The following is a 144179-nucleotide window of genomic DNA, read 5'->3' on the forward strand; positions in this document are numbered from 1 at the left end:
ACACAGAAACATAACGATCATCAAGTAGGAACTTACCCGCCACGACGTTGGGATCGTTCCTTGCTTCACCAGCTCCAATCACGAAAGCTCTTCCCCTTGCATTCCCAGCATTGTTGTTTTGCTCATTGTTCCCAGCTCCCTGATTGTTGTTGCGATTCTGATTCAGTTCAGGGCAATCCTTTCGCATGTGCCCCGTTGCCCCGCATTTAAAACATGCTCTGTTGTTTCCCTGCTGCTGTTGCTGTTGAGGTTGTTGCTGATTCTGCCTTGCTGGGAACTGACTCCTACAATCCTTTGCTTCGTGCCCCATCTTGTGGCATCGCTGACACTGACCCTTGTTGCATGCCCCATTGTGGTGCCTGTTACACTTGTTGCACTTAGGGTAGTTTCCCCGGTAGCCATCCTGTTGCTGAGTGCCTTTGTTGTTGTCAGTTTTCCTTTGCTGAGCTGGGGCTTGAGTACGGTTAGCATCCTTGCTTTGATTTCCTTCCCACTTACGCTTGTTGTCACTAGAAGTTCCGACAGTAGCACTAATTCTTTTGGGCAACCTGCCCTCTTCCACAGCCTGATCAGTGAGTTTGTGAGCAAGTCGAACAATCGGCTGAATGGTAGTGTGGTTGGCTGAAGTTACATGGCTTCGAATTTCTGGAGCCAGACCCTTGATGTACAGTTCGATTCTTCGATACATAGGTCGAGACATGTTTGGACAAAGAGCAGCATAGTCGTTGGACAGCTTGGTGTAGGTTTCAATCTCTGACCCAACCATCTTGAGTTCATAGTACTCATTCTCAAGCTTGTGGATGTCATCCCTGTGACAGTACTCTTCCTTGATCATATCCTTGAAATCTTCCCACGCAGTAGCGTTTGCAGTCTCCAAACCAAGCATTTGAATCTGCGCCTTCCACCATGAGAGTGCGCTTCCCTCTAGAGTACCAGTAGCAAACTTCACCCAATTAGCAGGGGGACACTCGCAGACAGCGAAGACAGCTTCGACCTTCTCGATCCAGTGCAGGAGACCTATGGCACCCTCAGTGCCACTGAACGGAAGAGGCTTGCAATCCATGAAGGTCTTGAAGGTACAAACACGCGGTTGCACAGGCGCAGGCTGACCTGTTGTGAGGAGTGAAGCGAAATAGGTTTAGAGGCGAAAAGACGATGTGGCGGTAGGATCTAAACATCCTAAAACATCGAGTTTACCTATAGGGTGAGCCGCGAAAGCTGCAGCCACAGTGTTGAGCAGGTTAGTGAACTGAGCCTGAGTCATGTTGACGTTTCCTCGTCCGCGTCCACTCATTGTCTTCATAACCAGTAAACATAGTATGAGTGTGTGATAGCGAGAATAAGATAGAAGAGGGAAGATGTATCTATCTAATCAGGCAAACTAGTACGTATAGCAAAACGGAAAGCATAAGACAATTAAGCAAGTAACTATGGGTCCGAGCTATGAGGTCAGATAAGTCGAGCCTTGTACTTGGAGTGTAGTGTCGTCACAAGTCACGGGTTATAGTCTGGTTTTTCTCAAAAAGATTTTTCCCCTTTTTAAAACCAAGTTCACTATAACCAATGGCTCTGATACCAATCTGTCACACCCCCAAAATCCACCCGCGGGTAACACCCGCTTCGAGGGCGTGACTGACCAGGATCCAGCCACCAATTATACTGAATAACTAAATTGATAACGAAAGTAATACTTACTAACCATAAGATTAGCAAATATCAAGTTCAGAGTTTAAGGTTTCAAGTTTAAACAGTAACAAGTAGCGGAAGCATAATTAAATAGTTTTAAACAGTGTTCATAAGGTACGCATAATAAATGCCCAACACACGGGCAGACGACCACTACACATCCCAAGCAGCTGCTCCAGTCACTGGCCACCTGCAAAGCATGCAGTAAGGGGGGTCAACAATAATGCTGAGTGAGTTCACTAGTTGTCCAGTTTTAATTTCCAAAATCTTGTTTCACCAGTTAATTTATCCGTTTATACATGCCATGGGGAGCTACCCCAAAAGTTAGCGACTAAACTGTTTTTCCAATACCGAACACTAGGTAACCGTTTGCGTTTCCGCAGGATGCCCCGATGTCAATGTTCTATCATCATTGACGGATGCCTGAGTACATTAGTTCACGACCGATCCCATACCATGGCACGGTGTGAGGCTGGTAAGACCTAAATAGCGCTATCAACTAATAACCCGTTCGCCTGGCACCGGCGACTAATCGGTATTATGTAGTAGGGACTTGAGTGATAGAGTTGCGTTTAGTGCCGTTGGTTGCATTCCGTATAAACAGTAATTAACTAAGAAGGTTTCCCAATACAAGGGAAGATAAAGTACGTTTGTTCCCAGTAACTAGGGAAGGAATGTAAATGGTATCCCTTTTTACAAGGGGATAGGGTTGTTCTAGTCTCGTGTCCCAAACCACCGGGACGCATGCTTTTAAGTTGTGAACTCACCTTGGGTTGCTCGGTATGATACGTTACATGGTTAAGTAGGTTGGTCACCACGTCCTAACATGGTTACCAAATAGAGGTCAAGTCGGGTACAAGTAAACACATAGCGAACACGTATGGCAATACATAAGCAAACACGTATAACATACGAAAACACAAACAGTTGGGGTATTGGGCCTAAACAGTAATCAGTTACACAAGCAGTCCAGTTAACAGACAATCCAACAAGTTCTTTGGCCCAATAACAGCCCAGTCGAGACAAGGGTGACTCGCAACCAAGGTTGCGACTCGCAACCGAGGTCTCGGTTCATCATGCTTTGGTTACGACTCGCAATCAGAGATTCCGACTCGCAACCGGCGGTTCCGACAAAGCAGTTGTGGTTACGACTCGCAATCGGATCGATACGCGTTGATTACGACTCGCAACCGGGAGGTCTCGACAAATCCTGCTGTGGTTTCGAGTAGCAACCAAAGGTTGCGACTCGCAACCGTGATTACGTGCACATGAAACAGTTTCTAGAACCTGTCTTGTACTAACCAATAGAATTGCATTTTCATGAAACAAATATGTACTATCCACTAATATTGCATAAACATGTTTTCTTGTCTAAAATAGGCATAAATCGGATCAAACTAAGCATATTTGAAATATTCAAGTGACATTCATCAAGTTCATCATTTATTCAAACCACATTCAAACAACATTCAAACCCAAATACTATGCATAAAACCCTCTAACCAAAACCCTTATATTTCTCGGACAACATTAATGCACACAAACAAGTTATCAAAACAACATTTTATCATGAAGGTCCTAAAAATCAATTCTAAACCAAACCGATTCACATGGTGTCACACATATGTAAACCGGTTAACACAATCATTTCATATTCAAGACCCTCAATCATCACATAAGCATTATTTGGTATTTAGTAGTCACTTTCTTTATCAATCAAGTGCTAGATCACTAAGTTTTTGCTTAAACAACAATAGTAGCATCATTATACAAGATAAGGCACATTTGTCATGCATAACATTTAACAAGCAAACACAAACAATATCATCTTCACTAACCGGTTACTCGGGGTTGAGAGAAAAAGGGGTGTTCGGGTGGTCTCTTGGTTCGGCCGATCTTCCTTGTTGATAGCTCACTTGATCCGAGAGATATGAAGGAATGGGGAGATGATTTTGGTTGCTAGAAACTTAGGGTTTAAGTGTGAGAGGAGAGTGTGAGAGTGTAGTGAGATGAGTGTTGTAAAAATGGTTAAGGGAGGGGTGGGTTGGTTTATATAAGGTTCCGAATGGGCTTAGGGGGGTTCCGGGTTGGGTTTTTGGCTACAAGGCCTTAACCGGCCCAAGTGCTTCACTGTTCACTCGAGACCGGGTGTGGTCTCGAGTCGGGTTCGCGGGTCTCGGCTCACATATATATACATACGTATAACACACTAGTACAAAGATCACATATAATCATCAAGCTATTCATTTAATAATGTACACGTTTACATACACAAAATGTTGGTTCGAGAAAGTTGTCCGGGAAAACCCGAAGTGTCACAGGGCCATTTCAACTTAACCCATTTCGGCCCAAACTAAATGATGGTCAATTTCAACATGGTCTGGCTTTGACCCGTTACCGGCCGCACACATCTTGCCCCGCATTAAAGTTTAGTCTCCTTGGTTTCTGAACATGGTTTAAAAAAACCAACAAAGACACCTTGCAAAGAAAAGATATTATCGTCTCTTTAGAAATGACAAAAAGATTCTTAAGCCATGTATGTTTAATATCATTTCTCTAAAAGACAATTGATACACTTTGTAGTTTTCTGAACGCTTATCATTTTTTGCCCATTTTTTTCAGCTTGAGCTTGAGTAGTCAAACTAACTGGGCGCTATACTGTAAAGCTTTACTAAAACTAATATGCAAGTGAATTGTATTGGTTTTGACCTGACCCGTTTCAACATGTAGAATTTTAAAAGGTGGGTTCTAAATAAGTGTATAAAGAAGTCTTTTAACGACTTGTGGTGTATATAGCAGTATTTAACGTAGGACGTTAACACTACATATAAAACAACTAATGTGTTTTTAAGGAGATTTTCAACGAATTGTGATCGTTGTATATTCATGTATTTCAATTTGTCGTGGTAATCTTAGAAATTCGTTTGTGTTTTAACGTGCATTCAATCATAACATTTATGTAAACGATGATGATGATAAGATATTATCTTTAATCAACCCGTGTAACACACGGGGTCTTAAGCTAGTAAGCTATAAGCTAATCCAAACATATTAAAAAGAGCTTATCAAATGATAGAAAATAAGCTATAAACTAGTTTAAAATATAATGATAAGCCAAAAAAATAAAAACTAGGCCAAACACCCCCTCAATCGTTCCTCTTTCAATGCAATCATCAGATTCTTGAATTCAAAAGCCCTGTCCGTTTGCATAAGTCCTCCTGAGATGACGCCGGGTCGGTGATGATGGTGTTCAGATGATGGCGGTGGTAGGTTGTGGACAAAGAGAAGCCCCAACAACGATGGCTTTCGGGTTCTGTCGCAAGTCAGTTAAGGAATTATATAGATTCGGGCAGATGAATATTGTGGTAAAGGATCCTTCTTCAATTGCCCGTTTGTTTCCGCTAACATGATTTTGCAAAAAAACTGCAAATTTTCTCAACTTAACTTGAGAAAACGGGATATAGAATAGTAGTATGTCGGGCGTGGCCTGGTAGTACCCAAAAGAACCGAAACGCTGATAAATCTTTCGACCCTTCTAATTTACCAGCCGGCAGATATGAGGTCTTTAGCTCTCTAATTTACCATTCTCGTTGTAATTCAATGAAGTTTCTGGACTGGTACCTGAAGATTGGAGTCGTATCAGCTGCAATCGGAGGCTCTATGGAGTATTTTATGATCAAAACCGGCTTCTGTAAGTCGCACCTTTCTTATAATGATATAATCCACTGATGTATTAGTTATTTTGTTTATCTGTTTGATGGATTATATAATCCACTGATATAATCCACTGATGTATTAGTTATTTCAGTTTTTATCATTTGCCAGTTGAATTTTGTTTATCTGTTTGTGTTTATGAAACTATATATTCTGGTTAATCATCACTATTAGGGTTTTGTTTTATCTTTATTCATCACCAATGAATTTTTATATTTAATTTGATTTTATTTTTTTTTTTTTTGGGTTTGAATTCGGTTGTCGAATCGTCGGACAATTCTGCTGTTCTCAAGACGAAATCGTCTTCGGTTGAAAGAATCACTAAGAAATCAAGTGGCGGTTTGGATGCCGATAGTGTTCAATTCGAGAATCTTACTGCTAGAAAAGTGGAATCGGACATTTCGGTTGAGGAATTGCTTCGATATGGTGACCCGAACAAGAAGTCGAAACGGGTATTCGATAAAACACAAGAACTGACTTACGAACAGAAGCTCGAAATAAGGAGGAATTTGTTTAGAGAATTCGCGTATTTGAAAAAAAGAGTTTGCGATGATGATGATTCGTATACTCTTGAACTAGAACGCGAGGGGCCGAATAAGAAACGAAATAAGTACGAATGCTTGAACTGCAACAAGGTTTTTATGTCGTTTCAAGGGCTTGGCGGGCATAGACCGTGTCACAAAAAGAACAATACGGTCGGGTCAAAACACGACAGTGGCGAAAACAGTTTAGAAGGTGACTTTGCACATACTCGAAAGGAGAAATACGATAAGAAAATGAAGGTGAAAAAGATCAAAGGGCACGAATGCCTGATTATCGGGGCAAGCTTTAGGTGGTCACAAACGGTCTCATTTTATTAACGGGTCGATGGATCATTATGCGGCCATGGGTCACGCGACTCCATCGTGTTCGGATATGATTGATCTCAATCTTGCTGCTCCAGAAGAGGACCAGGATTGAATGGTTAACGACTCAACGATTGAGTGGTCAACTGGTAAAAAAGTTTAATTTCTATTTTGTTGGTGATTTTGCATATTTTTCATGGTATGAACTAGAGAGGTTAAAAGTTGCATTTTTGTTTCTTTTGGTTATGTTCATCAAATTCTTGCTATGTTTCTTGAAAACATGTTCAATTCTCAAGATTTTGGGATAAGTTACAGGAATTTTCTTTAAATGTTAGTTGATTTTAAAATTTTGTAAATGATGAGTAGTTATTGCAGGAACAATGACTTAGATTTCTCATGAAATAGTACTTGCTATCCTTTATCAGTAGATTGGATTTACATGTCTTGTCTGATTTGTTTTGGTTGATTATAAATGTTTGTTTATTTTTGTTTGGAACAGGACAGGAAGATTACAACAGATTGAGACCTCTGAGTTATCGCGGTGCAGATGTTTTTATACTCGCGTTTTCACTAATTAGCAAGGCCAGCTATGAAAATATCTCTAAAAAGGTAATTTGGTCTTTCGCTTTTATCCGCGTTCTTTTAATTGTTTTATAACTAAATATTCTTACAATTTATGATCATGGTAACAGTTATACTAATGGAGAAAAATGGTAACTTTCAAGTTTTAACCCCTCGTAGATAATTTCTTGATTTGACTCGTTTGTGTTATAATACAACCCGAATTGACCTATTCATAAGTAAAGGGGTCGAAATTGCCACCTCTAAATTAGTAAATAATCAATCTAGATTACTTTCGTTGTATATTTTATATCTGAAACAAATTCGACCCATAAAAAACTCATATGCTATTCGTTTATAACATCATCATTTGTGGGGCCCGTTTGTATCGAGAGGATAGCTAAGATGTGAATGTGCATGTGTCCCTGTTTGTCTCATTTACTTGGTGTTTGTTGCATTGTGCAGTGGATTCCTGAATTGAGGCATTACGCACCCGGGGTTCCAATAATCCTTGTTGGAACAAAGCTAGGTTAGTTTTTGTATTCATACGTAGACGCAATTACTTACAATTAAATCATCTGATACTGTTATTGACCCGTCTTTACACTTATCAAATGCTTTTAATAAATTTATAATAATTCTTTTTTTTGTGGTCTCTATTTGAGTATAAATACGGAAATGGCGATTAAAAATTGTTTCTTGTAGATCTTCATGATGATAAGCAGTTTTTAACGGACTATCCCGGTGCAGTTCCAATTACAACGGGTCAGGTTGCCCCTATTGCCCATTTTCTATAACCTTTTCCACCAAGTTTGTTTTTTATACATAAAGTTTCATTCTTTTTATAAAATGGATATCTTTTCTTTAATTTCGACAGGGAGAGGAGTTGAGGAAGCTAATCGGTGCTCCTGCTTACATTGAGTATAGCTCAAAAACACAGCAGGTGACATTTCAAGTGCTGGTTTTGAAAAGACAAATGTTTGACAATTGATTGTAATATGGTCATCATATTTTAAGTGAAGATTAAGGGGTAAAGGAGCTGAGCCAACCTAAGCTTGAGATCGACTTATTTAACTTACAAGAGCTTGAGCTCTAGCCTGGCTCATGCATAGTTTTTCAAGCTTGACCTTAGCTCTTTTATTATTTTTTATATACATTTATGTTTTTAAATATTATATATATATTATTTAGTTATCTTATCATAATTTTATATGTACTAATTATCACTATATAGATAGATGTATTTAATATATTAAAAAATAATAATGTAATTGTAAGCTCATTTAGGCTTGCGAGCCTACTCGATCCCGATAAGTGAAGCTAAGGCTCGTTTAGGCTTGCGAGCTTACTCGAGCTTTTAGCGAGCCGATCTTGAGTAGCTTAGCTTGTTTACATCCTTAGAAAAGATCAAGTGTTTCGACTAAAAAAGAAACTTCATTTTTTTTTACTGAAACTTTACGATTGTTTCTGCAGAATGTGAAGACTGTTTTTGATGCAGCCATTAGTGTGGTTCTGCAGCCACTAAAGTGGTTCTGCAGCCACCAAAGCAAAAGAAGAAAAAGAAGCGAAAGGGTCAAAAGGGGTGCTCCATATTGTGATTTTGGCCTCAAAAAAGTGAAAAATCTAGCATGAGCTGCTAATTACCTTTCTAAAGTATTTGATAAATTGCTCACTTTTGCTTTTTTATGTCTCATGAAAACAAGTTGTGTTGTGCTGAATATGAAATAAACTGGAGGTGTTTGTAAGCTCATATGTATATTGTTGAGGGTATTTTTGGATATATGTAGTTTGCTCTGTTTGGGTTGAAATTAATTTGGTGTGGTTTTTGTAACCCTAATTCTTATTTGTTTAATGGCAGTACCTTGTTCTATTACAACCTTTTTTTTCATAGTTATTGTTTAATTTTCATCATCATGCTGAGTGAATCCCACCAATAACAAAGCTAAGATAGGGTCTAAGGAGGGTAAGGTGTAGACAACCTTACCTCTATCCTGTAGGAATAGAGAGACTGCTTTCAGTGAGACCTTGTAGGAAAATAATTAGATATGAAATTGAAATGTGAAAGGAGTTTTGAGTTCGTGTTTCTTAAAATGTACAAAACTGGGTTTTTTGATGGGCCAGTTCGTTTTTTATGTTTGTGTTAGGTTTTTAGGGCATGAATGATTTAATGGTGTAAGTATTAAAAGGGAAAGGTAATAAAAAAATATGAGGCACACATCATTTAAAATGGTGATGAACGAAAATACACAACAAAAAAATATAGCGCACACAACATATAAAATGGTGTTAAACGAAAATACACAACAAAAAAATATAACACACACGACATATAAAATGGTGTTAAACGAAAATACACAATAAAAAAGATAATGCACACAACATATACAACATAAAAGTATGATGGAATGCAAGTATTCAAGAGGGAAAGGCAGGCCTTACAGTAATATCTTAGAAGACATAACATATATAACATTCATCAATTGTGTGGTGATACAAAAAACACCAAAACGAACACAAAATTGAAGCACAAACAGAAACCTAGAGAAATAGACCGACACCGGTTTATCCAATATCTTATAGCTGAATTGAATTCTTTCACATCTCTATTCATCCAACCAGAATATAAACGATGTTAACTTCAGAACATGTACTTCAGTTTATAATCCAATATATTATGCATTTATAGTTTTATTTATTTTATTCCTTTGTCTTGTTCTTTAGGCATGGTTTTTCTCAAGGATCTATGCAACCTCGATTACTTTCCCGGTGTTGAAATTGCTTCCCAAGGACGGATTGTACTTATCTCAAAATTCACGAGGTTGTGGTTTTACCTGCGACTTTAATTTGGCTTTATATTAAATATATATTATTTTATAGTAATTACTAAAATACCATTGCTTTTCACTTAGTTTTAACCAGCGTTAGTCTTAATACGCAACATTATTACAAAAATAAACATAAAGCCATAACCTATTACTTAAAAACCCTAGTACCCAAACATGTTACTTTTGAAAAACCAAATGGAGTAACTGCGTAATTAACTCTATCTTTTAAGAACAAAACGATGCAAACTCTATAACATGATTTGGTGTTGTCACGAAACTAATCATTAACTTACAAGTTTCAAGTTATTAATCATTATTTGTTGGTATGATCTTGATTCAAACTGCAAGTAGCTGCTCCACATTCATTGGAACCATGATCCACTATATACGACTTCAATCCTTGTAGCATCATCTTCAGACTATCATTATACTTGGTCGACCAATAATTTAGTTCAACGTTGCATTCACCGGCTCGGTTTGCCTTTCTTTGAGAGGGGAAACAACCAATCGTTGGAGCTCCACTCACTACCAATTTCCGCGCACCCAGTCCAGACAACGTCTGCATTTCTTTCAAAACTCAATCATTTATGTCGTTCAAATATAACAAGCTTCTTAGTTAACAAAAGTTGTACCTTGAGCAACCCTTTGAAGGTGGACAACATCCGATCAACGTATTGTTGTGGGCTGTGCTGTCCAATTTGTCATGGACCATCGTGAAGTAGTCCAGTTGTTGTGCTAAAGAAATTGATTGTTTTTTCATTGACATTTATAGAACATCAAATTAGTTAAGTCTAATAAGCTAGCGGGGATAGCTCAGTTGGGAGAGCGTCAGACTGAAGATCTGAAGGTCACGTGTTCGATCCACGTTCACCGCATTCTTTTTAAGTTTTAGTTTTTTAAAATTTAGTTTATAGGGTAATTGGTATCCACTTTTACAGTTGGGATAACTCAGGTTGCACAGATCAGGTGCCGTGGGTAAATGGTAACAAGTTTGGGTTAAGTACATTAAATCTTTATAGTTTTATTAATAATAACAAATTTCAATAATAATACTAATAATAATAACAAACATTAGGATAAATAATAAATAAACACTAAATTAAGTTACAAAATGGGTTTTAAGATTAAATAACAACAACAATAATAACAAACATTAGAATCATGGTTGTAAAACAAGGTTTCCAAGGCCGAGTACTCCCCTAGTAGTCGCTATAAAGTAGGCTGCCGAGGCAACTTTCTCTAATTCCGCCTAATTACTCGGAATCGATCAAACGCGGTCAACCTCGGCCAAAATCATATCTAGTAGGTCAATTTGGGTCGAGTTTGACTTAAAAAATAATAAAACATAATTTATATGACTATCATATTAAATATTAAATAATGAATATCATTTTTACGTATTTTTTTATAAATATTAGTAAATATATGCTATTAGACTTATATTTAATCTCCAAAAACTAATTTCTTTATAATTTAACATGTCCGAGTACTCACCAAGTACTCTCCGCCTATGCCAAGTACTCTCAACTCCCCGGTAGACCGACTAGGGAGCGCATAGCGACTTTTGCAACCATGATTAGAATAAATAATAAATAAACCCTAAATCAAGTTAAAAAATGGGTTTTAAGAGTTGCATTAGATTGTAGCCACTTATAAAAAGCCGTGTTTGATGACCATAATGGACCGCCAATCACCATAAATAATCTTTTAATAACAATAATTGACATAAACGACTCTAAGTCATCGCTAGACCTAAATTACCCTAAAGTATTATCATGGGTTGTAGTTGAACATGATTGATCATAGTTGAACAAAGGTCGCTATAGTTGAGCCATAACTGAACATCATTCACCATAATTGGGCCAAAACCAACCCTAAAATTGTCACACCCCTTTCTGCGGCGGAAGCACGAGGTGTGATCATGAAAGGTTCTCATTGCATACGAAAGGTAAACATACTATATGCTCGAAAATAACTTCAATTTCCATAATTTGAAATCATAGGTTAGCGTTTACATCGCGAGTTAACATAAAACATTGTCTTAAAAGGTTTACACTTTATTTAAAGACAAACACAAGCGACATCCACGAGCATAAGAGAGACCACGCGCACATCCATCCTAGTTACCTGAAATACATGTGAGTTTTGGAAAAACGTCAACATAATGTTGGTGTGAATTCATGCCGTTTTGTTTTGCACTTTTGTATACTTTGTATGAAAACATATTTTGTGAATAAATCGAGTTTTCATAAAATCCAGTTTCATGTGTACACCACGTACTCATGTATGATTCAAATTCTTCTAGAGTACCCCACGTACTCAAGTATAATCCATGCTTTTCTTGAGTACCCCACGTACTCAAGTATTCATCAAGTTTTAGAATGGTATGAGTTTTTATGTAAATTAAGTATTCCTGTATGTATCAGGATTGTTAATGGGTTGCAAAGCCATTAACATGTAACACGACATAGGAAGTCACCAAACCTTAGGCATTTAATTGGTATATTCTGAGACACAAAAGCACTACTCGATACTCGCCCTCATCGAGAGTGTGGCTGCCCGGCACCCGTTAGGTCTAACCTTTTGTTCTGCGGTCTAGGTATATTGTTGATTAATGGTGCTTCTGTACCCTATTCGTGACACGATTCCTCGCATCATTTTTTCATAGCGCATCCTACTTGGTTCTCGTTTCTCACCAAGCGCGCTTCTCATATTCCTATTTCACAACACACTTGGTACTCGTTCTCACCAAGTGCGCTTCTCGTTTTCTTATTTCACAACACACTTGGTACTCGTTCTCACCAAGTGCGCTTCTTGTATTCTTATATCGCTACACACTTGGTACTCGTTCTCACCAAGTGTGCTTTTTATTATCATACCATTTGTTAAACATAAAAATATCTGTAACATGTATTTCACCCCCGAAGTTATAAAACTGAAAACAGTTAAGAGAAAAGGGGGAGCATGAACTCACAACTTTGCGTTCCTGTGCGTCGTAAACTTCACCGGGTTTGCTTACTTAACGTCGTAACCTATACGCGTTTTCTTAACGTTAGTCACTAGACTTGCGTCGCACAAGTTCAGTCACTCACTTTTGTATTCGTATTGTCGTGTTAAAAATATTTCATATTTTTAACTAAGTATCTTACTTATATTATTTTTCGCAAGTTAATATAAGTATCTTGTGTTTTGCACTTTGCACCCGAATTATGTGTCTTGTATATTGTATGTGTATTTTCATGTTTATACTCCTCATGAGTTTTTAGTCTATTTTTACGTCTTAATACGCTAGCACGTATAACACATACTATATACACTTAGCACAGAAGTTGGTGATAAAATAATATATATTTTTCTCTCAAAAATATACATACTTATATCCATTTTTATTCTTAAAGAAATCCTCATTTCTTATCACCAAAAATTAGGGAAACCTTGGTAATACTCTTAAATACATTTTTAGGGAATAAGTTCCTCAAAAACTTATATTTTTCTAAGTGTCAAAATTTATAAAAATTTTGGCAGAGTTTCCCCTAAAAATGGAGGTTTCCCATGTTTTCAAAACATGTGTTTATTTTCTTTTAAACCGTCAACAATCATCAACAACACTTATCAACAATAATCATCCACAAATATCACTAATTTCTCCATTTCATGAACTTGGTTATTTACTAAAATTGTGTAGTAACTCACTAGCACATTTAGTAAGTCTTGTTATCTTTAAAAATAAGTTTAGTTTCTTAAAAACCTTATTTTCAAAGAATATAAAGTTTCACAACTTCTAGTCGGTTTTTACGAAAATTATTTCTTTGTTAAAACTTTTGTTACACAAGTGTCCATACACTTGTTTGTTCACAAAAATCACTTTTGTTTGTGTAAGATCCGGTTTAGAACATGTGGTTTCTTTTGGCGCTTGGTCTTTTGAAAATACCACTTGTAGATTCATAGATCGGCAAGTTTAAAACACTATTTTACAAGTAAAAATACTTTTACGCAAGTTCATGTTTCTCGTGTGGTAGAGTTTCACCTTTTAACCCTTGTACCGTCCGAAGCAAGCTTATGTCAAGATCTATGATCTTAACAAAGTCGGGTTAAACGGTGATCCGAGCTACCACAACGTAGATCGGGCCTAAATAACCACAAATTTTAATTACTACAACCTTTACACAACTTATGAGCTTTTAACCAACAATACTTGTATTTTTAGTAGACTTTAAAGCTTCATCTTGTAGGATTTCGAGTTTTAACCGTTACTTATCATATTAACCACTTTAGATTAGTACAAGTATGAGTTTTAAGTGTTATACCTCTAGCTCGGGGCTAGGGAAGATTCTATGCGAAAAATGAGTGGATAAAAGCAAATGCACGAGGTCCTTTAGCTTCCGTTTGCTCCAAGCTTCGTTGTACGTGATCCCCGACACTAGTGTATGCTTGGAATGGCAAGACTTGAACCGAAAGTATGGTGGATGGGGGTGGGTGGTCACGGCCGAGAGGTAGGGAGAGAGCAAGAGAGAGAGTGATTCTTGTGTGTGTGTTTAGTGTGTGTGAGAGGGTGTTTATATAGAGAAAGTTTCGTTATCGTCCAACGGTTTCTTGATCTAGATATCCACAAACTATTATAATATAATAAAGCTTGTACTCCCTTGGTCCCACCTAGTTGGCCGATTCCATTGAGAGGGAATGGCATCCGGTTCGATTTCGATTGTTCAGTTACAGTTTAGTTTGTTTAAAGTCGGTTACTTTAGGGATTAACCCCGTTAGTTGTTTAATGTGTTATAGAGCGGGTGTTAGGGTAATCAGGGACCCTAGCTGGCTCAGAAAAATAAAAACAATGCTTCTAGCATTATTTCGGTGTTCCGGGTAAAGTCCGGTTGTTCGGTTAGACACTGATTCGATTAAGTGTTAAATTACACTTTCTAGTGTCTTTTAAGTACCCTTCTTGTACCTTTTCAATTCCCAACACTTAGGGAAATATTCCGGATGTTAAAACGAAATTTCTGCATAATATTCATATGTTTAAATGCTGAATTATTGCTGAATTTTACAAATTCTGCACTTAAAGTGCGTTTCGGGTGCTTCTTAGTGCGTATTTTAGCTCTCGCAATGACTATAAACTAAACCCTTATACGTATTCTTGGGTTTTAATGTATTCTAGTCGTTGGACCTACACTAGGCCTTAATTCTAATGTCTGACTGCTTTCTGCAGTTATGTTGACACATTGTGTCTTACCGGTGAGTTTACTTAGCATTTTTGACGCAACGCTCTCGTTTATGCATAAAGCAGTATTCTATAGTATACAACGTGCATGAATTCACTTGCTTAATCATCAAATCAGTCAATGCTGATATTTAAGCACATAATTGCAGTCATTAAATAATGATTAGAGTGTACGGAAATTACCGGTTTTGTGCCAGTTGTCACAGTCTCCCCCCGTTAAAAGAATTTCGTCCCGAAATTCAGGATGAACTAACCCTCGCAGGAGTCTCTTTGAATAGGTGGGGATACTTTTCCTTGAACTGGTCTTCACGTTCCCATGTATACTCGGGTCTGTGCTTAGAGCTCCAACGTACTTTGACAAGTTTCACACTGCTCCTCCTAGTCTTGTTGACTTTCCAGTCAGTAACCTCAACGGGTTTTTCTGTAAATCGGAGGGCTTCATCAATATGCACTTCATCCACCGGGATGATCACGTTTTCTTGTGTTGGACTCTTCTTCAGGTTGGATACATGAAACGTATCATGTACTCCATTAAGTTCTTCCGGTAACTCCAACTTGTACGCCACGGTACCAATTCTTCTCAAGATTCTGAATGGTCCGATGTATCGTGGGTTCAGCTTTCCACGCTTTCCAAATCTGACTACGCCCTTCCAAGGTGAGACTTTTAACAACACTTTGTCTCCCACCTCGAATTCTACTGATTTTCTTTTTGGATCAGCGTAGCTCTTTTGTCGATCTCGAGCCGCCTTAATGCGCTCTTGGATCTGCGCAATCTTGTCGGTTGTCTCTTGTACAAGTTCAGGACCAACCATACGTTTATCTCCGGCATCTGCCCAACATAAGGGCGATCGGCATTTGCGGCCATACAGAGCTTCGAACGGCGCGGCCTTTATGCTTGTATGGTAACTGTTATTGTAGGAAAACTCAACTAATGGTAGGTGAGTATCCCAGCTGCCGCCTAGATCCATGACACATGCGCGAAGCATATCTTCTAACGTTTGTATAGTCCGTTCGCTCTGGCCGTCTGTTTGCGGATGGAATGCCGTGCTTAGATCTAACTGAGATCCAAAGGCTTCCTGAAATGATTGCCAGATTCTTGAGACAAAGCGTCCATCTCTGTCTGAAATGATTGAGATAGGCACTCCATGACGTGCCACAATTTCTCTTAAGTATATTTCTGTAAGCTTTCCAGTGCTATCCTTCTCACGGATTGGTAGGAAGTGCGCAGACTTCGTCAACCGATCAATTATTACCCATATCATGCCGTGCCCTCTCGGGGTCCTGGGTAATTTCGTTATGAAGTCCATCGAGATTTGTTCCCACTTCCACACGGGAATCTCTGGTTGTTGTAGTAGACCGGACGGTTTTTGATATTCGGCCTTAACCTTAGCACAGGTTAGGCATTTTCCAACATAGACAGCAACATCGCTTTTGAGTCTCGGCCACCAATAGTACTCTTTCAAGTCTTGATACATCTTGTCCGATCCTGGGTGGATCGAATATCTCGATTTGTGGGCTTCATTAAGGATGACTTCTCGTATGCCACCATAGAGTGGAACCCAAATACGCTTCTTGAAGTATAAGGCTCCCTCTTCATTTGGTGCCATGTACTTCAATGCACCTCGGAGGTATTCAGCTTTACGGTTCTCTCCTTTAAGAGCTTCTTGTTGTGCATCACGAATGCGTGCAGTGAGTTTCGTTTGAATGGTCATTTCTAACGCTCGAACTCTTAGGGTCTTAACCCTTTCTTTTCGACTTAATGCGTCTGCTACAACGTTTGCCTTTCCTGGGTGGTACTTAATCTCACAGTCGTAATCATTTAGCAGCTCGACCCATCGCCGCTGGCGCATATTCAATTCCTTCTGATCAAATATGTGTTGCAGGCTTTTGTGATCTGTGAAGATTGTACATCGAGTACCATATAGATAGTGTCGCCAGATTTTCAAGGCGAATACCACCACGCCCAGCTCCAGGTCATGAGTGGTATAGTTTCTTTCATGCACCTTCAGATGGCTTGAAGCGTAAGCGATGACCTTTTGGCGTTGCATGAGCACGCATCCCAGTCCTTGTCGCGAGGCGTCGCAGTATACCACGAAGTCTTCCGTGCCTTCGGGCAGTGACAATATTGGTGCATCGCATAGCTTGTTTTTGAGTAGCTGAAAAGCTTCCTCTTGTTTAACACCCCAGTCGTACTTCTTGTCTTTCTGTGTAAGGATAGTTAGCGGCTGAGCTATTTTGGAGAAATTCTCGATGAATCTCCTATAGTAGCCCGCTAAGCCCAAAAATTGGCGAACCTCAGTTGGGGTTTTGGGAGCTTCCCAATTCTTTATTGCTTCTATCTTGGACGGGTCTACATGAATGCCCTTCTCATTCACAACGTGACCAAGAAATTGTACTTCGCGAATCCAGAATTCGCATTTTGAGAACTTTGCATAAAGTTTCTCCTTTTTCAGTAGCTCCAAGATGGTTCTGAGGTGTTGCTCGTGCTCTTCTTTCGTCCGAGAGTAAATCAGGATATCATCGATAAATACAATCACAAATTTATCGAGATATGGTTTGCATACGCGGTTCATCAGATCCATAAAGACCGCTGGTGCATTCGTCAGCCCGAATGGCATCACAAGAAACTCGTAATGCCCATAGCGTGTTCTGAATGCAGTCTTTGGTACGCTCTCCTCTTGGATTCTCAGCTGGTGGTATCCAGACCGAAGGTCGATCTTGGAATAATAGCTTGACCCTTGTAACTGGTCAAACAAGTCGTCAATCCTCGGTAGTGGGTACCGATTCTTGATCGTTAGCTTGTTCAGTTCCCTGTAATCGATACACATCCGCATGGTTCCATCCTTTTTCTTCACGAGCAAAACTGGAGCTCCCCATGGCGAGAAGCTTGGCCTTATGAATCCTTTATCCAACAACTCCTGAAGTTGTGTAGATAATTCTTGCATTTCGGATGGCGCAAGTCTATACGGTGCCTTGGCTACAGGAGCAGCTCCCGGAACCAAGTCTATACGGAATTCGACTTGTCGTTGCGGAGGTAGTCCTGGCAGATCCTCAGGGAACACATCAGGAAATTCCTTCGCCACAGGAATATCTTCGAGTTTCGGTTCCTCAGCCTTCTTATCTATAACGTGTGCTAGGAAGGCAACACATCCTTTCCTTAAGCACTTCTGTGCCTTCATGCAACTGATGATTCGAAGAGGCGCGTCTCGTTTTTCTCCATGCACGACGAGAGTTTCATCATTCGCCAAAGGGATGCGAATGATCTTCTCATGACAAATAACCTCAGCTTTGTTCTTGGACAGCCAGTCCATTCCGACTACTACATCAAAGCTTCCCAATTGAATAGGTAAGAGGTCGATGCTAAACCTTCGCTCACCAAGTTCTAGTGTGCAGTTTCTAACAACTTCGCCTGATTCAACAAGTTTTCCATTGGCTAATTCTATGGAATATGGAACTTCTAATCTACTAGATTCTATTCCGAGTATGCGTTTAAATTCCACAGACATGAAGCTATAATCGGCGCCAGTGTCAAATAATATGGATGCAAAGTGATTGTTAATGAGAAACGTACCGGTGACCACGTTAGGGTCCTCGCGTGCGCTCTTTGCTTCAATCACAAATGCCTGAGCCTGAGCATTGTCTTTCTTTGGGCAGTCTCTCATGAAATGATCGTTGCTTCCACACTTGAAGCATCCTTGGTTTCGCCCTTTCCCGTTATCATTCTTGTTACCAGCACCGTTTCCATTTTGATTCTTTCCCTTACCCCAACAGTCTTCCGCTTGATGACCCAACCTACCACATTTGTCACACCTTGGAATGCGACAAGCTCCATCATGATGATACTTACATTTTTGGCACTTAGGCATGGTGCCTTGGTACCCTTTCGCTACAGCATTTGCCTCCTTAGAGTGGTTGGAGTCACGTTTCTTGTTGGAACCCTTGTTGTTGCGAGTTGCTTGACTCAGGTTTGAATGCTTTCTTTTCTTGTCACCGGACGACTCAGCATGTGTCTCGGTCTTCTCTGTTGGGTTCAATGATAACTTCTCCATACGAACACAATCCTCAGTAAGACTGACGGCCAGAGTTACAGCCTCAGTGATTGTTTGTGGTTTGGCCGACGTCACCATGCCACGAAATTCTGGGGCCAATCCCCAAATGTAGCGTTCAACGCGCTTGAATTCGGGAGTCACCATGTAAGGAATCACCCTAGACAAATCATGGAACCTCCGAGTATACCCAGTGATGTCAGCTCCTACCATAGTCAAGTGCCAGAACTCTGTCTCCAACCTTTGGAGTTCGGCGCGAGAGCAATACTTCTCTCTCATCTTCTCCTTCAATTCATCCCAAGTCATGCCGTATGCAGCCTCATCGCCCAGCGTTTGAACTTGCAAATTCCACCATGTCAGTGCTTCGTCGACAAACAGTCCAGTAGCAAAAGTGACTTGCTGATCCGCGGTACACTTGCTCATGCGGATTGTGGCCTCGGTCTTCTCCGTCCAACGCACAAATGTTACTGCTCCTCCAGTGCCATCGTAGTTCATAGGTTTACAGTCGAGGAACTGCTTGAAGGTGCAGCCTTGAACTGCGTTTCCACCGGACGAATCTCCATGTCCGTTACGCCTGGCACTGCTTGGCCCTCCACTGTCTTGGGTACGGTTCGCCTCGTACTGGGCGATAGCAGCAGAGATTCTCTCTTCCAGTAGAGCGTTCAGCTCTTCAGCAGTTTTTGGTAGTGGGGGAGGAGGAGGTTGATCATCATTGCGAGCATTCACAGCTTTCCTGGGTGCCATGTTCTGACAGAACATAACACAGCAGGGTTAGGCATTCGTTTTGACGTCGTCATACTGGACAGTAGTAGTATATATTCACAGGCATATACCACATAATTATCATCAAATAATTATTACTCTAGCAGAGTACTTAGTAGGCTTGTACTGAGGGAATCTATACGTGACAAGACTTGCTGTGATTTCTGTGCACTGAATTCCATAATTATGTATGCATCCATAATTACGTAACTCCTTGCACAGTCCGCACAGTTCGTTTCATCCTCGTATTTCTTCCTTCAGATAGGCCATTGTTTTCAGGTAAAGTCACATATACTTGTGACATCCTACTTCTAGTACATGCTAATTATCACACATAATTGCAAGTAATTTCTCAGTTAAGACAAGTGCTACTCCTGCACCCTAAGTCTCGTAGTGTCCTTTCTAGACTCATGTAAATAGTTTCAGGTAATGGATGTCGCGGGACGTTTTATGCAATGAAAACTCTTTGAAAATTTGTTTTCGTGATAGGATCCTAGAGATTGTAGTCTAGACTCGAGAAGGAATCCTGGTTCACTACAATCGCAGCTCTGATACCAATCTGTCACACCCCTTTCTGCGGCGGAAGCACGAGGTGTGATCATGAAAGGTTCTCATTGCATACGAAAGGTAAACATACTATATGCTCGAAAATAACTTCAATTTCCATAATTTGAAATCATAGGTTAGCGTTTACATCGCGAGTTAACATAAAACATTGTCTTAAAAGGTTTACACTTTATTTAAAGACAAACACAAGCGACATCCACGAGCATAAGAGAGACCACGCGCACATCCATCCTAGTTACCTGAAATACATGTGAGTTTTGGAAAAACGTCAACATAATGTTGGTGTGAATTCATGCCGTTTTGTTTTGCACTTTTGTATACTTTGTATGAAAACATATTTTGTGAATAAATCGAGTTTTCATAAAATCCAGTTTCATGTGTACACCACGTACTCATGTATGATTCAAATTCTTCTAGAGTACCCCACGTACTCAAGTTTAATCCATGCTTTTCTTGAGTACCCCACGTACTCAAGTATTCATCAAGTTTTAGAATGGTATGAGTTTTTATGTAAATTAAGTATTCCTGTATGTATCAGGATTGTTAATGGGTTGCAAAGCCATTAACATGTGACACGACATAGGAAGTCACCAAACCTTAGGCATTTAATTGGTATATTCTGAGACACAAAAGCACTACTCGATACTCGCCCTCATCGAGAGTGTGGCTGCCCGGCACCCGTTAGATCTAACCTTTTGTTCTGCGGTCTAGGTATATTGTTGATTAATGGTGCTTCTGTACCCTATTCGTGACACGATTCCTCGCATCATTTTTTCATAGCGCATCCTACTTGGTTCTCGTTTCTCACCAAGCGCACTTCTCATATTCCTATTTCACAACACACTTGGTACTCGTTCTCACCAAGTGCGCTTCTCGTTTTCTTATTTCACAACACACTTGGTACTCGTTCTCACCAAGTGCGCTTCTTGTATTCTTATATCGCTACACACTTGGTACTCGTTCTCACCAAGTGTGCTTTTTATTATCATACCATTTGTTAAACATAAAAATATCTGTAACATGTATTTCACCCCCGAAGTTATAAAACTGAAAACAGTTAAGAGAAAAGGGGGAGCATGAACTCACAACTTTGCGTTCCTGTGCGTCGTAAACTTCACCGGGTTTGCTTACTTAACGTCGTAACCTATACGCGTTTTCTTAACGTTAGTCACTAGACTTGCGTCGCACAAGTTCAGTCACTCACTTTTGTATTCGTATTGTCGTGTTAAAAATATTTCATATTTTTAACTAAGTATCTTACTTATATTATTTTTCGCAAGTTAATATAAGTATCTTGTGTTTTGCACTTTGCACCCGAATTATGTGTCTTGTATATTGTATGTGTATTTTCATGTTTATACTCCTCATGAGTTTTTAGTGTATTTTTACGTCTTAATACGCTAGCACGTATAACACATACTATATACACTTAGCACAGAAGTTGGTGATAAAATAATATATATTTTTCTCTCAAAAATATACATACTTATATCCATTTTTATTCTTAAAGAAATCCTCATTTCTTATCACCAAAAATTAGGGAAACCTTGGTAATACTCTTAAATACATTTTTAGGGAATAAGTTCCTCAAAAACTTATATTTTTCTAAGTGTCAAAATTTATAAAAATTTTGGCAGAGTTTCCCCTAAAAATGGAGGTTTCCCATGTTTTCAAAACATGTGTTTATTTTCTTTTAAATCGTCAACAATCATCAACAACACTTATCAACAATAATCATCCACAAATATCACTAATTTCTCCATTTCATGAACTTGGTTATTTACTAAAATTGTGTAGTAACTCACTAGCACATTTAGTAAGTCTTGTTATCTTTAAAAATAAGTTTAGTTTCTTAAAAACCTTATTTTCAAAGAATATAAAGTTTCACAACTTCTAGTCGGTTTTTACGAAAATTATTTCTTTGTTAAAACTTTTGTTACACAAGTGTCCATACACTTGTTTGTTCACAAAAATCACTTTTGTTTGTGTAAGATCCGGTTTAGAACATGTGGTTTCTTTTGGCGCTTGGTCTTTTGAAAATACCACTTGTAGATTCATAGATCGGCAAGTTTAAAACACTATTTTACAAGTAAAAATACTTTTACGCAAGTTCATGTTTCTCGTGTGGTAGAGTTTCACCTTTTAACCCTTGTACCGTCCGAAGCAAGCTTATGTCAAGATCTATGATCTTAACAAAGTCGGGTTAAACGGTGATCCGAGCTACCACAACGTAGATCGGGCCTAAATAACCACAAATTTTAATTACTACAACCTTTACACAACTTATGAGCTTTTAACCAACAATACTTGTATTTTTAGTAGACTTTAAAGCTTCATCTTGTAGGATTTCGAGTTTTAACCGTTACTTATCATATTAACCACTTTAGATTAGTACAAGTATGAGTTTTAAGTGTTATACCTCTAGCTCGGGGCTAGGGAAGATTCTATGCGAAAAATGAGTGGATAAAAGCAAATGCACGAGGTCCTTTAGCTTCCGTTTCAAGCTTCGTTGTACGTGATCCCCGACACTAGTGTATGCTTGGAATGGCAAGACTTGAACCGAAAGTATGGTGGATGGGGGTGGGTGGTCACGACCGAGAGGTAGGGAGAGAGCAAGAGAGAGAGTGATTCTTGTGTGTGTGTTTAGTGTGTGTGAGAGGGTGTTTAAATAGAGAAAGTTTCGTTATCGTCCAACGGTTTCTTGATCTAGATATCCACAAACTATTATAATATAATAAAGCTTGTACTCCCTTGGTCCCACCTAGTTGGCCGATTCCATTGAGAGGGAATGGCATCCGGTTCGATTTCGATTGTTCAGTTACAGTTTAGTTTGTTTAAAGTCGGTTACTTTAGGGATTAACCCCGTTAGTTGTTTAATGTGTTATAGAGCGGGTGTTAGGGTAATCAGGGACCCTAGCTGGCTCAGAAAAATAAAAACCATGCTTCTAGCATTATTTCGGTGTTCCGGGTAAAGTCCGGTTGTTCGGTTAGACACTGATTCGATTAAGTGTTAAATTACACTTTCTAGTGTCTTTTAAGTACCCTTCTTGTACCTTTTCAATTCCCAACACTTAGGGAAATATTCCGGATGTTAAAACGAAATTTCTGCATAATATTCATATGTTTAAATGCTGAATTATTGCTGAATTTTACAAATTCTGCACTTAAAGTGCGTTTCGGGTGCTTCTTAGTGCGTATTTTAGCTCTCGCAATGACTATAAACTAAACCCTTATACGTATTCTTGGGTTTTAATGTATTCTAGTCGTTGGACCTACACTAGGCCTTAATTCTAATGTCTGACTGCTTTCTGCAGTTCTGTTGACACATTGTGTCTTACCGGTGAGTTTACTTAGCATTTTTGACGCAACGCTCTCGTTTATGCATAAAGCAGTATTCTATAGTATACAACGTGCATGAATTCACTTGCTTAATCATCAAATCAGTCAATGCTGATATTTAAGCACATAATTGCAGTCATTAAATAATGATTAGAGTGTACGGAAATTACCGGTTTTGTGCCAGTTGTCACAAAAATATCATCATTCACCCTAATTATAGATCCCTGGTCTTAGCAAACCATAAATCAAGAGAATGATATTAAATAAAATAATTGAGCATTTTTTAAAGGCTAAGAACACACAGTCACCATACACCATTCCTATAAATTAGTCCTTGCCCAAGATTAGAACTTAGGTCTTTTTTTTAAAGGCTAAAAACACATAGTCACCATACACTATTTATATAAATTAGTCCTTACCCAAGATTAGAACTTAGGTGTACTCCAAAGAAGCTTTGCTTATTACCACTGGGCTACAACCCAAGTGGCAAATAATTGAGCATTTATGACCGTTCAATAGCTTTGGGCCAAATTGACCATAAGGTTTTCTCATTAACCATAACTAAAGATTAATGACCCTAGTTGACTATCAATCACAATGATAACCGTAACCAAAGATTATTGAACATTTCTTTTTCCTTTATAAGGCCCCGGTTCAGGTCATCAAGGATATCGAAGCCAAAATTAGAAAATTTCTGTGGGGAGGGGACCCGAATAATAGTAAAATCCATTGGGCGGCTTGGGATCGTGTGGCTTGTCCTATGGATAAGGGGGGTTTGGGCTTGAGTAGGCTCAAGCATATTAACATATCGTTATTGGCCAAGTGGGGTTGGAGGTTTAAGGTGGACAAGGATAAGTTATGGGTTAAAGTCATCGAAGCGGTGCACTCGACGAAAAGCAGAATGGACAGCTTTCCGGTCAGAAAATCTATAGGGGGGGTATGGTGTAATATCATTAACTTGCTGAACAAGGTGTCGCTGGATAACAAACCACTTAAGCATTATATTGCCGGCAAAGTGGGTTCGGGAAAGTCGATTCAGTTCTGGTTGGACCCTTGGTTGAGCAGCGGTCCTTTGTTTATTAGATTCCCGGCTTTGTTCCAGTTAGAAAAAAAGAAAGATTGTAAGATTGCGGATAGGATTGGCGATGACGGAGGTATTTCGAGATTCAGGTGGCAATGGAAGCGAAGCTTGATAGTTGGCCAGGAAATCGATGATCTGATTGAATTATGCAGCGATCTGATTAATGTCGAGTTAAAGGATATATCGGATAATTGGGCTTGGTTGGGCTCAGTCGATGGGCAGTTTAGTGTGGGTCTGGTGAAGAGGCTGTTGACGAAAGATTTGGGTATTCAGGGATTGTATATCCCGTCTAGCTGCAAATGGATTCCCCGAAAGTGTAATATGTTTATTTGGAGACTTGGTATGGATAATCTTGCATCGATGGACGCTCTCAAAAAAAGGAATATAGATATCGGGGATCAGACGTGTGTGCTATGTGGTGAGGAGGACGAATCGGTTTCTCATCTTTTCACTTCGTGTTATATCGCGTCGTCTCTTTGGTCGATCATTAGCAGTTGGTGCAAAATCCCCCCGATCATGGCTTTTTCTGTGAAGGATCTTCTGGAAACGCACGAGAACATCGGTCTCAAAGGAAGGAAAAAGGAAGTTATTCAAGGTATCATTAGAATTGGGTGTTGGTGTATATGGAAGGCTAGAAATGAAGCTAGGTTTAACAATATTCCGGTTTCCTTGGCGGGGATAATCAGGGAATTAAAGTCGGTAGGTTTATTTTGGCTTAACTCTAGATCTAAGGATTTTAATGTGAGTTGGAGAGAATGGTGTAGTTTTGTTAATATGTAATTCTTTGTTGTTTTGTTGGCCGCCCCTGCTTGGGGTTTTGGCGTGTTAATGAAGTTCTCCTTTAAAAAAAAAAAAAAAAGATTATTGAACATCTACGACCTTATTTTACCATCTTTGGCTCAACTTGACCCTAAAGTATCATCTATGGACCTAATTGAACATCATTCACCGTAGTTAACCACAACCACCCTTATTGACATTAATTTTTAATGTTTTCATATTTTTGAGATCAATTTGCGGCCACGGTTTTTTATTTTTAGTTCACATATCTGTGTACAATTTATTTTTAATTAATTTAATTAACTTGAATTCATGGCTCCGGTTTGGATCATCTCGAGATATCTTCCGAAAGCTCGTTTAAAATCTTGTTGATTTTTGTACCACATTAAAAGCATTTTTCCTTTATTTATAACTAGGTTATAACCCCGTGTATTACACGAGTTAAGTAAATAAAAAATCAAATAGTTAATCTATCTATACTTTCTATAAAAGAAGAAACCCAAGTGACATAAAAAAGCTGATGTATCAGCTAGAGAGCATGTCCAACAAGGCTTTTCTTATGTCAGCAACAATGAGATGGAAGCCAAAGAGAGAATATGGTGACATCATAAATTCAAACCACTGCCCCACTTTAAAATTCAAAGGTGACCCACATTCACCATTTCAAAGGTCTGCCCAACCACTGATGTTCATACAAAACAACCACTGATGTTCGAACTACTGATGTTTCATTCAAACGGGAGGGTAATTGAAACCTCTGATGTTTATTCAAAATTCAAATCTCATCAGATTCAAAATTCAAAATCTTGGCTCCAGATTTAAAATTCAAACCATATCCATATAAGTTCTCTCTGCTCTCTCTTCGATGAAGGAATACGAAATATAAGTTCTCTCTACTCTCTCTCTTCGATGAAGGAATACGAAGCATCAGAAGCTGCCATATGAGAGACTAAATGAGAGAAACCCTGTGTTATGTGTTAGGTTTATAACAAATCCCCAAATTAGGGTTCCAAGTTTCTCAGAAAATCTGTTCAATTACCTTCATATCTCTCTTCTAATCATTTAATTTTTATCTTTGCAGAACAATGCACGTTAAAGAAGAAACAAAACAACCAGAATCAGACATATCAGACTTCTTATTGACCAAAATGTTCGAATTTCTTTGCACAAAAGGTATGTAACTCATCCTCAATCATTCAATCGATAACCTATTTCTATTTCTTTCTGGCTTTCATACGATCTTAGGGTTTGTAATTTGTGTTAGGATTCTGTTTTGTATAACTTTGTTTGGATCTTACATCTTATGAGTTACGAGAGATCGTTTGGTTTAGTTTGTGTTTGATTTCTAAACGTCCAAACACAAATTCAAAAAATTACGCGGAGAAATTGCGGGTGGTAATCAACAATCCGGAAGCCTAAAAGTCGACGAGTCTGACTTATCATTGAAAAAACTGGATAAATTTAATGATTATCTGCAAGAACTTCAGAAAGAGAAGGTACAATTTGACCTAAATCTTTTAGCAGCCAGTTAGTTAAAGCATAATTTACATCTGATTGGACGATTTTTTTTGGTGAAAGCATAATGGCATGCCTTATAGCGTGAGCAGGGTTTTAAACTGTCATAGTCAGTGTAGAACATTTGAGACGATAACATATCTGTATTGAAGAAATGTGGTTATCTGATATCATGTGTGTAATATGTTTGTGTGAAAGTTGAATGTAGTAGTGAAATTTGTGTAATAATCATGAGAAGGCAGTTAGTGATAGCTAACTGAGAATGCCGAATTTTGATAGTGGAGTTGAGGCATTAGGGGAATTGATTATAGCACTAGGGCAGTTACTGATAGCTAACTAATTATGCCGAATTTAACAAATTTTAACAAAATTAAAGAACAAGAACCCTAAATTTAACCCTAAACATAAACAATCGAAGATAAATTCATACAAAAAACAGTCAATTTACATCTGATTGGACGAAATTAGATAACATTCAGCAAAATAAGTACTTACAGAAGAGTAAACAGAAAATCTGGGCTGCTGATTGAGATTTGAGGCGTTCGATTATCACAAAGATGATAAGATCTGTGGTTTTATGGAGTGTGTATATGATTGTATGTGTATGGGGGGTGAAACTGGGATTAAAAAGGGGGATTTGTATGTAATTTGTGACCTTTTTTAAACTGAAATGCCGAATAATCTTAACTATATTTTGATCCGTAGTAGCCAAAAGATCTGACCTTTATTCCATAGTTTGATTTGCAGCAGCTAAAAATTTGTATCATAGCAACTTATTAGTAATGTTGAATGCCAACTTTGTAGCAGCCAATGATTTTGTAGCAGCATATTTCAAATCCAACCGTGTATCTACTCACTATCTCTCTCTCAAATCCAACCATGTTTCCACAGGCCTCCACCACCGACGCCGCAGAGCCTCCGGCCGCCGCTATGAATTCCGACAACAGGTCAGTAACTACTTCCATCATCCGCATTCCAAAAACCAGACATCAAGTCAGTTTTCATTCATTTTCGTTGAAAATAGCAATAAAATTTGATTAATTCGTTAATAATTTGTGATTTTAGGCTTTCGGTGAAGAAGAGAGAGGCTCCGAAGCAGAAGAAAGCGCCGGTGAAGAAAGCGAAGGAGGCGAAGGATCCGAACAAAGTGAAACGGCCTGCGAGTGCGTTCTTCGTGTTCATGTATGTTGCGTTAATCTACGTTTTCTGTTCGTGCTATATATAATTTTGTGTTGTTGTTACGAGTAGCTTCTGTTAGATAAAGTTAACGAATTTAAAGTAATTATAAACTTTTCGTATGAGGCTTGCAAGAGAAGGTGATATACCTGTTAGGGTTAAAAATTCATATAACCCTAATGCTCCTGGTACCTTAATAACCAAATCAAGAGATATGAGTAAGGTTAGTAACACTATACTTCAGAAAAAAAAAATTAAAAATCTAGCTGCTAAATGCTAATTAGTAATTAGATCTTCATATGACTGATATAATGTCCGTTTATCTCATTTTCAGGCAGTAATAACCAGCACTGTTCGGGTCTTCACAGGGACTTAAACTTTTCTTCATGCTGCTTAGGCTTCTTCCTAAGCAAATTCCGTACCCTGTCATTCTCTTTCTTTCTCTTCTTATCCTCTTCAGCTTGAATGTGCATCCATTTGCCTCTGTTCTCTTCAAGATTTCGACGTTCACGCTCAGTTTTTCTCTTGAATTTCTCCTCGAGCGACCACCATGATGACTTCCATTTACTCTCAGAATTTATACCTTTCTGAAAGCAAAGAGTAGCAACACGTTGAAACTGCATGGCCTGCTCTTTGTCTTCTGGCTGATAGTGAATTTTGTTTATAAAAAGACATTCGATATCCTTCGCAGAGCAGTTCACAAGCCACATAGGATCATACGCATGTATCTCTCGTAATTCTCCTCCTGCTCTGTAAGTAATGACAGCCTCAGTCGAAATGCAACTATACACCCAACCCAAAAATCCCTTATAGAAATCCTGCTCCATTGGCGACACTGGGATAGTTTTCATTGTCTTCGGCTTTTTGACGTTAAGGATAGTCTCTACAACCCCTGTTTCAAGATCTACCCTCTGCACTCTTTTAGGGTAATGCGGCTTCCAGTGACGAAACTCTTTCAGCGATTCATACTTGATATACCTCCACATTGGAATATCATTCTGCCGCACAGGATAATCTAAAGATCTGACTTTAGATAGCTCTTCCACGTCCCACCAGGGTAATGACATCATGTCATATAAGTACTCAAAGTACTGTACCCCGTATTCTCTCCTGATTGCATAAGCATTCACTTGAGGTAAGAAACCCCAGCTGATGATGTCACCAAGAGACACACTTCGATCACGTTGATAGTACGTTAACGGTCTTTTAAACTTCCTCTCGTGATTGTCTTTAAACCATTTCTTTCTTTCTTCCTTTGCCATATCTTTTGGAGTGCCATCAAAGTTCTTATCTTTCAGGATCTCAGAAACTTTTCTTCTCAACTCATCTCGGTTTTCTTCTGTAAAGAACTCCATCAGTGTAGGCAACTGTGAAGTATCTTCATTAACACTTTCATCATCCGTCCAATCTTCAACTTTGACTTTGTCATACATATCAGCATCTTCAACATACTTATTCTCATAATCAGGCTGCTGATTGATGTCGAAAGCATTCAATTGTTCTTCAAAATCGAATTTGAAGTCAGGATTCACCATACGCATCATTTCTCTGATTGTTTCCAGCGTGTAGGTATGAAAATGTTCTCCTTCTTTACGATAAGTATCCAATCTCAAAATCAACTTCTGAGTTTGTTGAACATTCTGTGCATCACCCGACTCCCCCTTTCCATCTGCTCTTCCTGATTCTTCATTCACTGAATCGTTCATCAAACCATCAACAGTTTTCTCAGTGGAAGCTTCAGATACTTTCACACCCGTACCACCCTGAGCATCATCATCATCGTTGTCAGAACCATGACTGCTCGCTGAATAGACTTTCTCATCTTCATCATCTTCCTCGTCATCCTCATCATCATCATCCTCTTCATCACTATCACCAATTAACTCATCAAGAGGTGTATCTTCTTCAAACAGACCAGATATAGCAGAGATAGGTTCAGGATTCTCAACAACCATTGAAGGAACAATTGATCTTTCTGTTACTGCAGAACTTCCTTCAACGCCTTTACCTTTGTCTTTCATTTGTTCATCTATTTCTGCTTGATGCTGTGCTCTGAGTTCTTCAACTTGCAACTCTTCAAACTTTTGCTCTACAGACGTTCCGAGCATACTTTCAACGACTTTATTCAACATATAGAATTCATGATCTCTGAATGCTTTAGCCGCTTCTAACTCTTTGTTTTTCAGCTTGAAGTATTCATTTTGTTCATCTCTTCGAGTCTTTTCTTCTTCAAGCTCAGCAACTCTCACCTTCAAAATATCTATCTCTGATTGATCAGAATCAATCTTTTTCAACAACTCTTTGTTATCACCCTCCAACTTCTTCACACGCATTTCAAGAATTCTTTCTCGATCAGAAACTTTCTTATTCTCAGCAGCTAACTTCTTGTTATCAACTAACACTTCATCCATCTTTTTCTCCAACTTCATCACTTGTTCATTGTTAGCAAAACCGAAATCTCCGATGTCTTCAAGACTATCATGAGGAGTATAAAGACCTTTGCCAGAAGAACCAGGTTGCATTTGAGTGGATGGAGGTGTTTGAAAGATTTCTTACGAGGTAAGAAGGGTTTGTTGTGGTGGTGGTGAAAGATGTAGTGGTGAATGATGTATAGGTGATGGTTGTCTTGGTGGTGTTGGTTGTTTCGGTGGTGAAGGTTGTTGTGGTGGTGTAGGTTGTCGTGGAGGTGATTGGATTGGTGATTGAGGTGGTGTTGGTTCATGTGGTGGTGTTGGTGGTTTCCTGGTTTCTTTGGAAGGCTTCTTCTTTAAGACAATCTTTGGCATTTTAATCTTCGGTGTAACTTTACGAATCTTTGGAAATACGACTTTCTTTCGAGCTCCAGCTTTCTTTCGACCACCTGCAGGAGATTGTGACTCAGAGACATGTTCTGGAGAAGGAACATAAGCTTCATCATCATCCTTTTCCTGTCTCTTTCTCTTTCTCAACAATTTCTCTTGTTTTGTAGCTTCCTGAACTCTTCTTAAACGTTCAGTCTCGTCAATCTCATCATCTGAAGAGCTTGATGAACTTGTAGTGCTCTTAACCACATCATCACCCTCAATGTCATCAACAACCTTCTCTTTTCCAGCTTCAACGTTAACAACTTGATCAACTTCAGCAGTCACTGTTGGCCCAGTTTCCAAGACATCAACATTAAACATCATATCTTCACCAGCATGCATTATACGGATCATCTTCCGTAGCAACAACTGTCTCATCTTCTTCAGGTTCATCAATCAATAACGTTTCTGCTGCTTTCTTTTGTTTTTTCTTTGGTTTTGATGATGACCCTTCACCTTCTTGAACTTTAGGAGTGGCCTTTCTGCGTATTCTCCCTGTTTCTTTGACATACCATTCATTCTTGGTGTTTTTGAAATCTTTAAGAATTTTCAGCTCTTCGACATAGGCTGCCTCTTTCATTTCAGCTTCATTTCTCCAGTTCTGATGATCAACTGGATTTGGATCAACGTAGTTTGCATCTTTTATAAAACCGAAGAATTCTGCACCAACTTTTGGTTCTGGGTGATTCGGGTGATATCTCGCCAGCTGTTTAAGCGAATCATTGCTCATGTGTGATTGTATCAACAAGTCATTCTTTATGTTTCTGTCAATCTCAGGATAAGCGTGATCAATCAACATCTGCACGAACCTCGGATACATCCAACTCTTGCTGTCTGTTTTAATATTCTCAGCCATATAGTGGAATACAATGTGTGAGAAATTGTACTTCTTGTTCAACACTAACGCCGTAACCATATTCATTTGATAATCACGCATCGTATCGTAACTTCCTTTTGTATGGCTCAATGACATCAATACACAGTGAATCAGGAACTTGTAGGGTTTCTGAAACTTCGACTTCAAATAGTACCCAGCATTAAAAGCTCCTTGATAACCCATTCTTAGCATGCAACCTTTCACCATACGTTCTGGAAATCTTGTTGGCGACTCTGCTTCGTCCGGAAAGTTAACAACTTCACGAATAAGTGCTTCGGTGACAAGTATCTTCTCCTTTTTGCCATGCACCTCGACAATTGACGAAATCACTTTGTTCTCATCGTCGTAGCTTGCATTCTTCCAGAAACGGTCTATGTGAGATCTGTACAGTGGTCGTTGATCAGTAAGCGCTTTCTGAATGGGAATACGACCCATGAATTCCAATATGCCACTAAACTTGGCTAACTCAATGTTTTTCTGTACATCCAAATCACAACAACTGTTGTGAAGAGGATCGAAGATCACACCTGGAACCCTGCACATCAAAATCACATACACTGAATCAGACACTTAGAACAATTTTCACCAAAATCAAATTACAAGTTTTTACACTTGGTACACCATAAGCGAAATCAAAATTTCACTAAGGGCGAAATCAGGATTGTACACAGGGACGAAATCATCTTATGTACACAAAAGCGGAATCACAGGATACACTAAGGACGAAATCACTTAACAACTTAAGAACGAAACCACTGATGTGCACAATAAGCGAAATTACATTATGTACATAAGAGCGGAATCACAAAGAACCCCTAAAAGCGAAATCATTGAACATGACAGTTTGGGGCGAAATCATATGAAACCTCTCAAAAACTCATCAAATCCTGAAATTGAACTCAATATCTTGTTCTCCTGATGATTTCGAGACTAATGATATGTTTTAATTATTTTTGACGTTAAATGAACCCTAGATGTAAGTCTGTAACACCCGGACATCGATAAACATCATCAAACATCAGATTTGTTACAATATACACTTATCAACATGATTAACACCTTAAACCGACAACATATGATTTTATTCAAGTTCTGATTTTACAAATAACACCCTAAATCTAAGTTCTGAACATTATCAAATGCCGACAGTTCAATTTAAGTGTGATATTGGTCAAATTGGCCCATAAAATACCTTGCCCATGTTAACAGGATGATATAGACACAAGATCTGAGGAAAAATGGGCAGCAATTCGGTAAGAACACAAAGATTTTAGGGTTTCGCTTCTCAGTCGTCGGAGAGAGAAGTTTGTTGAACGAAATCAGGAAAATGACTTATGAGCGGAATCAACCTACTTATATAGTAGGTCTGATTTCGCTCCTGATGACCAAAGTTCCTCACAAGCGAAATCACATGGTAGCTATAAGCGAAATCACTTATGAAAACAGCTATGAGCGAAATCTATTTTAGGTGTTCTAATGAGCGAAATCAGAACATGTTATTCAAAAATTTAACATTTTAACACTTATCTGATTAAACACCGGCACACTCAGTTAACCAAGTCCAAGTTAATGACCTTGGTCAACTGCTTGGCCTACCAAGTCCAAGTTAATGACCTTGGTTGACCGAATTATGAAGTATGCAGTCTTTTCATTCTGAAAACAGTTCAAATTAATGAACTTTTGAACGATTTGAACTTTTAAACACTTTCTGTTTGTCAAACACTGTACCAATCATTGTTTAGCATCTCCTGCTTACCCAGCCCTCATCAAACACAGACATGATCTGCACTAAGCTTTGATCGTCCGATTCCCAACTTCGGTTGTCGAAAAATAAGATGAGAAACTAAAATCTTTTTGGATTTTTATCTGGATGAACTTAAAACTGTACACACAATCTTTTTGTGAGTGTGTTAGGGGATCATATCAGCTGCCGACTAGACACTAGCACCGTTAAGCTATATTTCATACCAAACATTAAACAATTCGCGTAGATTGCCGATATACTGATCCTCTTAAATTCTCACAAAACTTTCAACCTATTCGGGATACAGAATTAGTGTCTTAGGACTTAAACATCTACATGTGTCCCACCTCAGTATATACTCCCGTATCCAGATCCCAGTATTCAGTCTTACAGGTGAGTATACCTAGACGATATCTGTAATGGGGTGAAATGCGAGGGCCATGAGAGCTCAGGTCGATACTTCCGTATACGCAGAGAGATGACGGCTTCGACTTTAAGGTGGGTTCCCTTTAGGGAATCTTTTTTACAACAGCACATGATTAACATTTTTCAATGTGTCATCATTTTTTATGCTGAGGGGAGGCTTTACGAGTAAAGGAATGCGTAAAGCATTATTCGGGGACTAGGTCAGTATTTCCATACAGCAGAAGTCCCGAGATAATACCCCAGATATCACTAAGCATCAAGACCTAGTATCTCAGAATACGGGACCCTTCAAACAGGATTTCAGGGGCTACCTATATATCTTGGAGGTGTTCCCCACGTAAACGCAAGTGAAATTTATGTTTATATCCCAAACTGATCTACTGATTTTGTAAAAACCTATCGGCACATCTTTAGCGAGACTGCTTAATTGCATTTTATACATTACAATTCTTTAGCGTGCTACGTCTGTCTAGCTGATGTACTATCATTTCCCCTATTCTACACAAACTCTTTTTGAATTTTTTAATTTTTTGGATTTTTGAATTTTATCATATTTTTGTATTTTTCTGCGAATTTCTCCCCCCTAGAAAAAACATATTTTTGTGTTTTTGTTTTTATCGAAAAGCAGAAAATAAACTGCACAAACAAAAATTGACAACACGACATGGTTCACGTCAGATCGCCGCCCAACTCGGCTTCACATTCAATAACCCACCCAGATTGCAGATTTTTCATCCCGTGTAACCTCAAAAGATAATAAAATCTCTTTTTATCAAAAGGTTTTGTGTAAAAATCGGCTTTCTGATCATCGGTGTGCAAGTGTTCAATCCGAATCCCCTTTTTCTCGTGACAATCACGGATAAAGTGGTGACGGATTTCAATATGCTTTGTTTTCGAATGATGAACCGGATTTTTAGTAATATTAATCGCTGCTTCATTTTCCACATAGATCGGAGTGTCTAAGAACTGCAAACCGAAGTCGCGCATCTGCTGTTGGATCCAAAGGATCTGCGAGCAACAGCTGGAGGCTGAAATGTATTCAGCCTCGCATGTAGAGAGCGCTACTGCGGTTTGTTTCTTGCACTGCCAGGTGACAAGTCGAGTTCCGAAGAACTGACACCCAGCAGTGGTGGACTTTGCGTTTTGCTTGCAGCTCCCAAAGTCAGAATCAGCAAAACCAGATAAAGTAAAGTCACCCGATCGAGGATACCACAAGCCGATGCTTGGGCAGCCTTTCAAATACCGTAAGATACGTTTCACAATGGTCAGGTGTGACTGCTTTGGATTTGACTGATATCTGGCGTAGAGGCATGTAGGGTACATGATGTCTAGACGGGAAGCCGTGAGATACATGAGCGATCCAATGATTGATCGGTACAATGTCTCATCCATTTTCACTCCATTCTCGTCTGGACATATCCCATGATTTTACGCAAGGGGGGTTGATGCAGGACTGCAATCTGTCATATCAAACTTGTCGAGCACGTCCTTCACATACTTCGTTTGGTAAATGAAGATTCCATCGGGCATTTGCTCCACCTGCAGCACGAGGAAGAACTTCATCTCCCCCATTTGAACTCATCTCAAACTTTTTCTTCATCACTTTCTCAAATTCTTTACACAGGTCGTCGTCGGTGTAACCGAAGATGATATCGTCAACATATATCTACACGATCAACAAGTGTCCTGCCTCTTCCTTGGTGAACAAAGTGCTGTCTACTGTCCCTCTTGTGAACCCGTTGGCCAACAAGTATTGGGAAAGCGTCTTGTACCAGGCTCTCGGGGCCTGGTGAAGACCGTAAAGCGCTTTGTCCAGTAGATACACCTTGTTTTTGTGTAGTGGATCTGTGAACCCCGGCGGTTGTCCCACATACACTTCTTCTCTGATTTGTCCATAAAGGAAGGCAGATTTGACGTCTAGCTGGTACACTTTAAAATCTTTCCAAGATGCGAAGGCTAAAAAGATCCGAATTGCCTCGAGTCTGGCAATCGGCGCGTAGACTTCATCGTAGTCGATGCCTTCTTGTTGAGTAAAACCTTGTACCACTAGTCGCGCTTTGTTTCTCACCACGACACCTCTATCATCTCGTTTGCACTTAAAAACCCACTTTGTTTTGATTAACTTCTGATTCTTTGGCAGATCGACGAGTCTCCAGACACCCAGCTTTTCAAATTGTTGCAGCTCCTCCTGCATTGCATTCACCCAGCTATTCTCGGTTAACGCTTCTTTGTAAGTTCTTGGTTCTATCTGCGAAATGAAACATTTTAATGAGACTTCTTTCTGCAAATCAACAATAGAAGTGTCATTTGGTTCCAATAATTTGATCGCGGGTCTTGACACCACTTTGTAGGTTGCCAATAATTTGTTCTGAAGGATGGTAAGACAACGTCCGTGGCATAACGGTGTCAGGCACTATCACTTCCGACTCCAAATTCGATATATTGAGATCAACAGTTTGATCCTCAGCATCCTGTGAAGTGTCATTTGGTTCCTCGTCAAAAGTTGGAGCGGGTTCCACCTCTGAGTCGTCAAAAACGTCAAATGAAGGAGCTGGTTCCTCTGGTGGTTCGTGAGTTGTTCCACTCGGTCCTGCTTCATCGTCGTGAGTACCCACGGTGGGTTGAGGATCTTCTAGCGATCTAGATACAGGCTCTTGTGACGTATATTGCTGGTACTGGTACAGAAGAGCTAATTCCTCATCACTCGGCTCGACCGACAATTGAAACGAATCCCAGAGCTTATCGTAATCGAAAAGGAATCCTTGTGCGGGAACTTGTGGCGATGGAGTGTATCACACCCCAACCGATGGCGGAATCATCGGGGCATGGCACTGAGCGAAACAGATTGTTCAGAAGTTTCCATAACAACTATCTATATAATCCAGTAAAAGATACGTCCCATACCGTATCCCGAATAAACAAATACATTATTACAGATAACATCCAAACAAGTAGTTCTGTTCCGACAACTCAGATTTAAGTTAATACAAAACATAAATATTGTTCAAATGCTCCTAAAGACCCAGCCTGACAAGATCTACAGACAACTATGCCCTAGTTGCTTGTTCCTGACAGACAACTATTTGTTGGGGCCTCTAAAGCTTTATTCTAGCTTCACTTCCCTAGCAAGCAAATATCTTAAACACCTGTCACATACGTTAAAATAAAGTCAATACATAAAATGTAAAGGTGAGCATACAAGTTTAATAATAACATATAGAGTTCGAATAGTTTACGCATAACCAGCATGTACACAGAGGGACATGATGCATGTTAATTATCGACATGGACCTATCGATACCAACGACTGCAGGTTAACTGTCCGAGACAGTTCGCAATACATGATTACCACCATAATCCATGCAAGTAATTGTCCTTAACAACCCCCGTGTGAACGGGCGCTGAGTCCAAACTATAGTACTACGTTGCTAAGGCAGGTAGACAACATTCCACGTGTAAACATAACAACAAGCATACATTTACTCACGTAATACATGCAATCGGTTAGCGTTCAAATAGTTTGAATAGTGTGTTCGATTGTGATTTTGATAATTAACGTATGTAACACCCAAAAGTGCTGAAGCAAAAAGGGTTCGAGTATACTCACAGTGATTGATTATGGATTGAAGGGAGCGCTGAGAGTAGGGCTAGCCCGAATAGTTCGATAGCATAATGATGAGTAACGCAGAAATGTAAACAAGTGTGAATGGATCGAATAGCCTGGTCGATCGAACAGCAGGTTCGATCGAACGGGCTGTTCGATCGGCTTGAAAGTCCGTTTGAACTGTCCTGTTCGATCAGCCGGTAGGCTCGATCGGCTGGAGCATTCGAGTGGATTGTTTCTTCCTCTGATGTGTTTGTGTATGATGGTTTGAACTTTTGAAGTTTTCGTTGTAGTATTTGAGAACACTGAAGTGTTCTTACCCTTCAGGTCGATCGATCGAACGGTCTGTTCGATCGGCCGGCTTAACCGATCTGTTAGGAACTTCAGAAGTAGTTCTCAGCAGGATGTCACTCGATCGAACAGCCTGTTCGATCGGCTGGCATTCCATACTACGAACGAGTTGCAAAATCGATTAAGGGTTGAAGCATAGTATCTCATGATCCGAAGAGTAATGTTTACCAATCGAGTAGCATATTCGATCAAACATCACTTCGTCAATAACATACTTCATGAAGTTTTGAAAAGTGTGGGACCATGTGCTAGCCGATCGGCTGGTATGTTCAATCGGCTGGGCTGTTCATTCGAACAGCCTAGCCGTTCGGCCAGCAATTCTGACCTGGTCGGCCTTTCGTCTAACACTTGGCTGTTTGATTATTTGTCATGATTTTAAGGTATTTTGACAGCGAGTTAAACCGTAGAACGTGGGTTCTTACTTGCTTCACTGGTTCGGACATGAATCACCCAAGTCCGGCCGGTGAACTGTTCGGAACGGTAGTTTGATGTTTAACCCGAAATCGGTGAACCTCGTAGATAGAATCCGAATCTTGAACCCCTTGACTGTTAGAATGATTAGTTAGTTGGTTCGAGCTTTGTTTCTATAGTTTTTAAGGTTTTGAGTGTAAAAGAGTTTGAAAGAAAGTTGGAAATCCTTCCATGAAATGTTAAGATTCTTACAAATCCTAGTTTGTTTATGTGGAAATCGGTCAGATCTAAGCTATTCACGGTTGAATGAGGCCAAAGTATGATGTTCTTCAAGAACACCATGATGACATCACCCAAGAACACTTAGATCTTGGTGATTTCACGGTTAGAAATCAAGTTTTGAAAGATAGAAAGGTGTAGAATCGTGTAATGATAAAAAACGTACAAGAATTAGAGTGAAAACTTACTGGAGTTGAGAGAAATCTGAGAAAAGGTGAAGAATAAGGGCTGGTTTGGTCAGAACTTTCCAAAAGTAGAAAGAGTGACAATGACAGGGCTATTTATAGGCTCCAAAAGAGGAAAGTGGTAGCCGATGGGCCAGGATCTCCGATCGGCTGGGCTCCTCGATCGAACAGCGTCTTCGATTGGCTAGCCTGTTCGATCGGTGATTCCTGTTCGATCAGGAACACCTTCTTGAGTGTTTCGCGACGATTTTCGATGTTTCGATTTTGATGGACGAAGATACGAATACGATAGAGTTCCTAGTCAAATTGCTTTCAGTTCCAACTACTATACCTAACATACAATCATCTATAAGTCACGTTTCGATGTCGGTTTCGATTGAGTTTGATTGCTTTTCGAGTTTCGATTCGAGTTTCGATTGATTCGATTGAATACCACACAAAACATAAAGTAAACATGCACAAGTAACACATAAGGCACACACACACATAAAGCAATACCAAAATTCGCATAATTCGAGGTTCAAGTTTGATGATTGATTTGATTAACTTGATTATCGATTGATTAACTTTATCGCATTGTTACTTCCTACTATTCACAGTCGTAAATCGGTCGCGTTGATTAAACATTCGATCATTTCATTTAGACAACACTTACTCCACATAATACAAAAAGTAAAAAGAAACATTACAGTCAAAGAAGCCAAGGTTGACTTGGACTTGGACTTTGACTTTGACATTCGAAAACACGGGGTGTTACAGCCTCCCTTGTTTAGGGAATTTCGTCCCGAAATTAGGCTCGAAGCTGCACATCACCGTGAGTCGTTTTACCAATTTGATGCTTCAGATCTATTTAAACAACTGCGGGTACTTGGCCTTCATGTCGCTTTCGAGTTCCCAAGTGAAATCCGCGCCTCGTTTGCCTTCCCATCGGACTTTCACGATTGGGATGCGTAAGCGCCTGAGTTGCTTGGTTTGGCGATCCATGATTTCGACGGGCTTTTCCACGAAGTGTAAGGTTTCGTTGACCTGATGATCGTCGAGTGGTACGATTAGATCATGATCAGCAAGGCATTTTCGGAGGTTAGACACATGGAAAGTCGGGTGGACGTTACTGAGTTCTTCCGGTAGTTCGAGTCTGTAGGCGACTTTACCGATCCTTTCCAGAATCTTAAAAGGTCCAACATATCGAGGCGCTAGTTTCCCTCTCTTGCCGAATCTGACTACACCCTTCCAAGGCGATACCTTTAGGAGTACGTAGTCGCCAACGTCAAATTCAAGGGGCTTGCGTCTTCTATCGGCATAACTTTTCTGTCTGTTCCGAGCTTTCACCAAGTTGTCTCGAATCTGGTGGATTTTGTCAGTCGTTTCTTGTAGAATCTCGGGACCGGTTAGTTGAGAATGACCGATCTCGTGCCACACAATAGGCGATCGACATCTCCTTCCATAGTGCCATCTGGATGCTGGCATGATAGCTGTTATTATACGAGAATTCGACTAATGGCAGGTGTTTGTTCCAACTACCACCAAAATCTATGACACATGCCCGGAGCATGTCTTCAAGAGTACGGATCGTTCTCTCAGTCTGTCCGTCGGTTTGTGGATGGAATGCAGTACTCAGATTAAGCGACGTACCAAGAGCCGCTTGAAAAGTTTCTCACAATCGAGAAGTAAACCGAGCATCACGGTCAGAGATGATGTCGCGAGGCGTACCATGATTACAAATGATCTCGTCGGTGTAGATCTGGGCTAGTCGTTCCACCTTATAGTCTTCTCGTATCGGCAAAAAGTGGGCTGATTTTGTTAGACGATCAACTATAACCCAGATACTGTCGTGACTTGATGGCGTGGGCGGGAGTTTCGTTATGAAATCCATATCTATACTCTCCCACTTCCATATCGGTATCGGCGGTTGTTCGAGTAAGCCGGATGGTCTTCGATGTTCAGCCTTGACTCTTGCACAAGTTAAGCAACTTCCAACGTAGAGGGCGATATCCCGTTTCATGCCCGGCCACCAGTACTTATCACGAAGATCCTGGTACATCTTGTCAGCACCGGGATGAATAGACTATCGGGATTTGTGGCCTTCATTCATGATAATCTTTCGCAAATCGGTCCGCTTAGGGATCCAAATTCGGTCCAGATAGTAGAATATCCCATCTGATTTGCTTACTAACTGAGCTCCATCGTGATAGATCCTCTCTTTCTTCAATGTACGCTTGTTAAAGCAAGCATGTTGAGCTTCGCGAATAAGGGCTTCGAGGTTATGCTGGGCTTGAACGTTTCGGATACTGAGCACATAACTCTTTCTGCTGAGCGCGTCGGCAACCACATTCGCCTTGCTTGGGTGATAACGAATCTCACAGTCGTAATCGTTGAGGAGTTCTACCCATTGGCGTTGACGCATATTAAGTTCCCTTTGATTAAAGATATGTTGTAAACTCCTGTGATCAGTGTAGATTGTACACTTAGTGCCATACAGGTAGTGTCGCCAAATCTTCAATGCAAAGACAACCGCGCCTAGCTCGAGGTCATGGGTTGTATAGTTCTTCCCGTGGATCTTGAGCTGTCGAGATGCGTAAGCTATAACCTTGTCTCGCTGCATGAGAACACAACCAAGACCAAGGTTGGAAGCATCACAGTAGACAATGAAATCGTTGCTTTCGTCCTCCCATGTAAGAATCGGTGCGTTGCACAGCATGTGCTTGAGGGTTTGAAAGGCATACTCTTGTGCGGTTCCCCACACAAAAGGCTTGTCTTTATGAGTAAGAGCGGTAAGCGGTACAGCGATTTTAGAGAATCCTTCAATAAATCGTCGATAATAGCCCGCTAGTCCGAGAAAGGAACGAACTTCAGACGGGTTCTTAGGCGTAATCCAACTTTTGACGGCTTCAATCTTCGCGGGATCGACGTGTATTCCCTGACTATTCATAATGTGACCCAGAAACTGAACTTCCTCTAACCAGAATTCATACTTAGAGAACTTGGCATAGAGTTGGTTCCCCTGAAGTAACTCGAGAACCAAACGTAGATGTTGCGCGTGTTCGGTCTTCGATTTGGAATAGATCAAGACAACGTCAATGAACACGATGACGAAACGATCTAAGAAAGGCTTACACACGCGAATCATCAGATCCATAAAGACCGCGGGTGCGTTAGTTAAACCAAAAGGCATAACAACGAATTCATAGTGGCCATATCGGGTTCGAAAAGCAGTTTTGGGGATGTCTTCCTCTTGAATCCGCAATTGATGATAGCCTGAACGTAGATCGATCTTTGAGAAACACTTGGCACCTTGTAGCTGATCAAATAGGTCGTCGATTCGAGGCAAAGGGTATCGGTTCTTAATGGTTAACTTATTCAACTCCCGATAATCGATGCACATCCGGAACGACCCGTCCTTCTTTTTGACGAAAAGGACTGGTGCGCCCAAGGAGAGGTGCTCGGGCGAATAAAGCCTTTTTCGAGTAATTCCTGGAGTTGGTTTGAGAGTTCCCGCATTTCGGATGGAGCGAGTCGATAAGGAGCTTTGGCAACGGGGTTAGCTCCAGGAATGAGGTCAATATGAAAGTCGATATCACGACTTGGCGGTAGTCCAGGGAGATCGTCAGGGAACACCTGAGGAAACTCACGGACCACTGGAACATCTTTGACTTCGGCTTTCTTTTTCTTTCCCTTCTCCGCTACTACAATGTTGGCCAAGAAGGCTCGGTATTCCTTACGGAGATACTTGCTGGCTTAAATACACGATATTAGCATGGGGCCTTTCGAAGTAGTTTCACCGTACACACATAGAAGATCACCGTTTGCGAGCGAGAATCGAATCATCTTTTCAAAGCACACAATTTCAGCATGGTTTTCGCGAAGAAAGTCAATGCCTACTATGACGTCAAAACTTCCGAGTTGCATCGGAATAAGGTCGATTGGAAAGATGTGATTGTTGAGCTCGAGAGTACTCACGGAGAACAGAGTTAACGGCGACAGTTCTTCCAGTAGCGACTTCGACTTCAAATGGCGAGGACAGATAAGAGCGCTTACGACTAAGGAGCTTCTCGAATTCAAATGACACAAAGCAGTTATCGGCTCCAGTATCAAACAAACATGATGCATAAATACCATTCACAAGGAATGTACCATTAACCACGTTGTTATCCGCCTGAGCCTGGCGGGCATTGATGTTGAAGGTTCGAGCATGGGCTGCTTGCTGCTGTTGCTGAGGCTGCTGTTGCTGCTGTTGAGGCTGCTGGGGCTCTTGCTTAACCACCCTGTTCGGGCACCTGTTTGCAAAGTGGTTGGGATCACCACATGCAAAGCAGACTCGAGTATTGACTGCAGGTGCTTGAGCTGCTTGTTGGCCAATGTGGGCGGGGAGTAGAGCTTGGTTGACGGTAGCTTGCACTGGGGCTTGACGGGGACCAAAATGACAGTTCGCAGTGAAATGACCGTAAAGGTTGCAGTGAGCGCAAAAACGACAGGCTAGACCCGCTGGATGGTGATACGAGCATGTCGGGCAAAGCGGGTGAGGGCCTGTGTATGCACGCTTCGCTGGCGGTGCATTGATCACTGGAGTTGAGCGGTGGTGCTGTTGCTGTTGAGCTGGTACAGCTTGTAGAGGAGCAGGAGTTGTTGCGGCAGCACAACTCTTGTTGCTGGAGCTGTTGTTGTTGTGCTTCTTCTTTCTTCTTGATGACTTGGAGGATTGAGCAGATGAGTCAGTGGGTGCTGCGGTGGCTTGGTGCAGAGACTTGGTTTGCTTATCCCAAAAACCAGACTTCACTCGCTTGTCATTGATCTCAGCGGCGGGTAGGTAAGTCTCTTCAATCGTTGCTGGCTTGGCGGCGTGAACAAAGTCGGCTACACAATCGGGCAAAGCTCGAATGTACTTCTTGATGGTTTGATTTGGGGTCTTGACCTGGTCGGGACATATGATGCTAAGCTGTTTGAAGCGAGCAGTGAGAGCAGCGTTGTCTCCATCCTTCTGCTTGATGGTCCAAAACCCGTCCTCCAGCTTTTGGCGTTCATGAGGAGGGCAGAATTCGTCGATCATAATTGCCTTAAACTCCTCCTTGTTAGCTCGTAAGCTGCATCATTTCAGCGCCTGTTTCGTTCGGCCGTCCACCAGTCTAGAGCACGGGACTGGAAGACGCCTGTAGCATTGAGAGTGCGGAGATTTTCAGGACATCCGCTCTGGCGCAGAGTGACTTCGACTGAGTCGAACCAGTGAAACATGGCGGTAGGGCCATTCTGCATGCTTTGAACTGCTTGAAGCTGAAAGCAGCCTTGTTGGCATCTTTGGGAGCGTCTGTTCGCGATTCTTCAGATGACTTGCTGGCGTTCTCATAAACGTTGCTCACAGCCTTTGCTACGCTTTTGGCGATGATGGCGGCGAGACGCTTGTCTCTCTTCTCTTGACGAGTCAGATGGTGTCGGGATCCAGATGACGACATGGTATGCAATAGACATCGTCACAGGACTCAACACAACGAAGTCGAATCTCACCTCACACGTCTAGACTACTATAGCTTAGGAACACGTCGGAACACATATCACATAACCACAGAGGCACAAAACACGAAATCCACGTAAACACAGAAGCACATAAGCAATCAGGGCATAGAAGCACATAGAGCACGGAAACACACAAGCACGTAGAGCACAGAAAAACAGAACACATTCCTATTTAATCGCAGAGGTAGTCAGAATACAGAAACCTATCATTCAAAGCTTCACGTGTCGTTCGCATATATTGGTCGCGTGTAGTATATCGAGTAGCATCGGATAGTCGTATAGCATAGCATAGCATAGTACCGTCTAGATTGTAACGACTTGTTAGCATTTTGAGATAGAAGAGCAATGCGAATCGTGTGTGTCGATCAAAATGGCGGCAAAATCGTATAATATCCAAAATGTAAACACATAAACAGATAAAGCACATATAAACAAATAAAATCAACGAGTAAAAAACACCAAAAATTGGGAATTGGATCGTCTGCGGCTACTAGACATTGACTACCCAAAGCAATCCGACTATTCACAGTAGACTTGTCGTCACTTTCGACTTTGAGGGTCGTGTTTCTGCCTCGATTCTTGGGCATTCCACACGCATTCCCTAGGTCATACTTGTGAGTTCAGGTCGTTGGAGTCCGTCGAATGCCTTGGTGAGATGAAATAATATTTGGAACAATTTGACAAGGTTAGGGTTTCACCCCTGGCTTAGCAATTTCTTCCTTGTTTTAAGAAAATCTAAGGAGAATTTTCATCAAAATTGGGATTTCACTCCTGATTTGGTATAATTCTCCTCGTATGTTATTGAAAGAAATGAGAAAATCATTGATAAATTGATAAAATCAACATTAGCCAGGCAATCTAGTCGGGAGTTTGCGGCTTTCACACCTATTCCTGACCAAATCGCTTAACTTTAATTGAAAATTCGAGTGCAGTGATAGCGAATATTTGCAGAATAGAGCACATAAGCTTGGTCTGTTGGTTCCTAACTATAGTCTAGGTCTCTAAGACAGCGACCCGGACTAGGTCGTGTCTTACCTAATTCCCTATAGTTATGGCTCTGATACCAATCTGTCACACCCCAACTGATGGCGGAATCATCGGGGCATGGCACTGAGCGAAACAAATTGTTCAGAAGTTTCCATAACAACTATCTATATAATCCAGTTAAAGATACGTCCCATACCGTATCCCGAATAAACAAATACATTATTACAGATAACATCCAAACAACTAGTTCTGTTCCGACAACTCAGATTTAAGTTAATACAAAACATAAATATTGTTCAAATGCTCCTAAAGACCCAGCCTGACAAGATCTACAGACAACTATGCCCTAGTTGCTTGTTCCTGACAGACAACTATTTGTTGGGGGCCTCTAAAGCTTTATTCTAGCTTCACTTCCCTAGCAAGCAAATATCTTAAACACCTGTCACATACGTTAAAATAAAGTCAATACATAAAATGTAAAGGTGAGCATACAAGTTTAATAATAGCATATAGAGTTCGAATAGTTTACGCATAACCAGCACGTACACAGAGGGAAATGATGCATGTTAATTATCGACATGGACCTATCGATACCAACGACTGCGGGTTGACTGTCCGAGACAGTTCGCAATACATGATTACCACCGTAATCCATGCAAGTAATTGTCCTTAACAACCCCCGTGTGAACGGGCGATGAGTCCAAACTATAGTACTATGTTGCTAAGGCAGGTAGACATCATTCCACGTGTAAACATAACTACAAGCATACATTTAGTCACGTAATACATGCAATCGGTTAGCGTTCAAATAGTTTGAATAGTGTGTTCGATTGTGATTTTGATAAGTAACGTATGTAACACCCAAAAGTGCTGAAGCAAAAAGGGTTCGAGTATACTCACAGTGATTGATTATGGATTAAAGGGAGCACTGAGAGTAGGGCTAGCCTGAATAGTTCGATAGCATAATGATGAGTAACGCGGAAATGTAAACAAGCGTGAATGGATCAAATAGTCTGGTCGATCGAATAGCAGGTTCGATCGAACGGGCTGTTCGATCGGCTTGAAAGTCCGTTTGAACTGTCCTGTTCGATCGGCCGGTAGGCTCGATCGGCTGGACCATTCGAGTGGATTGTTTCTTCCTCTGATGTGTTTGTGTATGATGGTTTGAGCTTTTGAAGTTTTCGTTGTAGTATTTGAGAACACTGAAGTGTTCTTACCCTTCAGGCCGATCGATCGAATAGTCTGTTCGATCGGCCGGCTTAACCGATCGGTTAGGAACTTCAGAAGTAGTTGCAAAATCGATTAAGGGTTGAAGCATAGTATCTCATGATCCGAAGAGTAATGTTTACCAATCGAGTAGCATATTCGATCGAACATCACTTCGTCAATACATACTTCATGAAGTTTTGAAAAGTGTGGGACAATGTGCTAGCCGATCGGCTGGCCCGGCCGATCGGCTGGTATGTTCGATCGGCTGGGCTGTTCGTTCGAACAGCCTAGCCGTTCGGCTAGCAATTCTGACCTGGTCGGCCTTTCGTCTAACACTTGGCTGTTTGATTATTTGTCATGATTTTAAGGTATTTTGACAGCGAGTTAAACCGTAGAACGTGGGTTCTTACTTGCTTCACCTGTTCAGACAGGAATCACCCAAGTGCGGCCGGTGAACTGTTCGGAACGGTAGTTTGATGTTTAACCCGAAATCAGTGAACCTCGTAGATAGAATCCGAATCTTGAACCCCTTGACTGTTAGAATGATTAGTTAGTTGGTTCGAGCTTCGTTTCTATCGTTTTTAAGGTTTTGAGTGTAAAAGAGTTTGAAAGAAAGTTGGAAATCCTTCCATGAAATTTTAAGATTCTTACAAATCCTAGTTTCTTTATGTGGAAATCGGTCAGATCTAAGCTATTCACGGTTGAATGAGGCCAAAGTATGATGTTCTTCAAGAACACCATGATGACATCACCCAAGAACACTTAGATCTTGGTGATTTCACGGTTAGAAATCAAGTTTTGAAAGACAGAAAGGTGTAGAATCGTGTAATGATAAAAAAACGTACAAGAATTAGAGTGAAAACTTACCGGATTTGAGAGAAATCTAAGAAAATGTGAAGAATAAGGGCTGGTTCGGTCAGAGCTTTCCAAAAGTAGAAAGAGTGACTATGACATGGCTATTTATAGGCTCCAAAAGAGGAAAGTGGTAGCCGATTGGCCAGGATCTCCGATCGACTGGGCTGCTCGATCAAACAGCATGTTCGATCGGTGATTCCTGTTCGATCAGGAACACCTTCTTGAGTGTTTCGCGACGATTTTCGATGTTTCGATTTCGATGGACGACGATACGAATACGATAGAGTTCGTAGTCAAATTGCTTTCAGTCCCAACTACTATATCTAACATACAATCATCTATAAGTCACGTTTCGATGTCGGTTTCGATTGAGTTTGATTGCTTTTCGAGTTTCGATTGATTCGATTGAATACCACACAAAACATAAAGTAAACATGCACAAGTAACATATAAGGCACACACACACATAAAGCAATACCAAAATTCGTATAATTCGAGGTTCGAGTTCGATGATTGATTTGATTATCGATTGATTAACTTTATCACATTGTTACTTCCTACTATTCACAGTCGTAAATCGGTCGCATTGATTAAACATTCGATCATTTCATTTAGACAACACTTACTCCACATAATACAAAAAGTAAAAAGAAACATTACAGTCAAAGAAGCCAAAGTTGACTTGGACTTTGACTTTGACTTTGACATTCGAAAACACGGGGTGTTACAGAGTGTGCTTCTGACAATCCACATGTTGGACTTGAATTACCTTCCCCAGGCATGGTACGAACACACTCTTCAGCGGGCTTACGTAACCTACAAAGAAACCCTCATTAGATTTAGCACCAAATTTACCGTTTTCATCAATAAAAGTGCAAAGGAGACCCGAATGGCTCCAAAAACTCAATATTCGGCTTATAACGGTGCAGCAGCTCAAAACAAGTCTTTTTATACTTCTTGACAGTGAGAACTCTATTCAATGTGTAACAGGCTGCTGATACTGCTTCACTCCAGAAAAAGATAGGTAGCTTGGAATCGGCTAACATTGTACGGGCTATCTCAATCAGGGTCCGATTCTTTCGTACAGCTACACCGTTTTGCTGTGGAGTGTACGGCGCACTAAATTCATGAAGAATTCCCTTCTCATTGCAGAACTCATACATCTTGTTGTTCTTGAACTCCGTTCCATTGTCGCTCCGAATCCTACGGATTGGCAGTTTATACACCGTTTCCATCTTCTTGAAAAGCACCATCAATGACTCAAAAGTTTGATCTTTTCGTTCCAAGCACACTACCCAAGAAAATCTCGTAAAGTCATCAGTCACCACCAGGCAATATAAGTCTCCGCTGATGCTCTTTACGTTGACAGGCCCGAAGAGATCCATGTGCAATCTCTCAAGAGGTAACCTGATTATGTTCATGATCTTCAATGGGTGTAACTTCCGAGTCTGCTTTCCCTTCTTACATGCTACACAATCATCATTTAAGTGAAAATTTTTCAAATTAACACCATCAACCAAATCATTGTGTACTAAAAAGTTCATTTTACGCACATCAATGTGGCCCATCTTACGATGCCACATTATCGAATCTTTTTCTGTCGCTATAGTCTTTGACACAAAACACTGTTTCTGATGAGTTGTTGGTGTTGCAACGCTCATATCAAGTATATAAAGATCATTTTCCCTCGGAGCGCGCAACAACACCATCTCATCAGGGATTTTAAACCTTGGTTTCAAAATCACACATTCAGTTTTTGTAAAATGTACACTAAACGCTTTATCACAGATTTGTGAAATACTGAGTAAATTGTTTGCTAACTCTACTATGTAGTTCACTTTGTCGAACGAAATCACGCCATTTGACAGCGTTCCTTGACCAACGATCCTTCCACCTTGATTCCCAGCAAATCCAACATAGCTTCCGTTTATTGATTTGACATCATAGAGAAGAGCTAACGTCCCAGTCATATGCCTTGAAGCGCCACTATCCATAATCCATTTTGACAGTATCGACTTGGGCAGCCCCTGCAAACATCAAATCAAATTTATTCAAACAATGAAGCCCAGGATTTCTTAACTTCCGACACACTTCCGAACACAACATCACATTTCTCATCAGTTTTCGGAAAGTTAAACGTGACATTTGGAACTTCTTTTTTCACAATTGATTTAACTTTGTTAGTTATTGGTGGAAATTCAACAAGAAACTTATCAGTATCGTTTTCAAATTCAACAACATCATCTTTAAAAATATTTAAATCAATTTTTAAAGCTTTCTCCATCTTTTTAACCTCAACAGACGGTTTCGACTTCGTGATCCAAGATTGGTTTTCAAACATTTTTGTCTTAGGGTAAATTTTTGAAGTCTTTCGAGTCTTAGAGGATTCGCCAATCTCGAAAGTCGATTTCGGCTCATCCTCCGACTTCAAAGATTCACCTCTCTTCAAAATGTGGATCGGAGAAACCATCGGCTTTTTACCTTTTGTATCAATCGGAGATTTAGGTCGAGGTTTTTGAACGTTTGACTTTTGAACAGTTGGTTTAGAAACAGTTTGTTTTTGAACACTTGGTTTTTGAACAGTTTGTTTTTGAAACGGTTTCACAACAACAGGTTTTTCAATCACTTTCTGACACTGTTTTGCCATGTGTCCGATTTCACCTGCAGCGGTAACAGACCCTTTTGTCATATTCAACAAAAGTAGATTTGACTGACTCTTCCTTCAACTTCTTCGCTGCATTGAAATCGTCCACAGCTTTTTGACTGAAAATATAATCTTTCTCATCGTCAACACTAGGACCAACAACAAAAATATCATTCATCTTCTCTTTCGGCTTAAACACCTGCTTAGCCGTTTTCTTTTCAAACCCGATTCCTTTGTTTTTAAAGTTATTTCTCTTATTATGACCTTTACCATCCCCATCTTTCTTTCCAGGACTTGTTGGACATGTTGTAACAAACGATTTTTTAGGTTTTGAAAAGAATTCATTGTTATTAACCTCGCTAATGTTCATTTCAACCAATTTAAACACTTTTTCGACATTCTGGATTTTCACATTCTGAAGTGGATACTCGAAATCGGAATAAAGTTTGTCTGTTCCAACCATAGTGTATACCACCATGATCGGATCGTCATTCGCACTCTTCTCCGATTTCGGTATGTATTGATCTAAGAAATTCCCTTCATCTTCAGAATCACTAACAACCTTCTCAGATTGAGTCTTTTCAGATTTCTCACTCTCCTCATCCAACACCTGATCGACAACTGTTTTGATAACCTGAGATTCGTTGTCGGTATCGGATGGGGAAAATGTGACATCTATGCTTTCGGGCAAATCATCCTCTATCGATCTCAATTTGAGATTTAATGCAGCTTCCACCCCATCTGGATATTTCTGTGTGTAATGATTCCACATTGGGGGTGGAACGCTCTTAAAGACAGGTGCAACATAACACACCCAATTTTACATATTAACCCCCTATACATTCATAATTAACACATCTAGACCCTATACATTGATCAACTAAGACTAAGACGCATGCTCGGTCAATTTGGATTTCTTGCCAAGGTAAAAGGACTTCATATTTAACGACATAACATCTACTCTTTTTGTGTGGTGCACCGACAGTTTTCAAATCTGCAATTTGTACATCATTCAGGTTTTTTCAATATTCGAGGATTTGGGTATATCGGTGGATGTTGTCGCTACGAGTGAAGTTAGCATTTCGTTAACTTTAGATCCTTCGAAGCTTTGGAGCAGGGAGTTGATTCAGCAGGCAAGCGTATGATATCACTCTCAGTTTTATTACCATAAAAAAAAATCTGAGTTTATGTTAGAAGTTAAGCTGATAAATGCATACCATTTCTATATGTAAACGTTCAACTGTTTGTGCAGGAACTTGATCATGTTGTAGAAGAGCGTGAAAAAATCGCTAAAGTGAATCTTCTTCAACACAGATCGATTATTTCACTGATCGGGAATGTTCAGAGGTCGTCACTTGTATTAGAGAAGGTATGCTTTGTTTTGAGTCTTTAATTGTATTGCGGTTTTTGAAACTGAGTTTTTTTTATGTTAATTTAGGCGTTCCATGTTCTTCGTGAGAATGGAGTGAATGTTTAGATGATATCGCAAGGAGCATCAAAGGTGAATATATCACTCATAGTAAATGATGATGAAGCGGAAAGATGTGTGAGAGCTCTGCATTCGGCATAGATTGAGATGCCTAGATTGAGATGGACTCCAGAACTTCATCACGCGTTTGTTCGTGTTATGAAACGACTCGGTGGTCAAGAAAGTAAGAATATAAGTTAAATCTTTCTTAAAATTCAAGTTAATTTTTGTTTTATTTAATCTTGTAAATGATCTTTCTTAATTGATTTACCATGTATCTGTGTAGGAGCAACCCCTTTGAAGGAGTTGAATGAGATGAACAAACGTTTGAAGGAGATGGAGGAAGAAGCTGCCGCTCTTCGCGAGATGCAAGCCAAAGTTGAGAAAGAAATGGGTGTTCAAGGTCTACTTACTTTTTCTCCATTATTTTTATTTTTATTGTTATCTGATCTGTGTGATTTGCACTAAGTTTGCAGATTGTGGTCATAACGATGGAGATGTTGATGAGTATATTTTTACGGAAGCTTTTATCTGACCTGGAGGCCTATCAACAATTCTTGCTATCAATTGATCCTGTGAGAACTCAGAACAATGTAAGCACTAAATTATTTTTCACATACAATAAAACAGCGGTTGAGACCACTGTTCGGTTAAAACAGCGGTTGAGACCACTGTTCGGTTAAAACAGCGGTTGAGACGACTGTTCGGTTAAAACAGCGGTTGAGACCACTGTTCGGTTAAAACAGCGGTTGAGACCACTGTTGGGTTAAAACAGCGGTTGAGACCACTGTTGGGTTAAAACAGCGGTTGAGACCACTGTTCGGTTAAAACAGTGGTTGAGACCACTTCATCTTGCACCAAAGTGCTTTTCAAATGGTCAATTTGATTTTACCTTTGGGTATTCAGTTTGTGGAGATTGAACGACATATATCCTAAGCGTTTCTTAAATCATCTTGGCTGGTTTGATCTAAAACTTTAAAAGGTTATTACCAGTATTGAGCTAACAGATTGTTTAAATTGCTTGTAACCACTTTGAGATTCAGAATCCCTTTTTGATTATCACAAACTATAGTGTTGTCCTTTCAGTTCTTTGTTTGAACAATTCTTACTTCTGTAACAAAAATAAATATGCATACAAGTTTATTAACCGTTTTACCTTTTCGGTTTTCCAATGCAATTCTAAATCCATATGATTCTGATTTAGCTATAGAAACACCTCAAATGGAAGCTCAGTTCTTTCAGTTTTTGAAGATAGTTGGAGTTGGTTTCAAAGCAAGAGCTGAATTCCAAGGGCGGCTTTTGTTTCTAAAATTTGAAAACCGGTTAATCTCTTAACACCATGATTAGTTAGATAGATAGTTTAAAGTTAGTTAATTAGCGGTTACAAAGTATAGGGGCCGAAATTGACAAGATGGAAGATTATAACCACCACCACCACCGAAGGGGTGTGTCCCCCTCCCTTCTCCTCATACCGATCGGCCAAGAGACACCACCAAAGGAGACGCAACTGTTCGGATAAATGGCTATAAATCGACACAACTCTTCACAAGCAATCTCATCCACAAGATCCAAAAGACGCGACTATTCACGAAGAGACGTGTCCTTTCATTCGCATCCATTCAAGTCTATAAATAGGGCTGAAATTTGTTTCATTTGTCAATTCGATTCTAGTTATTCGATTTGTATATACTCACATTCATACATTTCGGTTATATACAAGTTCGATTATTGTTTATTATTCAAGTTTGTTATCACGCTCGTTAGAGATCAAGATCCAAGTTCGGGCCAACAAATTGGTATCAGAGCATCAGGCTCTAGGCGTGGGAATCGCAAGGCATCGCAGGGAATTCGCGATCAGGTTTCAATTTCGTTTTAAATTCGCAAAGTTTCATTTCAGAGTTTTTATTTTCGGTTCTAGGAAAGTCGGTTGAACCGAACGGTTAGGAATCTAGGGTTCGTTTGCTTTGATTCCGGGGTTATAGTGCGAATTAGATTGATTTGGTTGTTTTGGTTATTACACGATTCGGGTAATCGGGGTTGTTAAGATATATTGAAACCAAAAGAAAGTTTAGTAAAAGTGAAGATTATTCGACAGGAAGAAATGTCAGGAGCAACCGGGCAAAATCCGATAAATGGAAATTCTCTTTCCCAGTTTCAGTGTCCGATTCTGAAACCAACAAACTATACGGTTTGGGCTATTCGTATCAAGACGATTCTTGAAGCGAATGGTTTGTGGGAAACGATTGAACCGGCAGAAAATGCAACGGTAGACGCTAAGAAAGATAAGTCTACAATCGCATATCTGTTTCAAGCAATACCAGAAGACGTTGTATTGCAAGTTGCAAGTTGTAAAACCGCAAAAGAGATTTGGGAAAATCTAAAGATTAGACACGTTGGCGTAGATCGGGTACAAAAGGCGCGTATGCACACGCTAATGTCAGAATTTGAAATGTTGCAAATGAGGGATGACGACACTATTGATTCGTTTACCGCAAAGATTAATAGTATCGTTACCCGAGCAACAGAAGTAGGAATGACAATGAGTCAACCGACTCTAGTACGCAAACTCTTAAATGGCGTACCAGATAAGTTTACTCAAATCGTTGCCTCTATGGAACAATACTCCGATCTAGAAACTATGACGCTACAAGAAGCGGTCGGAAGACTAAAGACGTATGAAGAACGTCTCAAGTTAAAGAAAGGAAACCAAGGAGAAAGCCAAGATAGGCTTATGTTTACACATCAGGATAACAACAGAGGAAGGCAATCTGGAAACCGCGGTCGTGGTAGATTTAACCAGACGCGTGGAAATTGGCGAAACAACGGAAATAGGCAAAGTCCCAGAAACGAAGGATCTACATCTAGATCTAGAAATGGAAGTTCTAGAAATTGGAGGAAGTTTGCGAGAACCGACCTAAGTAAGATCCAATGCTTTAAGTGTCAAAAGTTTGGACACTACAAGAAGGACTGTTCTGAGAAAGACGAAGTGCAAGAACATTCAAACCTCGTCGAGGAAGACGAAGCACCCGTATTGTTAATGACAATACAAGAAGAAAATGTTCAAGAAAGGGCTCTGCTAAACGAGGAACATATAAAACTGACAAGTTATGCCTCAGAAAATGAAAATCTATGGTACTTAGACAACGGGGCGAGCAACCACATGACAGGAGTGCGAAGTCACTTCAAGGAATTAGATGAAACTGTGACAGGGCAAGTACGATTCGGTGATGGGTCACACGTAGAAATTAAAGGCAAAGGTTCAATATTACTGGAATGTCTGAACCAAGAACAAAAGATTGTTTCACAAGTATACTACATTCCAAGTCTGAAGACCAATATATTGAGCCTCGGACAACTTACAGAAATCGGTTGCAAAGTGGTTATGGACGGAGATCTACTTACTATCCGAGATCGAAATAGAAAGCTACTAATGCGAGTCAAGAGAATGAAGAACAGGCTGTACAAAGTCAAACTGAAAACGGGAAAACCAATCTGCTTACTATCAAAGACCGAAGATACAGCATGGTTATGGCACGCAAGGTTAGGCCATTTACACTTTGACGCTATTAAGGAAATGACTCGTAAGAACTTGGTACATGGAGTTCCCCAAATAAGTCATGCTAGTCAAGTCTGTGACGCATGCTTATTAGGAAAACATAGTAGGGCACCATTTCCAAATCAGGCAAAGCTCATGTGACAACTGGCACAAAACCGGTAACTTCCGTACACTTTAATTATTATTTAATGACTGCAATTAGGTGCTTAAATGTCAGCATTGACTGATTAGATGCCAAGCAAGTGAATTCATGCACGTTGTATACTACAAAATTTGCTTTATGCATAATCGAGAGCGTTGCGTCAGATATAATAGTAAACTCACCGGTAAGACACGCTGTGTAAACAAAACTGCAGAAAGCAGTCAGACATTAGAATTGAGGTCTAGGTGTAGGTCCTACGACAAAAGTACATTAAAACCCAAGAGTACATATAAGGGTTTAATTTATAGTCATTGCGAAAGCAAAAATAAGCACTAAAAAGCACCCGAAACGCACTTTAAGTGCAGAATTTGTATAATTCAGCAATAATTCAGCATTTAAACATATGAACATTATGCAGAAATTTCGTTTTATCATCCAGAATATTTCCCTAAGTGTTGGGAATTGAAAGGGTACAAGAAAGGTACTTAAAAGACACTAAAAAGTGTAATTTAGCACTTTAACGGATTAATATCCAACCGAACAACCGGACTTTACCCGGAGCACAAAAAAAATATATTGTCAATGACATTGTTTATATTTTACTGAGCTAGTTAAGGTCCCCGAGTACCCTAACACCCGTTACAAAACACTACATAATAGTAACTTATTCAAAGTTCCTAATTATTTAGCTAAATACTAACTATAAAATTGAAATTAAACCATAAACCCAACCCCCCATCCGATCGGTTTCACCATGTGGTGACCACACTTGTCCTACTTTGATTTTTATAATCACAATTGTCTAGTATCTACCAAACATAATATCCAAAGGGTTTAGTGATTGATGGTTTATAAGAAAGCTTAATGGATAAACATTTCATTCTCACCACTTAACAAAAATTGCAACCCTTTCTTTCTCCCTTTGAATACCTACGGCCGAACCTAACTCCCACCATCTCACCACTTTCAAATTCCATTCTTTCCATATTATTCACATATAAAGGAGAAGGGTCATGCATAAGGAGGCTCGGTGCATACGGAATCGCAAGGACCTCACTACAACGTTATTAACCGCCTACTTTTCGTCTAGTTTCTTCCCTAGTCTCGAGCTAGTAGTAAGTGACTCTAAACACTCTATTGTTCATATCTAAAGTGGTTAATAAGAAATTTAACGGGCAAAAATCATGAACACTGGAGACCAAAACTAAAAGTCTACTAAAAATAATAAACATGGTGGTTAATGAGTAAATATTAGTGTAAAACTTATGGAACATGTTTTGTTATGATTATTGATTATTGTTGGATGCTAGTAGGGGAACGGATCGTCATCTAACCACGCTAGGTCATGTTCATGGAACATGAACTAGCACTATGTTTAGTGTAAAAATAACTAGATGACGAACCCTTTCACTCACAAACATGAACTTGTGTAAAAACGATTTTTCTTATGAAATGGAGTTCTAAACTAGTAGATCTACGGATCTACAAGTGGTATTTTTGAAGAACCAAGAGTATGATGAAATCATGTTTAAAAAGCCGGATCTTTCTCAAAATAAAGACATTTTTGAGAACCAAAAAGTGTGTAGACACTTGTGTAACGAAAGGATTTAACAAAGAAATATTTTCGTAAATACCGACTAGAAGTTGTAAAACTTCATATTCTTTAAAAATAAAGTTTCGAGATAATGATTTTATTTTTTTTAAAGATGGAAAGACTTACCAAATGTGCTAGTAAGTTACTACACATTTTTACACAACTTACAAGTTCATGTGATTGCGATATATGTTTATGTGGGACTAGTTTGATGATGACTGGGAAATTGATTGGTTGAATTTTTAAAAGAAAATGATACGCTAGTAAGCGTGGCCACCTCCAGTTACAGAGGAAACTCTGGCGAAATTTTTCCAGAAAATAACACTTAGAATATTTTTTTTTTGTGACAAGTGTTATGAATATATTTTTGGCTTGTTTTCCAAACAAACTTCGCCATGATTTTTATTACAAAATTTCCAAATACCGGAGGAGGATTTTCATAAATAAAACTTGTTAAATATATATTTAGAATATATATATTTATCTCTTGTATGATTATGTGATTATTTTGTGAACTAGATATATATTATTTTTAGAGTAAAAATAATATGAATTGGAGATACTCGTAACGAGTAAAAATACAAAAAAATACACATACAACATACAAGATACACAATTCGGGTGCAAAGTGCAAAACACGAGATACTTATATTAATTTGCGAAAATAATATAAGTAAGATAATTAGTTAAAAATATGAAATATTTTTAACACGACAATACGAATACAAAAGAGAGTGACTGTACTTGTGCGACGCAAGTCTAGTGACTAACGTTAAGAAAACGCGTATAGGTTACGACGTTAATTAAGCAAATCCGGTGAAGTTTACGACGCAAGGAACGCAAAGTTGTGAGTTCATGCTCCCCCTTTTCTCTTAACTGTTTTCAGTTTTATAACTTCGGGGGTGAAATACATGTACCAAGTGTGATGTGATATAAGAATACAAGAAACACTTGGTGAGAACGAGTACCAAGTGTGTAGCGATATAAGAATACAAGAAACACACTTGGTGAGAAACGAGTACCAAGTGTGATGTGATATAAGAATACGGGAAGCGCGCTTGGTGAGAAACGAGTACCAAGTAAGATGCGCTATGAAAAATGATGCGAGGAATCGTGTCACGAATAGGGTACAGAAGCACCATTAATCAACAATATACCTAGACCGCAGAACAAAAGGTTAGATCTAACGGGTGCCGGGCAGCCACACTCTCGATGAGGGCGAGTATCGAGTAGTGCTTTTGTGTCTCAGAATATACCAATTAAATGCCTAAGGTTTGGTGACTTCCTATGTCGTGTCACACGTTAATGGCTTTGCAACCCATTAACAATCCTGATACTTACAGGAATACTTTATTTACATAAAATTTCATACCATACTAAAACTTGATGAATACTTGAGTACGTGTGGTACTCAAGAAAAGCTTGAATTGTACTTGAAGTACGTGGGGTACTCAAGAAAATGGGAATTATACTTGAGTACGTGGGGTACTCAAGAAGAATTGAATCATACATGAGTACGTGGTGTACACATGAAACTGGATTTATGAAAACTCGATTTATTCACAAACTAAGTTTTCATACAAAGTATACAAACGTGAAATACAAATCTGCATGAATTCACACCAACATTATGTTGACGTTTTTCCAAAACTCACATGTATTTCAGGTAACTAGGATGGATGTGCGCGTGGTCTTACTTATGCTCGTGGATGTCGCTTTGTGTATCGTTAAATAAAGTTGTAACTTTTAAGACAATATGATATCATGTGTTGCAAACACTTGACTAATGTTTTCGGAATGTAATGTTTAAAGTTATTTTCGAGCATATAACATGTTTACCTTTCGTATGCAATGAGAACCTTTCATGATCACACCTCGTGCTTCCGCCGCAGAAAGGGGTGTGACAGATTGGTATCAGAGCTGCGATTGTAGTGAACCAGGATTCCTTCTCGAGTCTAGTCTACAATCTCTTGGATCCTATCACGAAAACAATTTTTCAAAGAGTTTTCATTGCATAAAACGTCCCGCGACATCCACTGCCTGAAGCTGTTTACATGAGTCTAGAAAAGACACTACGAGACTTAGGGTGCAGGAGTAGCACTTGTCTTAACTGAGAAATTACTTGCAATTATGTGTGATAATTAGCATGTACTAGAAGTAGGATGTCACAAGTATATGTGACTTTACCTGAAAATAATGGCCTATCTGAAGGAAGAAATACGAGGATGAAACGAACTGTGCGGACTGTGCAAGGAGTTACGTAATTATGGATGCATACATAATTATGGAATTCAGTGCACAGAAACCACAGCAAGTCTCGTCACGTATAGATTCCCTCGGTGCAAGCCTACTATGTACTCTGCCGCAGTAATAATTGTTTGATGTCCCTTATGTGGTATATATACCTGTGAATATATATGCTACTAACGTCTAGGGTGACGATATCAAGCAAATGTTTAACCCTGTTGTGTTATGTTCTGCTAGAACATGGCACCCAGGAGAGCTGTGAATGCTCGCAATGATGATCAACCTCCTCCTCCCCCACTGCCAAGAACTGCTGAAGAGCTAGACGCTCTACTGGAAGAGAGGATCTCTGCTGCTATCGCCCAGTACGAGGCCAACCGTACCCAAGACAGTGGAGGGCCAAGCAATGCCAGGCGCAACGGACATGGAGATTCGTCAGGAGGAAACGCAGCTCAAGGCTGCACTTTCAAGCAGTTCCTCGACTGCAAACCAATGAACTACGATGGCATTGGAGGAGCAGTAGCATTTGTGCGTTGGACGGAGAAGACTGAGGCCACTATCCGCATGAGCAAGTGTACCGCGGATCAGCAAGTCACTTTCGCCACTGGACTGTTTGTCGATGAAGCACTGACATGCTGGAATTTGCAAGTTCAAACGCTGGGTGATGAAGCCGCGTACGGCATGACTTGGGATGAACTGAAGGAGAAAATGAGAGAGAAGTACTACTCTCGTGCCGAACTCCAGAGGTTGGAGACAGAGTTCTGGCACTTGACGATGGTTGGTGCTGACATCACTGGGTATACTCGATGGTTCCATGATTTGTCCAGGGTGATTCCTTACATGGTGACCCCGGAATTTAAGCGGTTGAACGCTACATTTGGGGTCTGGCCCCGGAATTTCGCGGCATGGTGACTTCAGCCAAACCCCAGACAATCACTGAGGCTGTAACTCTGGCTGTTAGCCTTACTGAAAACTGTGTTCGCATAGAGAAGCTATCTCTGAACACGGCAGAAAACACCGTGACGCATGCTGAGTCATCCGGTGACAAGAAAAGAAAACATTCAAGCCTGAATCAAGCAACTCGAAACAACAAGGGTTCCAACAAGAAACGTGACACCAACCCCTCTAAGGAGGCAAATGTTGCAGCGAACGGGTACCAAGGCACCATGCCTAAGTGCCAAAAATGTAAGTATCATCATGATGGAGCTTGTCGTGTTCCAAGGTGTGACAAATGTGATAGGTTGGGTCATCAAGCGGAAGACTGTTGGAGTAAGGGAAAGAATCGAAATGGAAACGGTGCTGGTAACAAGAATGGTAACGGGAAGGGGCGGAACCAAGGATGCTTCCGTTGTGGAAGCAATGATTATTTCATGAAAGACTGCCCAAAGAAAGACAATGCTCAGGCTCGAGCATTTGTGATTGGAGCAAGGGACGCACGCGAGGACCCTAACGTGGTCACCGGTACGTTTCTCATTAACAATCACTTTGCATCCATATTATTTGACACCGGTGCCGATTATAGTTTCATGTCCGTGGAATTTAAACGTACGCTTGGGATAGAGTCTAGTAGATTGGATATTCCCTATTCCATAGAACTAGCCAATGGTAAACTTGTTGAATCGGGCGAAGTTGTTAGAGGTTGCACGCTAGAACTTGGTGAACGAAGCTTTAGCATCGACCTCTTACCTATTCAATTGGGTAGCTTCGATGTGGTAGTCGGAATGGACTGGTTGTCCAAGAACAAAGCTGAAGTCATTTGTCATGAGAAAATCATTCGCATCCCTTTGGCGAATGGTGAAACTCTCATCGTACATGGAGAAAGACGAGACGCGCATCTGCGAATCATCAGCTGCATGAAAGCGCAGAAGTGCTTAAGGAAAGGATGTGTTGCCTTCCTAGCACACGTTGTAGATAAGAAGGCTGAGGAGCCGAAACTCGAAGACATTCCTGTGGTGAAGGAATTTCCCGATGTTTTTCCCGAAGATCTGCCAGGACTACCTCCGCAACGACAAGTCAAATTCCGTATAGACTTGATTCCAGGAGCCGCACCTGTAGCCAAGGCCCCCTATCGACTTGCACCATCCGAGATGCAAGAATTGTCTACACAACTCCAGGAGTTGTTAGATAAAGGATTCATAAGGCCAAGCTTCTCGACCTGGGGAGCTCCAGTATTGTTCGTGAAGAAGAAGGATGGAACTCTGCGAATGTGCATCGATTACAGAGAACTGAACAAACTCACTATCAAGAATCGGTACCCACTACCGAGGATTGATGACTTATTTGATCAGTTGCAAGGATCAAGCTACTATTCCAAGATCGACCTTCGATCTGGATATCATCAGTTAAGAATAGAAGAAGAAAGCGTACCAAAGACTGCATTCAGAACACGCTATGGACATTACGAGTTTCTTGTGATGCCATTCGGGCTGACGAATGCACCAGCGGTCTTTATGGATCAGATGAACCGCTTATGCAAACCATATCTTGATAAATTCGTGATTGTATTTATCGACGATATCCTGGTCTACTCTCGGACGAAAGAAGAGCATGAGCAACACCTCAGGACCATTCTAGAGCTACTGAAGAAAGAGAAACTGTTCGCAAAGTTCTCAAAGTGCGAATTCTGGATTCGCGAAGTACAATTTCTTGGTCACGTGGTGAATGAGAAGGGCATTCATGTAGACCCGTCCAAGATTGAAGCCATTAAGAATTGGGAAGCTCCCAAAACTCCAACTGAGGTTCGCCAGTTTTTGGGCTTGGCGGGCTACTATAGGAGATTCATCGAGAATTTCTCGAAAATAACTCAGCCGCTAACTGCCCTTACGCAGAAGGACAAGAAGTATGACTGGGGTGTCAAGCAAGAAGAAGCTTTTCAGCTACTCAAAAACAAGTTATGTGATGCACCGATACTATCATTACCCGAAGGCACTGAAGACTTCGTGGTATACTGCGACGCCTCACGACAAGGCTTGGGTTGCGTGCTCATGCAACGCCAAAAAGTCATCGCTTACGCTTCAAGGCAATTGAAGGTACACGAAAGAAATTATACCACTCACGACCTGGAGCTGGGCGCAGTGGTATTCGCCTTGAAAATCTGGCGACACTATCTATATGGTACTCGATGTATAATCTTCACAGATCACAAAAGCCTGCAACACATATTTGATCAGAAGGAATTGAATATGCGCCAGCGGCGATGGGTCGAGCTGCTAAATGATTACGACTGTGAGATTAAGTACCACCCAGGAAAGGCAAACGTTGTAGCAGACGCGTTGAGCCGAAAAGAAAGGGTTAAGACCCTAAGGGTTCGAGCATTGGAAATGACTATTCGAACGAACCTCACTTCACGTATTCGTGACGCACAACAAGAAGCCCTTAAGGTGGAAAACCGCAAAGCTGAATACCTCCGAGGTGCATTGAGGTACATGGCGCCAAATGAAGAGGGAGCCTTATGCTTTAAAAAGCGCATTTGGGTTCCGCTCTATGGTGGCCTACGAGAAGTCGTCCTTGATGAAGCGCACAAGTCAAGATACTCGATTCATCCAGGATCGGACAAGATGTATCAAGACTTAAAAGAATACTATTGGTGGCCGAGACTCAAGAGCGACGTTGCTGTTTATGTTGGTAAATGCCTAACCTGTGCTAAGGTTAAGGCTGAATATCAGAAACCATCTGGCCTACTACAACAACCAGAGATTCCCATGTGGAAGTGGGAGCAAATCTCGATGGACTTCATAACAAAGTTACCCAGGACCCCAAGAGGGCACGATATGATATGGGTAATAGTTGATCGATTGACGAAGTCTGCGCATTTCCTACCAATTCGAGAGAAGGATAGCACTGGAAAACTAGCAGAGATATACCTAAAAGAAATTGTCACGCGTCATGGAGTGCCAATCTCCATTATTTCAGACAGAGATGGACGCTTTGTCTCAAGAATCTGGCAATCATTTCAGGAAGCCTTTGGATCTCAGCTAGATCTAAGCACGGCATTCCATCCTCAGACAGACGGCCAGAGCGAACGGACTATACAAACATTGGAAGATATGCTTCGCGCATGTGTCATGGATCTAGGCGGCAGCTGGGATACTCACCTACCCTTGGTTGAGTTTTCCTACAATAACAGCTATCATACAAGCATAAAGGCCGCGCCGTTCGAAGCTCTGTATGGTCGCAAGTGCCGATCGCCCCTATGTTGGGCAGACGCCGGTGACAAGCGTATAGTTGGTCCTGAACTTGTACAAGAGACAACCGACAAGATTGCGCAGATCCGAGAGCGCATTAAGGCGGCTCGAGATCGACAAAAGAGCTACGCTGATCCGAAAAGAAAATCAGTAGAATTCGAGGTGGGAGACAAAGTGCTGTTAAAAGTCTCACCATGGAAGGGCGTAGTCAGATTTGGAAAGCGTGGAAAGCTGAATCCACGATACATCGGACCATTCAGAATATTGAAAAGAATTGGTACCGTGGCATACAAGTTGGAGTTACCGGAAGAACTTAATGGAGTACATGATACGTTTCATGTATCCAACCTGAAGAAGAGTCCAACACAAGAAAACGTGATCATCCCAATGGATGAAGTGCATATTGATGAAGCCCTCCGATTTACAGAACAACCCGTTGAGGTTACCGACTGGAAAGTCAACAAGACCAGGAGGAGCAGTGTGAAACTTGTCAAAGTACGTTGGAACTCTAAGCACGGACCCGAATACACATGGGAACGCGAAGACCAGTTCAAGGAAAAGTATCCCCACCTATTCAAAGAGACTCCTGCAAGGGTTAGTTCATCCTGAATTTCGGGACGAAATTCTTTTAACGGGGGGAGACTGTGACAACTGGCACAAAACCGGTAACTTCCGTACACTTTAATTATTATTTAATGACTGCAATTAGGTGCTTAAATGTCAGCATTGACTGATTAGATGCCAAGCAAGTGAATTCATGCACGTTGTATACTACAAAATTTGCTTTATGCATAATCGAGAGCGTTGCGTCAGATATAATAGTAAACTCACCGGTAAGACACGCTGTGTAAACAAAACTGCAGAAAGCAGTCAGACATTAGAATTGAGGTCTAGGTGTAGGTCCTACGACAAAAGTACATTAAAACCCAAGAGTACATATAAGGGTTTAATTTATAGTCATTGCGAAAGCAAAAATAAGCACTAAAAAGCACCCGAAACGCACTTTAAGTGCAGAATTTGTATAATTCAGCAATAATTCAGCATTTAAACATATGAACATTATGCAGAAATTTCGTTTTATCATCCAGAATATTTCCCTAAGTGTTGGGAATTGAAAGGGTACAAGAAAGGTACTTAAAAGACACTAAAAAGTGTAATTTAGCACTTTAACGGATTAATATCCAACCGAACAACCGGACTTTACCCGGAGCACAAAAAAAATATATTGTCAATGACATTGTTTATATTTTACTGAGCTAGTTAAGGTCCCCGAGTACCCTAACACCCGTTACAAAACACTACATAATAGTAACTTATTCAAAGTTCCTAATTATTTAGCTAAATACTAACTATAAAATTGAAATTAAACCATAAACCCAACCCCCCATCCGATCGGTTTCACCATGTGGTGACCACACTTGTCCTACTTTGATTTTTATAATCACAATTGTCTAGTATCTACCAAACATAATATCCAAAGGGTTTAGTGATTGATGGTTTATAAGAAAGCTTAATGGATAAACATTTCATTCTCACCACTTAACAAAAATTGCAACCCTTTCTTTCTCCCTTTGAATACCTACGGCCGAACCTAACTCCCACCATCTCACCACTTTCAAATTCCATTCTTTCCATATTATTCACATATAAAGGAGAAGGGTCATGCATAAGGAGGCTCGGTGCATACGGAATCGCAAGGACCTCACTACAACGTTATTAACCGCCTACTTTTCGTCTAGTTTCTTCCCTAGTCTCGAGCTAGTAGTAAGTGACTCTAAACACTCTATTGTTCATATCTAAAGTGGTTAATAAGAAATTTAACGGGCAAAAATCATGAACACTGGAGACCAAAACTAAAAGTCTACTAAAAATAATAAACATGGTGGTTAATGAGTAAATATTAGTGTAAAACTTATGGAACATGTTTTGTTATGATTATTGATTATTGTTGGATGCTAGTAGGGGAACGGATCGTCATCTAACCACGCTAGGTCATGTTCATGGAACATGAACTAGCACTATGTTTAGTGTAAAAATAACTAGATGACGAACCCTTTCACTCACAAACATGAACTTGTGTAAAAACGATTTTTCTTATGAAATGGAGTTCTAAACTAGTAGATCTACGGATCTACAAGTGGTATTTTTGAAGAACCAAGAGTATGATGAAATCATGTTTAAAAAGCCGGATCTTTCTCAAAATAAAGACATTTTTGAGAACCAAAAAGTGTGTAGACACTTGTGTAACGAAAGGATTTAACAAAGAAATATTTTCGTAAATACCGACTAGAAGTTGTAAAACTTCATATTCTTTAAAAATAAAGTTTCGAGATAATGATTTTATTTTTTTTTAAAGATGGAAAGACTTACCAAATGTGCTAGTAAGTTACTACACATTTTTACACAACTTACAAGTTCATGTGATTGCGATATATGTTTATGTGGGACTAGTTTGATGATGACTGGGAAATTGATTGGTTGAATTTTTAAAAGAAAATGATACGCTAGTAAGCGTGGCCACCTCCAGTTACAGAGGAAACTCTGGCGAAATTTTTCCAGAAAATAACACTTAGAATATTTTTTTTTTGTGACAAGTGTTATGAATATATTTTTGGCTTGTTTTCCAAACAAACTTCGCCATGATTTTTATTACAAAATTTCCAAATACCGGAGGAGGATTTTCATAAATAAAACTTGTTAAATATATATTTAGAATATATATATTTATCTCTTGTATGATTATGTGATTATTTTGTGAACTAGATATATATTATTTTTAGAGTAAAAATAATATGAATTGGAGATACTCGTAACGAGTAAAAATACAAAAAAATACACATACAACATACAAGATACACAATTCGGGTGCAAAGTGCAAAACACGAGATACTTATATTAATTTGCGAAAATAATATAAGTAAGATAATTAGTTAAAAATATGAAATATTTTTAACACGACAATACGAATACAAAAGAGAGTGACTGTACTTGTGCGACGCAAGTCTAGTGACTAACGTTAAGAAAACGCGTATAGGTTACGACGTTAATTAAGCAAATCCGGTGAAGTTTACGACGCAAGGAACGCAAAGTTGTGAGTTCATGCTCCCCCTTTTCTCTTAACTGTTTTCAGTTTTATAACTTCGGGGGTGAAATACATGTTACAAATATTTTTATGTTTAACAAATGGTATGATAATAAAAAGCACACTTGGTGAGAACGAGTACCAAGTGTGTAGCGATATAAGAATACAAGAAACACACTTGGTGAGAAACGAGTACCAAGTGTGATGTGATATAAGAATACGGGAAGCGCGCTTGGTGAGAAACGAGTACCAAGTAAGATGCGCTATGAAAAATGATGCGAGGAATCGTGTCACGAATAGGGTACAGAAGCACCATTAATCAACAATATACCTAGACCGCAGAACAAAAGGTTAGATCTAACGGGTGCCGGGCAGCCACACTCTCGATGAGGGCGAGTATCGAGTAGTGCTTTTGTGTCTCAGAATATACCAATTAAATGCCTAAGGTTTGGTGACTTCCTATGTCGTGTCACACGTTAATGGCTTTGCAACCCATTAACAATCCTGATACTTACAGGAATACTTTATTTACATAAAATTTCATACCATACTAAAACTTGATGAATACTTGAGTACATGTGGTACTCAAGAAAAGCTTGAATTGTACTTGAAGTACGTGGGGTACTCAAGAAAATGGGAATTATACTTGAGTACGTGGGGTACTCAAGAAGAATTGAATCATACATGAGTACGTGGTGTACACATGAAACTGGATTTATGAAAACTCGATTTATTCACAAACTAAGTTTTCATACAAAGTATACAAACGTGAAATACAAATCTGCATGAATTCACACCAACATTATGTTGACGTTTTTCCAAAACTCACATGTATTTCAGGTAACTAGGATGGATGTGCGCGTGGTCTTACTTATGCTCGTGGATGTCGCTTTGTGTATCGTTAAATAAAGTTGTAACTTTTAAGACAATATGATATCATGTGTTGCAAACACTTGACTAATGTTTTCGGAATGTAATGTTTAAAGTTATTTTCGAGCATATAACATGTTTACCTTTCGTATGCAATGAGAACCTTTCATGATCACACCTCGTGCTTCCGCCGCAGAAAGGGGTGTGACAGTTCAGATCTTTAAAACCTCTGGACTTAGTCTATGGAGATTTGTGTGGTCCTATAACTCCACCAACACATGCTGGGAAGAAGTATATATTCTTACTTGTAGACGACTGTACTCGCTACATGTGGGCATATTTACTAACTTCCAAGGATCAAGCATTCGAAACATTTAAGGAGTTCAAAGAAAAGGTTGAAAAGGAAGCGCAGACCAAGTTAAAGATGCTAAGGACGGATAGAGGAGGTGAATTCACATCGGCTGAATTCAACAAGTATTGCAAAACCAACGGCATAGCAAGACAGCTTACAGCACCATACTCCCCACAGCAAAATGGAGTAGTAGAAAGGCGAAACAGGACGATGTTATCCACTACTCGCAGTATGCTAAAGGCAATGAACATGCCACAGAACTTTTGGGGTGAAGCAATACGACACGCGATATACGTACTAAACAGGGTTCCGACAAAAGCCCTGGTGAACAAGACACCATATGAAGCATTGAAAGGAAGGAAGCCAAATTTAGAACACTTGAAGGTTTTTGGCTGCACTGCTTACGCTAAGGTACTACCACTTCAACAAAAGAAGTTAGATGATAGAAGCGCACCTATGGTATACCTTGGAATAGAAGAAGGATCAAAGGCGTACAGATTATATGATCCAGCAAAGAACAAGATATGTGTCAGTAGAGATGTAAAGTTCATGGAAGGTCAACCATGGAACTGGAATAGTTATATGGAAACGGTAGATTCAGGGAATCCCGAATGGACTAACTTTGTCATTCAAGAAGATGACATACCACCAGAGTTAGAAGAAAATGAACCAAGTAGTCCAGGCAGTAGCGGGCCACATCATGACGACTCAGGAGTAGATCAGACAGAGGAACAAGACTCCTATGTAACCCCGCCAGCACATTCGTACAATCAGAACTCAGCAGGAAGTTCAAGCGTTTTATCAAGTGGAGGTCCATCCACTTCTGAAAGCACAACGGAGAGTATTAGTGACACTCCAGTAAGACTAAGAAGTCTCGAAGACCTGTATGAAGAGACAGAAGAAATACAACTAGATCCACATGAATTATTACTCGCAGAAGAAGAACCAAGGAATTACAAGGAAGCATCTAGTGACAGAAAGTGGATTGAAGCAATGAAGGCTGAGTTAGACTCAATAAACAAGAATAACACTTGGAAGTTGACGGAACTGCCAAGTGGTCACAAAGCAATAGGTTTAAAGTGGGTATTCAAGACTAAGAAAGATGCAAACGGAAATATTGTCAGACACAAAGCAAGGCTAGTTGCAAAGGGATATGTTCAGCAACACGGAATAGACTTTGACGAAGTCTTTGCACCAGTAGCACGTATGGAAACAGTACGACTAATGTTGGCTTTAGCAGCATATCAAGGTTGGGAGGTACATCATCTAGATGTGAAATCTGCATTCTTACACGGAGATCTCAAGGAGGAAGTCTATGTATCACAACCAGAAGGATTTATAAAGCCAGGAAATGAAGGAAAGGTTTACAGACTATCAAAAGCATTGTATGGATTGAGACAAGCACCAAGAGCTTGGAATACGAAGTTAGATCAAACCCTAAAGTCACTTAACTTCAAGAAGTGTACTTTAGAGAACGCAATCTATACAAGAACAAGTGAAGCCTCTACACTAATAGTTGGAGTCTATGTTGATGACTTGATAGTCACTGGAACATCAAAGAAGGAAATAGACATCTTCAAATCTCAGATGAAGAACAAATTTGATATGAGCGATCTAGGATTGCTAGCATATTATCTGGGAATAGAAGTAATTCAAACAGGGGGTGAGATAGGCATCAAGCAGACAGGATATATCAACAAGATACTCAAAGACGCTGATATGTTATCCTGCAATGACACAAAGACACCCATGACCCCAGGAACTCAATTAACAAAGACTGAAGAAGGAGATCTAGTAGATGCAACACATTACAGAAGCCTGATAGGTTCTCTCAGGTACTTATTGCATACAAGACCAGATCTATGTTACCCAGTCAGTCTACTTAGTAGATTCATGCAAGAACCAAAAGAGCAACACCTGAAAGCAGTAAAGCAAATACTACGTTACATCAAAGGAACTAAAGAGCATGGAATCATTTACAAAAGACAAGGAGGATGTAAGATCACAGGTTATAGCGACAGTAGTTTTGGAGTTAATACAGACAAAGGAAAAGGAACAACTGGTCTGGTATTCTACTTTGGAGAATCACCTATAACCTGGTGTACACAAAAACAACAAACAGTGGCACTATCATCATGCGAATCAGAATTCATGGCAGCCACTGCAGCAGCATGTCAAGCACTATGGCTTAAAAGATTGTTAAGTGAAATCACAGGCTGGAAGGAAGAGAAGATAACACTCAGAGTAGATAATGTTTCAGCAATAGCACTCATGAGAAACCCAGTCTTTCACGGAAGAAGCAAGCACATTGACACACGCTATCACTTCATAAGAGAATGCGTGGAAAACGAAGATATCAGTGTGGAGCATATAAGTGGAGAACTACAAAGGGCAGATATACTAACAAAGGCACTAGCAAGGATCAAGTTTGCTACAATGAGAGAACTGCTCGGAATTCAAGACTTAAAGCAATTCATGGATGTTCGAGATTAAGGGGGTGAATGAAAACCGGTTAATCTCTTAACACCATGATTAGTTAGATAGATAGTTTAAAGTTAGTTAATTAGCGGTTACAAAGTATAGGGGCCGAAATTGACAAGATGGAAGATTATAACCACCACCACCACCGAAGGGGTGTGTCCCCCTCCCTTCTCCTCATACCGATCGGCCAAGAGACACCACCAAAGGAGACGCAACTATTCGGATAAATGGCTATAAATCGACACAACTCTTCACAAGCAATCTCATCCACAAGATCCAAAAGACGCGACTATTCACGAAGAGACGTGTCCTTTCATTCGCATCCATTCAAGTCTATAAATAGGGCTGAAATTTGTTTCATTTGTCAATTCGATTCTAGTTATTCGATTTGTATATACTCACATTCATACATTTCGGTTATATACAAGTTCGATTATTGTTTATTATTCAAGTTTGTTATCACGCTCGTTAGAGATCAAGATCCAAGTTCGGGCCAACAAAATTGAGTTACAGTCATGAGGTTCAATTGACCATTCCTCCTGTTGTTAAAGTATTTTGTTCCAAACCAAATATTGTGTGCTGCACTGGAATAGACAACCAAAGGGTGCACCAGTTTGCTGCTGGTGTTCGTAGCTGTAAGCCCCCTGAAGTTTATAAAGGCAAAGGTATCATGTATGTTGACCAAGTCAAAAAGAAGAAATAAGGAAAGAAATCAAAGTAGGTTGCTGTTTTAATTAATCATACAATGTTCTTGGACCAATTATTGAATAATGATGATTTGATCCACTAAAATCATACAACAATTACTTGCCCCTAGCTTGGTAAGTGTTGTTGATTTTGTTTTAATCAGTTGATAATAGAAATCGATTATTATTGTGCAGGCACACATGTGCAGCCGGTACGAATTTGTGCTCTAAAACCCTGGTGAACTAGAATTATTTTTTGTATGTCAATATTAAATCTTTCTTAAAATTCAAGTTAATTTTTGTCTTAAAATTCAAGAATATCAGAAACCGATTATCACCTCAGTTTGGGACATTCTTGCATTTGCATTGCTCTGTGTCATCTGCTATCTGTGGACACCATCATAGAGTTCTAAAAGGTAAAGTAGAATTATTTTCTGTATGTCGATAAACGTAGCGAGTTATCTGAATCAGGTCAACTAGGGTTGTATTGTCAAATAGTAACATATAGAGTAAAAGGTAGCTAAATATGACATTGGTTGAATTTGTTAAACAGGTCGAAAGTCATTAAGATGTGTTCAAATGCTTTGAAACATATATTCATATTCATAAGAGAAAGGTGAAGATTCTGATGAAGAAACCGAAGCACTTAACAGTGGATCCCCCAAAGGTGACATCAGCGAGAGAAAAACGGTCATAGAGGGTTAACAGAGAATGTGGATTACCATGCTTTGATTGGCTTGAGACGCGGTTGTTCACGATCCGAGTTGGAGCGAGCGCATTTGTTGATTATGCTACGTCACAAACCGGATAAATCGATAACCTTCATTGATCGGTGCGAACTCACTGGTGAAGTTGATGTGCATTCGATTAGAGAGCGGGCAAAGATGTCTGGTATATTGTTATACAGATTGATTCAAAGAGGTTACACCAATGTTTTGCGCATGATTCCAGAGGATGAAGTTGCTGAAAAAGAGAGGAAGAAAGCTTCTGCAGCTTTACAACAAGAAATGCAGTTGCTACATCAAGAGCACGTTAAAACCGTGACCAAAATGGACGATCAGGATTGCGAAAACAAGCTGAAGATTGTTTTTAATTCCCAAAGGGATTGACAGTAAAGAAGCTGAAGATGTTTTGGCGCAAGCTGAAGATTGTTTTTAATTCCCATTTTATTAAATCGTGTGACTGATTTTATACAAGTTGATCGTGTGATTGATTTTATCACAGGATATGATAAAGCAATTCGAGACTGATGGATTCAAGTCGGTCATTACCCTTTTATACTTGTCTAATCTTCTTTTGATTTGATCTCATTTTATTTTTTCATTTCTTGATTCAGTTGACGAGCTACTCAAGAACACATTCGAGGTTTGTGCTGCTGGATCTGCTGTTTATGTTTCAAGATTGACCCACTTTTTGAATCGGAAGTCAACATTTAAGTTGTAATCCAGTCTGAAGTTTACTTTAGTATTTGTTGTGAAGGCAACTTGGATTTTAGTAATCTAAATTATTATTATGTCAATTTAACCAGGGCAGTGGTTGCCCAGGCACACATATTCGTTATAGATTCACACTGATTATAATAATATAAGCCAACTGGGGAAATGTATCTTCTGTGTTAACTGTAACTCCATGATGAATATGTTTGTGGTTGACAACAAACTTATGATATCCCCAGTCTATAAGGTCAAGTCCAGTTTTGCCAAATTTAATGTTTTTCTACTTTTGTTGCCTTTGAGTCTCGGGTCTGAAACCAACTTTGATCGTGCGATATTATCATACAAGTTGATCGTGTGATTGATTTTATAGTTGCGATGTTATCATACAAGTTGATCGTGCGATGTTATGATACAAGTTGATCGTGCGATGTTATCTTTGCTAAAAGCGACCCGTGTTTGCACACGGGTCTTACCGCTATCTATACTTTCTATAAAAGGAGAAATCCAAGTGACATAAGAAAAGCTGATGTGTCAGCAGGAGAGGGTGTCCAACAATGCTTTTCTTATCTCATTATTACATCATAAAGCCTGATATTAAAAGACTTTAAAATTCAAAGTTGGCCCACATCAAACCACTGCCTTGGTCTGCCTTATACTCAAAGGTCTGCCCTGATCGTTTATATTAAAGTACTGATGTTAATTGAAAATTCAAAAAACCTCTTCTCACATTCAAAATTCAAAATTCTGGCTGCATATTCAAAATTCAAAATTCAAACCATATATATTCTAATTCTAATCCTATAAATAAGATATAATTATCTGGCTCCACATTCAAATCTCTCTCGCTCATATCTACATATGAATTTGGCTCCACATTCAAATTTCAATTTTTCTCTCTACTTTATATTTGCGATCATATCTCTCTTACTCAAATGCATAGCTCTCATGATTGAGCCGGTTAATCTTCAGATACAGTGCTTTGTTCCAGTGTCATTGTTCCAGTATCATTGTTCCAACATCGTTGTTTCATGGTAGCTCTGTTTCACACACTCGCCTTTGACCTTGGCTTTGCGGGTTATTTTAGGTTTGTGGATTCTTTTAAACTGTTGATTATGTTGATAATATTTATTTTAAGGTGTTGATATATTTCAGCTTTTTTTTTCCGAGCGAGCAGTGGGAAGTTCTTCTGTACTGTTTTTGAAGTCTGAAGTGCAGAAAGTGGAGTACTTCTTTATGATAAATGAAGAACTTAATGGTAATTCTGAGAATCTGTTTTTTTCTAATTTTTTTTGTTCTTTCGGTTTATTGATATTTAACATTTTACTACGATTATGATATCCTTCTTTTACATGAGGATAGGGCTACTGTTCAAGAACTGAGGAGATGAAGAGGTGTTTTGGTGATGTCTTTCTGCACTTCGGAATTCAAAAACAGTGCAGAAGCTTTTCATCACGTTTTACTACCATTGTATCCTTCTTTTACATCGGAGTTGAAGAAATATACAAGTTAAAAATGTCATCATAGCCTTCTGTAGGTCTCTTATGATTTAAAGTATTGCTTTTTCAAGGAAGTTGAGGATCAAGTATATGAGGATAGGACTACTGTTCAAGAGCTGAAGATCTCTGGAATTTCGTTTTTCAGTTCTTAATGTAATTGTTGATCTTTGTAGAGCATTTTATTTTTACTGATTTGAGCATCAACAGTTGTTAGTGTTGATATATGCTATTGTAAATGTTGAGTTGCTATTGTTGCCAGCATCTATTTAACAAAAGATTTATCCACTGTTTAAAGGTATTGTCTGTTCTCATAATTCCTGTTATTTGTAACGACTGTTGAGTTGCTACTGTTGGCGACATCTGTTATTCTCATTAGCGGTTTCTCATCTCATAAAATGTTGTTTTTTGTAACGACTGTTGAGTTGCTACTGGTGCGAACATCTGTTATTCCCAACAGCAGTTTCCAAAGAATTGTCAATGATTAACTTCATAGAAGTTCTGAACATCTGTTATTGCTCAGCGTCTTTAAATGAAGACGTTTTTACCGCTGTTGATTTACCACTGCTCAACAGTGCTGAACAGCTGTTATTGGTCAATTGTTATTGCATCTCATAGTTGCTACTCATGCGAACAGATGTTATTCCCAACAGTAGTTTCCAAAGAATTGTCAATGATTAACACAATAGAATTCTGAACATCTGTTATTGCTCAACGTCTTTAAATGACGAGGTTTTTTTACTGCTGTTGATTTACCACTGCTCAACAGTTTTGAACATCTGTTATTGCTCAACTGTTGATTTACCATTGTTTGCCATGTAGATTATTGTTGGTCTTTAAATGAAGATATTTTTTTATATTTCTTTATTGCAGAGGTTTAAAATTTGTCTTTTCAGTTTCTTGATATTTAATTTTATAGTTTTGACATGAAAAATTATTTTTTAAATGTTTTGCATTAAATGGCTGCTGATATTAATATCAATTTATTTGTTTATATTAAAAGTCTGTTGAAAGGACTGCTAAGTTACTATTGTTGTATAAGATCTGTTGTTGCCCAACAGTGGTTTCCAAATATTGCTGAAGGGTATTGTCTGTTCTCTTAATATCTGTTGTTGGCCAACAGTGGTTTTTGCAACAACTGTCAACCATTATCAGAGCAGAGGTTGTGACGTGGACAGATGTTAGCCATCAGATCTTTCTAACTTCTGACACGTCAACATTCACCTTTTCACTTTATAAACCGCTGTTTCATTCCCGAACAGAGGTTTTACTTTCGTCTGGAGTTTAAAATTCAGCAGTAAGGTTTCCACCTTCTTCTTCAACACTTCTTCATCAACCTCTCGCAACTTTCAATTCCGATCATGACTTTGGTGATGAAAAAATCGCATAACTACGTTGCTATTTTTGAGAAAACCGAGAACAATACTCTATATCATTCGATGATTGATATTCTTACATCATCAAAATATAAGGTCATTCTTACCGCCGATGCACCCATTAAAGAGGGCAAAATTGTTGCTATTAAAAAGGGCAAAACTGCTGTTATTAAAAAGGGGAAAGCTGCTGCTATTGAAAAGGCGAAAACTGCTGGTTTTCTTATGTTTCCTAGACTATTAAGCTACTTCCTGCAAAAACATGTTTCTCAAAAAGCTTTTGAAAAAGGTGAAGCTATTAAAATGAATAGTCTAACTTTTACTCGCCTTATGGCTAAAAAGTCAGATGTTTTCAAAACTGAAGCAAATGGGAATGAGGAAATTTTAGATGAGTCTACAACTGCTCCTCAAACGTCTGTTGTTGAGCCCACTGCTCTTGGTGATCACTACACTATAACCATTGCTGTGAAACCCCCACCAACAAAACCCAAAAAGACCAAAACAAAATCCAAAAAGCCCACCGAAACCAGCAAAACGGGTCTTCTGGAAGATGAGATCCCAGAGGTTAACCCCGTGACAACACAGATGTCACTACAAACCACTGTTGCTACTTCCTCACAACATGTGGAAAGATCTCAACCCATAAACCAAACTCCTCATGATTCCTCACAAAAGGAACATGTTGTATTCACAGGGATACCACAATATGATGTCATACCCTCATATGAGAGTATACTTAAAAGCCCTTCTCCCGCGGTAATGTCTCTTTCGACAGCAATCCCTTCATCTTCCATTCCACCCAAGTTTGTAACACTGCTTCAAGCTATTGACATTCAGAGTGATAGCAATCCCTCTCATAAACACTTTGCTGAGAGTTTAACTTCAACAATAGCTATGTCTGAACCTTTTCAATTACCTAACCCAGAAATAGTTAAGGAGGCTACACCTCTTGAATTTCAGCAAATTCTTGATGGTATTTCAAGTGGAGCAGCTACTACAAATGTCAAATCCACTGATTTACATTTGGACAGTAGTTTCATCAGTCAGACTCCCTTGAAGGCAACCACTGCGGTGTCTATCAAGGTATCCACTGGTGAGTTCAAGTTAACCACGGGTGAGATCACTAAGGTAACTACTGATGCAGAGGGAAGTCCCCAGAACCAAGAATAAGGGGCATCTGCTAATGAAAATTTGGAGATACCTCCTCTTTCAAAAGCAGATACAACCACCTCTGTTGGGAATTCAGATGATCCTATTAAGTTAGGTGATGGATTAAAATACCAGGATTTGACGGACAAGATATCTAACTTGGAAACAACTGTTGCTGATATGAAAGATCAATTGAAGCAGTTGGTGGATGCTTTCAAAAGTCGACCTTCTCATCAGCAGTTATGCCAAGAGCTTTGGAATTCGGTACAACCCATTCTTGCAGCTAAAAGGGAACTGGCTAAGATTCAACTTAATTCCCACATGAAGCTAAGTAGAGTTATGGTTGAAGCAAGATACAAAGACACACAGGCTGACATCAAGGGCATAAAAGAATGCATTGTAAAGTTAACTGGTACTACCCCTACACCTGTGTTTGAAAAAGAAGATGAAGATGATGCCGATAAGAGGGAAAAGGATTCCATGAAAAAGTTTGGCAAACCAACACCAAGGAATCAGCCAAAACAAAATCCAAAGGCTGCCAAGCAAACTTCTGCAAAATCTCCAAAAAAATCTGATACTGGTAAGAAAAATGGAATTGATGATTCCGTTAACAAACAGACAGATAAGGAGATTGAATGAAAACAGAAGAGGAAGCATACAAAGAGGAAGATGAAGTGCTCAACATTGGAACTTCAAATAGTAGAAAATCACAGAAAGATAACGAATCACCACCAGAAAAACCAACCACTGCTGCGAAACTCAAAACCACTGCTGAACCTAAGAAGTCAGATTTTGATACACCTAAAACAAAACTCTCACCACAAAAACCACCTGTCAAAAAGCAGAACACAAAATCCTCATCACCACTGCCAACCTCGACTGAAACAATTGCCGATGCAACAAATGTTTCAGCATATCTTAAGACAACAGCGGTTGAGACACCAGTTGTTTCAACAGTTGTTAGTCAATCCACTGATTCTACCCAATTTCAATTTCCACCACAATCAACCCTTACAGTCATGGCACCTTTTTCTTCCCTAACTCCTCCTTCTCCAAAATCTGTTTACACAAGAAAGAGAAAATTCATGGTGTATAAAGAAGAGAAGGAAGATATACCCGCACCAATTCCGTTATCAGCTACTCTGTTCGTTCAAAGTTCATTCAAAGTTCACCTAAACCATTCATACCACCTTCATCAACAAAGATCAACCCATTGGCAGTAACTTTCCCTCTGGAACTGCTTGCAGTTCAAGATGAAATGACTCAATTTTACACAGAGGATGATCCATCGAAAAGAACCTTCCCATCTCTTTAGGGATTTGAAACTCCAAAGAATATTTATGAATATCTGAAGCTAAAGGGCAAGCAAGCAGAAGATAAGGCAAATGAAGAGTGTAAAGGGCTAGGAGACATTAATTTATCAGCTCGCATGCAACATTGGCTTGGTGAAGTTAAGAAGCTGGAAGATTTTGCTAGAGACCTGAGTAAGAATATGTCAAATCTGTCACCAAATGCTGAGCTAGAAAAGACATTAAGAAATGAGTTCTTGAACACTATCATGGAAACCAAGCCCTACGAAGCCTACAGATCTGATTTCAAAGACTGGCCCCTTGAGGCTCTTAATAAGGAAGTTAATAGAATTGAAAAGATGAATAAAGATCATCAAATGCCAAAATCTGCTCCCAACTGGAAACAATACAAAAAGGTTGAAGTGGATGAAGTGTTGAAGTATAAGAGAATGAAGGCAGAACTTGTAGCAGCTAAGGTTGGGACTGCTAGACATATTGGAAAATGGTTGTCTTAAAAACTATGAAACTTCAATCAAAAGTCTTCAAAATCAATTGAGCCAGACATAATTCTGAATACTTGTTTTTGGGAGTATTTCACAGTAGAAAAATATGTCACTGGATCTGGAATGACAACCAAAAGGCCACCATTGCCTATCCTTGCCTACTACATTAAAAATATTGGGCTTGTTAACAATCTTTTAAAAACAAAAAGAATCTAGAAACAAATACCCTACTTTGAAAGTTCAAACCATGTATATTATCACAAAACATGACGATAACATATAGTATAGCCCTTCAATCTAACAGTTAAGAAATACCTGCATTGCTAGTAATTTAGACTGTAAGCATGACGAAAGAAAACACTTAAACTCATCAATCTAATAAACTCACTTTGTCCCGTCATAACTTAAATGTTTGACCTGTTAACTGATTCAGTAGATATTTCAACTATTAGTTAAATGTCTCAACTCTCAAACTTCACTAATGACAAAATACACGAATCTTGTAATTGAAATCAATAGCATAAATATGGAAGGGAAAAAAATGAACAAATAGGTAATTCAGATTTTACACCCACTTTTCCCAATAGATAAGTAACTTTATATTAACCCAGATGTTTACCTGTTGTTCAGTTCTTTCACAAAACTCAAGTCATCGATTTAAGACACATCCGAAATACAGCTTGCAGCCTTTTCTCCAGCCTAGCCTTTATGATACAACAAATATTTAACTTTAAACCTTCTTGTAAATCTTTGAAAGACATACTTATGTAATAAAAACCACATATGTGTCTATTACATATACAATTACTAAGTGCAATACCTGAATTTTAACGATGTCTTCTCTTTTATAGGATTCATCGGTTAAAAGCTCCTTCCAAGCTGGTTGAATAATTGAAGCTACTGACTATTATTTGAGTAACAAAAGCTCCTTACATTAATTGGGTTTCCAAGAAACAAAACCCCTAGTTCTAAACATTAATGGACAACCACTAAAGGAGACTCCTTAATAGATATCATATGAAACCCTAACTACAAAAAAATTAAAACAATAACTACAAATAACGTGAAATAAAGAAGCACCTCCTTCTTTTGCTCATCGGAGAAAGACAATGCTTGTGAAACTAGTCCAGTGAGCATACTCATCCTGCAAAAAAGATAAACCAGCAAAACAATACATAGATATTTAAATCAGAATATTATTGTATGACATCACATATATAAATGCAATTTTCTTTAAGTGACATCCATGTAAAAAAATTACAGTCAATACTAACCGCATATAATTCGCCAAGGCCCTTCTTACTCTGATTTTCATCCAGCAAAGTTAACATTCAAGCTTTATATCCCCACAAGCACACATAAAACAAACCAATAAATAAAATTAATTAAAAAACAGTTGGATATAGCAGTTTGTGGTGTTTTACGAATTCCTTCATTTCCCTTGGTGCTTTAGAAGGCAACTTATTAACTTTTTGAACATCATCAAAGTGCCCCTCAGATATACGTTTCATGATTAGTTCTTCAATGGACTGAGAAACCTCCTCGTGATTACAGGTGGCGGCTTTACATTCTGTTCCCAATCCAAATCTTCTCCTAATGCACTATTTTTCTATAAAATATCATTTACATCAAAAAATTAAATTTTCATACTGCAAAACCTCTATTAAACATGTAATTTCTTATATCCATTTTGAACCCTAATTTACTTATCTAAGATCAAATGTTAGTAAATAACAATAATATAGCACCAAATACAGTAACAATCAAGCTTCCAACAGATTTTTAAACCCTAACTTACTCATCTAGGATCAAAAACATTAACAATTAACGATCATAAAGCAACAAACAAACAACTAAATAAATCAACAAAACTAACAGCTAAACTGAACATAATAACAGAAAATATAAACAAACCACTCGCCTGAAGCCCTAATCGACATGAAAAGGGGGAGAAATTGCTACCAAAAAAGATGACAATTGCTACCTTTGATCCGTTTAAATCGAGTTTTGCATTGAGGGCAAAACAATAATGAAACAAAATTAGGTTAATTATGATTACCTTGAAGAACTTGTTGATGATTTGCGATCTGATTGTTGAATTCGAAGGCGATTGTGAAACACTAAAATCCTAATCGACATGAAAAGGGGGACAAATTGAGATCGTAGATAAGTGGAGGCCTGATCGGAGATGGAGAGCAGCATGAGCAGGCCGGATCAGAGATCGCTTCAATGTTCTTCTGTTTTGTTCAGAGTCGATGTTCTTCTGAGTTGAAGAGAGAGAGAGAGAGGTGTGAAGATGAATATGTTTTGAATTTTAAAAATGAAGGCTGGACTATATTTGATTGAGAGAGAGGAGGATTAAAATTACAATTTGAATTTTGAATTTGATTTTGAAGTTCCCTCATAAAAAAATCAGTAATTTATCTTAATAAAAATCGGATTTATGACATCACCTTGGACTATGTGGCATAGCTAAATGGTTGACACGTAGGCAGATTTACATCATCATCTAAGCTCCCTTAATAGATAGTATAGATAGTAAGTATAGATTAATTTAGCTTAAGAAATATTCATATTCTGGATATTAACTATAAACCTATAATCATAACTTTATATAACACCTTCTAAGAAGAAAACAATGCAACTTTGCAACTTTATATGATGGCTTTTGCTTAATTGCCACATTCTTACAAAATCATTCATTCCATTACAAGTTTTATTTACAAAATCATTCATTCTGTTACGAGTTTTATTTATTCGACGTATTATTATTGTTGTTGTTGTTGTTGTATTGATAACACTGAGAAGAATAGTGTCCTTTCTGTCTTTTGTGTGCGTTTTCTTTTTAACTTTAAGATTTTTCATTTTTCTAATAAAAATTTTGTTTTTTATAGTTTTGCCACAAAAGTTAAATAAGTTTATTTGTTTTTGTTTTATGTTTTTTTCCGGATTTGGTTGTCGTTTGTTGCTACTTAGCGCGGTTTTTAGTAATACATGTCGCTATAATTCGACTTCATCTACGTTTCATGACACGTGGGTAACTTGGTTAGAAATTCTTATTTTCATTTTACGTTTCTTTCTCGATCTTGATTTTCGTCCGGTTGCTACTTAGCATGGTTTTACCCCCTCTCTCGGCAATGCTGGGAGCACGGTTTTATACTGCCTCACCGCAATGCGGTAATTCATATAGTATTATCTCTTATCTATATATATTAATTGATAACATTGGGATGAATAATGTTCTTTTTGTCTTTTTTGTGTGTGTTTTCTTTTTAACTTTGAGATTTTTCATTTTTATAATAATACTTTTGTTTTATATAGTTTTACCACAAAAGTTAAATAAGTTTATTTTTTTTATTTGTTTTTGTTTTACGTTTTTTTCCGGATTTGTTCGTCGTTTGTTACTACTTAACGCTGTTTTTGGTAATACATGTCGCTATAAATTCGACTTCATCTATATTTCATGTCACGTGAGTCACTTGGTTAGAAATTCTTATTTTTATTTTACGTTTTTTTTGCTACCTAGCAAGGCCAGAGCTTGAGCCTTGATCAATAGGAAGATCTTTTTGGCTCGTCTAGCCTTAACGAGCCTTGAATATTTTTTAGTGTTAACTTAACTCCTTTCAAACTTATATATTTTAATAAAGATACAACCAAACTCGAGCCAAGCTTTGGCTTGTTTAAGGTACTGCAAACAAAGTTGAACCGAGCTTTGGCTCATTTAAGGTTTTTCTTAAATCAGCTCGAGCCGATCCGATCTCGAGCTTTAATTTCTGTATACGAGCCGAGCTCGAGCTCAAGCTTCAACACAACCAAACGAGCCGAGCTCGAGTAGTGTAAGGCTTAGGTTCAACAGTCAGCTCGTTTGCACCACTAGATTAGCTGAAGTGAATTTTAAATAAATATGATGCGACACCATGTTGAAGGATTCTAATTCATTGTGTTTTATGGAAACCATACAAATAAAGTTTTTCATTCCATTTATAATACCATAACTCTCATTTTGGAAGAGGTTGATCCAAGCACCATAAAAATCAAAGTAAGCATACTTCATTCCCGGTAATTCAGACTTCAATCCTCGTAGCATCATCTTTAGACCATAACTATACATGGTCGACGTATTATTTAGTTCAACGTTGCATTCACCGGCTTGGTTTGTCCTTTACATCGGGCAACAACCAATCACGGAACTTCAGGCACCGACAGTTTCTGCGCACCTAATCCATACAACATCTGCATTTGTTTCAAATTCAGATAAGTCAAACAAGTTTTGTATTTCTAAAATATCTTGTTAGTGAAGTTCTAATCCCTCACATCCTAAAGTATGAGGGTTGTTTAGTAATTAGTTATTAGATAGTTTATATTAGAATTAGGTTAGTTATGAAGTACAAGGGCCAAAGGTGGAAAGATGGAAGATTGTAACCAACTCAATTAAAGGATGCTACTCCTCCTGGAGTCATACCTATTGATCGACGGTAGCAAGGGGAAAAGCAGGATACACACCTCTTTATCATACAATCTCATCCACAAGTTCAAGAGACATACCTATTCGTGAAGAGACACATCAATTGATTCGCACCTGTTCGTTTAGTATATATAGGGTTTGTATGTTTCAATTGTAATCATCAGAATCACTTATACTTTCACATTCAATATAGTTATTCATTCGATTGTTCGTAGTTTATCATTGTGTTCGTGTTCATAAGTGTTCTGACCAACAGCGGTAACAGAGCACATGTTTCAAATCTGGGAAGAAGAAGCCCGGTTGGAATCATCATAACCAGGTTCTCGAATTTATTTTTTTAGGTTTTGTATTCATTTCAAAATTGAATTGCAGATTGATTGATTAGTTGCAATCAAAGATCTTGTTTGTTAAAATATTTTTTTTAAGTTCAAATCTCAAATCAAATAAGGGGAAATCGAATTTTTCTATTAAATCAAATCAGTAAGAATCGGTTCTGCCATTTTTAGGAATTCAAAAAAAAACTGTTTTTCAAAAAGAACATAAAGTATGTTTTAGAAAAGTTTCGAGAAAAGTTTCAAAACGAATCTCAAATAGCAATTCGAGAAATCCTACATGGTAGAAAACTTTCGTGGTATAAAATCTTCGTGGTAGAAAACCTTCGTGGTACAAATCCTTCGTGGTGAAAATCAACCTTTGTGGTACATAACCTTCGTGGTGCAAGAACCTCCATGGTAACAAGACTTGTGTTACAAAGAAGACCTGTGTGGCAAACAAAACCAATCGAGATATTTCATGCGGGAAAGATTCAGTATCATTCGTCTTCAACTTCCTTTCTCTTATATCACTCGCAGCTAATCCAACAATCTTCTAAACATCTCTATCAAACATAACAAAAGAAACACTACCAGTCTCATCTTGCACTCGGACTTGCAGCTTGAACCTGAAATATATATAAATGCCTAAATAAGCTCCCAAACTATATCGAAATATCAGTCTTAAACTATATAAATAAAATGTTAAATAATCATCATTTCTTACTTTGTGGTGATGGATGTACATTCACTATGACATTTGGGACAAACCAAAGCAGTCGCAGGCATTTGAAGAATATCTTCATAAACATTTTCAACATTCTGTAAGTATTCACTTTTACCTATGACCTTCTTGAAACACTTACGACAGGCAGGATAAAACCAACCATACTCTTCTTGCACAATCTTTATCATCGCAACCACAACACAACACAACACAACACATTTCCTGCAAAAATAGTATATCCACATGTAATCTATAGTTTGACAAACATGTAGGTGATAAACTAAACAACTAACCAAACTATATAAAAAGTTGTGAAAACTCTCTATCTCACTAATCTCATCAACATGTTTCTTCACACCATCTGTTACAAATTCTTTATGCAATGGAAAAACAGTCTGAGATGAAAGTATTGTTTGAGAAGTAGAACCACCCCCTTGTCCTTGATTCAGTATAAGACTATTCGATACCACAAATGATTAGAATTAGTATACAAATAACATGAAACAAAGTATTTGACTTCAAAAATATATACAGTCCAAATTATGTTGACAAATTACCTCCTCCTTAGCTGATTAACTTCATCGATTTCTTCATTCAGAAACAGTCGAGTTGCAAACTTATCACTTTGAACTGTAAATTGATCTACATGCAAAAGTATATAAATTTTTAGTCAACCTGTTATTATGTTGCCAGAAATAAAGAGTATAGTTATGATTTGCAGAAACTAACAAAAATTACCTTTCCATTCCTTACACTTTTCGTGTTGTATAACAACCATCACATGCTCATGAGGTGGGGTTTTAGAGATGAAGTCGTTAAACTGTAGAGCATAATCATTCCACATAGTACATCGCAAAAACATACCCCTACATGAAAACAATATTCATATGACCATTTTTTTATAATCTATAAAATCAAAACTAAATTGAATGAGTAACAACATAAAATCAAAGGAAATTTATGAGCATTTATTAAAGTAATAAATGAACCACAAATTAACTAACATATTCACTTGAATAATAAATTGTTGTTCTCATTTATTACCATGATTCCACATTAGATACAAACACTATTGATCTCATTTATTACCATTATCATGATTCCACATTAAATACCAACATTCTTAATCTTATTTATTAACTTCATTGCACCTTAAATACAAACAATCATTTGTACATGACTGAACATGTAAACGACCACTTACTCCAAGTCTTGAATATCGAAATTCATCCTCTTAGTTTCTTTTGGAGGTCCGCCAAAGAATTCAAGATCTCCACACCAAACCACAGATCCAACAACATCTATATGATCACATTATACAACAGAGTAAGTAAAAATTTTTAATTTTATACAGAGAAGACATGATTACAAAAATATACACTACCAACACTCAAAGATTTTACTGCCTCTCCTTGAAGAATATCTTGATAAGCTCTAAAGTTGAAACCATACTCAAAACCTTGCCAATCTCTCACAGGTGTAACAATTGTGCATTGATAAAAGTTGATTTTATAAGTCATGTGCTACAACTTTATATAAATCTTTATTTTCACCCACACCAAATTTCGACAGAGTAACAACAGCATCTTCTTGAAGTTGTCCATCAAAAACAGGTATCAAATGATTTTTAATACCTCCTTGAATCTTAGCACCCTGAAGAACATTTAAACAAAGTATTTTTTAGCATACAAAACCTACAGTCTTTGATAGAACGGAAAAAACACAAATATAAATTACCTTTTCATCAATGAAGATGGGATACATTTTATAACCCTGATTCCATTTTCGGATGATCCTCGCTTTCATGTGCCACATATCTTTCTCAGGATTCAAATCGTTAACAAAACTAAGATTGTTACTCTCACCTGATGTTGACATGCTTCTAATTTGGAATGAATTCAAATTTCAAAATCCGAAATTAGAGAAGATGGGAGTGTGATGATATATGAGGAGGTAAATGAGAAGAAAAACCTTATATAAGAAGATGATTGACAGGAGTGAGTGAGTGACATGCATTAATTGCAAATTACGTATTCCCATGCATTTTGAATTTGAAATTTCCGGCAATTAACCTCTGCTGATATAATGGCATTGTATCAACCTTGAACCTCTGTTGGTTATTAAAGTATACATGGATATGGGTAGTGGTTTTCTTGCCAGAGGTTTAAATTTATTTTAAAGTAATTTTATATATTAAGACTTATGATGCAATAATGACATAAGAAAGACATTGTTGGAAAACCTCTATGGCTGCCACCTCAGCTTTTCTTATGTCAGTGGCATTTGCCCTTTTATAGAAGGTATAGTTAATATAGATATAGATTATCAATAAAAAAAATAAACGATGCCATTTCGTCGGAAAGAGAACATTAGCATAACGGATTTTTGGGGAAATACAGTCGATGACCTTCATATGGAGTAAACACAGGTTAAAGACTGCAAGTATGGATTGGGAGAACCTGGTGAAATTTAACTTGATCTCATAAATGTAATGTATTTTTTCTTGTAATATTGGGTGAGTAACCGGGTGTTGGCTATGTTGCTACAACCTCAATGATAATATCCGTCTGTAAATTATTGGTGATGAATACAAGTAGTAATTTGCTGATAAAAAATAAAAATAAAAATAAACGATGCAACTTTATAAGATGGCTTTTGCTTGCCACGTTCTTACAGAATCATTCATTATGTTACAAGCTCTTGTTTATTTGCCATATCGTTATTAATTATTATTTGTCCAGATCTTGATTTAACCTGCAAGAAGTTGCTCCACATTCATGGGAACCATAAATTGTTGTGATCCACTATATAACATGTCTGAAAAGAAGGTTGCAGCTGCTTCTGTTGGATGGACACGATCCCAAAAAAAATGGTTTTTCCTGTTTGGACAAAAGCGCGCTATTGGGATGCATAGCACATCAGCATTTAGGTTTCCGAGCCCACAACAAGCTTCTTTTATCTCTGTAAACCCTAAAATCAAACATAAATATATAATAATATAAGCTTTTATTATTACTTTGCCTTTGGCTAACCAACACTTTCTTATTAATAGCGGATATTTAATGCCATCACTTTGTTGTAGTTTTACTCTTAAGTTGTCGTTGACAGTGACATGTTCAAATCTTTTTGAACGGGGATTATCATAAAGTTTTATTTTTAACAAATACAACCAGCAGATAACTCATGTTTTTTTTAAAAGAAAAAAAACCTTGATTTTATTAAAAGAAGTCCAACAAATGCTAGTGATTAGGGTCAGCGATCCTCCCATGACCCTCTTTGTTTTCACCCACATTTGTGGATAGATTAGTTGAAGTGACTTTAAAAAGAAATTTGTTGCGACACCATGTTTCGAAAGATTCTAGTTTTGTGACTGTACAAATATATAATGTATATTATTCCATATATAAGATACCATAAGTCTCATTTTGGAAGAGGCTGACCCAAGCACCATAATAATCAAAGTAAGCAGAATTCATTCCCGGTAATTCAGACTTCAATCCTTGTAGTATCATCTTTAGACCATCATTATACTTGATCGCCATATTATTTAATTCGACGTTGCATTCACCAGTTCGGTTTGTCCTTCTTTGAATCGGGCAACAACCAATTGCCGGAACTCCAGTCACCACCAATTTCTGCGCACCCAGTCCATACAACGTCTGCATTTGTTTCAAACTCATTCATTTAAATCAGTTAAACAAGTTTTTTATTTCTAAAATATCTTGTTAGTTAGCAAAAGTCTTACCTTAAATAACCCTTTGAAGGTGGACAACATACGATCAACATATTGTTGTGGGGTATACAGTTTAGCAACAAGCGAACCGACCGTAAAATATGCAAACAAATCGTTGGTTCCGATAACAATTGGGAATAAGGATTTGGATAGTGTTGGTTCAGGTCCCACAATACACTCACAATCACTCTCACGTAAGTATGTATATTAGAGAATTGGTAGCTCAAAGATAAATGATAATATGCAGAAGGTTATTCTATTCAATAAAACAAAGGCTTTAAATAGCCACAACATTACAAACGTGGGAATAATAAAACTAATAAAAAACTAATTCCTATCCTTAAGAATCGGTCAACTAAATAGACTACTTCTCTAATTAACCACATGCATATAATTCACCAACGTACAGGTCCTTATGAATCGGCCAAACCCCAACCAATCCAATATTAACAAAACGTTCAGATCCATAACCATCACCCGTGACCCGTATGTTGAACCGTAACCGACCCGATCAAGATTAATCCCAACAGATAGATGGGCCTGTGCACCAGATGGTCCTAGTTGACGGACCAATCTGTCGCGGACCATGGTGAAGTAGTCCACTTGTTGTCCTAACGAAAGTGCCTGTATCTGCATTCACAATGAATATAAAAGTAAAAGTTACTTTAAACAAGTTACGTATGCTATATATTTTGTATAGTATATATTTTGTATAGTATATACAAGTTGCATACCATGAAGGCCATGTTTGAACTTTTTTAGTTATAGTTTGATGGGGTTAACAATTGTTGAATCTCTCCTTGAGAGTATAAGCTTTGCATATCATCGGTATATATAGTTAAAGAGTACAGGTTATTAGGATTACATAATTACACTAACACCCCGTATTAATAATAAACATTATAAAATAACCAAAGGTTTATTTAATCTATGTAACAGTTGGCTTCTTACAGCGATTATTCGACCGGATTCGTTAAGTATGCCGCCGCCTCCAGACGCAAAGCTGACTCCAGTGATGGGTGGTGTTGCACCACCAACCAACGATAAATACGGTGGTGGCGTTGGTAATCCAATCTCCTTCACTGTCAAAACATAAAAGTGTGCAACAAGTGGATTTTACGAGTATAATTTAGGGGTGTGTTTCGCTAAAAAAGAAAATGACTAAATACAAGTGGAATAATACCAAGAAAGTCAGCAATATTCTTCCCATTAGAGAATCTTCCGGTGGGTTTGCTGTTGGGAAAATCAATGCCATTGTGGGGGAAATTAGCCTTGACAACTGAAAGTAGTAGGTAATTATTGTTTCCGACGTCCATAAACGAGTCACCAAATACGTAAATAGCTGGTGCAGCAGCAGGTTGAGCTTTACAGACACTAATGGTAAACACCAAAACGCACACCAACATAAAAGCCATGGTGTGTGCGTGAACGTGTGTGGGGGGTTTGTGGGGTTTATAAATGAGCTAATGGCTACCTGCTAACGTGGATAATAAGGAGTTTGAGTGTGAGTGAAGGTTATCATTTAGACTTTGTTGCACAAGGCAGGCAAATGTGTCAACCATTAGTTAATGTGGTAGGTATTTTTATGATTTAGACCACCTGTAATTGGCATGTGGGGCTCAGGTCTTATCATCGCCACACCCACGGAACACCTTGATGCAGTTCCGTGAGCGGGGCGTGGAGGAGGGGCTTGTGAGTTAGCCCCCGGGTGTGAAGAAAATGTGTTAGAAGCCAATATGATAGGGTTTAAGGATGGTAAAATGTAGATAATCTTACCTCTACTTTGTTGGAATAGAGAGACTGCTTCCAATGAGACTCCCGATTCTATAATCGGGACAAAGGCCAATTAGTGTGTACCCTCTTGTCTTTCGGCTATCAACACCATCACAAGATGCATGATTAACCATCCCCCCACTTTTAACGTTATTTTACGAGATTAGTAAAATAACGTTAAAATTAGTGCAATTTCACTTTTGCCCTCGATTTTTTTAATACAGTGAGGACAGATTAAATTCCCAAATCTTTTTATTCTGCAATACTTCATTTCATTTCTTTTGAATTTACATCGAGATAGTTGGTAAACGGGCAACAAGCTATGCCGCTACCGCTTTTGGAATAGCAAAACTAAGCCTTTTAAAAACTACGTCCATAGATATCAGGGTCATAACATTACTATGCATGACCCTTTGAACTCGACTAAGTAGGTCCACAGCCTCTGGCGCCAGAAAACCAAAAGTATCAAAAGCAAATGGGATAAACACGTGTTGGTTGTCAAGGCACGCTTTCTCATGTTTGGTCACTTTACCCGAAGCAGCCTTTAAAGCAGTCTGACCCACCGTGAAAGCACTAACCCCTAACCCCACAAGCGGGGAAACCCCTGTTAGATCCACACCGCCATGTTTTCCTCCTACCCATCCAAAGACCAGAATGTCGGCTGGTCGAAGGGTAGATCTCCCTTCCAACGGGTTTGTTAAGAAATTAACGGGTGCCTCTTTCTTAGCAGAAATACCAGCGCACCTGAATATGTCAAAAAGGACATCCCTAACCAAATCATGTCGGTATTTGAACCCCGGGAACTCTCTACAATGAACTGCATGCTTCCCAAAGGAATCCAAACACGCCTTATGACAAACAGGGCATACCTCATCAACTGGGAATAAAGGAATCATGAGGCGATACTTAAGGATAGTACGATACTCCACCGGCGATATATGCTGGCCTAACCCATCTATAGGTATAGCAAAAAGGAAATCTTGTGCATGTGGTGCTCGGAGACACTCAAAAACGGCTTTTTGTCTAACGGTCAAGTCAAACTGTACTTCGATTTCATGGACAATTTTACTAAAAAGAGCACTCGCCAATGCATGTTGGGCTTTGGGGGGGGGCGGTGTCCTTATTAGTGAAACTGCTGAAGTCAAAGCTTGGAATCGTATCACGAAGACAAGCCAAAGCACAAACATAATCAGAATCCATACCACATATGCCACTGTCTCTTAAGATGTGGTCCTGTAGCACCCACGATTGGGCCCTCGAGACTACAAAAGCATAGGATGAAGCCTCTACAGCCGAATACAACCCCAAACCCCCAAACCTAATAGGTAAAGAGGCAAGTCGCCACTGGAGGTCTCCAAAGAAAGGACCTCCACAAACCACCAATTCCTCAATCGCCTCACGCAAATCTTTGTCAAAGAACAACGCTGCATCTTCCATATGTACAGGTTGGCATGTCCTCAAGCCAAAGAAAAGCTTGGCAATGCCCATACAGGATCGAAGCAAGAGTAGTTCGCTTTGTGGGTCACCTAATTTGGGTAGAAGACGCATCAAATCTACCGCCTTAGCAGCTCTTTTCTTTGCCAACCCACTAATAAAGCTTGCGTCTCTACTAACGGCCCCCCCAAGAAGCTTCACCCCGACTAATGGCCTCCCGATGTCCTTAGGAAATAGCCCTTCACGAAACTTGCTACCATCACAAGAAGGCCAAAATAGCTCAGTTTTCTTAATATTGAGTTCAAGACCCAATGTTGGACCCGTCACCTTAATGACGTCCAACACTCTAGCCACCTCTTCTGAACCCCCAATGACAGTCCCATCATCAAGATACCAAGCATGAAGGAGAAGATTGCATTTGTCTCTAATCTGATGCACAAGGGGGTGTAAAACAAGAGCGAAAAGAAGTGGTCCCAATGGGTCCCCTTGCTGAACTCCCGTGGTAGACCAAATGTGTCGATCTCCAAGATACAATCTTGCTGGCTGCCCATATAGAAATTCAACCCACAAAGAAATAGAAGGGCACCTCATCCTGACCTCACGAAGTAAGGCTGATCTATCCACCTGGTTAAAAGCATTAGAAAAATCTACAGTAAGCATTGCAAGAGACCTATCAGTGTGACATTCACTTAGAATCCTGTTGACACTGTGTAAAATGGCCTGAGCGCCAGCCTCGATTGCCCACACTTATTTATACATTAGATATTTTATACAATATTTAATCTATGAATTAATTTGATTTTTCTTAAATAAGTTGTGCTTCGCAATTAAAAAAAGAAACTAGTTATGCAGTCTTCTTTGTTAATTTTTTCTTAACATCCCGGATATAATTTCCAAAACAAAGTTGTTTTATAAACATGTATATTTTTTTGTCTTGGTGTGAAATCAAAGCTCAGTGGTTTAGATTAGAGAGTAGAGATAGAACGTGAGGAAGATGTACTAACCTTTGGGGTGGAAGAGGAGAAGGATGGCTTGTCCGTTAGCGGCTTCAGCAGCGGTCCTTGCGAACTCGTATGTGGCATCCACTACAAAACCGACAAACAGACAAGATGACTCATACAAATGACTCAATAAAAATATAAAAGACACTAAAAATATTTAGACTCCTATGACTCAAACAAAAAATTAGCATGTATGATGTCAAATAAGTCCAAACAAAGTAGTCAACGCAATTGCAAAAGAGTCCCCGACAACGACGCCAAAAACTTGATGTGCAAAAAGTAGTTTAATAAAAACGATCTAAATTAACCTAACTTAGACACTAAGTAATACTTTGGACTCTCTAAAATCGACTAAACTACTAACCGGCAAGCGAACCGATCGACTCTAGTAAAGCTAAGTAAGTCCGGAAATCGAACCTACTGGACTCTATTTAACTATGTTAACTAACTTATCTAGACTGACACTTACATGACTCGAATTGTTTTTGTATTTGGGGGAGGGGGTTCTAAATATCCTAAAAGTGCGATTTAATCAAATTAATTAACTAAGTTAACTAGACATGAACGAACTTAGGTTTACTCAGATGATGGAGATGACTACCTAGACTGGAATCCTGCATTCTACTAGTAATGATTTATTAGGATGTTAATTATTATGGAATTGGGATCGTTTAATGCTAAACCTATCGAGACACTGAACAAGACCCCTGACCCTTCTAAGGAAGACACTTATTGAGCTCTAAAGGCTGTTATGGAGACCGGTTGGTCTAGACTCCCTCACGGGTTATCTAAGTGGTTCATGAAAGTACCCTAATCCGATCTACTCCCTCACGGGTTATAAACATATGGGGAGTTAGATGAAGAGATTTACATGGAGCAACCAAAGGGTTTCTCTGCTCCTGGCCAAGAGGGCAAAGTGTGTAAACTCATCAAGTCATTATATGGCTTGAAGCAAAGTCCAAAACAATGGCATCAAAAGTTTGACCAAGTTATGCTTACAAGTGGTTTCAAAATAAATGAATGCGACAAATGTGTCTATGTGAAAGACACTTCTAAAGGTTATGTGATCTTATGCCTTTATGTAGATGATATGCTTATCATTGGGAGTGATGATAAGATGATCAGATCTACTAAAGACATGTTGAAAGCAAGATTTGACAAGAAAGGTATGGGTCTAGCTGATGTGATTCTTGGAGTAAAGATCATTAGAACCCAAACTGGTTTGGTGCTAAGTCGATCTCATTATGTGGATAAGATCCTTGAGAAGTTCAATCCTAAGGACATGAGTGTAGCTCAAACTCCAATTGATACCTCTCAACATTTGTCAAAGAATAGAGGCGAGAGTGTTGCTCAATTGGAATACTCAAGGATCATTGGCAGTCTTATGTATCTCATATCATGTACTCGACCAGACTTAGCATATGTTGTGAGTAGGCTAAGTAGATATACCAGTAATCCTATTTCAGAGCACTGGAAGGGTATGACAAGATTATTAAGGTATTTGAGATACATGAGAGATTATGGACTGCATTATGGCCAAAATCCAGCTGTTGTGGAAAGATTCAGTGATGCCAACCGGATATCTGATATGAAAGATTCTAGATCTACAAGTGGTTATGTGTTTACCCTTGGATGAGCAACTATATCTTGGAAGTCATCCAAACAAACTCTTATAGCTAGATCCATGATGGAATCTGAGTTTATCACGTTAGATAAAGTTGTAGAAGAGCAAGAATGGTTGCGTTAATTCCTGGAATATGCTCCAAGATGGCCTAAGCATGTGACTGCTATTTGCATACTTTGTGATTGCCAATAAGCTATTGGTAGAGCTCAAAATGCAATGTATAATGGCATATCAAGGCACATACGATGTCGTCATAACATGATATGACAACTACTCTCAGCTGGAGTTATCACAATTGACTATGTGAGGTCAAAGGATAAGATTGCGGATCCACTTACAAAAGGCTTAAGCAGAGAGGTAGTACATAAGTCGTCGATGGGAATGGGACAAAAGCCCTTGGAGTAAGTTTGTACAACGGAAAACTTATCCTAGAAGATTGGAGATCCCATGATCTATGTTCAATAGGACCACCTACATGACAACCCTCACAAAACCAGGTATCCGTACAAATTAATTAATATTTAATTGTGCTTAATTACGGTGCTTAATTACAATTATGACTAAACTACTTTCGGTTTTCTGATACATACATACTCATGCATCAAACTTTATTACAGTCACTTCATTTATTACACACAAAACATTAGTGACAAACTTGATGCACGAAAGCACAGTTAGCACAGTGAGCGGATAACCCAGTAAACATGCTGACATTGCCAGCACTAGACAGACATTGTTTCTAAGGCCAGTATGAGCCGGGAATAGATTACTACACTGGTAGGGAGTGTAGGGAGGTGAGGATCATAAAACTGCGTCACTAGGTGATAGTTACAGTGACCGAAAGTGCCTAAAACATACTTTAATTACAAAATTCTGCACTACATACAAAAATTCAGCTTTTAACATAACTAGTAAAGTGCAAAAACTTGGTAAAATAGTCCTAGACACTTTCCAAAGTGTCGGGAATTTAATGTGTCACTAAAAACAATATAAATGACACTTTATAGCTTTACTTAACACTTCAACGGATCAATATCCAACCGAACAACCGGACTTTACCCGGAACATAAAAATATTGCCAAAGACATAGTTTTCACTTTTCTGAGCTAGCTAGGGTCCCCGAACACCCTAACACCCCTTATATTACACTACACACATAATCTACTAACTAAACCTTTAGATTTCAACTAATTAGTAACTTAACCATTACACCACCCAACCCTTACCCCCCCCCCCCTCTAGTTGACGGTCACCTTATGGTGACCCACACATCCATTTTGCTTGATTATTTTATTAAGTATGTTGGTAATCTAGTGAACATATTACTTGTTGGATAAAGCTAGAACATGGTTTATAAATATGCCCTCAAGATCACCATTCTCTCTCATTCAAACAACATCAACAAGCGAAACTCTCTCCTCCTACCACCACTCACGGCCGCCCCCTCTCCACCACACCACCACCACTTCCAACCATTGTTCAATCATTCATCATACATCCAAAGGTGCAAGGAGCTATACAATCAAGCCCGGTGCTCTCGAAAGTGCAAGAACCGCTCTAGATTTCTTTTATCCACCACATTTACATCTTGTTTCTTCCCTAGACTTGAGCTAGTAGTAAGTGTCTCTAATCATCATCTTGATCTTGTTTATGGTGGTTAATAGTTGATTTAATGGTTAAAAATTAAGAACACTAAAGAACACAACTTAAAGTCTTGAACATAAGTGATTAATGGTGGATAAAGAAAAGATATGTGTGTAAATCATGTAAATATTGTATAGTTGTGATTATTTGGTGTTGTTTGTTACTAAAAGTGGGATGGATCATCATCTAGACATACTAGATCATGTTCAAGAACATGAACTAGTAGTATGTTAGTGTTAGAAATGTGAAAGATGATGAAACCATCCACCATGAACTTGAAACTTGAATAAACATAATTTTTCTTATGAAATGAAGTTGTAAACTTGTGGATCTAAAGATCTACAAGTGGTTTTTCGGAAGAACCAATCGGAAAATACTAGTTTTGTTAAAACCCGGATACTTTATGAACAAGAAGCATTTATAGTAACAAAACAAGTTTGTAAACACTTGTGTAACAATGAAATTTCATAAAGAAATATTTTTGTAAATCTTGACTAGAAGTTGTGAAACTTCAAGTTCTTTAAAAATAAACTTTTCAAGAATTTAAACTTATTTTTAGAGATAGCAAAACCTAGTAAATGTGTTAGTGATTTACTACATATTTTTACAAAACCTTCAAGTTCATGAGTTATGGTTTAGTCTTATTTTTGTCAAGTTTGATGAATAAGTGTTGTATGTTGTTGATTGGTAAATTGGTTGATTGATTTTACAAAAAGAAAATGATATGCTAAAAGCATGGACACCTCCAGTTATAGAGGAAACTCTGGCGAAATTTTTCCAGAAATATAACACTTAGAAATATTTTTCTAACAAATATTTACAAACCTATTTTTAACTTGGTTTTCAAAGTAAACTTCGCCATGATTTTTGTTACAAAAATAACCAAGTATCGGAGGTGGATTTTCGTAAATAAAACTTGTTAAATATATATCTAGAATATATATTTTATAGTAAAACGCTTGTGTGATTATGTGAACTAGATATATATATTATTTTTAGGGTAAAAATAATATCACTTGAAATATCATAAAAATACGACTTCCAAAATAATATCAACGTGCTCACAAAAATAAATATTTAAGTTATATAAGTATCGACATACAACACGAACTTTAAGAATATAACTTATGTATTTTTCGGAAAAATACTCTCATTAGAATATTTTCGGTGAAATATTATTTTGGGAAAAACTTAAGGAATAAAATATAATATTTTGCGAAAAATATATATGTTTTGGAAATTAAAACATTTTAAACAAAGTAATTAAAAATGTATTTTTCAAGTGAGACTTAAAAATATATTTTTGGAATTATGAAACACACATGTATTAATACCCCCATCCTTGGGAAGGAATATACTTATTAAATAATTAAGAAGTGTAAATACGAAATAGTTGTCTAACTATTTCCCAAAAACGTTAAACCTTAAGCCAAGGCACGGCCGTCCGTCTAATAGAAGTTAGTATGTGTAGGTCGTCACGCAGCAGGTTGATTTGGGACCGACTATTTCGAGACGCACTTCTGTGAGTTCATGCCCCCCCTTTTCTCTTAACTGTTTTCACTTTTATAACTTCGGGCGTTAAATACATGTTACATTTATTTGGAACATTTTTATACATGGTATGGTTAGCTTAAGGAGGGTTAGGACGTACTGTTCATGTGAGTGGTGGGTACAACGCTTAAAGCCATTAATCCTCGTAGTTAGGACCGAGGGACACAAGAGTGATAGATCTATTTGGGTGTAGCGAGCCCACACCCGTGAGGCCGGGGAGGCCCATAGTGGTGACTGTGTCTTACAACCGAGGCCCAGTACAAATTTGCTAGGTTTGAGTTTTCCTGCATCACTTCACACATACCAGTGGCTTTGCAAACCAGTAGTGATCTCTTTTTCCTTAATTGCTACAAACCAGGAACATTTTTACTTTGGGACGTACACTAATGTTTTATAAACATACTCACTTTTACATGAACTTGCTCAACTTTTGTTGATTTTTCAAATTACATGTATTTCAGGAAATTAGGGATCTGGCAAGGTATGCTATGTCATCAAGCTACGTAGGAGAAATGATGTCATCCGAGTTTAGGGATTGTGACTTTTGCCTGGACGAGTCACAAGTCTTAAACTGTGTTTTTAATTCATGTCTTAGGGTTGTGTCGTATGAACAAGATTTATTTTATGTCATGTTGTAATTTCGTTGCATGTGTCGACTATTGAAAACAATGTTGTCGTGTTTTATTTTTAAAACTTGAATTAATGGATGATCATCATGGTTTTACTTTCATATAGCTTTGTTGTGATTAAGCTATGGTATTAAGAAGTCACACCAAATAAACCCACGCTTCCGCAAAGCTAGGGTGTGACAGCTTGGTATCAGAGCTTTGGTCATAGCGAACTAGGATTCCTTCTCGAGTCTAGACTATGATCACTAGGGCTCTCACGAAAATATTTTTACATTGCATACATTACGTCCAGATCTAGGATACAAAACATTTTTACAAACAAAAGTATGAGCACTTTTTTTTCCAAATTTTCAGTCTCCTGAGACTGAGGGAGTTCACCCCTAAAGGCTGGAGAGGTTCAGTCATGTAGACTGAAGGGCCAATCTTTGAGATTGGGGAGGTTTTTGTCTGTGAGGCTAGGGAGTTAGTCTGAGGGACTAGGAGCTTCAGTCTGAGAGGCTGGGAGGTTAGTCTAGTGAGACTAGGAGAATTACTTGTTTGCTTATTGGTGACTAACATGTTTATTTGATTATATGTTGATTATTTGTGCATGTGTGTGATTGTGTTACAGACATCATGCCTTCTTCATCAGACACTGGAGTTTCAGATACTTTAGATCCCATCGCGATAGTATCAGATGACAGGGTTTCGTCGGAGCGAGAGGTCTACACTTCCGACACCACCAGTACCGATGATGACGATTTCCAGCCCTTTGCGCTGCCTGACGTCGGAGCCGAGCCTGCTGATGGCCATCCCGCTGGGGATTTACCACTCGCAGTGATCCCTGCTCCTATACCCCTTGCTGCTTATCCAGTTGTTGATATGCCCCTCGATGTTGTTTCTGACGACGGTGTCGATCTGTTTGAGGAGGACCCACCTGAGGCTGACTTTGAGGGCGGGGCCCCTATTGCTGCTGATGTTATCTTCCCCATTGCTGATGCTCCCGTAGAGGAGGCTCCTATTCATTCACCTGTCCCAGACTCATTTGAGTCTGTGGCGTCTGCATCTTTGCACACTCAGGGAGTACAACATCACTCTCACGACGCCGACCCTGACATGGCGTCATCAGTTGCACCTGTTCCCATGCACGATCTTGAGTTTGATCACGAGGTTGACGATGAGTTCGATCCTGTCTTTTGTAAGTCCCCTAACGCGTGCGGATCGTAACAGAATCGTCGATCTAACCTAGAGTGCGGAATCCCCTAGATTAGATTTCACAGTAAACGAGTAGAACACGAATCACTTCAAACCCAATCTTTATTGATTATCTTCGTAACGATTACAATCAATCAAGATCCTAATTCGTCCAAGCCTTTGTCTTTCACGAATTCTCTCCAAGTGATTAAGGTGATTAGATGATCAACCTAAACCCTAATGCTAAGCTTTGTTTATATAGGACAAAGCTTTGCATATGGGCTAGGTCATGGGCAAGGCCCATTTCGCAAACCCTCCCCCATATGTGGGTTTGGTTTGGCCCAATCACTCTTACTTCACTATTACAAACTATTACAAAGCTAAACCCGCTAACTGTTTATCGTTTACTAATTACAAGATATCCAAAGACCAAATCTAAGCTGTTGTCACAAAACATGCACCAACAAACTCCCCCTTGACAATAGCTTGCAAAGGTAACTTCAGTCTTCAGAATCTTCAAGTCTTTTGGTCTTTGGATAGCTTCAGCTTTAACAGCTTCTGTCAGCAACAGACTCCCCCTAAGCTGATGCATCCAATCACCAAATCTTCAAAACATTAGCGCTTGAGTAAACTCCTGTTCAGCAATTGAATAGCAATCTCCAACTCTTCAACTTTGTCTGCAATGTAGAAAGGAGGTTCTACCATGCATCCAAGCAAACTCTCATCTTCACAGCAACTCTTCAGCAACATACAGCTTCAATCTGTATTTTATAAAACAAACATCTCGAGAAACCATAAGAAATTTTTCAACATAAGTTAAACAAATTATTATTATTCAAGGGATTTGTTAAACTGTATCACAGATTAAGCACTATCCATTCAGCACCAACACGCACAAACTTTAAACAAAACAGATCATAACCTGCTTGATTTGAAAATTTTGAACTCACTTACTAACACCGTCTCCCCCTATCAGTAACAATTCCTCCATGAATAACAGTTTTCCGTACGTTAAGAAGTTTAAACAGAAAAAGACACTATTTTTGTATTTTTGCATTTTTCTGAAAGCAAACAAATAACAAAAACAATAAACACTCTATTTTTGTGAGAATCACCAGTAAGAAGATCATATCAGCAAAATTAAACTGTTTCACACAATTAGTTAATTCTTTATGTAATGTTTTAGTAAAAAGCAGTTCAAGACGATTACCAGTATGTTTGTCCACTTAAACAAAATGCATGAACATTTCAAGTACCATTACCGTATGATACGTTAAGGCAATTTTATTATACCGAAATACGAGCGTGTCCCACTTCAGGATGTACCCCCGCGATCAAGGTATGCACAAAGATTCATCGTAGTAGGTGAGTATACTGAATTCATCCGTTTTATATTTCAACGATAGATAATTGGTGAACAGGTCAGTACTTCCGTACAGCAGAGAGACCAAAATATCTTATCGAGGGCTAAGACAGATACCATTTTTGGTACGAATTGTGCATTTTGCACTTATTGAATGACTCTCTATGAGAGCTTTTTCATTTTCAGGGTTTTGGCATTTTTAGCTCTTTTAAGATATCCTGGGTGTGTCTAGGTCAGCATGTATCTGGATGCAGCAGAAGGACACCCATGATATCCCCGGATGAAATAACAGTATAAAGACCCAAAACTTCAGATTTTGGCAATCTATCAACGCAAGAATTAAGGTCATTAAACCATACACCACTGATGTGTTCCCCACTCATACTCAGTGCTTTTAGGTTTATATCACTTTGGTAAGTTGATTATTTCATGCTTTTGCCTACTGGTACATCATATGATGAAGCTGCTATCACACTTAAGCAATATTAGGTTCAATTTTAGTGTGACAGTCTAACTTGCTGATGTACTATCATTTCTTCTTTTTCACACAGTGAACTCATTTTTTATTTTCTATTTTTTATGTTTTTTGATTTTTCAATGTTTTTGTATTTTTGATTTTTGAGAAAGCAGTAAACTATTTACAAAATTCTTATGAAAAACCAGTTATTCAGGATTCCTCATCCCGTTGAGTTCGACTAAGTGTTCAAAGCGAGCTCGATCAAAAGCTTTTGTGTAAAGATCAGCAAGGTTATCTTCTGTGTCGACTCGGTGTAATTCAATTAGTCGTTTTTCAGCACAATCCCGTATAAAGTGATGACGTATGTCAATATGTTTAGTTCTACTGTGCTTTACGGGATTGTTTGTGATTGATATAGTGGCATTATTATCTATCATAATAGGAGTACGAGTGAAATCCAAACCGTAATCGCGCATCTGCTGTTGAATCCAGAGAACCTGAGAGCAACAGCTACCCGCAGCAATATATTCAGCTTCACACGTAGAGGTAGACACACAGGATTGCTTCTTGCATTGCCAAGACACGATCCTGCCTCCTAAGAACTGACAACCACCTGTTGTAGACTTTCTGTTCGATTTGCATCCTCCAAAGTCTGAATCAGTGTAAGCAACGAACCTCAGATCACTATCAGTTGGATACCACAACCCAAGTTTAGGTTTCCCCTTCAAGTAACGAAGAATACGCTTCACTGCTTTCATATGTGACTCTTTCGGATTCGCCTGATATCTGGCACACAAGCATACGGCAAACATGATGTCAGGTCTTGAAGCAGTCAAGTACATTAGAGAACCAATCATCGCCCTGTAATGAGTAGGATCAACATCTTCAGTGCTTTCATGATCTGGGCCGAGATTGTGGTTTTCACAAATGGGTGTGTTGCAAGTAGTGCAATCATTCATTTTGAACCGATCCAAAATATCATACACATACTTCGTTTGATGAATAAACATCCCATCCTCCTTCTGTTCAACTTGTAATCCCAGAAAGTAAGACAGCTCACCCATAGCACTCATTTCAAACTTGCTCTTCATCACCTGTTCAAATTCCTTACACATGTTTTCATCAGATGACCCAAAGATGATGTCATCCACGTATACCTGTACCAGCAGAAAATCTTCCTTCTTTCGCTTAATGAATAGTGTACTGTCAATCTGACCTCTTTCAAAACCATTCTTGAGCAGATGTGTAGACAGTGTCTCGTACCACGCCCTGGGAGCTTGATGTAACCCATACAAAGCCTTATCAAGTTTGTACACTCGATCTGGATAGTCTGGATCAACGAACCCTTCTGGTTGTGAGACATACACCACTTCTTGGACTTTTCCATAAAGAAATGCACTCTTCACGTCAAGTTGGTAAACTTTGAAGCCCTTGAATGAAGCGAAAGCCAGAAACAAACGAATTGCCTCCAACCTTGCCACTGGTGCAAACACTTCATTGTAATCAATCCCTTCTTGCTGATTGAACCCCTTCACAACTAACCGAGCCTTGTTGCGCGTGACAATCCCTCTTTCATCTTTCTTGCACCTAAATACCCATTTAGTGCCAATCTCTCTTTCACCTTTAGGAAGGTCCACTAACTCCCAGACCTTCAACTTCGCAAACTGGGCCAATTCCTCTTGCATAGCTTCAACCCATGAATTGTCTTTAAGAGCCATATGAATGTTCTTTGGCTCCTCTTGGGAAATAAAGCAACTATACAAGCATTCATTCACTATCCCAGTCTTCTCAATCGAAACAAATAACCCAGAATTCGCTGCAATGCTTCTTCTAGTCTGAACACCTGCAGTAGGATCTCCAAGAATCATGTCAACCAGATGATCTCTATTTGCTCGTGTACTAGCAACAGCATCGACTTCCAGATTATCACCCAGGTTTGATCCAACCTCCCCCTGAACATTCTGATTTGCAAATGGATTAATGAAATCCTCCCCCTGATTGGGTTCAGGTTCACTATCACTTGAATCAGGATCAGTAGCACCATGGGAAGTTTCCGGAGCATCTGACATATCAACATTCGATCTAGGCATGAACTCGCCTTCATCGTCTTCACCAATCACTGTTTGAATCAGCTGAGAATCATCTGCATCAGAAACGTCAGGAATATTAAATGACTTAAAAACACTTTCATAATCATATAATATAGCAGGACCACTCGTTGATTGTTGAGGCTTGTAGGAAGTAATTTCCACATTAAAAACAACCTCAATTTTACCAGTTTTTAAATTGAAAACCCTTTTATTCGGTGTGCCAGGCACGTAGCCCAGAAAGTAGCCTTCGTCTGCCACCTCACCGAATTTTTGTTTATCTTTGTTTCGCACAATGGTGCAGGGTAATCCAAATGGTTCAAAGCCTGTTAAGTTTGGTTTTTCGTTAAACATCAACTCATGACAAGTTTTGTTAAAACGTTTAACGGTTAAAACTTTGTTTAGGACGTAGCAAGCTGTATTCACAGCTTCTCCCCAGAAAAGAACTGGTAGCTTTGAATCTGAAAGCGTCGTCCTAGCGGCTTCAATCAACGTCCTGTTTTTCCTCTCAGCGACTCCATTTTGTTGAGGAGTATAAGGAGCGGAATACTGATGTTCAATTCCCTTTCGAAGACAGTAGAGATCCAGAATACGATTCTTGAACTCCGTGCCATTATCACTCCTTATCCTCTTGATCCTTGCTTCATGGACGTTTTCCAATTTTGTAAAAAGATCTATCAGCATCTCTGTTGTTTCATCCTTTGTACCTAAAAAGAAAACCCATGAATATCGTGAGTAATCATCAGTGACAACAAGACAGTAGTACTTTCCACCTATGCTCCTTACGTTCACTGGACCGAATAAATCCATGTGAAGTAATTCATAAGGGGCATTAATGGAATTTACTGTTTTAGACTTATGAGGTTTCTTGTGTTGTTTTCCCTTTTGACATGGAAGACATTTATCTTCCACTTGAAACCTCAGCAATGGAACTCCTTTCACTAGCTCATTTTTGATAATGTAATTCATTTTGCGGTAGTGAATATGAGCCATGCGTCTGTGCCACAACATAGATTCAGCTTCAGATGCTTTTGACAGTAAACACGCCACCGCAGCAGTTGGATCTTTGGCACCCATGTCCATGACATAAGTATCATTTTTCCTTGGTGCACGCATCACTATCCAATCGTCCGGAATGACCAAACCCGGTTTCAACACCAATGCCTCAGTATTTGTAAAATGGACCGAGTGACCCTTGTCGCAGACTTGTGACACGCTCATCAGATTGTGTTTCAGCTGCTCAACATAGTTCACTTTGTCCAATGTGATCTTCCCATTCGTCACTTTTCCTCTTCCAGTAATCCTACCACCTTTAGCACCAGCAAAATTAACACGTCCACCATCATATTCTTCAAACTCAGAAAACAACCTCGCATCCCCCATCATGTGCCTGGAGCAGCCACTATCAACATACCATAAGTTGATAATCCTCCTTAGCAGCTCCTGCACACACCAACCAAAAGATTAGTTAGAGTGGGGGACCCAAGCCTTGATGGTCTTGGGTCGTCCAGATTCATCAACTACAGGAACATCCATCCAATGTCCATCACTCCTGACTGGAGTCTTGGATCTTGGACCTGTTGATGGAAATGGGGTCTGATTTCCATAAGGTCTCTGGTCCTGTGGGTTCCTATATGTGTTTGGACTATGTGACCTTTGAAATCTTGAGTTTTGATTCCAAGAAGCTTGATTGTTGTAATTTCTAAAGCCATTGTTATAAAAGGTTCCACCACCATTATGTTGGTGTCGATTTTGATATTGACCTTGACTTCTGAAATTATTTGAATTTTGGTTGTTCATTCTTGGTGAACTGCTTCTAGGTCTCTCATATCTGCCTGATGTAGATTCAGGCTGAAATCTTGGTTGATTTCTTTGAAAACGAGGAACTTGAGGAGTTCCTTTTTCAGCCTTATCTACACCACTAGCAACACCCTGTTGTTGCTTTGGAGCAGATTTCTTTGGAGAGTTAGACTCTCTTTCCTTTTTATCACCGTTCTTTTCTGGTGACTTCCCTCTTTGTTTCTCACTGACTTGTGCTTCAACCTTTTTGTTAGGACAGCAGCTGGCTACATGTCCCTTTGTGTGACATTTGAAGCACGATCTCCTTTTCGAAGACTTCTCACCTGAAGCCTTTGAACTGGATTCTGGTTCTGATGATGATGCTTTAGAAGGGTCTTGTTCAGTTTGCTTAATTTCAGATGTTTCTATGTTTTTGTTTTTAGCAAACTCTACATTTGATTCCTTTTCAATAACAGCTGTTTCGGTTTTCATATCACTTCCTTGAACAAAATTAACCTTTTTAACAAAAGTTTGATTATTGTTTTTAGAAGATGTATTTTTCTTTTTCAAAACAGGTTTGCTGTTATTTTCCTTCTTAGCATCATTATCTGCAAACACATCACCTTCACTGGAAGTGAAACTACTTGGTGATGTTGACAAAAAGTCTGTGAACTCATCTTCATCAGGTAAGAAAGAATAGTCATGACTAAGAGGAGGTGGGACTTCATTAAAGCCCTGGAATCCCACACTTGTCTTGTCATTACTTTTCTTTAACCCACCCATCATATGTTTCATAACAAAAGTAGAATCTCTGAATTGACCTAACTTCTTTTCAAGTTCAACAATTTAAGTTGTGCATCTGACAACTCTTTGTTTTTATCAGAAATCTCTTTTGTTTTCTCAGCCATCATGTCATGAGCTAAGTCAATGACTTGAAGTTTTTCATTCAATTTGCAGGTTAAAGCTTCAATTTCAGCTTCATAGCCTTTTATCTTTTTCAAATATGATAACTCATTTCTTTTAGCAAAGAAATTTGATTCTTTTACGTGTGACATTTCGCTCACAAGACTTTTGTTTTGAGTTGACAATTTGTCAACTTCACCCTGTAGTTCATGACACTTTAAACAAACAGAAGTAGCAGAGTTACTTACCTCTCCTGTCGCTTTGTCTAAGTTGGCCATGAGAGCAGCAAGTTGAGCTCCCATCCTTTTGATAATTTCATCTTTCTCATCAGCTTCCATGTCATGCTCAGACTCTGGCTTTTCCTTTTCAGCTTCGGTTGTCTGATCAACCTTCTTTACCTCAGCATCATTTTCTTTGTCAGCATCTGCTTTAGTTTCAGCTTCTTCAACTCACACGATCTCTGCCATAAATGCTTGTGTAACATTCTCATCTTTTTCCAAGTGAATGCTCCAGTCATACGAACCCTCTCTTGCAGTAGAGATCAACGCCCTTGAGTTAGAGTTGTTTGATGAATTTCTGTTGTTTGAACTCTGGCTCGAAGTCTCATGCTTTTGTTTCTGACATTCCCTTGCGAAGTGACCATAACTCTGACAGTTAAAGCACCTGATTTTGGCCTTGTCAAAACCAACATTCTTCCCCACAAACTTCCTTCCAGTTCTGTTCATGAACCTCTTCACACGCCTCGAAATCATGGCCATCTGCCATTGTAAATCCATCTCTTCTAGATCATCAGGGTCAATCTGATCATAGTCTTCATCTAAGGTAGCAGGATCAGATATCTTCCCCTGAATGTAGTTCTCATAAGAGGCAACAAAGGAAGCAAGTAGTGCAAGATGTTCTTCAGCAGACTTCACACTCATAGGCATTGACTTTACACTGCTTGTTTGCTTAGAAGCTGATTGTTTCTTAACTCCTGTTGATCCTCCTGCAGCTGCAACAAAGCACACATCACCATCCTCATTCACTGTAACCTGCTCATTATCACACGAAAGGAAAGCAGTGGCAGAGTCGCTAGAAGCATCATGAGATGAAGAAGATGTAAGCCCATTGTAGATCCCTGGATCTTGAACCTGATCATATCCAGTGTCTTTCTTCTTCATGCTGAGCTCATAAGCTCTTAGCTTTCCAACAACTTCTTCCAGCTCCTTTGTTTCATAGTCAGTTTCTCCCTTTATCATGAGAGTGTAAATATCCCATTTAGCACGCAGGGCATCTAGCAGCTTGTCATTTTTCTTTATGTCAGAATAGCAGTCTATATCATAATTATCCAGCTCTGACATCAGATGGTAATATCGAGTGATGATGTCCTCAAGTGACTCATTCTTCATGTATTTAAACACAGCAAACTGCTTCTTCAGAAGATCAACTTTGTTCTTCTTGACATCAGGATTTCCTTCATATCTCTTCTCTAGAGCATCCCACATTTCCTTTGAAGTAGTGTACTTCTTAAAGGTATGTTTGATACTATCAGGTAGGGACATCTTGATGGCAGCCAAGGCTCTCTTTTCAGCCTCATACATCTTTTTTTCATTCTCCTGCATGTTCACATAGGCTGTGACACGAGGTCTGCCTTCAAAATCATGTGTAGGGTTTGTGTACCCGTCAGCAATACAGATCCACATGCGAGTGTCCTGATATTCAATGAAGGATTGAAACCTATCCTTCCATGTCAAGTAGTTTTCCACCCTCATCATCTTAGGTGGTTTGTTGGTTGTGCCAACCTCATGCTCCATCCTTAATAGTTTGTTCAATTTAGTCATGCTCGACATTTTAACGTAATCAGACTGGTAAAACCGTACAAATTGTGTCCGAAATCTGTTTTTACCAAATTATACCGTTAGACTCGTCTCGAGAATACGATTCCAATGATATATAATGTCGAAGATCTGTTTTTTTTTTTTTGTCCTAAAAATCCAAGGATTCCAACGGTGCAGACGGTTTCTCCAAATGAGTTACGGATAGTTTTCTAAACGCGAAACAGTAAAATTTTTCTTACACAAGCCAAGAAAAATTCTACCTCGTCCGAAATGATCAGTAAAGGTCCGAAATGGTCAGGAATGTTGATGCTTATCCGGAATGGTCCGAAATGAGATATTTTGATCCGAAATGACCACTTTTTGTCCGAAATGGTCTGTAATCCTTCACAATAATCCGAAATCAACACCTTCTGATCCGTAATGGAGCAGTCTGATCCGTAATGCTAGCCTATGGATCCGAAATGCAAGCAAATCTAGTCCGTAATGCAGATTTTGATCCGTAATGCAAGCATGTGAATCCGAAATTCAAGTCTGGAAATCCGAAATGATCAGTAATCTCTGTTTCTGGTCCGAAATTGCCTTTTTCAGGTCCGAAATTGATCAGAAATGCAAGATTTCTATCAGTAATGGTCCGGAATTCAAGTGTTTTGATCAGTAATGATCCGAAATGCTTAAATCCTATCCGAAATCTGCAGCAGAACACGAACACAGCTTCTGAAAACTCCAAAAACGCCGATTTTTCTGCAAAAACGATTCTGAACCAAGCCAATCAAGAGCCGAATGCTCTGATACCAATTGTAAGTCCCCTAACGTGTGCGGATCGTAACAGAATCATCGATCTAACCTAGAGTGCGGAATCCCCTAGATTAGATTTCACAGTAAACGAGTAGAACACGAATCACTTCAAACCTAATCTTTATTGATTATCTTCATAACGATTACAATCAATCAAGATCCTAATTCGTCCAAGCCTTTGTCTTTCACGAATTCTCTCCAAGTGATTAAGGTGATTAGATGATCAACCTAAACCCTAATGCTAAGCTTTATTTATATAGGACAAAGCTTTGCATATGGGCTAGGTCATGGGCAAGGCCCATTTCGCAAACCCTCCCCCATATGTGGGTTTGGTTTGGCCCAATCACTCTTACTTCACTATTACAAACTATTACAAAGCTAAACCCGCTAACTGTTTATCGTTTACTAATTACAAGATATCCAAAGACCAAATCTAAACTGTTGTCACAAAACATGCACCAACATCTTTCCCCCTGGTTTTGATCCTGACCAGGATATCGAGTTCATTCACTTAGACCAGCCCCTAGAGGAGCCGGTAGCCCCTATCGATCCTTTGTTTGATGATCCAGCTGATTTTGATATGGATTTTGTTGACCCCGGAGCCTGTCGTGGACCCTGAGCCAGTCGTTGCTCCTGACCCTGCATTAGAGCATGATCCTGTTGTTGCACCATTTCCTGATCCTGTGCCGGTGCTGTTCGACCGTGCACCTTTTGCTACTCATATAGATCCACGTTACGCCGACACCCGTAACGGGTGGATTGATGATGATGATGATTACCCACCATTCATGTTACCTGTTACACCACCGGTAGCCCCCGTTTCAGCACCCATTTCAGCACCCATCGATATCCCCCTGTTACCCCCACACATCACAGATGCTCACCGCACAGATCTTCCTGTTACGTTTCTTCAGGACATACCGCCACCGCGTCCTGGAGAGGGGTCATCTAGGCAGCCGCCTATCCCTGTTCCATCCATGATGTCATCACCTTTTCCATTCACATCACAGTTTCCCACTGTTGCACCATCTACTACACCATCCTTCACTCCGTCGAGCGAGCCATTTCTATGGACTACGCCCCCTATCATGCCACTGTCTGGTCCGTATCACCCATACCATGTTGGGTACTCCACGGAGGACATCCTTACTTCTCTGATGATACAGCAGGAGGCACTGACCCGTCGCATATAGGAGTTGGAGAGAGCTCAGCGACCACCTTGCCGTTGTCAGACCCCATTTTCAACATCACACCCTCCGTGTCAACCCGACTCAGACGTCCGTTTCTTGACCTCTGAGCAGCACATATATATTTGCTACGCGTCTATCGCGCTTTAGAGCAGGATTGGTTACATATGCGTTGCCTGCATTACTCTCATTTTCCTCCTCCTCCGCCATCAGCATAGGCATTTTGATTCGACGCATGTAGACTTTTGGTGAGAGGACCGCGATTGTGCAGATTACACAGCTTTTTGGAGACCGTATTTTGATGTTGTGACTTTTGATGTTTTGTATTTTGGTTGTTGTTGTCACTGATTAGATAGTTTGGACTCGGGCGATGTGGCCCTTAGTCACTGATGATGTACGATACAGTTATGAACTTGTAAACATTACATTGTGGTCTTGATTTATGATAGCGCAATCGCAGTATTCTCATTATATGTGATGTTGGATTGATTGTTTATATTCTATAACATGTGATGTTATGTACTTGATTTATTTGTAACATGTGATGTTATGTGCTTGATAATGTTGTTACATGCGTATACCATTTACTTACTATGACCTGACCAACGTGAAACATCTTTTAGAAGATGCCACCAAGACGCGATCCTTTCATGCCCACTAATGAGGCAGAACTTCAAGGAATCATTGTTGCCGCTATTGCGCAGTATGCTGCTTCTCATGCAGAAACCAGTGGAAATATCTCTCAAAACCACGGCAATAACAATCCACCCAATGGTAATGTTAAGTCGTTTGAGATATATTATGATACATTTGGATACTTTTAGCACGTTCGCTAATACCATTTGTAAATTCAAACGTATGTGCAGGGTGCACTTACAAGCAATTTCTCGATTGCAAGCCCGTGAATTTCGACGGCACAGGAGGTGCTGTTGCATTTATAAGATGGGCTGAGAAGACTGAGTCTGTTCTTAGAATAAACAAGTGTGCTCCCGAGCAACAAGTGACCTACATCTCAGGGCTATTTCTGGATGGAGCCCTTTCTTGGTGGAATTTGCAAGTGCAAACTCTTGGTGAAGCTGCTGCTTATGCGTTGACATGGAATAAGCTGAAGGAGCTCATGAGAAGGAAGTACTGCTCACGTGCTGAAATTCAGAAGCCGGAGACTGAATTTTGGCACCTGAAAATGGAAGGTCCCAAGATTGCGGAGTATGTTCAGAGATTTCATGATTTGTCCCACGTAGTGCCATACATGGTTACACCGGAGTTCAAACGTATCGAGCGCTTTATCTGGGGATTAGCACCTCAAATTATGAGTATGGTTACTACATCTAAGCCTGCGACAATCACATAAGCCATTGATCTCAGTGTGGCTCTTACTGAGGAAGCTATTCGCTTGAACATGTTTCCAAATTCTGAGCAGAAGAAGAAAGAGACCCACGTGGAGTCGTCTGGGGATAACAAAAGGAAATTCTCAAACTTCAAGCACGGTACAAACAATGCTAACAAGAAAGGTAAATCAAGCAAACCGGCGAAGGCTGCAACCGGTGTTGAGAACAAAGGAAAGGCTTATATGGGCACTCTGCCCAAGTGCGGAATATGCCAGTATCATCATGCTGGTCTATGTAGAAATAGAAATTGTGAAACTTGTGGGAGAATTGGCCATTTGAAGGATACTTGCTGGTTTGGTTCAGGCCAGGGTGGCCGAAGGGGTTTTGGAAACAACAACCGCGGTGGTAATGGAAACCGGCCGCAAGGGAATAATGGAGGAAATGGAAACCGTGGAAACAATGTGAATCAAGCTGGAAATGGGAATCGCAACCAGAACAACGCTCAAGCTGGGAACGGAGGTGGTAATGGTCACGGACCAGGATGTTTTAATTGTGGAGAAGTTGGGCATTTCAAGAAGGAATGCCCAAAGCTGAATCAAGCCCGAGGAAGAGTGTTTAACATCAGAGCGAGGGTAGCGCGCCAGGATCCCAACGTTGTCACTGGTACGTTCCCTATAAATCAACGCTTTGCATCTGTTCTGTTTGATACTGGTGCCGACTATAGCTTTGTGTCATTAGAATTTAAGAGTATGCTTGTGTTAACTGCTAGTAAGTTAGATATTCCGTACTCAATTGAACTGGCTAATGGAAAGGTAGTTGAAGCAAATGAAGTTGTCAGAGGTTGTGTAATTGAGCTGGGAGAACGCGAGTTCACTCTGGATCCACTACCAGTTGAGTTGAGAAGCTTCGACGTGGTAGTAGGGATGGATTGGTTATCAAGCAACAAAGCAGAGATTATTTGTCACGAAAAGATCATTCGCGTCCCAACAGAAGATGGAGAAACGATCGTGGTTCACGGATAGAAACGCGACATGCCTCTAAGAATCATCAGCTGTCTAAAAGCTCGAAAGTGCTTACAGAAGGGATGTGTTGCCTTCTTGGCACACATCGTGGATAAGGAAGCCACTAAGCCGAAGATCGAAGACATCCCTTTAGTAAAGGAATATCCTGAAGTCTTTCCAGAAGACTTGCCAGAATTGCCACCTCAAAGGAAAGTTGAGTTCCACATTGACTTAGTTCTAGGCGTCGCGCCTGTGGCTAAGGCACCTTATCAACTTGCACCTTCAGAGATGCAGGAGTTGTCGACACAACTTCAAGAGTTGCTAGACAAGGGATTCATCCGACCAAGCTTCTCGCCTTGGGGAGCTCCAGTTAAGTTTGTCAAAAAGAAAGACGGTAGTTTTCGTATGTGCATTGACTACCGGGAGTTGAACAAGTTGACGATCAAGAATAGGTATCCTCTGCCAAGGATTGATGACCTATTCGATCAGCTGCAAGGCTCAAGCTACTACTCAAAGATCGATTTGCGATCAGGTTACCATCAGCTGAGAATACAAGAGGAAAGTATTCCCAAGACCGCTTTTAGAACTCGATATGGACATTACGAGTTTCTGGTCATGCCGTTTGGGTTGACAAACGCGCCAGCTGTCTTTATGGATTTCATGAATAGAGTTTGTAAGCCGTACCTTGACAAGTTCGTGATTGTGTTCATAGATGATATTTTGATCTACTCAAAGACAAAGGACGAGCATGAACAGCATTTGAGAGCTATCTTGGAGCTACTGAAAAAGGAAAAGTTGTATGCCAAACTCTCGAAGTGCGAGTTTTGGCTACGCGAAGTCCAATTCCTTGGACATGTGGTTAATGGAAATGGAATCCATGTGGATCCCACCAAGATTGAAGCGATCAGGGATTGGGAGACTCCAAAGACGCCAACCGAGATTCGACAATTCTTAGGTTTGGCTGGCTACTATCGAAGATTCATTGAGGATTTCTCAAAAATCGCTCAACCATTGACTTTCCTCACCCAGAAGGATAAGAAGTTTGATTGGGGAATCAAACAAGAAGAAGCGTTTCAGCTGTTGAAGGACAAGCTTTGCAACGTACCGATCTTATCGCTACCAGAAGGAACTGATGTTTTTGTGGTATATTGTGATGCTTTGCGTCAAGGTTTGGGTTGCGTGTTGATGCAGCGCCAGAAAGTTATAGCTTACGCGTCACGCCAGTTGAAGGTCCATGAAAAGAATTATACCACGCACGATTTGGAGCTAGGCGCAGTGGTATTTGCGCTGAAGATTTGGAGACATTATTTATATGGTACGAAGTGTACAATCTTCACGGATCATAAGAGCCTGCAACACATATTCGACCAGAAGGAGCTAAACATGAGAAAAAGAGGCTGGGTCAAATTATTGAATGACTACGACTGCGAGATCAAGTATCATCCAGGGAAGGCGAATGTGGTCGCCGATGCCCTAAGTCGAAAGGAAAGGATCAAGCCCATAAGGGTTAGGGCTTTGGAGATGATTATCCAGACAGATCTTTCACTGCGCATTCGCGCCGTGCAGAAAGAAGCTCTTAAAGAAAGGAACATTGAAGAGGAATATCTCCGTGGAATGGAGAAGCAATTGGTGCCAAACGAGGAAGGAACATTATGTTTCATGAAAAGGATTTGGGTACCTCTGTTTGGTGGTTTAAGAAAGGTTATTTTCGATGAAGCTCACAAGTCACGGTACTCTATCCACCCAGGAGCGGATAAGATGTACCAAGATCTTAAGGACTTCTATTGGTGGCCTAGAATGAAAGGCGGTGTTGCAGTTTATGTTAGTAAGTGTTTAACATGCGCCAAGGTAAAAGCAGAATACCAGAAGCCTTCAGGACTTCTGCAGCAACCCGAGATACCCAAATGGAAATGGGAACAGATTTCGATGGATTTCATAACAAAGTTGTCAAGAACGCCAAAAGGTCACGATACTATTTGGGTAATAGTAGACCGGTTAACGAAATCTGTGCATTTCTTACCCATTAGAGAGAAAGACAACATGAGCAAGTTGGCCGAGATATATATGAGAGAGATTGTCGCACGTCATGGAGTGCCTCTCTCGATTATCTCTGATAGAGACGGAAGGTTTGTGTCAAGGATTTGGCCGTCCTTCTAGGAAGCGTTCGGATCTCAGTTGAATCTGAGTACCGCTTTTCACCCACAAACCGATGGACAGAGCGAACGAACAATCCAGACATAGAAGATATGCTGCGAGCTTGCGTTATGGATTTAGGTGGGAGTTGGGATACTCACCTACCATTGGTCGAATTTTCATACAATAACATTTATCACGCAAGTATTCAAGCCGCACTGTTCGAAGCTCTTTACGGACGTAAATGCCGGTCACCAATTTGTTGGTCTGACGCAGGTGATAGACAGTTAGTTGGTCCAGAAGTGGTCCAGGAAACCACAGACAAGATTGCACAGATCCGAGATCGCATCAAGGCGGCTCACGACCGACAAAAGTGTTATGCGGATAGAAGAAGGAAACCTCTGGAGTTTGAGGTAGGGGACATGGTATTGTTGAAGGTTTCACCCGAGAAGGGTGTGGCATGCTTTGGAAAGCGTGGGAAGTTGAATCCGCGCTACATTGGTCCATTCAAGATTCTGGAGAGAATTGGATTAGTAGCTTACAAGTTGGACTTATCTGCCGAACTTAATGGTGTTCACGATACATTCCATGTATCAAACTTGAAGAAGAGTCCGACTCAAGAAACTGTTGTCATTCCGGCAGACGAGATTCATATTGACGACACGCTCCACTTTGTCGAAGAACCCGTTGAGGTTACTGGTTGGAAGATAAACAAAACACGCAGGAGTAGTGTCAAGCTCATCAAAGTTCGTTGGAATGCAAGACACGGTCCAGAATACACCTGGGAACGTGAGGATCGAATGAAAGAAAAATACCCCCATCTATTTCCTAAGACCCCTGCAACCAGAAGCAAAACTTAAAATTTCGGGACGAAATTTTCTTAACGGGAGGAGAATGTGACAACCCTCACAAAACCAGGTATCCGCACAAATTAATTAATATTTAATTAGTGCTTAATTATTGTGCTTAATTACAATTATGACTAAACTGCTTTATGTTTTCTGATACATACTCATGCATCAAACTTTATTACAGTCACTTCATTTATTACACACAAAACATTAGTGACAAACTTGATGCACGAAAGTAAAGTTAGCATAGTGAGCGGATAACCCAGTAAACATGCTGACACTGCCAGCACTAGATAGACATTGTTTCTAAGGCCAGTATGAGCCGGGAATAGATTACTACACTGGTAGGGAGTGTAGGGAGGTGAGGATCATAAAACTGCGTCACTAGGTGATAGTTACAGTGACCGGAAGTGCCTAAAACATACTTTAATTACAAAATTCTGCACTACATACAAAAATTCAGCTTTTAACATAACTAGTAAAGTGTAAAAACTTGGTAAAATAGTCCTAGACACTTTCCAAAGTGTCGGGAATTTAATGTGTCACTAAAAACAATATAAATGACACTTTATAGCTTTACTTAACACTTTAACGGATCAATATCCAACTGAACAACCAGACTTTACCCGGAACATAAAAATATTGCCAAAGACATAGTTTTCACTTTTCTGAGCTAGCTAGGGTCCCCGAACACCCTAACACCCCTTATATTACACTACAGACATAATCTACTAACTAAACCTTTAGATTTCAACTAATTAGTACCTTAACCATTACACCACCCAACCCTTACCCCCCCCCCTCTAGTTGACGGTCACCTTATGGTGACCCACACGTCCATTTTGCTTGATTATTTTATTAAGTATGTTGGTAATCTAGTGAACATATTACTTGTTGGATAAAGCTAGAACATGGTTTATAAATATGCCCTCAAGATCACCATTCTCTCTCATTCAAACAACATCAACAAGCAAAACTCTCTCCTCCTACCACCACTCACGGCCGCCCCCTCTCCACCACACCACCACCACTTCCAACCATTGTTCAATCATTCCTCATACATCCAAAGGTGCAAGGAGCTATACAATCAAGCCCGGTGCTCTCAAAAGTGCAAGAGCCGCTCTAGATTTCTTTTATCCACCACATTTACATCTTGTTTCTTCCCTAGCCTTGAGCTAGTAGTAAGTGTCTCTAATCATCATCTTGATCTTGTTTATGGTGGTTAATAGTTGATTTAATGGTTAAAAATTAAGAACACTAGCTAAAGAACACAACTTAAAGTCTTGAACATAATTGATTAATGGTGGATAAAGAAAAGATATGTGTGTAAATCATGTAAATCTTGTATAGTTGTGATTATTTGGTCTTGTTTGTTACTAAAAGTGGGATGGATCATCATCTAGACATACTAGATCATGTTCAAGAACATGAACTAGTAGTATGTTAGTGTTAGAAATGTGAAAGATGATGAAACCATCCACCATGAACTTGAAACTTGAATAAACATAATTTTTCTTATGAAATGAAGTTGTAAACTTGTGGATCTAAAGATCTACAAGTGGTTTTTCGGAAGAACCAAGCGGAAAATACTAGTTTTGTTAAAACCCGGATACTTTATGAACAAGAAGCATTTATAGTAACAAAACAAGTGTGTAAACACTTGTGTAACAATGAAATTTCATAAAGAAATATTTTTGTAAATCTTGACTAGAAGCTGTGAAACTTCAAGTTCTTTAAAAATAAAGTTTTCAAGAATTTAAACTTATTTTTAGAGATAGCAAAACCTACTAAATGTGTTAGTGATTTACTACATATTTTTACAAAACCTTCAAGTTCATGAGTTATGGTTTAGTCTTATTTTTGTCAAGTTTGATGAATAAGTGTTGTATGTTGTTGATTGGTAAATTGGTTGATTGATTTTACAAAAAGAAAAAGATATGCTAAAAGCATGGACACCTCCAGTTACAGAGGAAACTCTGGCGAATTTTTTCGAGAAATATAACACTTAGAAATATTTTTCTAACAAATATTTACAAACCTATTTTTAACTTGGTTTTCAAAGTAAAATTCGCCATGATTTTTGTTACAAAAATAACCAAGTATCGGAGGTGGATTTTCGTAAATAAAACTTGTTAAATATATATCTGGAATATATATTTTATTAGGGTAAAAATAATATCACTTGAAATATCATAAAAATACGACTTCCAAAATAATATCAACGCGCTCACAAAAATAAATATTTAAGTTATATAAGTATTGACATACAACACGAACTTTAAAAATATAACTTATGTATTTTTCGGAAAAATACTCTTATTAGAATATTTTCGGTGAAATATTATTTTGGGAAAAACTTAAGGAATAAAATATAATATTTTTGGGAAAAATATATATATTTTGGAAATTAAAACATTTTAAAAAAAGTAATTAAAAATATATTTTTCAAGTGAGACTTAAAAATATATTTTCGAAATTATAAAACACACATGTATTAATACCCCCATCCTTGGGAAGGAATATACTTATTAAATAATTAAGAAGTGTAAATACGAAATAGTTGTCTAACTATTTCCCAAAAACGTTAAACCTTAAGCCAAGGCACGGCCGTCCGTCTAATAGAAGTTAGTACGTGTAGGTCGTCACACATCAGGTTGATTTGGGACCGACTATTTCGAGATGCACTTCTGTGAGTTCATGTCCCCCTTTTCTCTTAACTGTTTTCAGTTTTATAACTTCGGGGGTGAAATACATGTTACATTTATTTGGAACATTTTTATACATGGTATGGTTAGCTTAAGGAGGGTTAGGACGTACAGATCATGTGAGTGGTGGGTACAACGCTTAAAGCCATTAATCCTCGTAGTTAGGACCGAGGGACACAAGAGTGATAGATCTATTTGGGTGTAGCGAGCCCACACCCGTGAGGCCGGGGAGGCCCATATTGGTGACTGTGTCTTACAGCCGAGGCCCGGTACAAATTTGCTAGGTTTGAGTTTTCCTGCATCACTTCACACATACCAGTGGCTTTGCAAACCAGTGGTGATCTCTTTTTCCTTAATTGCTACATACCAGGAACATTTTTACTTTGGGACGTACACTAATGTTTTATAAACATACTCACTTTTACATGAACTCGCTCAACTTTTGTTGATTTTTCAAATTACATGTATTTCAGGAAATTAGGGATCTGGCAAGGTATGCTATGTCATCAAGCTGCGTAGGATAAATGATGTCATCCGAGTTTAGGGATTGTGACTTTTGCCTGGACGAGTCACAAGTCTTAAACTGTGTTTTTAATTCATGTCTTAGGGTTGTGTCGTATGAACAAGATTTTTATTATGTCATGTTGTAATTTCGTTGCATGTGTCGACTTTTGAAAACAATGTTGTCGTGTTTTATTTTTAAAACTTGAATTAATGGATGATCATCATGGTTTCACTTTCATGTAGCTTTGTTGTGATTAAGCTATGGTATTAAGAAGTCACAACAAATAAACTCACGCTTCCGCAAAGCCAGGGTGTGACAACCTAACTGTACGAACTGAGGTCACTGTGGGGAAATACCTCAACATATAAATGGAGTTGCAAACTTCCTAGTCCATTCCTACTTAAAATCAGTGATATCAAGAGAGGTTAAGCATATGGATTGTAATGATTTGTAAATCACATATGTTAAAGAGAAGTGGGGTAGCTTCGAATGAATTGGGAGCACAATTCCCAGAGCTCTCGCAGAACCAGGATGGTATTCCATGACCATAACGGACACAACCATGAGGGATTAGCCAGACCAGGAAGAATAATGTGTGATGTGTAATAATGTCTAGGTAAAAAGGGGTTGGTTCAAGGACATCGCGTCTACTAAGCGCTAGGAGACTAAGTATATGTCATAAAGGAGGGTTCAAAGGGAAACCTGCCTATCCTGCATTACTTAACCGCTGAAATCTTATCGTGACACTTGAGTGTATAGGACGATCCCCATTCATGTGGGGGATTGTTGGAAATTTTATAAATAATATTATATTATGAGTTAATATAATGATTATTTAATAATTAAGCCAAGATGAATGAGAGATCTTCAACATTAAGTTTGTGTGTTGGAACCATAAATATGTGGGAAATTGAGTTTGTCCCACATAGGTGGAGAGATAAATCTTTTGTGGATTTATACTTAGAATTCTCTACACGAATGTATTCTTGTGTGACAACTCACACCCAGCGGTAGCCAGGAGGGTGCGAAGCACCCGACACGCGCCCGTGCACGCGCTCAAGCATGGGACCGAGACGAGGGCGATGGGCGCAATGTGGCGCTTTGATTGCGCACTTTGCACTTCGCACGCTCGAATCGCCGCTTGGAGTCGTCTTTACCATTTTTTAGATGCGGCTTGGTTCGTGTGGTGTGGTCAGCTAGAGACTATTCAAGTTCCTACCTGTCAAGTGATTAAATCTCAGAATTCATTGTGCCATTGAATTCTAGAATTTATTTTTCTTGAATTTTGTATTCAATGGAGACTTATCATTTCGAATTCTAAGCAGTTTATATCAAAGCTTTGTGCTTTGTTTTAGATACACAGAGAATAGAAATTCGTATGGTTCATAGCACACACACTACTTCCACAAAATTTCCTAACTTCGCATCCCTAAGAACTCTTGTTTCAGGTATTTTTTTCAGGTGCTTGGCTATCCCCGACAGTACAATCTGCCCTGGCTGTTGTACCCTGGGAAACAGACGGGTTCACCTGGGTGGCCCGAAATCTGTTTTAAAGGAAGCGTGATCTTCACGTGCCTGAAGTGTGCTATATTTTTTTATGTATATTTTAAGCCCTTTAACACTTTTTAGCCAAGTTTTAAATTTATAAAACACGATATTTACTAACACTAAACACACATATGGGCAAGTGCACCTATCGTGAGCGTAGTATAGTGTTGGTAAGATACCAAGGTCGTCCAAGGACACAAGAGCTTTTAATACCGGTTTATCCTCAACGTCTAATCAAATCAAAAGTTAAAAAAAGGTTTTTAAACTAGAAAAATAAAACTAACTAAAATGCTGAAAAATAAAATAAAAGTAAAAACAGATAGACAAGATGAATCACTTGGATCCGACTCGTGTGTAGTGTAACCTTTGATTATTTCCGCACTTTTGCACTTTTTAAGAGATTATCTTAGTTATTGTAGTAGGCCTGTCTTTTGAAGGTGACGTTACCCTCAACCCAGTAGTTTGAGTCAGCAAGGATACAATCCTAAAGGGTCGGATTATTGAAAGATAAATTAAGTTATTAATGCGTAATGTGGTAGGCCCCTCTTTTGAAGGTGATGTTACCCTCGGCTAAGTAGTCTGAGTCAGCAGGGATACAGTCCTAAGTAGCCGGGTTAAAGTTTTAATAGTAGCTTACATATGAGGGGATCAAAGAGTTTGGACCCCCGACCAGGTAGCCAACATATCTCCATATAGACCGTGGAGATATGAATGGTGAAAATCTTTTATTTTATATAGACAGTAAAATAATGCCAAGACACCACGGACAAACGATAAGGAAGAATCACCTTCAACATAAGAAACTAGTTATTAAAGTCATTAATACATAACCAAGTAAAAAGTGCGAAAAGATTAAAAATAAAAAGTATTACACTAGACACTTGTCTTCACCAAGTGATGTAAGAGACTTAGGCAAACATGTCCTTTGATTGTCAAGAACTCTTACGATCAATCTTGGATCCCGAGATGACTCACACACTCTATGATGGATGATGGTGTTGTGGTGGTGGTGGTGGGTGGTTGAAGTGGGAGAGAGGTGGTGTGCCAAGGGATGGTTTGCAAATGAGCCAAGCACCCCTATTTATATCCTGAACAGCAGCTCGGGCATGGCCCCGTGTCCATTGGGCACGGCCCCGTGTCCATCCTCCTTCTCTTTCTTCATTAATTGTAGTTTGTCTGCATTAGTTGACCACGCCCCCGTGTCCGCTGGGCACGACTCCGTGTGCAGAAGCGTATCTATACTATCAAGATTTCCCTAGATTCTATGAATCTTAGAGTTGACCACGGCCCCGTGTCCAGTGGGCACGCCCCCGTGTTCAGCCTTCTGTTCTCTTGTTTTGCTTGGGAAGATGCTGTTGGGAGGTCGGGCATGCCACGTTTGTTCCTTTTCTTGTATTTAAGTTAGATTTGGCTGCCTTTTTGCTTCTTTTGTTCATTTGAGCTCATTTAATCCTGAAAGTACAAAAGGAAGACAAAAACACACTTTTTCCAACATTAGTACTAAAAAGGGTTAGTTTTATGCCACAATTGATGTAAGTTATATGTTGCATTTTGTGCACATCAGTCACCGTTGTTTTATGTTTTCTTTATTTCTTTGTAATCTGTTCTTGGTTAGTTTACATTTTGTATTGTATTTTGTTTCGTTTTAGTTTACTTCTTGTTTATGTAAAGTAAGCCAAATATTCATTAATAAAATTGTTATTTATTTTATTTTGTGAACGGATGTCCTACATTTCCCACCCATTTTTAAGTTGAACAGAATCCATGAATCAGAAACTCGTTGTTGAACAAATTTTGATGTTGGAGAAAACGGAGATGAATGATGAGCTGAAAATTGGGGGATCTGATTTTAAGTGAAGTGATGGTGGCTGGGCAGGTGTGTAGGTCCACTTGAATGATCAAGATTAAACCTACTTCCTTGTTTGTTAACACACTAACGAGTGGGGAATCCACGAAAGTATGCAAACCAAAGCAAAATGGAACAAACACAAAGTAACCAAAGATTCACAACTTTGATTAAGCGAAGAGAATCAATATACACATACACACAGTGTTTACAAGTTTCACACAAAACTCTCTTAACTCTCTTAACTGAACTGTGAAACAAATGTATCCTTATATAGGCCCCAATACCCAGTACACTACGAAGAAGACTGAAAACTGGTTACGAACAATGAAAAGTCCAACGAAGACTATAAGTCTTCGTGGACATAGTTGCGAACACTCAAAAGGAACGAACCCTTATCAATGCCACGAACCCTTAGTCTTCTTGGTGAACCCTTTAAAGGCAACGAACCCTTGAGGGTTCGTGGTAATCAACACTATTTACAAACACTTAACTGTTCGTAGACTTCACACAAAAATGATTTCAATATATCCATGTGACATCATCATGATGATGTCATGCTGATGTTAGCTCGTGGCGCTTCGTGCTTCGCGTGTCGAACTATGGGGCGCACGACGGAGGAATGTCGCCAGTGGCAGACCCAGGATTTTTTTCCTATGGGTTCACTTTTTTTTGTTGGTCAAACTTTTACAACCATATGTTAGGGTTTTCGGGTTGGGTCGGTTAGGTCGGGTCAGGTCAGGTCACTTTTTCTGGCGGCCAACTTTTTTGGTTCAGTTCTTGATCAGTCTCTTTAAATTCATAAATCATATAACTGAAAATGAAACTTGAATGCAGTGAAATTATTTTAAACTTTGAAACTTGAGAATAAACTAACACCAACGATCATTTAATGTTTTAAAGTTAAAAAATCAAACTAATAGTACATTACACGTTAATCACCCGTCATAAGAAGTATAAAGTTTGGGTATTATTTTGATCCAACTTCAAATTGAACCTATTCAATACTATCGTACTATAAGATTTGGTTATTGATATCAACATCTTTGTATATTTAGACTCCATATTTATATAACAAATTATCATCTAAAAAAAACCCTATTTTTATTCGATCATCTTTTTACTATATTATAAAAAGTTTATATCTATTGATTTCACCCATCTCCTGCCCCGCTCACCTATTCTTAATTTGCGATTAGGTTGCTTTTTTTTACATTAAAACTAAACTAATTGAGAATAAACTAATAGCAAATTAAGAATTTGAAGCTAATAAACAATTTCAAAGTTAAGTTGAAACAATTATCTCTTTGGTGAAATCCGAATCTGGCTCAAAGCTAAAAAATCAAACTGTTTGGAATGGGGATTTTGTCAGTGTATGGGGATTGTCAGTAAAAATGAAGTTTCAGGGAAGGGAATGAGAATCCGGAATCGAATTGGGAACCTCCTTCTTATAAAGGAGGCGACACATAAAGGAGGCGATACACCACTGAAACAACTGATAGGTTTTCTAATGGGTTCACCCATTATTTATTTATGGGTTCCTTCTATGATTTCTTTATACGTTTTCACTAAAAATTTCAAAACGAATGGGTTCCTGGGAACCCGATCTTTGATTGTAGATCCGCCCCTGAATGTCGCGACATCGGGCTTGAACCATGGTTGCAAAAGTCGTTAGGCGCTCCCTAGTCGGTCGACCGGGGAGTTGAGAGTACTCGGCCTAGGCGGAGAGTACACGGGGAGTACTCGGACATGTCAAATTATAAAAAAAAATAGTTTTTGGAAATTAAATATGTCAAATAACATAAATTTACTAATATTTATAACAAAATACATGAAATTGATATTCATCCTTTAATATGATAGGCATATAAATTAATTTTATTTTATTATAAGTCAAACTCGGCCCGAGTTGACCTACTAGATCCGATTTTGGCCGACGTTGACCGCATTTGATCGATTCCGAGTAATTAGGCGGGGTTGAAGAAAGTTGCCTCGGCTGCCTACCTTGTACCGACTACTCGGGGAGTACTCAGCCCTAGAGACCTTGTTTTACAACCATGGCTTGAACCGAACTGAACTGAGTCAAACCGAACCGAACCGAACCGAACCGAGTCGAACCGAACCAAGCCGCATCCACAAAGTGCATCAACAAACTCCCCCTTGGATGCTGCTTGTGATGGTTCGATCTTCACATGTTATCGGATCTTTAGACGTCTTCACTTGAAACAAACAGGAGGTGCATCAACAAACTCCCCCTTGAATGTTGCTGGTGAAGGTTCGTTCTTCATGTTGTAGGATCTTCAAAGTCTTCACATTTCACAAACAGGGATTGTATCAACAAACTCCCCCTTGAATGATGCTCATGAATCTTTTGATCTTCAATACTTCAGATCCTTTTGGTGTTGGTGTTGGTGTTGATGAGTGGTCAGCTGCAACTCGATCATCTTGATCCTCTGATTGCATCAATGTCGTCTCTTCATTCCATAGCTTGTCATCTTACACGTTCTCTTTGCCTTTAGCTAGTTTGGATGCCCAATCTGTACACACAACATAGCTAAACGCGTAATGAGAACAACCGCTTGGAATATAGACAACATAAACAAATGACACACATGAGACCAACTCTCAATCAAACACCGACCGACAACAATTTGAAAGTTGAAAAATTTTGAACAATTTAGGTTTTAACTTTCAAAAGTAGCCAAAGTTTGACCGTTTATGAAGGTGCAATTGTTTTCCGGCTTACAATCAGGTTTAAGGTGGTAAAGACTCGAGATCCAACATCGTATAATAAAAAATAAATAGAAATAAAATCTTTTTGGATTTTATAAAGTTTATATTAAAACACACCTAAAATCTTTTTGGAATTTTTGAAAATTTTTAGAAATAAGATGAAAAGCAGTAAATAAATATATACAGAGATGCAGAAACCGAAAGCAGTAAATAAATATTTACAGACATTCTTTTTGTGAGTTTCGAGGGTCAGAGAATCATATCAGTGTACGGTTACGCCAAAACGCTCTTGTTGTTCAGTTAGATAATATTAAGATAAGCATCCTATAACGATTATCGCTATTGTTGTCCACTTAAACTCAACTTATCAGATGTACTCGCGATTAGGGAATACATTAAGGTATGATTTATACTTACCGACCGGTGTTCATCCACACACGACACATTCCCCTATCAAGGTATGCACGAGAGTTCATCTTACTGGTGAGTATACCATTTATCATCTGTTTTCAACGTATATGATGTGAGATACTCACTTATTTTTGGATGAATACAAGCCCTATGTGATAAAATCACTTATTGATGAGGAACTTGATATTCGATGCATGAGGGCATAGGAGCAAGTCCATGAACAGGTTAGTACCATCGTACAGACAAAGAGACGAACTTGACTCCCGGGTAAACTGTGATATTTTATCACTTACTGATCGGGACATGTGATTGTTTATCACTTATTGAGGTCGAATGCATCATGTATTATATACATGTTTGTATGATATTTACACGTATGTATGGTATCATGGAAGATCTAGACTTGCGTCCCCGTTGTTTTCCGGTAAATGAAACAACCATGATACCCAGATGATAAACAGCATAAAGACCACGTATCTCAGAACCTCGGCAATCTATCAAACGAAATTTCGGTACCAGGACCATATTCCAATGAGCGGTTCCCACGGTTTTCAGTCAATTTAGGTTTATATCACACTACACACTTTAAAATGATTGTGATCCTTCCGATACATCTTATATAGAGCTGCTTATCGTTTTTCATTTTAGGTTCAAAGAGGTTTCGACAGATGATGCGTGTCGTGTGTTATATATTTTTATATATATTTTTAGCTCTTTTTAACACTTTAGTCAAGTTTTAAATTTATAAAACACGATATTTTACTAACACTAAACACACATATGGGCAAGTGCACCCATCGTGAGCGTAGTATAGCGTTGGTAAGATACCAAGGTCGTCCAAGGACACAAGAGCTTTTAGTACCGGTTTATCCTCAACGTCTAATCAAATCAAAATTTTGGAAAAAGGTTTTAAACATGAAAATAAAAACTAAAAATGCTGAAAATAAAAATAAAATAAAAACAAATAGACAAGTTGAATCACTTGGATCCGACTCGCCTTTAGTGTAACCTTTGATGTTTTCCGCACTTTTGTACCTTTTAAGAGATTATCTTAGTTCTTTTGAAGGTGACGTTACCCTTTACCCAGTAGTTTGAGTCAGCAAGGATACAATCCTAAAGGGTTGGAATATTGGAAGATAATTAATTAAGTTATTAATGCGTAATGTGGTAGGCCCCTCTTTTGAATGTGACGTTACTCTCGGCTAAGTGGTTTGGGTCAGCAGGGATACAATCCCAAGTAGCCGGGTTAATGTATTAATAGTAGTTTACATATGAGGGGATCAAGCCATTCGCACCCCCGCCATCCAATACCAGTGGTATTGAAGGAGGTCCTAGTAAGCTTGACCCAGGTCCTTGCAGGATCTATACACTTAATAAGGCAAGAAACTTACCAAACCATTCCCTTAACCCCCGGCCAGGTAGCCAACATATCTCTATATAGACCGTAGAGATAAGAATGGTGTAAATCTTTTATTTTATATAGACAGTAAAATAACGCCAAGACACCACGGGCAAATGATAAGGAAGTTTCACATTCAACACAAGAAACAAGTTATTAAAGTCATTAATACAAAACCAAATAAAAAGTGCAAAAAGATTAAAAAACAAAAGTATTACACTAAATGCTTGTCTTCATCAAGTGATGTAAGAGACTTAGGCAAACATGGCCATTGATTGTCAAGAACTCTTACTATCAATCTTGGATCCCGAGACTACTACACACACTTTATGATGGATGATGCATGATGGTGGTGGATGTGGGTGTTGTGATGGTGGTGGAGTGTGGGTGAAGTGGGAGAGAGGTGGTTTGCCAAGGGATGCCTTTAAAGTGAACCAAGCACCTCTATTTATAGCCTGCACAGAAGCCCGGACACGGCCCCGTGTCCATTGGGCACGACCCCATGTCCATCCACTTTCTCTTTCTTCATTAATTGTAGTTTGTCTGCATTAGTTGACCACGCTCCCATGTCTGTTTTAAATTTATAAAACACGATATTTTACTAACACCAAACACACATATGGGCAAGTGCACCCATCGTGAGCATAGTATAGTGTTGGCAAGATACCGAGGTCGTCCAAGGACACAAGAGCTTTTAGTATCGGTTTATCCTCAACGTCTAATCAAATCAAAAATTTAGAAAAAAGGTTTTAAACTAGAAAAATAAAAACTAACTAAAATGCTGAAAAATAAAATAAAAATAAAAACAGATAGACAAGATGAATCACTTGGCTCCGACTCGTGTATAGTGTAACCTTTGATTATTTCCGCACTTTTTCACTTTTTAAGAGATTATCTTAGTTATTGTAGTAGGCCCCTCTTTTGAAGTAGTTATTGTAGTAGGCCACTCTTTTGAAGGTGACGTTACCCTCAACCTAGTAGTTTGAGTCAGCAAGGATACAATCCTAAAGGGTCGGATTATTGAAAGATAGTTAATTAAGTTATTAATGCATATTGTGGTAGGCCCCTCTTTTGAAGGTGACGTTACCCTCGGCTAAGTAGTCTGAGTCAGCAGGGATACAGTCCTAAGTAGCCGGGTTAAAATATTAATAGTAGTTTAACTTATGAGGGGATCAAAGAGTTTGGACCCCCGCCATCCAATACCGGTGGGTATTGAAGGAGGTCCTACTAAATTTGACCCAGGTCCTTTGCAGGATCTATACACTGAACAATGGCAAGACTCTTACCAAACTGTTCCCTTAACCCCCGACCAGGTAGCCAACATACCTCCATATAGACCGTGGAGATATTGAATGGTGAAAATCTTTTATTTTATATAGACAGTAAAATAATGCCAAGACACCACGGACAAACGATAAGGAAGAATCACCTTCAACATAAGAAACTAGTTATTAAAGTCATTAATACATAACAAAGTAAAAAGTGCGAAAAGATTAAAAATAAAAAGTATTACACTAGACACTTATCTTCACCAAGTGATGTAAGAGACTTAGGCAAACATGGCCTTTGATTGTCAAGAACTCTTACGATCAATCTTGGATCCCGAGACGACTCACACACTCTATGATGGACAATGGATGATGGTGGTGGATGATGGTGTTGTGATGGTGGTGGGTGGTGGGTGAAGTGTGAGAGAGGTGGTGTGCCAAGGGATGAGTTGCAAGTGATCCAAGCACTCCTATTTATAGGCTGAACAGAAGCTCGGGCACGGCCCCGTGTCCATCCTTCTCTCTTTCTTCATTAATTGCAGTTTGTCTGCATTAGTTGACCACACCCCCGTGTCCGCTGAGCACGACCCCGTGTGCAGAAGCGTATCTGTACTATCAAGATTTGCCTGGATTCTGCGAATCTTATAGTTGACCATGGCCCCGTGTCCACTGAGCACGGCCCCGTGGTGGGCGGTGGAAGCTTCTACAACTTTGTCTTTTCTGCTGACACTTGGGCAAGCACGGGGCGTGTTCGGCCTTCTGTCTTCTTGATTTTGCTTGGGAAGATGCTGTCGGGGGGTCGGGCATGCCACGTATGTTCCTTTTCTTGTATTTATGTTAGATTTAGTTGCCTTTTTGCTTCTTTTGTTCATTTGAGCTTATTTAATCCTGAAAATACAAAAGGAAGACAAAAACACACTTTTTCCAACAGTAGTACTAAAAAAGGGTTAGTTTTATGCCACAATTGATGTAATTTATATGTTGCATTTTGTGCACATCAAATACCCCCACACTTGAATCTTTGCTTGTTCTCAAGCAAAACTCTTTATAATGTGGCTTTACACTCCCAAATGGAATGGGTAGAAGAGAAGGTTTTTGGGCTTGTCATAGAGTGTCGGGATTTCCAAGATTCTTTATTAAGTTTTATTTTTATTTATTTACAATCCTATTCGTCATGATTTATTAAAAATATTTCATAAGATAAATTACTTATTAGGGCATAACATCCCTTTTTTTAAAAATTCCATTTATATACGAGTTCACATACCTCACGGGGGATCACTCAACACTCGGCCGAAGGTGTATTTTTAGTGAATCACTCGAGAGCGGCATGGAACTTACTTCTACCATAGGCTTGCCAAGCAATCAATCCTCCTCCTTTTTAACTATATACCTTTGTAAATATCAAGAGGACTTTTTGGGTGAAGGTTTAGGCTTGGGCTAAAGGTAGGTGGTTGGGTTAGTAGTTAGTAAAAGGGCGAAAAGCGTAAAAAGCGTCGGATTTCGTAAGACTCGATATTTTGAAAACTTTTTTTTTTATTTTGATGAAGTATTTCCTTCAAACAAAGTTTTTTTTTTTTTTTTTTTTGATAAACTTGTTTGTTTATTTCTTTGACTTCATCATTTTTTTTTTGAATCAAGTCATACTAAAAACCGAGCTTTGTTACTAAAATAAAGGGTTTAAAATGAAAAAGGGTTTAGGTGGGTAAAGGTTGTTTGGTTTGGGTTATGAAACGAAAAAGTTTAGGCTCAAAGGGGTTAACTAGGGGGATTTTGGGTAGGTGGTAAAAACAAATAATGGTGTAGAAATAAAAAGGGTTATTCCTAAAGCCTCCATCATTTACTTACTCGGGTTTAAGTTGGTAAGGACCGGGAATGTATCGTCGTGGCAAGTTCTAGAGTTGTAAGAACCAAGCGGCTATTCACACAAGAAACGAAAAATAAGCATTTAGTTTAAAGATATGTATTTGTATGCTCAATAAAGGCTCAAAACTCACTTTTGTGGGAATGGGTTTTTATGTGATCAAGTATATATAATCAAATTTTAACTAAGTTTGTTATGTCGTTTCATAATTTTCTTATGTTGGTTCTTTTTATCACGACGCTATCGGTTGTAAATTTGTAAAAATATAACCTTTTTAGAATTTTGAAATTCCCAACTTAAACTTAGACAAGTAAAAAAAATGAAAATTTTTGAAAAAAAAAATTTGGGGTGATTAGCGGTTCCAATAGAGTTTTGTGTAAGACTTGTTAATTAGGACTTGCAAGATTCAAGGTTTTAGCATCCCCCCACACTTAAATTACACATTGTCCTCAATGTGTCCCAAAAATAAGTATTTAGGTTGATTGAATATGTAAAAAGGTGTGAAAAGCAAAATTTTCTGTTACTGGGCGTCTGGACACAGCCCCGTGGTGTCCGGGCACGGCCCCGTGTTCAGGTGCCAATAACAAAAGTTTGTAAAAAGAAACAGAAGCCTGGACACGGGGGCGTGTTCAGTGAGCACGCCCCGTGTCCAGTTTACCTGAACTGGGCATTTTCTGCAGATTGTGCAGCACGGGGCCGTGTTGGGCGGGCACGGCTCGTGCTGAACTTGCTGTAACGAAGAAAAATTTGTCGGATGGCTTTGTTTTCGTGCATGGGTCACTGGTGCAAGTTTCCCTTGTTATCCTTCACCATCCTGAGTGTGCTTTTACCTATTACAACATCATCCAAACACCAATTTAACTAGAACCATCATTTCATTTAAGTCATAGAGAGAATTACATAATCTAAAAAAGTTAATAATTTAGATAAGTAGGTTAAACGAAGCACAAGAAGCTTAAACCAAGAAGTTCTAGCCTAAAAGTTATTCTAATTAGCAAAATTTCTGAAAAGATAATTCTCTCGGTTGGATGCGGCTTTGAAGAACTTCTTTTTCCGGGCATGGGTTCCTCACACGTCGGCGAGCCATTCGTCTATCTCCCTTGGGAGGAGAAAGACGGGCTCATTTGCATCGGTTTGAGGGGGTGCAACTTCCACCGGGACTTCTTGTAAATCTTCAAGTGGAGGCTCCGCTGGAATGTCATCCCATCCGGTAGGATTGTTGACTCCAAGTGCTAGGTTCCAATCTTCTTGAGGGAGGATTGGCTCCATGGGAGGTGTTACAAGAATGTTTAACCTCTAGTGCAAGAGGTTAATTTCTTGAAAACTGTTTTCCAGCCCCACCGTAAGATAATTTATTCGGTCTATTAGGACCTCCTCTACCGAAGTCATCTCGTCGAGAGCTTCACGTAATGCCATTAGTAACATACGAGAGTTGCTTCAATTGATGACCTTCTTTCCCTTCGACTGTTTCTGGAGTGCGCAGAAGAGGTTCCACTGTTTTGACTAGACATTCTACATAAATAAACCAAAAATAGTTCATTTTAATGAAACAGTTCATCGGGCACAGCCCCGTGTTCACCTTTCTGCAGATTTTTGGGACAAGGAATCTTGGAGTTTCAAGTTATTTTTCCAACTTATGAAGCATTTTTGAACAGAAATAACTTAAAACAGTGTTGTACAACTTATTTTTAGCAAGATTCCTTGGACAAAAATCTAACAAACGTCACAATAAAGCTTGGGAACAAGCTTCAATGGAGGTGTTGAGGCAAGAAAGATGAAGAAGAAGGCAATGAATAAAAGAGGAAAGGACAAGATGGTTGTTAAAACCTTCTTTTAGAAAATACCTAGGATGGTAAGTGAGAAGATCCTTTCAAATCTCTGTCCCTAGATGGTCCAAATGTGCAGGATTCTTGGCTGCATTTATAGAAAACGACAGCATGCTGGACACGGCCCCGTGTCGGCTGGACACGGCCCCGTGTGCAAACGAGATCCTGACACATTTTGTTCGTATTCTGACATAAAGTCAGAAAGGAATCTTTTGGCGGACACGGGGGCGTGTTGACCTGGGCACGGCCCCGTGTCGAAAGGCTGATTATGAAGTTTGTCTATTTTTAAGGAACTTATCCGGATCGAGCAGTTCCTTACTGGATGGAACAACCCCAAAGTGCCTAAGATACCTTAATTGCTCTAGATTAAGACGAGAACGCAAGAGGTTGTCGGTGAGGGTGATTCCTATGCTAAATGTAGGTGGACAAGTCCAACCCTTTCCCGGGCTCTCGTTAAAGAAGGTGTATGCCAAATCGCTCAGGTCTATATATGCATCGAACGAAGTCGACGGGGAGTCCTTCATGGCACAATCGGCACAGGGACGACTATCGCTCAAGTCCTCGCTAGAGTTGGAGGTAATATCGGGGACATCGGAGTTGTTTGAATGCGATCTCAACAATTTTTCTTGGGTATTGTCTTGAGATGAATTAATAAAATCCATCCTAAGTTCTTTTAACCAATTAAGAATTAGATCTTCCAATTGAAATAGTTCATCAAGAAGCATTTCTTTTAGAAGGTCCGGTTGAGCGCATTCGAGGGAGAGATAGGGATTATTTTTACTTTCGCCCGTCTTAAGGCTACAGGAAAACAATGGGTCTATATAGTGGGGCTTATAATTTAGAAAATAGCATTCTAATTCTTTATGAGGGCCACCACATATTTGACGCCACGTACCATAAGAGTGCCGAAAGTAAAAAATTATCATTATCACTCATATTTGTGTCAGAAATTACCAACCATCGGGATTTTACGGTTCTGTTTTCAGTAACTGAATCTTGGGCACGGGGGCATGTTGAGTGGGCACGGCCCCGTGTTCAGCTTACTGTCTAACTTAAAACAGGATTGCCAGTTCCAATGATTGGGCACATGGCGTGTTCAGCAGGCACGACCCGTGCTGAGTTCTGCAAAAGCTGAAAAATTAAGAAAATCCTAAAAAAACAGAAAAATTTAGAAAAATTGATTAGGCCGTTCATTCCTAACTTTCTTAAAATCCTTGTGTCCCCGGCAACGGCGCCAAAAACTTGATGCGAGTTGGTGTGTATATGGAATTAAGTATATTTTAAGCCCTTTTTACACGTTAGTCAAGTTTTAAATTTATAAAACACGATATTTTACTTACACCAAACACACATATGGGCAAGTGCACCCATCATGAGCGTAGTATAGTGTTGGCAAGATACCGAGGTCGTCCAAGGACACAAGAGCTTTTAGTATCGGTTTATCCTCAACGTCTAATCAAATCAAAAATTTAGAAAAAGGTTTTAAACTAGAAAAATAAAAACTAACTAAAATGCTGAAAAATAAAATAAAAATAAAAACAGATAGACAAGATGAATCACTTGGCTCCGACTCGTGTATAGTGTAACCTTTGATTATTTCCGCACTTTTGCACTTTTTAAGAGATTATCTTAGTTATTGTAGTAGGGCCCCTCTTTTGAAGGTGACGTTACCCTCAACCCAGTAGTTTGAGTCAGCAAGGATACAATCCTAAAGGGTCGGATTATTGAAAGCTAATTAATGAAGTTATTAATGCATATTGTGGTAGGCCCCTCTTTTGAAGGTGACGTTACCCTCGGCTAAGTAGTCTGAGTCAGCAGGGATACAGTCCTAAGTAGCCGGGTTAAAATATTAATAGTAGTTTAACTTATGAGGGGATCAAAGAGTTTGGACCCCCGCCATCCAATACCAGTGGGTATTGAAGGAGGTCCTACTAAATTTGACCCAGGTCCTTTGCAGGATCTATACACTGAACAATGGCAAGACTCTTACCAAACCGTTCCCTTAACCCCCGACCAGGTAGCCAACATACCTCCATATAGACCGTGGAGATATGAATGGTGAAAATCTTTTATTTTATATAGACAGTAAAATAATGCCAAGACACCACGGACAAACGATAAGGAAGAATCACCTTCAACATAAGAAACTAGTTATTAAAGTCATTAATACATAACAAAGTAAGAAGTGCGAAAAGATTAAAAATAAAAAGTATTACACTAGACACTTGTCTTCACCAAATGATGTAAGAGACTTAGGCAAACATGGCATTTGATTGTCAAGAACTCTTACGATCAATCTTGGATCCCGAGACGACTCACGCACTCTATGATGGACAATGGATGATGGTGATGGATAATGGTGTTGTGATGGTGGTGGGTGGTGGGTGAAGTGTGAGAGAGGTGGTGTGCCAAGGGATGAGTTGCAAGTGATCCAAGCACTCCAATTTATAGGCTGAACAGAAGCTCGGGCACGGCCCCGTGTCCGTTGGGCACGGCCCCATGTCCATCCTTCACTCTTTCTTCATTAATTGCAGTTTGTCTGCATTAGTTGACCACGCCCCCGTGTCCACTGAGCACGACCCCGTGTGCAGAAGCGTATATGTACTATCAAGATTTGTGTGGATTCTGCGAATCTTATAGTTGATCACGGCCCCGTGTCCGCTGAGCACGGCCCCGTGGTGGGCGATGGAAGCTTCTACAAGTTTGTCTTTTCTGCTGACACTTGGGCACGCCCCCGTGCTCACTGAGCACGGGGCATGTTCAGCCTTCTGTCTTCTTGATTTTGCTTGGGAAGATGTTGTCAGGGGGTCGGGCATGCCATGTTTGTTCCTTTTCTTGTATTTATATTAGATTTAGTTCCTTTTTGCTTCTTTTGTTCATTTGAGCTCATTTAATGCTGAAAATACAAAAGGAAGACAAAAACACACTTTTTCCAACATTAGTGCTAAAAAAAGGGTTAGTTTTATGCCACATTGATGTAATTTATATGTTGCATTTTATGCACATCACCCCCGTGTTGGGAAATAGAAGCTTCTACAACTTTGTCTTTTCTGCAGACCCTTGAGCACGCCCCTGTGTCCGCTGGGCACGGGGCGTGTTCAGCCTTCTGATCTCTTGTTTTTGCTTGGGAAGATGCTGTCGATGGGTCGGGCATGCCACGTTTATTCCTTTCCTTGTATTTATGTTAGATTTAGCTGTATTTTTGCTTCTTTTGTTCATTTGTGCTCATTTAATCACGAAAATACAAAAGGAAGACAAAAGCACACTTTTTCCAACATTAGTACTAAAAAAGGGTTAGTTTTATGCCTCATTTGATATAATTTATATGTTGCATTTTACACACATCAAATACCCCCACACTTATCTTTGATTGTCCTCAAGCAAAACTCTTTATAATGTGGCTTACACACCCAAATGGAATGGATAGAAGAGAAGTTTTGGGCTTGTCTTGAGTGTCGGGATTCCAAGATCTTTATTAGGTTTTATTTTTATGCTATTTACAATCCTATTCGTTATGATTTATTTAGAACGTTTCATAAGAGAAATTACTTATTTGGGCATAATATGCCTCTTTAAAATTCCATTTATATACAAGTTCAAATACCTCATGGGAGATCACTCAACACTCGGTCGAAGATGTATTTTTGTGAAACACTCGAGACCGGCATGGAACTTACTTCTACCATATGCTTGCCAAGCAATCAATCTTCCTCCTTTTTTACTATAAACCTTTGTAAATATCAAGAGGACTTGGGGAAGGGTTAGGCTTGGGTTAAAGGTAGGTGGTTTTAGGTTAGTGGTTAGTAGAAAAGGCGAAAAGCGTAAAAAGCGTCGGTTTTCGTAAAACTTTTTTGTTTTTGTGACTTTTTATTCAAACTAAACATTTTTCAAACAAAGTTTCTTTTTAGGAACTTGTTTGTTTATTGCTAAACTTCATTCATCATTCTTTTTTTTTTTTTTTGATAAGTAGTGTCACATGAAGACCGAGCTTTTTACTAAAATAAAGGGTTTAAAATGAAAAAGGGTTTTGGTGGGTAAAGGGTGTTTGTTTTATGGGGTTAGAAATGAAAAGGTTTAGGCTCAAAGGGGTTAACTAGGGGGATTTTAGGTAGGTGGTAAAAAAAAGAAAAATAACGGTGTTGAAAGAAAAAGGGTTAGTCCTAATGCCTCTATCATTTACTTACTTGGGTTTAAGTTGGTAAGGACCGGGAATGTATCGTCATGGCAATTCTAGAGTCGTAAGAAACCAAGCGGCTATTCACACAAGAAACGAAAGATGAACATTTAGTTTAAAGATGTGTATTTGTATGCTCAATAAAGGCTCAAAACTCACTTTTTGTGGGAATGGGTTTTTTTTAGTGTGACCAAGTATATATAATTAAATTTTAACTAGATTTGTCATGCCGTTTCATAATTTTCTTATGTTGGTTCTTTTTATCACGACGCTATCGGTTGTAAATTTGTAAAAATATAACCTTTTTAGAACTTGTTATTCCCAATTTAAACCAAGACAAGTAAAAAAAATGAAAAGTTTTTTGAAAAAAAATTGGGATGTTTAGCAGTTCCAATAGAGTTTTGTGTAAGACTTGTAATTAGGACTTGCAAAGTTCAAGGTTTTAGCATCCCCCCACACTTAAATTACACATTGTCCTCAATGTGTCCCAAAAATAAGTTTTTAGGTTGATTGAATGTGTAAAAGGGTGTGTTAAAAACAAAAATTCATGTTACTGGGCATCTGGACACGGGCCGTGGTGACCGGGCACGACCCCGTGTTCAGATTGCCAGTAACAGAAAGTAACACGCCCCATTTCCAGGTACTTGAACTGGGCGTTTTTCTGCAGATCATTGAGCACGGGGTGTGTTGGCTGAGCACGGCCCGTGCTGAACTTGTTGTAATGAAGAAAAATGTCGGGAGGCTCTGTTTTTGTGGATGGGTTATTGGTTCAAGCTTCCCTTAGTATCCTTCACCATCCCGAGTGTGTTTTATTCCTGAAAATTAAAACTAAACTAGAAAGCATAAAGGTTTATCTAACTAAACTAAGGATAGTTTCGCGGAATGCCTCCGTGGTGGGCCACGTTTATAAGGGTCCTTGGCTAGACCCAAAGCCAGTCATATGTTACCCAAGTGGGATGGTTTGCATCCCATGTTGCACCGTCGGAGAGCATCATCCAAACTTGAGTCTATGACTTTCATGTAGTTGACCGGGTCGTCATCTTCTACTCTTTTCCCCACCCCAAACTTCATCTCCTTGTCCCCAACCCTCAATGTTAGCGTCCCACCATTCATGTCTACCATTGCGTGAGCCGTGGCCAGGAATAGTCTTCCTAATATAAGTGGCACTTCGGTATCTTCCTCCATATCTAGTATGACAAAGTCGGCCGGGAAGACAAAGTCTCCGACTTTTACCAATAGATTTGCGGCGACACCTGTGGATATTTAATAGACCTATCGGCGAGTTGTATGCTCATTTTTGTAGGGCTTGTTTTCCCTAGGCCGAGTCGGTCGAACATTGATGGGGGCATGAGGTTGATGCTAGCCCCAAGATCAACTAGTGCATTGCGTATGGGTGTTTCCCCAATCGAACAAGGGATGGTAAAGCTTCCGGGATCGTTCTTCTTTTGTGGGAGTTTGTTGAGTAGCAAGGCGAAGCATTCTTCGCTTAAATTTACTAACTGCAATTATTCGATTTTCCTTTTGTGAGTGAGGAAGTCCCTCATAAATTTTGAATATTTAGGCATTTGAGTTAGGACTTCGACAAATGGAATACTAACATGCAATTGTTTAAGTAAATTTATGAATTTTGTGAATTGCTCATCGGTCTTTTGGCGAAGTAACCAACCGGGGTACAGTACCGGACGAGTCTTGGTAGGCTCTTGATTTGGAGGAGTCATCTCTTTTTGGGGTGTCGGTGAAGTTGCAGTTTGGTTAGACGGGCTCTTATCGGTTGGAAGTATCGGAGCCTCCTCGAGACCTACGGTACGGTTTCTCAATGTGATGAGATGTACTTGCGCCTTTGGGTTGGTTTCGGTATTACTGGGTAATGCGCCTTGTGGTCTCTCGGATAAATTTTGAGCTAGTTAATTTCATTGTTTTTCAATGTTTTGAATACTAGCTTGTTGATTTCTAAAGTTCGATTCCAGTTGTTGATATCGATCCGAGTTTTTCTTGTCGGTGTCGGAGATGAGGCGAGAGATAGTATCTTCAAGCCTCTCTCGTCCCCCTTATTGTTGTTGAGAGAAATTTTGCGCCTCGTTTCTTCGTTGTTGAAAGTTTGTTCGTTGGTTTTGATTTGGTTGGTTACTACTATTGCCGGGTTCTCTCCAACCAAGGTTAGGGTGGTTACGCCACCCTTGGTTGTAGGTACCCGTTGGAGGACCTAACGGCCTAGGTCTATTATCAATGTAGTTTACCGTTTCAGTTTGATTATCCATTTCTTTCATACAACTCCAATTTTCACGTGGTCCACCACACCCTTCACAAGCCATAACCGAGGCCGTTTTTGCCATTTCTAACTTTTTGATTTTTGAAGAAAGGGCCTTGATTTGGGCTTGCAAAGAGGTGCTTTCATCAACCTTATGGGCGCCCGGGGCAATAGATTATGTGCCTCGGGGAGTGTGCCACTGAAAATTGGTTTGAGCAATTTCCTCAATTTGATTATAAATTTCATTTGGGCAACGGTTACCTAAAAGTCCCCCGGAGCTAGAGTCAAGTGTTTGTCTTGTGTGCGGTAGTAATCCATTATAGAAAGTGGATACTTGTTGCCATACCGCAAGACCATGATGAGGACACTTTCTTAGTAGCTCCTTGAACCTTTCCCAAGTTTCATATAAGGATTCCCCGTCCTCTTGTGAGTATGTATTAATTTCAGTCATTAATTTAGCCGTTTTAGCAGGAGAAAAATACTTATATAAAAACTTTTGGGCTAGTTCATCCCAGGTGTTTACCGAACCAACTGGGAGGGTATTAAGCCAAGCCTTAGCTCGGTCTTTTAGTGAAAATGGAAACATTCGGAGGCGGATGGCGTCATTTGATGCTCCGTTGATCCGAAACGTATCACATATTTCCAAAAAGTTGGTAATATGTAAATTTGGGATCTTCATCCGCAAGCCCGTGGAAAGTTGCGGAGTTTTGGAGCATTTGGATCAAATGCGGCCGATGTTCGAAGTTGTTGGCATCGACATTCGGCGCATTGATAGCGGCGCCAAGATTACCTACAGTTGGTCGTAGGTAATCCATGAGGGTACATTGATCCGCCAATGGAAGTGGGTCCCCCGAAACTTTCTCTTGGTTTTTAGCTTTAAGTCTTTTTCTTAGAAAGCGTTCGGGTTCGTCTAGAGGTTCTTTTATGTCCCTACTGGAACTGGAGCTCATACACTGCGTAGAAAGTTCGGGTGCGGCGCCTGGGTTCCAAGTCCTGCAATAAAAACAAAAAGAACGTTGGTCAGAAGTTTAACCACGGCCCCGTGCTCAGATGAACACGACCTGTGGTCGGAGTTACAGTGATTGTTTCCCGGATTTCTGTTACCGGAGAGCTCGACACGGCCCCGTGCTGCGCCAACACAGCCCTGTACTCATCTCTTTGTAACTCGGAAAATAAAAACTGCCAGTAACAATGCTTGGCACGGCCCGTGTCCGACCAGGCACGGCCCCGTGCTGCAGTCTGCAGAAGCTGAAAATTTAAGAAAAATCCTAAAAAAAACAGAAAAATAAGAAAAACGATTAGGCCGTTGATTCCTAACTTTCTTAACATCATTGTGTCCCCGGCAACGGCGCCAAAAACTTGATGTGTGTCGTGTGTAATTTATTTATATATATATTTTTTGCCTTTTTTTAACACTTTAGTCAAGTTTTAAATTTATAAAACACGATATTTTACTAACACTAAACACACATATGGGCAAGTGCACCCATCGTGAGCGTAGTATAGCGTTGGTAAGATATCGAGGTCGTCCAAGGACACAAGAGCTTTTAGTACCGGTTTATACTCAATGTCTAATCAAATCAAAATTTTGGAAAAAGGTTTTAAACATGAAAATAAAAACTAAAAATCCTGAAAATAAAAATAAAATAAAAACAGATAGACAAGTTGAATCACTTGGATCCGACTCGCCTTTAGTGTAACCTTAAGATGTTTTCCGCACTTTTGTACTTTTTAAGAGATTATCTTAGTTATAGTAGTAGGCCCCTCTTTTGAAGGTAACGTTACCCTCAACCCAGTAGTTTGAGTTAGCAAGGATACAATCCTAAAGGGTTGGAATATTGGAAGATAATTAATTCAGTTATTAATGCGTAATGTGGTAGGCCCCTCTTTTGAAGGTGACGTTACCCTCGGCTAAGTGGTTTGAGTCAGCAGAGATACAATCCCAAGTAGCCAGTTTAATGTATTAATAGTAGTTTATATATGAGGGAATCAAGCCATTCGCACCCCTACTATCCAATACCACTGGGTATTGAAGGAGGTCCTAGTAAGCTTGACCTAGGTCCTTGCAGAATCTATACACTGAACAAGGCAAGAACCTTAACAAACCATTCCCTTAACCCCCGACTGTAACAACCCGGAAATATAAAACCTTATATTAGAATTATAAATTATATAATCAATTAACTAGGAATTTATAACCTAGTTAAATACAAGACTTGAGGTGGCGTATAACAAGGTTAAATCACTTAGATTATAAATTAAACAAAGATTAGGGACCAAACTTGCAAAGATTGAAAGTTGATGTTAAAATAAGAAATTAACATACCACACACCCACATACGTGAGTGTCTGGTCGAACAGAACAAGAGGGGGGCGACCAGGGTTCTCTTTTCAAACCCAATTCCTCACAAAAGCTCAAAATTGGAAGCCTAAATCAAGTCTAAATCAATTTTCGAGCATAGATTCATGATCACCTAGTTGAAAGGATTTTAAGGTATATAAAATTGTGATATTTTGATTCATCATGAATTCTAGGTTAATTGTAAAAAAACTTAAATTGAGCCTAAATATATCATGCATGAATGAATCTTGAAGTGATATGATGTCTAGAGTTAAACCCTAGATGAATTCTTGTGAAAAACCTTGCATCATATATGTAGGGTTTGTGATTTACATGGTAGGGGATTAATGAGCTTGAAGAAACTTGATAAATACTAGAATTATGACTCTTGTTCTAGCGCAATCTGAATTTATGAAGTAATTTCAGAAATATTGATGTTAAGACAAGTGTAGAATTGTCTAATTGAAGTTAAATTAGATGCTAAATTCAAGTCATAAACTTGGTTTGGTTTATATAAAAATCTGACCCGCTAGGTGTTTGGTAAAATGCCTAAGTAGAGATTAAAATGTTAAAAGTGGATGAAAACGCAGATTTGATTATTTCTTTTTATAATGATGCGTTAATGATTATAAAAAGAGTTCTAAATCACTTGTAAATTGAACTCTCTAGGCAAGGAGTCCGGATCGTCAAGCGGACAAGCCGGAGGGAATACGCGTGGGAAAGGTGTGCTCTAAAGGTACGAAATTTACCGTTTTCGCTACATTCTGTTTTATCGTAGTCTTACATTGTTATATTGAAATTGGTAAACAAGATAAACCATTAAGTCACAGAAGAGGCAAAGGGCCTTAAACAAGTAAAACAAGTCTAAGCATGAGTTAGACATAGAGTTTGGTTATGTCTAGTAATGGGAATACTCATTTGGCATCCAAATGGGTCAAAACATGTTGTGAAACGAACCTAGAAAATTAATAGCCATCACTTTTGATTGGTTATGTATCAAGCGAATGTCGCGTAAAGGACACGCAAATCCATAGTAAAACAGAGCCCTCGTAGAGGGATTATAGTTCAGAACATTCGCTCGTCGAATGATTCCGAAAATGCACGGCAAAATTCTTGAAACAAGCCTTATGGTTATGGCGCAAGCAACCCTCGGGAGGGGAGCAATAGCGCATACTCGGTAAGCATGGAAACGGGTGTATTGGCCTTGGGTTTATGAGAAAATAATGCGTGTTATGCACTTATAGACAAACGGGACAAATAAACAAGAGATAGATTATAGAATAACTGTTTTGATATAATCCTTTTATGAAAAACGAGTTAGTAGGCGCGTCCGTAATTAAATTACGGTCGCGTAGGAAAAAGAATCGGTTAAAACGGGCTTACGGATCAAAAGTTACGACCGTTTGAAGTTATACTTAGTGAAAATTCGGAGCTGGCAGAAAATGCAGGTCCAAAAACTGGACCTGCTGGAAAACGTGTTCCCCCGCGCCACGCGACGGGGGTGAGTAGATCTGGAGCGACACGCGGGGCCTCCCGCGCCACGGGAGAGCCCTTCGCGACACGCGACAGGGTGAAGTTGAATTTTATTTATTTTTTGATTGTTTCAATCATAGAACTCGTTTATATGCATTGTATGTATGTCTTAGCTAACTTTTTAAGTGGTTTTGACTCTAGGTATTAAAGGGGGTCCTTCGGGGTGATGATCGAGCATGTTTCAAGAACCGAACACAAAACTTTTGGATGCTTCCGCGTTAACTCGATCTTGTTTAGACAATGTTTTTGGTGTATATAGTTTGCTATTCATGTGTTTAATGTTTCAAACCAGCTAGTAGTTAACTAGTAGGTGTTATTACAAAAACTTGTTTTGTACTTATTATCAAAATGTATGGTCTTTAAACATGAAAATTTTGTAAACTCAGATTTTAGTATGAAGTTCATGTAAGATATTATTAAATCCCGTCCTTTTATTAAGGGTCTTACAAGTTGGTAATCAGAGCTCAAGGTTGTCAATAAAGTGATCGGTTCAAGCTTGATCAAGCATCCGGTAAGAGTTAATCGTTTTAAGTAGATTTAGAGAATATAGAAATAAATCATGAACAAATATGCATGAAAAGAGTGTGTAAGCCCACTCAAACACAGGAAATGCATGAAACAAGAACGATTGAATCAAGTATTGAAATTGATTAAATCAAAACAAGTAAATCATGTATTATAAATGAAATTTTTAACAAGTAATGTAAACATTTCGGTAATAGAGATGGTTGATGAAGGTAATGCTGATGCGGTGCCAAGAGTCACCGAACAAATGAGAGAAGTGATTGCCGAAGAGGTTGGAAAGGCGATCGAAAATAGTTTGTGGGGCTTTATTGATAAAATTCAAAACACGGTTCTATCAATAGTAGACGAGAGAATCAAGAAATTGGAAGATGATTCTAATTTAGCAAAGGAAAAGCCCGGAGGACGAAAGCCTTGTTCATACAAGGAATTCATGGATTGTAAACCACCAATATATAATGGGGAAGTTGACCCAATAGTGTGCCAACGATGGCTAAGTGATATCGAAGGGGTATTCGAGAGGACCCATTGTGATGAAGATGACTACGTAGCCTATGGTACGGGTCAATTAAGGGGTCAAGCGAAAGATTGGTGGGATAACAAAAATAGAGAGATTGGTAGGGAAGCGGCTAAGGTCATGACATGGGAAGAGTTTAAGACGCCATTTCTTAAACATCATAGCCCCAAGGCGGTCGTTAATAAAATCAAGGAAGAGTTCATGCAACTTAGACACAAGGGCGAGACCATAGACAAGATTACGGCCACGTTTATGGATAAGATGAAGTTTTGCAATGAATTGGTGACGAATGAAGAACAAAAGATATACTACTACCATAACATGTTGAGCGCTGAGTATAGGGAGTTTATGACTCCTTCAAAATACGAGACCCTTACCGAGATCATAAATGTTGCTCGGGAACGGGAGATTGAACTGAAAAAGTAAGTTGAACGGGGTGAACGAAGGGCACATGATGTTAATCCAAGCCCTAACAAGAAAGCGCGAACAAATGAAACAGGGAAGAAATCGGATGCAAAAGGCGGGTCGCCAAGTTGCAAAATTTGCGGAAAAGGCCATAAGGGTGAATGCCGTTTCAAGTATAAACCTTGTCCCATATGTCGGAAGACGGGACACATGGCTACATCATGCCCGGAGAAAGTGACGGTTTGCTACAATTGTTATCGACCGGGTCACAAGAAGTCGGAATGCCCAGAGCTGGTTGGAAAGAAAGAAGGGCAAGACGCGAAAGGTGAAGCCCCAAAAGCAAAGGCAAGATCTTTCCAATTGACTGCCGCTGAAGCAAAAGTTGAACCTGAAGTGGTCTCAGGTATATTTGCTGTAAACTCGATTCCTGCACGTGTATTATTTGATACGGGTGCGAATAAATCCTTTATTTCATATGAATTTATTCGACATCCTTCATTTGTTCTAACAAAATTACCTATGCCCTTAGAAGTAGAGATAGGTAATAACAAGAGTTTCATTGTCTGTGACGTATGTGAAAACTGTAAATTGAGCATTGATGACGAAGAGTACACAATAGACTTGATCCTGATGTCAATGGGAGAATTCCAAGTGATCGTAGGGATGGATTGGTTGTCCCAATACCACGCGAAGGTGGTATGTTTCCGAAAGGAAATAAAATTGACGTCTCCTAGCGGAAAGCAAGTTACGATATATGGAGAAAAAGGAGGTAACCTGGTGGTATGCTCAATGCTAGAAGCCCACAAACTTATGAAACATGGATGCAAGGCCTACTTGGTATACGCAAGCGAGTCGGAGAAGGAATCCCTCAAAATTGGAGACGTGCCGGTGGTATGTGATTATGAAGACGTGTTTCCGGAAGAACTACCGGGAATACCACCAGAACGGGAAGTAGAGTTTGGAATCGAATTGATTCCGGGCGCAAAACCTGTAGCCAAGGCGTCGTATCGGCTCGCGCCATCGGAGCTACAAGAATTGATGTCTCAAATTCAAGAATTGCTCGACAAAGGGTTTATCCGACCGAGTGTATCCCCGTGGGGCGCACCAGTTCTATTCGTGAAAAAGAAGGACGGCAGTATGCGCATGTGTATCGATTACCGAGAGTTAAACAAACTCACGGTAAAGAATCGATACCCACTTCCAAGAATTGATGACTTGTTTGACCAGCTACAAGGAGCAAGTTGGTTCTCAAAGATAGATCTTAGATCGGGTTATCACCAATTGAAAGTCAAGGAGGAGGACGTACCGAAGACGGCCTTTCGTACGCGGTACGGGCATTATGAGTTCCTTGTAATGCCCTTTGGGTTGACTAATGCACCCGCCGCTTTCATGGACCTCATGAACCGGGTTTGTAAACCTATGCTGGATAAGTCGGTAATTGTATTTATCGATGACATTTTAGTATATTCGAAGAATGAAGATGAGCATGTGCATCATTTGCAAGAAGTGTTAGAGACACTCAAACGAGAAAAGTTGTATGCAAAATTCTCAAAGTGTGCCTTCTAGCTACGAGAGGTGCGGTTCCTTGGGCATATCATTAGTGCCGATGGGGTACTAGTGGACCCGACAAAAGTAGAGGCCGTGTCAAAATGGAACACTCCAAGAAATCCCTCGGAAATCTGAAGCTTTTTAGGCCTCGCGGGATATTATAGGAGATTCATACAAGATTACTCCAAAATTGCTTTACCATTGACCAAACTGACTCGCAAGGAGGAACAGTTTGTATGGGGCATCGAGCAGGAGGAAGCCATCCAAACGCTCAAGGAAAAGTTAACTCACGCTCCGGTGTTAACATTATCGGAAGGAGTTGACGACATGGTGGTTTATTCGGATGCGTATCATTCGGGGCTCGGATGTGTTTTAATGCAACGAGGCAAGGTCATCGCCTACGCCTCGAGACAATTGAAGATCCATGAGAAGAAATACCCGACTCACGACTTGGAACTGGCGGCAGTGGTGATTGCTTTAAAAATATGGAGGCATTACTTATATGGGGTAAAATGTACAATCTTTACCGACCATAAAAGTTTGAAATATTTCTTCGATCAGAAGGAATTAAACATGAGACAAAGGCGGTGGTTGGAAACGGTCAAGGATTACGACTGTGAGATACACTACCACCCCGGAAAAGCTAATGTAGTGGCTGATGCGTTGAGCCGAAAGGCGGATGGCGCCCCGATACGAGTGCAATCATTGCAGCTTATTGTGACCTCGGGTTTACTTGAATAAATGCGAGGAGCACAAAACGAAGCAGTAAAGACGGAAAACTGGAGAAAGGAAAGAATTGTTGGCCAAGTTAAGGATCTCGAAGAAGGTAACCACGGTTTGAAAACAGGTTTCAATAGAATTTGGGTCCCTAACATATGTGGAGTTAAAAAGCTTCTACTTGATGAAGCTCACAAGTCCCGTTATTCCATTCATCCGGGAGCGACCAAGATGTATAACGACCTAAACAAAACTTTTGGTGGCCCGGGATGAAAAGAGATGTTGTGAAATACATGGAGAAATGCTTGACATGTCTACAAGTCAAGGCGGAGCACCAAAAACCATACGGCAAACTTCAACCGTTGG

The 144179-nt window shown here is 39.3% G+C and overlaps 8 protein-coding genes, 2 long non-coding RNA genes and 2 other non-coding genes across 17 annotated transcripts; 7 read left to right on the forward strand and 5 right to left on the reverse strand.

Annotated features, from left to right (window-relative positions):
• Positions 1-6041: 6041 nt before the first annotated feature.
• LOC110888229 (rac-like GTP-binding protein ARAC3) lies at positions 6042-8566 on the forward strand. Its single transcript, XM_035979879.1, is given in 7 exon segments — positions 6042-6182; positions 6651-6854; positions 7272-7335; positions 7512-7576; positions 7684-7749; positions 8280-8309; positions 8312-8566. Coding segments are annotated over 7 exon segments (663 nt in total). The 3' UTR covers positions 8405-8566.
• A 1867-nt stretch (positions 8567-10433) lies between these two features.
• TRNAF-GAA lies at positions 10434-10506 on the forward strand. Its single transcript has one exon. It is a non-coding gene; the product is annotated as a tRNA-Phe (tRNA).
• A 15595-nt stretch (positions 10507-26101) lies between these two features.
• LOC110891656 lies at positions 26102-28230 on the forward strand. 5 transcript variants are annotated; one of them, XR_004871198.1, is made up of 5 exons: positions 26102-26405; positions 26506-26597; positions 26689-26920; positions 27744-27886; positions 28005-28230. XR_004871198.1 is itself a non-coding variant. In XM_035979244.1 (4 exons), exons 2-4 carry the CDS (start codon positions 26510-26512, stop codon positions 28185-28187), a joined length of 411 nt encoding a protein of 136 aa, XP_035835137.1. In that variant the 5' UTR covers positions 26117-26405; positions 26506-26509; the 3' UTR covers positions 28188-28230. The 5 variants fall into 5 exon arrangements, 2 of the variants coding, with proteins under 2 accessions (XP_035835137.1, XP_021995001.1); XR_004871199.1 differs by having other exon boundaries at positions 27747-27886; XR_002565457.2 differs by having other exon boundaries at positions 26114-26405; positions 27831-27886.
• Positions 28231-30667: 2437 nt separating this feature from the next.
• On the reverse strand, positions 30668-31282 carry LOC118484010 (pollen-specific leucine-rich repeat extensin-like protein 1). Its single transcript, XM_035979880.1, has one exon. The coding sequence runs from the start codon at positions 31280-31282 to the stop codon at positions 30668-30670; it is 615 nt and encodes a 204-aa protein (XP_035835773.1).
• Positions 31283-50293: 19011 nt separating this feature from the next.
• LOC110889283 (aspartokinase 1, chloroplastic-like) lies at positions 50294-52240 on the forward strand. Of its 2 annotated transcripts, none has more exons than XM_035979245.1 (6): positions 50294-50960; positions 51052-51168; positions 51288-51404; positions 51474-51687; positions 51790-51906; positions 51980-52240. In XM_035979245.1, the coding sequence occupies exons 1-4, from the start codon at positions 50931-50933 to the stop codon at positions 51510-51512; spliced, it is 303 nt and encodes a 100-aa protein (XP_035835138.1). In that variant the 5' UTR covers positions 50294-50930; the 3' UTR covers positions 51513-51687; positions 51790-51906; positions 51980-52240. The 2 variants fall into 2 exon arrangements, with proteins under 2 accessions (XP_035835138.1, XP_021992485.1); XM_022136793.2 differs by having other exon boundaries at positions 50454-50960; positions 51052-51174; positions 51980-52226.
• Positions 52241-52491: 251 nt separating this feature from the next.
• Positions 52492-70711, forward strand: LOC110889282 (60S ribosomal protein L6, mitochondrial-like). The gene is made up of 2 exons (XM_022136792.2): positions 52492-52818; positions 70515-70711. Exons 1-2 carry the CDS (start codon positions 52632-52634, stop codon positions 70709-70711), a joined length of 384 nt encoding a protein of 127 aa, XP_021992484.1. The 5' UTR covers positions 52492-52631.
• Positions 70712-71349: 638 nt separating this feature from the next.
• On the forward strand, positions 71350-72300 carry LOC110889284. Its single transcript, XR_002563508.2, has 2 exons — positions 71350-71953; positions 72031-72300. It is a non-coding gene; the product is annotated as an uncharacterized LOC110889284 (long non-coding RNA).
• A 5877-nt stretch (positions 72301-78177) lies between these two features.
• On the reverse strand, positions 78178-79068 carry LOC118483724. The gene is made up of 3 exons (XR_004871201.1): positions 79018-79068; positions 78557-78636; positions 78178-78361 (listed from the first exon to the last, which is right to left on the reverse strand). It is a non-coding gene; the product is annotated as an uncharacterized LOC118483724 (long non-coding RNA).
• Positions 79069-86061: 6993 nt separating this feature from the next.
• LOC110889286 (GDSL esterase/lipase At5g55050) lies at positions 86062-87322 on the reverse strand. The gene is made up of 3 exons (XM_022136795.2): positions 87186-87322; positions 86853-87099; positions 86062-86410 (listed from the first exon to the last, which is right to left on the reverse strand). The coding sequence occupies exons 1-3, from the start codon at positions 87213-87215 to the stop codon at positions 86190-86192; spliced, it is 498 nt and encodes a 165-aa protein (XP_021992487.1). The 5' UTR covers positions 87216-87322; the 3' UTR covers positions 86062-86189.
• A 100-nt stretch (positions 87323-87422) lies between these two features.
• On the reverse strand, positions 87423-88598 carry LOC110889285 (GDSL esterase/lipase At5g55050). The gene is made up of 3 exons (XM_022136794.2): positions 88357-88598; positions 88125-88255; positions 87423-87803 (listed from the first exon to the last, which is right to left on the reverse strand). The coding sequence occupies exons 1-3, from the start codon at positions 88586-88588 to the stop codon at positions 87546-87548; spliced, it is 621 nt and encodes a 206-aa protein (XP_021992486.1). The 5' UTR covers positions 88589-88598; the 3' UTR covers positions 87423-87545.
• A 1416-nt stretch (positions 88599-90014) lies between these two features.
• On the reverse strand, positions 90015-91040 carry LOC110887599. The gene has a single exon (XM_022135177.1). The coding sequence runs from the start codon at positions 91038-91040 to the stop codon at positions 90015-90017; it is 1026 nt and encodes a 341-aa protein (XP_021990869.1).
• Positions 91041-136580: 45540 nt separating this feature from the next.
• Positions 136581-136687, forward strand: LOC118484397. Its single transcript, XR_004873508.1, has one exon. It is a non-coding gene; the product is annotated as a small nucleolar RNA R71 (small nucleolar RNA).
• Positions 136688-144179: the final 7492 nt, after the last annotated feature.

The sequence above is a fragment of the Helianthus annuus genome, chromosome 11 (genome assembly GCF_002127325.2).
Source record: "Helianthus annuus cultivar XRQ/B chromosome 11, HanXRQr2.0-SUNRISE, whole genome shotgun sequence".
Taxonomy (NCBI): Eukaryota; Viridiplantae; Streptophyta; class Magnoliopsida; order Asterales; family Asteraceae; genus Helianthus; species Helianthus annuus.

Coding starts and splice junctions, on each gene's coding strand:
- LOC110889286 (XM_022136795.2), bottom strand. CDS start 87,215: ATGTTGTCCACCTTCAAAGGGTTATTTAAG. Junction 87,100..87,185: donor CCTTCAAAGGGTTATTTAAG/GTAAGACTTTTG, acceptor AAACAAATGCAG/ACGTTGTATGGACTGGGTGC. Junction 86,411..86,852: donor CTTCCAAAATGAGACTTATG/GTATCTTATATA, acceptor GTTTGATTTTAG/GGTTTACAGAGATAAAAGAA.
- LOC110887599 (XM_022135177.1), bottom strand. CDS start 91,040: ATGCTTACTGTAGATTTTTCTAATGCTTTTAACCAGGTGGATAGATCA.
- LOC110889283 (XM_022136793.2), top strand. CDS start 50,931: ATGCTCGGTCAATTTGGATTTCTTGCCAAG. Junction 50,961..51,051: donor AATTTGGATTTCTTGCCAAG/GTAAAAGGACTT, acceptor TACATCATTCAG/GTTTTTTCAATATTCGAGGA. Junction 51,175..51,287: donor AGTTGATTCAGCAGGCAAGC/GTATGATATCAC, acceptor CTGTTTGTGCAG/GAACTTGATCATGTTGTAGA.
- LOC110891656 (XM_035979244.1), top strand. CDS start 26,510: ATGCACGTTAAAGAAGAAACAAAACAACCAGAATCAGACATATCAGAC. Junction 26,598..27,746: donor CGAATTTCTTTGCACAAAAG/GTATGTAACTCA, acceptor ACTTTGTAGCAG/CCAATGATTTTGTAGCAGCA. Junction 27,887..28,004: donor GCTATGAATTCCGACAACAG/GTCAGTAACTAC, acceptor TTGTGATTTTAG/GCTTTCGGTGAAGAAGAGAG.
- LOC118484010 (XM_035979880.1), bottom strand. CDS start 31,282: ATGATGTTTAATGTTGATGTCTTGGAAACTGGGCCAACAGTGACTGCT.
- LOC110889285 (XM_022136794.2), bottom strand. CDS start 88,588: ATGGCTTTTATGTTGGTGTGCGTTTTGGTGTTTACCATTAGTGTCTGT. Junction 88,256..88,356: donor GAATATTGCTGACTTTCTTG/GTATTATTCCAC, acceptor ATGTTTTGACAG/TGAAGGAGATTGGATTACCA. Junction 87,804..88,124: donor AATCCGGTCGAATAATCGCT/GTAAGAAGCCAA, acceptor TTGTGAATGCAG/ATACAGGCACTTTCGTTAGG.
- LOC110889282 (XM_022136792.2), top strand. CDS start 52,632: ATGCATACAAGTTTATTAACCGTTTTACCTTTTCGGTTTTCCAATGCA. Junction 52,819..70,514: donor GCTTTTGTTTCTAAAATTTG/AAAACCGGTTAA, acceptor CAACAAAATTGA/GTTACAGTCATGAGGTTCAA.